Source organism: Amaranthus tricolor, chromosome 3, assembly GCF_026212465.1.
Source record: "Amaranthus tricolor cultivar Red isolate AtriRed21 chromosome 3, ASM2621246v1, whole genome shotgun sequence".
Classification (NCBI taxonomy): Eukaryota; Viridiplantae; Streptophyta; class Magnoliopsida; order Caryophyllales; family Amaranthaceae; genus Amaranthus; species Amaranthus tricolor.
This window is the reverse complement of record NC_080049.1, coordinates 33,669,799-33,812,333: the sequence shown is the minus strand read 5'-3', so window position 1 is coordinate 33,812,333 and position 142,535 is coordinate 33,669,799. Positions and strand designations below refer to the sequence as shown.

The 142,535-nt window shown below is 33.8% G+C and overlaps 17 protein-coding genes across 28 annotated transcripts; 11 read left to right on the top strand and 6 right to left on the bottom strand.

The window, feature by feature from the left end:
- Positions 1-7,718: 7,718 nt before the first annotated feature.
- LOC130808562 (xylan glycosyltransferase MUCI21-like) lies at positions 7,719-10,379 on the top strand. Its single transcript, XM_057674021.1, has 2 exons — positions 7,719-7,836; positions 9,109-10,379. Exons 1-2 carry the CDS (start codon positions 7,719-7,721, stop codon positions 10,377-10,379), a joined length of 1,389 nt encoding a protein of 462 aa, XP_057530004.1.
- Positions 10,380-14,363: 3,984 nt separating this feature from the next.
- LOC130809143 (uncharacterized protein At5g01610) lies at positions 14,364-16,865 on the top strand. Its single transcript, XM_057674789.1, has 3 exons — positions 14,364-14,633; positions 15,935-15,989; positions 16,096-16,865. Exons 1-3 carry the CDS (start codon positions 14,526-14,528, stop codon positions 16,473-16,475), a joined length of 543 nt encoding a protein of 180 aa, XP_057530772.1. The 5' UTR covers positions 14,364-14,525; the 3' UTR covers positions 16,476-16,865.
- A 1,364-nt stretch (positions 16,866-18,229) lies between these two features.
- On the bottom strand, positions 18,230-23,566 carry LOC130809141 (protein RETARDED ROOT GROWTH, mitochondrial-like). Its single transcript, XM_057674787.1, has 7 exons — positions 23,020-23,566; positions 21,213-21,324; positions 20,464-20,623; positions 19,860-20,008; positions 19,533-19,684; positions 19,098-19,212; positions 18,230-18,535 (listed from the first exon to the last, which is right to left on the bottom strand). The coding sequence occupies exons 1-7, from the start codon at positions 23,292-23,294 to the stop codon at positions 18,395-18,397; spliced, it is 1,104 nt and encodes a 367-aa protein (XP_057530770.1). The 5' UTR covers positions 23,295-23,566; the 3' UTR covers positions 18,230-18,394.
- Positions 23,567-24,074: 508 nt separating this feature from the next.
- LOC130809142 (cell division topological specificity factor homolog, chloroplastic-like) lies at positions 24,075-27,502 on the top strand. Its single transcript, XM_057674788.1, has 2 exons — positions 24,075-24,335; positions 26,716-27,502. The coding sequence occupies exons 1-2, from the start codon at positions 24,243-24,245 to the stop codon at positions 27,322-27,324; spliced, it is 702 nt and encodes a 233-aa protein (XP_057530771.1). The 5' UTR covers positions 24,075-24,242; the 3' UTR covers positions 27,325-27,502.
- Positions 27,503-38,731: 11,229 nt separating this feature from the next.
- On the top strand, positions 38,732-43,526 carry LOC130809139 (probable WRKY transcription factor 3). Of its 2 annotated transcripts, none has more exons than XM_057674781.1 (4): positions 38,732-39,323; positions 40,398-41,089; positions 41,177-41,335; positions 42,840-43,526. In XM_057674781.1, the coding sequence occupies exons 1-4, from the start codon at positions 38,922-38,924 to the stop codon at positions 43,084-43,086; spliced, it is 1,500 nt and encodes a 499-aa protein (XP_057530764.1). In that variant the 5' UTR covers positions 38,732-38,921; the 3' UTR covers positions 43,087-43,526. The 2 variants fall into 2 exon arrangements, with proteins under 2 accessions (XP_057530764.1, XP_057530765.1); XM_057674782.1 differs by lacking the exon at positions 38,732-39,323 and adding an exon at positions 39,530-39,664.
- A 142-nt stretch (positions 43,527-43,668) lies between these two features.
- Positions 43,669-50,626, bottom strand: LOC130809140 (uncharacterized). Of its 3 annotated transcripts, XM_057674785.1 has the most exons (10): positions 50,392-50,625; positions 48,519-48,607; positions 46,579-46,905; positions 45,772-45,855; positions 45,511-45,673; positions 45,199-45,364; positions 44,844-44,972; positions 44,578-44,757; positions 44,261-44,383; positions 43,669-44,157 (listed from the first exon to the last, which is right to left on the bottom strand). In XM_057674785.1, the coding sequence occupies exons 3-10, from the start codon at positions 46,853-46,855 to the stop codon at positions 44,044-44,046; spliced, it is 1,236 nt and encodes a 411-aa protein (XP_057530768.1). In that variant the 5' UTR covers positions 46,856-46,905; positions 48,519-48,607; positions 50,392-50,625; the 3' UTR covers positions 43,669-44,043. The 3 variants fall into 3 exon arrangements, with proteins under 3 accessions (XP_057530768.1, XP_057530769.1, XP_057530767.1); XM_057674786.1 differs by lacking the exon at positions 48,519-48,607 and having other exon boundaries at positions 50,392-50,626; XM_057674784.1 differs by lacking the exon at positions 50,392-50,625 and having other exon boundaries at positions 48,519-48,884.
- Positions 50,627-68,643: 18,017 nt separating this feature from the next.
- Positions 68,644-74,228, top strand: LOC130809136 (probable protein S-acyltransferase 22). Its single transcript, XM_057674778.1, has 9 exons — positions 68,644-69,198; positions 69,299-69,412; positions 70,387-70,788; positions 71,011-71,079; positions 71,164-71,235; positions 71,852-71,980; positions 72,128-72,208; positions 72,567-72,749; positions 73,137-74,228. Exons 1-9 carry the CDS (start codon positions 69,157-69,159, stop codon positions 73,845-73,847), a joined length of 1,803 nt encoding a protein of 600 aa, XP_057530761.1. The 5' UTR covers positions 68,644-69,156; the 3' UTR covers positions 73,848-74,228.
- A 403-nt stretch (positions 74,229-74,631) lies between these two features.
- LOC130809137 (uncharacterized) lies at positions 74,632-78,868 on the bottom strand. 9 transcript variants are annotated; one of them, XR_009040771.1, is made up of 4 exons: positions 77,617-78,793; positions 75,485-75,794; positions 75,317-75,374; positions 74,632-74,897 (listed from the first exon to the last, which is right to left on the bottom strand). XR_009040771.1 is itself a non-coding variant. In XM_057674779.1 (2 exons), the coding sequence occupies exon 1, from the start codon at positions 78,656-78,658 to the stop codon at positions 77,636-77,638; it is 1,023 nt and encodes a 340-aa protein (XP_057530762.1). In that variant the 5' UTR covers positions 78,659-78,868; the 3' UTR covers positions 74,632-74,897; positions 77,617-77,635. The 9 variants fall into 9 exon arrangements, 2 of the variants coding, with proteins under 2 accessions (XP_057530762.1, XP_057530763.1); XR_009040770.1 differs by having other exon boundaries at positions 75,317-75,794; positions 77,617-78,868; XR_009040769.1 differs by lacking the exon at positions 75,317-75,374 and having other exon boundaries at positions 75,736-75,794; positions 77,617-78,868.
- Positions 78,869-79,954: 1,086 nt separating this feature from the next.
- Positions 79,955-82,881, top strand: LOC130809135 (uncharacterized). Its single transcript, XM_057674777.1, has one exon. It carries the CDS (start codon positions 80,506-80,508, stop codon positions 81,577-81,579), a length of 1,074 nt encoding a protein of 357 aa, XP_057530760.1. The 5' UTR covers positions 79,955-80,505; the 3' UTR covers positions 81,580-82,881.
- Positions 82,882-82,956: 75 nt separating this feature from the next.
- LOC130809134 (CSC1-like protein At1g69450) lies at positions 82,957-101,334 on the bottom strand. Its single transcript, XM_057674776.1, has 13 exons — positions 101,117-101,334; positions 100,932-101,022; positions 99,291-99,601; positions 93,862-94,017; positions 93,670-93,733; positions 91,662-91,871; positions 91,000-91,179; positions 88,492-88,790; positions 86,364-86,640; positions 85,707-85,988; positions 85,340-85,573; positions 83,478-83,672; positions 82,957-83,328 (listed from the first exon to the last, which is right to left on the bottom strand). The coding sequence occupies exons 3-13, from the start codon at positions 99,566-99,568 to the stop codon at positions 83,296-83,298; spliced, it is 2,208 nt and encodes a 735-aa protein (XP_057530759.1). The 5' UTR covers positions 99,569-99,601; positions 100,932-101,022; positions 101,117-101,334; the 3' UTR covers positions 82,957-83,295.
- A 1,772-nt stretch (positions 101,335-103,106) lies between these two features.
- Positions 103,107-104,469, bottom strand: LOC130808561 (uncharacterized). The gene is made up of 5 exons (XM_057674020.1): positions 104,304-104,469; positions 104,002-104,243; positions 103,864-103,938; positions 103,606-103,808; positions 103,107-103,524 (listed from the first exon to the last, which is right to left on the bottom strand). Exons 1-5 carry the CDS (start codon positions 104,467-104,469, stop codon positions 103,107-103,109), a joined length of 1,104 nt encoding a protein of 367 aa, XP_057530003.1.
- Positions 104,470-107,074: 2,605 nt separating this feature from the next.
- LOC130809133 (uncharacterized) lies at positions 107,075-112,263 on the top strand. Its single transcript, XM_057674775.1, has 2 exons — positions 107,075-107,608; positions 110,704-112,263. Exons 1-2 carry the CDS (start codon positions 107,480-107,482, stop codon positions 110,803-110,805), a joined length of 231 nt encoding a protein of 76 aa, XP_057530758.1. The 5' UTR covers positions 107,075-107,479; the 3' UTR covers positions 110,806-112,263.
- An 896-nt stretch (positions 112,264-113,159) lies between these two features.
- On the top strand, positions 113,160-114,053 carry LOC130809132 (uncharacterized). Its single transcript, XM_057674774.1, has 2 exons — positions 113,160-113,666; positions 113,749-114,053. The coding sequence occupies exons 1-2, from the start codon at positions 113,160-113,162 to the stop codon at positions 113,830-113,832; spliced, it is 591 nt and encodes a 196-aa protein (XP_057530757.1). The 3' UTR covers positions 113,833-114,053.
- A 1,045-nt stretch (positions 114,054-115,098) lies between these two features.
- Positions 115,099-116,971, bottom strand: LOC130809131 (probable xyloglucan 6-xylosyltransferase 3). The gene has a single exon (XM_057674773.1). The coding sequence runs from the start codon at positions 116,749-116,751 to the stop codon at positions 115,420-115,422; it is 1,332 nt and encodes a 443-aa protein (XP_057530756.1). The 5' UTR covers positions 116,752-116,971; the 3' UTR covers positions 115,099-115,419.
- Positions 116,972-119,872: 2,901 nt separating this feature from the next.
- Positions 119,873-127,249, top strand: LOC130809130 (ARF guanine-nucleotide exchange factor GNOM). The gene is made up of 3 exons (XM_057674772.1): positions 119,873-120,138; positions 120,253-121,072; positions 123,112-127,249. The coding sequence occupies exons 2-3, from the start codon at positions 120,308-120,310 to the stop codon at positions 126,733-126,735; spliced, it is 4,389 nt and encodes a 1,462-aa protein (XP_057530755.1). The 5' UTR covers positions 119,873-120,138; positions 120,253-120,307; the 3' UTR covers positions 126,736-127,249.
- Positions 127,250-128,635: 1,386 nt separating this feature from the next.
- LOC130809129 (uncharacterized) lies at positions 128,636-136,797 on the top strand. Its single transcript, XM_057674771.1, has 5 exons — positions 128,636-130,305; positions 133,175-133,359; positions 133,440-133,610; positions 134,375-134,827; positions 136,138-136,797. Exons 1-5 carry the CDS (start codon positions 128,811-128,813, stop codon positions 136,558-136,560), a joined length of 2,727 nt encoding a protein of 908 aa, XP_057530754.1. The 5' UTR covers positions 128,636-128,810; the 3' UTR covers positions 136,561-136,797.
- Positions 136,798-137,902: 1,105 nt separating this feature from the next.
- On the top strand, positions 137,903-142,135 carry LOC130809128 (vesicle transport v-SNARE 12-like). The gene is made up of 5 exons (XM_057674770.1): positions 137,903-138,187; positions 139,817-139,875; positions 139,956-140,144; positions 141,020-141,190; positions 141,686-142,135. Exons 1-5 carry the CDS (start codon positions 138,091-138,093, stop codon positions 141,839-141,841), a joined length of 672 nt encoding a protein of 223 aa, XP_057530753.1. The 5' UTR covers positions 137,903-138,090; the 3' UTR covers positions 141,842-142,135.
- The last annotated feature ends 400 nt before the right edge of the window (positions 142,136-142,535 follow it).

Sequence of the window (142,535 nt, the reverse complement as noted above, 5' to 3'; positions counted from 1 at the left end):
AATTATATATCACTTTTTTCTTTCCTTTGTTTGTCCTGTACCCAAAAAGAGAAGAAAAAAATATATCTTATTGTAGCTTTATTTTTGTTGAATTGACTGTTTTTACTTTTAGCTCAAATGCATTTATGGTACATTTGACTTATTTTCGATTTAAATAGAGTATATATATTTGTAAAAATTTGAAAACATTAAGATAAAAAAATCAAAAAAATGAACGAAATAATACAACTTTCAAACTTATTTCAAAAGTAAGCGTGAAAATTCTAAACATGAGGTATGGAGCTGTTCGCAGTTAGTTACTGCGAACAAATCAAAAAAGACAAAATAGTTGTTTGCTAAGTGCGAACAACTCTTTTGACTTTGTTTGACTTGTACTGTGAACAACTATGTTACATAATTTTTTTTTTCCTAATTTTTGAGTTGTTATTTTTGAGTTGTTACAAGTCGATGTATGTTTCAGGCGGGATGATTCATCGCCAAAACTCCGAACATTCGTAAGTCAAAGATTGGAGGCTATGATAAAGTAAATAAACATATATATACAACTAAATATATACAAATGTTTGAAATATACAACTAAATAAACATACATATACATATATACATATATATATATATATATATATATATATATATATATATATATATATATATATATATATATATATATATATATATAAATATATATATATATATATATACACACACACACACACACACCACACACATAGTCGATCTAAATACACAAAAGCGAAACACTAACGCTCATGACCCTCATCTACCCTATCCAACTGAGTTGGTCTCCTACGCCTCCTACGGTAGTAAGAGGCGTTCGGGTGTCGCTTTGGCAGTGGAGGGGACTGGTACTATGATGGCTGCGATGGCCCAGCTTGCGAGGTCACCGCAACGTCAACGGGGTATAAAAGATCCATCTCCTCCAAATGATAGTCATAAGCAGGAGATGAGACGTGCGTATGGGTGGTAGTCGGTGAGGACTTTGCAGCGACTTCCGGTATGAAGTGCTGGAACTGCGTGCCGATAAGCATACCTTGCGCAATTTCCCTCACCGGCTCCTCGTGGCTGTACCGCATCACTGCTGTTGCACCTTGTGCCTACAATTAATATTTAGTTAACGTAATATTATATTATGTATACTTAATCATTTAAATGCAAATGAAGACTTACAAATTGGGTCATCGTAGGCGCAGTAGGTGCGTAATGTGCTGCTGTGATGATGTCACGTGGTGTCATCCATCGGCGAGTGATGGAGAGGAACCACGGTATGTAATCCGGTGTAGTTGGTGCGCCATGAACGTCGATCGACGCACCTTGGGCCAGCAGCTCAAGTCTACGATCCCAACGAGCGATGTGGTGCCAGTTGATCTCCATCCAGTTTGCCTTACCCTGATTCTTGCGCGAAATCAGGTACAGCTCGGGTACAGTGTTGCAAGGCGGTGGAATGCCTTGTGCTAACCCATATTGGCGCAGTACGCGCTCAGATAGATGTACTTCGACAATGTTAAAGCATATGAGTGGCACAGAAGCCCTCCACGCGCCTGATTGAATCCCAGAGTGCTCGGGAACAGCTGTGTACGCTTCCGCAGGGTACGGGTCTCAACAAAACTAAAGTACATGTTATGAAAAAGTAAGTGATGTGTTAATTAAATTGCAGTAATGTTAATGAGTAATGAAATATTTACCTGATTGGTCGTAGCAGGTCTAACTGATCTTGGTAGAATCCGAGACTGATCCCGGTGTGCTTGCGCGTCCGGCGTGCAAAATTCCACCTTGAACCATACGCCGCATCTGGTGGGGGTTGTTGCGGAGGAGCGGCATCACCATGACCAACGGTTCTGTAAGGTTGGCCGATAAGAATATGCTCCCACGCCCACAGCTGAACATTGCAAATGTAATTAGTATGTAATTCAACAAATACGGAATAGAATTAAATGTTATTGTTATTACCTGTAATATGACTAGTGGTGCCACAATCTCCTTGACGTTCTTGTGTGCAGCACCACATAGCCTCCTATACAAGTATCCTAGGGCTGCGGAGCCCCAACTACACTGGGCGATGCACTCCCATGGGTCATCAAGTAAAGTCAAATATAGGAGCTGTATTTGGTTTCTTGTAATATCAGCAAACAAGACAGCTCCTATCAAATATAGGAGGTATGTCTTGGTGTACCTCGCAATGGTGCCTTCATTAGCATCTTCGGGGAGATGCGAGAAGGTCTGAACCAACCATGTGCAGCGCAAACCTCTCATATGAAAGGTGTCGTTTGATGCAAATAGCAAGTACATGTGAACAAGGTAGGTGGTATATCTCAAGTTTGTTACATGTGCACTTCATTTGATTTAAGTCCACACGTTGAATCTTACCCCCCTTGGAGGATCCCCTATTTACCCTCCCAGTCTTAATTTCGAATGCACCTCTTCCATACTCAAAGGCGATTATGTCATGGTAATTTGCCTTCTCGATGTTTCAATTGATAATCCTGGTGGCATGCGCTGTGTACATGTGTCCTCCAAGTAACCTTGCACTAGCATGTTCACGTCATTAAACAAAATAATCGTTAGCCCGATAGAAAGTGAATTCAACAATTGTTGTCAAAGATAAGAAACGTACACCCTTCATCACATAGTTGAAAACTTCAGCTAAGTTCGTGTTAGTAACGCTATACTTATGACCTCCATCATACAATGACCACTTAGACATATCACCCACGTCATCAATCCAGAAAATTGTCTCTCGTTTTGCAGTCAAAATTGCCTTTAAGCCATTTATTTTACCTCAACTTGATGTCTTTGCTTAGCAGTTCTACCAAACAACTTCTTCAGCTGAACATTACCCATAGCACGATTAAAGTTGCTAAGCAAATGACGTAAGCAAAACCTATGATAGGCATTAGGTGGTTGCCACTCCGGCTCTTCCATGGTTGCTAAAATACCCGCGTGTCTATCAGAAATAACGCATAAACCTATCCTCTGTGTGACATGCTTACGAATACAAGCCATGAACCAAGACCATGCACCTATACACTCCTTCTCTACCAAGGAAAACGCTAATAGAAAGATTCCCTTATCACCATCTTGGGCAATGGCAGTCAATAAGGTATGACGATACTTACCATACAAGTGTGTGCCGTCAATGGCGATAAGAGGTTTACAATGATTAAAGCCTTCAATGCAAGGTTTAAAGGCCCAAAAGACACGTTGAAAGGTCCTAATATTAGGTCGCACATATACACCCATGTCATTGTCCTCCTTAAAAAACCACTCAAGTACTAAGCCCCGGTTGGAATGTTGCAAAGCTTCAAAGCGTGGAAGGAGTGAGTAAGAACCTTCCTAAGAACCGTGTATGGACAACAACGCTTGTTGCTTAGCACACCACGCTCGCTTATAATTCACATCCACACCAAAACGATCTTTGACCATCTGCCGTACAACAGATACCTTAATGGACGGGTCTTTAGCAACACAAATTCTAATGACATTGTTAATGACAGAAGATGTCAAGTGAATGTGTCCAGCCGAAACAGTGTCACTACCCAAAACACAAGAACCATGCTTACCCTTATACGTAACAATACACCATGAATATAAATAAGAATCAAATGTAGCCCTAAGTCTCCACGAACAATCCCGCTTACACTTCAAGGTAAGGAAAGTTTGGTTCGAGGTCTTCGTTCTGTACTCCACATTTCTGCGAATATGATAGACTCTGATAGCTTCCACCAAAGCTTCCTTGCTATCAAACATCATACCCTTCTCCAACTCTACTTCCTAAGTGTAAGTAGTATCATAAGCCCAAGTTCTCCATGAGTTCTCCTCCTCATACTCGTCTAGAGGTGGACATAGGGCATAAGGTGTAGGAGGAATGATTGTAGGAATGTTGCCTAGGGTCATGTCATTTGCTAGCGCATCCTCATCGACATCCACATCATCCTCAGAAGGGTCGTCAATGAACTCATTACTCTCATTTCCATCATCCCAAGGTCCCATCTCATCACTTTCTCTTAAGTTAACCATTGAATGAATTGGAACTTGATTCATAGGGGGTTGAGAAAAAGTACAAGATGTAGAAGGAGCGAAAGGATTAAGAGTTTCCTGAGTTGATATAGGCATAGGGGTAGGAGTAGGATTAGAAGCAACTACATTCCCTAAGGGTACTTCTTCTACGTATAAGTCCAAAGAGGGAATTTGGGTAGACTTTGAATGCTCCCACATAGCATCTATAGCCTCATCATCCTCAACAGGAAAGGCAAGCAATTCTCCACTCATGTCATATTTAAAGCTTATATTTACGGTACTTCTGATGGGGTCCAATCCAATCTTAAAACATATGAAACGTTTAAACTGGTTCAAATCCATGTTCGAGTTGCATGCAAACAACCTACGTCTTCCCCCAACATAATGAACTTTGCCACTACTTTCTCGAATACAACCATTCCAAAAACATACTATAGTGACGCGAAATGATGCCATTTTCTACATTAATACAAACAAAATCAACATCATCAACAACTTCATGCCCATACAAGTACATTATAGTCATTTGATTATAATCTTTTTTGGTCTACAAATTAATAAAGTCCATAATGTAACTAAGTTCATACATATATAATGCACATAAAATCCAAATAATAAATCAATTAATAAATTCATAAATAAATTTGCTAATTCAAACATCAACATTTCTAATAACACATAAAGTACGTCAAATTTAACTAATTCAATGTGCTCATCAACAACAATACTTCAAAAAACAACAAAAAGCTATGAAAACACCTTAAATAGTTATGGATGATTAAGAAGAATGTTGATTTAAAGAACCAGTAACTTGCATTTACCAAAACAACCAAACTTCATCAAAACCCTAAAAATAGATATATATACTAAAAAAACGCATAAAAATTTACCTTTTTTCGATCTAGAGTATCCTAAACTAATTTTGAAGTGCCAAATTAAAAGAGGAACGCAACAATTGATGGATTCAAGCTGGTGTATTTGTGGAGAGTGTCGAGTAGTATTATGCTAGGGTTTTGATAAATAGGAAAATGAGAAGGAAAGGAAGCTGTTGCGCATTTGTGCAGCTATCTGTCGTCAAACAAAGTCAAAGGGCTGTTCGTAGTTACTTTTTTGATCTGTTCGTAGTTACTAACTGCGAACAACTTCATACCTCAGGTTTGAGATTTTCACGCTTACTTTTGGAATAAGTTTGAAAGTTGTATTATTTCGTTCATTTTTTTGATTTTTTATCTTAATGTTTTCAAATTTTCTATATTTGTTCGGTTCAAGGTAGTTATGTAGGTAGCTGTTAGCTGTCTAAGTAGCTTTAATTGTAGGTAATGATAGTTGTACTATTGTAGTTGTTAGATATTTATCAGTCTAAGTGCAAATTAATATTCTTCAGTTAAAGTAGAGATTACGATAGTTATTGAAATATAATTTGATGAGAAAAAGGTATAGAAAATCTTAAACAAGTGCTTTTTATTTTGAAATGTAAATTATAAAAAACTTTAGAAAGAATTACTTGCACAACTATACACTACTTAAAATATTAATGTACTAAACAATAACAATTTTTCAAAAACAGTTACTCTCCTGTGAGACGGCCATAGCCGTGCAACTGGCCCAGGTCCAATAAGTTTTTAAAAATATTATGGCATACTAATTTTAAGACTTAAAAGGACAATTTCAAAACTTAAATATTCAATTTTAAGACTTAAAAGATCAATTTAAAAGTTTTTAACATCTTCTATAATATTTGAGTCATCCTACTTTAAAGTTGAAATGAGAACTTAATGTCTTGTAATCGGTCTTTAAAGTCTTAAAATTGGTTTTTTAAGTATTGAAATTGACTTTTTAAGTTTTAAAACTGTCAATTCCATAACTTCAAATGTCAATTTCAAGTCCTTAAAATTGATCTTTTAACTCTTAAAATTAACATTTTAATTTCTGAAATTGATAAAAAAATATATACAATTGGATCGACCCAATAAAACGCATCTCACCCAAATTTTTGTGTTTCAAAAAATACTTTTTAATCTCAATAAACCACTCAACACTATTTAAACTACGTAGTAAACCCATACGAAAACAAGTGGCATTTACAAAATCCGAACCTCCGGTTCGTGACAAAAAAAGTCAGCAATGATCAACCCCTTTATATAAAGTCCAACTTCTCCCCAACGCAAGTTAATCCGTTTGTTTTTCGCTAAACGTTCCAACTTCCAAATCCCAAGTCCCAAATCCGAATACATAACAACGGTAAGTTTTCACTTTTTCCCAATCCTACATACTCATACTCATCCGTCCCATTAAAATTGTAATATCTCGTCAATCTATATAAATATTTTTAAGAGTAAATATTACAATTTTAATAGTACTGAGAAAGTAATTTATTTTTGTAAGTTGTATAATCTCATTTATCATACTTCGTTTGTCACTTTAAATTGGCATTATGTAACTTAAATATGTAGGAGTTTTTTTTAATTATATGGTGCAAATTAAAACAACAGTAAAAATACTATGTTACAGCTTCTCCATGAATAAGTTTGATTATGACATTAAATGTTTAAAATCATTTTTTACTTTTTACAAAATGTGATGTCTTATAATGCCAATGAAACTCAAATCTTAAACATTTGTTTTTATAATGTTTCATTACCTCTTATTATTACACATTTTCAAATAAATGGCGAATAAAAATTAATTTCGTAATGAAGTTGAACAAATATGAGTTTATATGGTTCTTGTCAAATTGATTTTCTAGCTAATAAAATTCACTTAAATTTTTATTATTATTTAATTTAATACAACAATCAAATAGAAAGTAAGTGGATTAACTCCACCTTAGACAAAGTTGTTTGAAGGGTTAGATGTGTCCAACAAAACATTAAGAAATACAAAAATGTTAATTTTGACAACTTGACATAGCAAGTATTACATGATTGAATAAGATTAATTCTTAATTTTATTATGTTCCAAATAAATAAAAAAATATTAAACATCATTTACAAATAATAAAAGTAATCATGCAAGATAGAGAATCGGATATCATTTCAGTTGGAGTATATATTTTTTTTTCCAGAAGAAATCTTAATTCAATTTTCACTGTTCATTTTTTAACTCTTTTCGTCCCTTAGCCTAACCTAAAAAAAAAACATAATGCAAGATATATTTACTAATGGATGCTAATCTTAAAAGTGGATAGTTTTTTTTAGATTGGTAGTTTAATTGCCATATTTGCACATATGATTCTATTTCAATAATATACAAAAAATATTTCACATGATTACCTTCCTTATGTTATGCCTTTCTTTCCCTCTATCATGTGAATGATTGTGTGATTTTCCATTCTATTTTCATTGCTACTTTTTTTCTTATTTTATTTTCCTCTACACAAATTATATTATTGATAAAACTCATTTTATAGAAAAACATACCAAATAGTTAAAGGGTTTTGCTTCCAGCATTCTAACAAGAAATCAATTCTTACCACCTAAAAAGGTACTTTTATATATACATATTCGTTCGTCGTTATATTTGTCAAAGATAAAAAAATATTGGATTTTATACTTTGCTTTTGATTTTCTTATATCAAAAAAATAGAAACTTTTAAAGAATTATTTTTTTTTTTAATATTGATTTAGATCAAAGGCAGAGACGTAGAGGAGGTAGAGATGGAAGAATCAGATCATCAGTCGATAAATATGAAACAAAAATTAAGGAAAGGGATTATAAGAGACGTATGCTTTATCTGCATGTTAGTAATTGGAGTCCAAATATGTCTCTTTCTCCTTTTCACAAAATCTACACCAAATAGTCAAGGTATACTTATGCTATGTACTCCCTTTATTTCTTTGAGTTAAATATCCGTCCGTTTTAATATTATGTTTTATTTTTATTTTGTATAATTTTTTTTTCATGCATGTGGGGTCATTTGTACTAAATAAAAAATATTATTATAATTATAGTATAAGATGATAGAGAATCAGATTATTTTTCATTTGGAGTAAATACTGTCTTTTTTAGTAAGCTTATAAATCGAATTTCATTTAACTCTCCCTATAATTCAAAAAAGTACAAAATAATAAATAAAGTGGATTTATGTGTTGGGTTTTTATATTTAAAAAATATTCATAAAACTACTAATAAAAAAGAAATTGAAATTATGTAGATCTAACGACATATCTATAATTTGAGATCAAATATTATTTATATTATTGTGTTTGTTACTCTCCTCAGGCCAACAAATTAAGAGCAAGTGAGACCATTTTAAAGTAAGATATATCTAAAGTGATACTTTTAAACAACAAATGTATTATGTGTTTTAAAATTTAAGTGTTAATTTTTAAATTTATAATGATATGTTAAACATTATAAAACTAAACAAAAAACTATTTTAAGTATGAAAACAAATGCTTTAATTTATTAGTCTAATTTAAGATTTTTTTTTTTGAATTAAGTCTAATTTAAGATTGTGCTACAGTTAGTTTTTTTTTTTTTTTTTTTTAAATTAGAATTTGTGAAAATTAAATAACCAATATAGTGTCACATGTATCTTTCTGAATAGGCAACAATGTCAATAGCCCAATGCCAAAGTGATGACATTTCAACATAAAATCAGTTCAATCATGCACAAATTAAGGTTCTTTGCAGCAATTAATGAAAATAAACTTATTTGGCTTAGCCACATATATTGACTAGAAGCAAAGTAAGAAAAATAGAAAACTACAAATTGGTCTTTAAATGAGTTAAACCCCCCTTTATTCACTCCTCAATCTCTTTCCTTCTATAACCATAAATTATTAGATGAGATAGTCTCACGAGAACTTTATATATAAATTAAATAATCCATCTAATATACACTGTGAGAATATGGACTTCTTATCTGAGGTCGTCTCACCGAAAAACGGATCACAAGAGTAGCTCATCCATAAATATCTTTTGATTATAGGGTAGATTAAGGAAATGAATGGACTACGTGAAAATAAAACTCAAAACTTTACTCGAAAAAAACAGTACTTGCTCTAACTGAAACAAAACCTGATCTTGCCTTTCCATCTATAATTAATTTTCTTTAATTTTGTTCAACTTTAGGGCATGAAATCATATTGGCAACAAATAGAGGATGCAACAAGTCATTTCCAAATCCATTGGCATTAAACCAATCACAATCACAAGATGAAACAATCATATGCGATCGTTCCCATAACAACTATGATTGGTGTTTCCTCAAATGTCCAACCATATTAAACCCAAATACAACCACATTTTATACAATCGGATCACTCATTCGAAATCGAACCTCAACTAACCATTTCGTAATAGAAAAAATTCGTCCGTACCCTCGAAAATGGGAAACTTTTAGCATGTCAAGGGTACGTGAAATAACTCTTACATCCTCATCTATTAACAATAGATGCCAAATATACCATAAAGGCCCTGCCTTAGTATTTAGCATAGGTGGCTATACGGGGAATTTTTTCCATGATTTCAATGATGGGATAATACCTCTTTACATAACGCTCAACACCCTTTTTCCTAATCAAGATAACATCACACTTGTTATTGTTGATTTTAAAGATTGGTGGTATAGCAAGTACGAGGTTTTATTGAGAGCATTTCCAATAAATCGTGTTATTAACCTTGATAACCAAACGGCCACACATTGCTTTTCCTCGGTCGCGGTTGGACTCATATCACACGGTCCTATGACCATACAGCCTAATCAAAGTCAACAACTATCATTTCTTAGGTTACGTTCTTTATTAGAGATTACGTATGGTTCAAATTGTAAACATGTTACACCACGGGCTCCTTTGAAGCCGGGTAAGCCTAGGGTTGTGTTCGTGGGCCGGACAAGAAATGTGGGTCGGGTAATTCTGAATCAAAATCAAATTATAAATGCTATGGAACGAGCAGGGTTTGAAGTCGTACTCTTTGAACCCACTAAATTTACATGGTTATGTGATGCATATAAACTCGTCAATGAAAGTCATGGAATGATAGGAGTCCATGGAGCGGCCCTAACACATTCAATCTTTTTACGACCCGGGTCGATTTTGATTCAAATTGTTCCAATTGGGATTGAATGGTTAGCGGATTCGTACTTTAAGAACTTGGCTAAAAGTTTGAGATTTGAGTATATTGAATATAAGATTAGGGCAAAAGAAAGTAGTTTGGCTGAGAAATATGGATTGTGTCATATGATTGTGAAAAATCCACATGTATTTATGAAAGGAAATTGGTCTGCTGTGGATAGTATTTATCTTAAGGGTCAAGATGTTAGGCTATGTTTGGATAGGTTTAGCAAGTATTTGGTGCTTGCTTATTCAAAATCAAAGAGGTTTATGGACATTAATGGATAGCTAGATTGTATTTTATATATATATATATATATATATATATATATATATATATATATATAAACTATTTTCCCAAATAATATTAAACTAGTTTGAATTTTGTGACAATTGCGTGTAATTTCTTTAATAAATTATCAATGCAAAATGTATTTATTGCTAGTTGTTTAAGATATTTGATACTATGTTTTTTTTTTATATTTGTTATTTTTATTGATTTATCACCTACTTGATTTAATTTGAAGGATATTATGTTAATTTTATAGATTATCGATCAATGTGTTATACTATTAGGTGAGATTTGAATGTTCCACTTTAGTATATTTGTGTTGATCGATGTTAAACTTTAAATATTTGTTATAGTTGCAATATTAAACTTTAAACTTTAAATGTTCCACTTTAGGATACTATGTTTTTTCGTTTCATATTAGTTGCAATATTAAATTTAATGGCACTATTTATTTATCACTTTTAATTTGTGATTAGTTTTTAATCTAAAAGTTAAAACATAGTCAAGTGAAATCTTGTCTGTTTTGTTTCATTGCAAAGATTATTTATATTAAATTTTTATAATTTTTTATCATACATAATTAGAGATATTAAGAATTGAATTAGTGTATTGAACTGCGAAAAAAAACAAATGTTGCAAGTAAATTGAAACAGAGGAAGTAGATATGTTAAATTGTTAATGCAAGCATTTGTTGCACCTTCATCAAGAATTACAACAAATATGTGATTTTACCAATGCAAGCATACATAACTAATAAGGATAAAATATTTCATTGATTTTATTCTTCAAGTTATTTTTATTGGTTATGACCTTTTAATATCCTTGATTGAAGGGAGATAATTAAGGTGGTCAAAAATAAATAACTATAATTTTGGAGAATAAAATTAATGGGATATTTTATCCTTATTAATAACATGCATGTCTACATGTAATTCTCAATCTTTAACTATTTTTGTGAAATATTGTCCTTTTAGAGCAATTTATGATATATTTTTGGTTGCAATTTCACGCAAATGAAAACTTGCAAGATACTCCGTACAAACATGCCTCATACTTAGCTGGGGTGGAGCAAATAATTTCGAGGTCCCGTTTATTTTTCATAAGCTTCTAAAATTGAGACCCTTTATAATTAAAAAAAAGATTCTGTTATATAAATTAAAATTCAACACAATTTTAATTTCTTAAACTTAAATTAGGTATAGTTAAAAATTAAACTTTCTTCTCTAATGTTAAAATGAAAGAGAAAAAAATAATAATACATTGATGACTAATAATAAAAAGAGTAAAAATTTAAAGGGCTGAAAATTTTAAAAATAAATTGTTGATTATTTTTATAAATTAAATTAGTGATAATTGATGTTTGATGAATGTGTAAATATTAAATAGGGTAAGAGAACCGCCCCTGATACTTAGGTTAAATAGACTAATAGTAGAAAATTTTTGCATATAAACTTCTTATTTAGAGATCGTTTTACCGTAAGAAGATCTCATACAAGACAGATTGTACTTCTATCGATATTGATACATGTTTAAGCCCAGGCTCAATCATTTTTGGGCTCTATATCAAACATCAACTCATAAAGCCATATGGGATCACCAATTATTAGGATCACCTATAATAATTCACTAAGTTATTATTAAGACCGTCTCAATATAAAATTGATTCATATAATTAGCATATTTATATAATTGATCACTTTAAAATTATAAGGGTATCGCTCTAACACATTAAATGTACGTAGATCGGTAAAATAGAGATGGTCTCACCATACCATGAGACTGTTTCATTTACGGATTAGTGATATAATTATTAAGTAGTTCTATCTAATAAACTTGTTAAGACAAATTCTTTATTAAGATTGTATCATCGTGAACAGGTTTAATATGGGTTGACTTAATATTTAGTTTTAAAAAACCCAAAAATAAACTATTTTTCATTTACTTAATTAGTTTGTTTATATAAAAAACATTAATTAGACTGCTTAGATGGACCCGTCTTATGATAAAACGTTCTGATACAAGACACGTTGAATTGTTAATAATATAGTGTTTCATAGAATGGTTGCTATTCTAATGTCAACTATTAAAAGCTACTCTACTTCGAAGTCATGTCCAAGCCTAATTAAAACATGTACAAATAAAGAAGTAGTGACCAACCATAAAGTGATCATTGTAGTTAACTTTTGTGTTACTTGGCAAAAGCTCAATAATTTTACCATCTAATTTGATGTGGATCCAAACTCATGGAAGACATATAGACCGTGACCTTCTATCTAGATTTGTAGTTGAATTTTCAATAAGGTTAATTTTAGGTCGAATTTGTTTCATGTTAGATTTAATTTGATTAAACAAGTTAAGGTTTTTATAAATTTTCTCAAATTATTTATAAAATATATATATAACAATTTAATTTTACTTTTGTAGAAAATATTTTTACATTTAAAAGAATTAACATATTAATTTTAAGGCTATAATAAAGAAATATTAAATCAAAATTTTAGAAAATTGATTATGAATGTAGTGAATCCCGACTAAAAATAATTATGTGAACTAAAAATGCTAACGTGAAATTAAAAACGAGTCAAAATGATCAAAGTTGAATTTCAATCGGATTTGGACTAGTTTTTTCTTTTATTAATTCGAATTAATTTCAAATCTGATCAAAATTTAATAATTCTACTTATATTTAACGTCGAAGTGCAAAAGGCTTTTGTTATTAGAGGAGCCCGCCATGTTGAAATTTGCTGGTTGATGATTCACGCATCATTGATGCCCCATTTTACATACTTCTACAGTTCTACTTTAGCAGCTTGATGTGAATACTCCTTGGTTGTTGTGTGCATAGTATTTTTCAGCAAAAAGTGAAAATTTAGAAATATATTAAAATGACTTGAAACAAATGGATAAAAGTAAACAAAATAAGTATAATAATGTCTAATTCTAATAAAAAATAATGCAAAATAAAAAATATCTAAAAATAAAAAATCATGCAAATTAAAAGGCACGCCTAAAATTTGCAGTGCTTTTTTCATAAACCAATGAAAACGCATTTTATTTTAGTTTTATAATATTTTTATTTTAAATAGAATCCTACCATTTTTTAAATTGTTATCTATACATTTCTTTAATATTATAAGCATTCACTTTAAAATTGTAATAAATTATCTTAAGATTATAATTAATTACTTTAGGACTATAAGTGTATATTAAATCAATTTAATAAAAATTTTATTAACATATTTGAATTTTTTTGATAAACCAATGATAATGATTTCTTCAAACACAAAAATTTCAGACCAACAAATAGGAGTTCATTTGTTTTCTTATTCATAATTACAGAAATGAAACACAATAATATTACAATTAAAAAAAATTACCTAGATTAATCTAATATATTCATAATTTTCCAACAATAATCTCACCTATTGATTAACCATGAATAACCTCAATTTTAAAGAGTATTTTCCTAAAGTAAACCCGATAATCGGATGACTTGTCATAACAAGTTTTATTTTTTTTTAAAAAAGATAAATTATAATAAGATGTCAAAAGAAATGTTCAAAAAATGTTCAAAAAAATTTATTATTTTTTTTAATATTTAGAATTTTTTATGTAAATTTTCAAAATTTTTTCTACAATTTAAAATTAATTTTTAATTTAATTTTTTGGTGGATTACCTAGTATAGCAGGTCATCGGGTTACCCAAATTTACTCTAGGTTAAATATCACCTAAAATTAGGATTATATATAGTTAATCAATGGATGAAATTATTAGGAAAATCATAAAAATATTAAATTATTCAAAATAATTTTCCGATAAAAAAAAAAAGTGCATTATAGTCTTTCCATTTGTTTTATAACCTTTATTCCAATTTCTTAAAAAAAAAACAAAACAAATTTATTCCGATTAAAAGTTTTATTTTTTCAAAAAAAAAAAAGAAAAAGCGGTTGTGGAATCTATGCAACAGACAGCTAGGGATATTTGTCTGCAGTGCACTTTCTCTTTCCAACATTTAAAAGCAGACAAACTGTCTTCTTCCTTTCTTCCTTTCTTCTTATTCTATGGTGTTTTTCACTCTCTCTCCTCACTCTACTCTCTCTATCCCTTCCTGTTGATCCACTAGTTTTAGAGAGAGAAAATAATGGAGAAAGCTCTGACAAAAGTAGGAAGCATCAAATCTGCAGCAGGAAGTTTATGGCTTACTAAGAAAGCTAAGGAAGAACTTCTCGACATCTCCCAAGATATCTCTGTTTGTTCCTCTTCTCTTTACTACATTTCTTAATTCATCTACATTATTGCTTTTTTTTCAATTAATTACACTATCTTTTGAGTTTTGTTGCTTATTTTGAATTCTGTTTTGTAATTGGTTGTCAATTTAAAAAGATCTGTCGTAAATTAGGGTTCATGAATCATGATTAATTCTGATCTATGACTTATTTACTGATTAGGAGAAAGATTTAGTGGGATTTGTTGTGTATGTGATGAGATTTCTTTTGCAGAAAGTAAATCATCATATAGTTTGGCCAAAATATGTCAAGTACACTGTTCGACTTTAGTTTGTGTTATATTCTTGCTCATAATTTTTACTTTAATTTGTGTATAATTTATTTTTTAAAGTTTAAAGTGTGAGAGTTCATTTATAAGTACAGACCTCAAAACAAACCGTCTAAATTGTATTATTGGGCTGTTTACCCACGTGTGAGGTGCGTTTTACGGTAAGACTGTGTGAATACTTATCTTTGAATGTGTATTAGATAAACTCAGCTCTCTGCATGTGTAAAGAACCAATCATTGGTCATTTTTCACAATTTAATTTTAATAATGTTATTAATCAAATGATCCCGACCATAGTCTTGGCTGTCTAAAAATGGATCTGTTTAGGTTAGGAAATGTATTCTTACCATCTTTGTTCCATCCATTCTTCATTATGATTTACCAAACCTGTTTTGTATAGATGGGTTCACATAATGAATGATATTGCTGAAAATGGATGTCGATAAGTGGGGGCCATTGTTATTTGTTACAGAAGTCATACAGAAAGCATTAAGGTCTCCTCCGTGTTCAAAACGTCTTACTATTCTAAGGCATTTTGGTTGAAATGGCTATTGGCTGATCTAAGTAGAATAAGTAGTTTTTCATATAATGTTGTTGTCTTGTTGATAAGAATGTATGTGTTGAGATTTCTTTTGCATATGTGAAACAAAACTAATCGACTAACGAAACAAGTGTGTAGAAGATGCTTTTTTGCTATGAAATAGATGTCATCAATCGTGCTCTTGTGTGTACGTATGTTGTATGAAGAATTTTACTCTATTGAACTTTAAAACGAATATGTTTTATTTGATCATTATCGAGATGGGGATACTGATTTAGTAGAACAAAGGTTCTGTGTTTTCTAGGAGTTTGCCAAGGTTATCTTTCACATCACCGATGACAAATTAATGAAGATTATTTTTTTGTAGTTAAGGCTGAGAAATACTGATTTTCTTTTGTGACTTGTGTTTTTATGGCTATTGGCCGTTCCTTGATGCTTATCTTGCTGTTCTACAGGCGGTCACAAATGTGGTCGAGGAGAAAGCGAAATGGTTGTTCAACAAGTTGAAGGGTACTGTATATGCTCTGATAAACACTGTATTTTCTCAATATTATTTAGTTGTGATCAATATCTGATTTGGTTATCTCATCAATATAGTCTTGCTTTGTTAACACAGGTAAGCCAACAAAAAATTTACCCGAACTTCTGAGAGAGTACAACCTACCATCAGGCATCTTCCCCGAGAACATAACGTGTTACGAGTTTGATGAGACAAAAGCAAAGCTTATAGTTTACTTGCCTCACCCTTGTGAGGTAACTTTCAAGGACTCGTCAGTTTTACGATATGCTACACGAGTGAAAACAATCTTGTTGAGAGGAAAAATGATGAGCATTGAGGGAATGAAGACCAAGGTATTGGTTTGGGTGAAGGTTGCGAGTTTGGGTGTTGAGGGTGTTAAATCTGACAAACTATGGTTCACTGCTGGAGTGAAGAAATCTAGGTCGAGAGATGTCTACGATACGCCTCAAATTGCTCGTAGAGTACAAGAATTCTGAGGTCATAATGGCCTTGAAAACTTCTTATAGTAGTGATGACTGATTCATTTTCGTCAATATTTTGAGATTCTTTGATACCCACGTTGTATGCCATGTTGATGCTTCAAATATCATAAACATATATTCTGGATTACGGGAACTGCAAAGAGAGATCAGTTGCATCGGTTTGCAAACAAATGTAGTGAAGTGCTGCGAGAAAATTTGCTAGCATTAAGGTTAAAGTACAAGCTGCTCGCTGCTCGAACTATCTATAATTTGCCTACAAACAGCGCTCTGTAGTTTGTAGTGATACACTTATACTGGTTGTATCAATTGTTTAAATACGGTAACTGGACATGAAATGATTCATCATCCCGATTGAACTTTATTTAGATCAACATTTATGATGCATATTGGAATTCGCTACATTATAGTACATGAAACAGAAGATTGCTATATATGGTATTGATTTGAAATTTTGTATAAGGCAAACATGAGTAATACGATTTTTTTAGCATTGGTTGATCTTTTGGGGACCCAGAAAGGAAAAATGAAATAAATGATAGTGTAGCAAATTAATCATTAAACGAAGTTTCTTGTTACATTTTATCTATGACTATTGAGTAATAACTCTTCAAGATATTCAATGAATATTTCGCCTCTCATGACATTAATGCTATAATTTAACTTTTACCTACTTATTTAGGCATATTGGGAAGTTGAATATATGTATTATTTTACTCGTGTAAAAACAAAAAAAATTGTTTGCATTTGACCTTAAAAGCAAGTCATTTATAACTTTTAAGTAATATATGCTCATGATTTAACAATAATTTATCACATGTAATCTAATACAAAAGGGCAATAAATATTTACACCCATTAAAATAGTTACTAATTTAATTATATTCAATTAAATGACTCAATTAACTATTTAATTAAGTTCCAACAAAATTGGGGTAGAGGTGCCTTTGCAAAGTAAATTGTATTCTAGGGCGATGTCAATAATGTGAAGTATTTAATTTGATTAATAAGGTCGGGTGTTTGGCAAAAACAAACTATGTTAGCTTATTTAGATATAATAAATAGATGATTGGATAATTAAATCATATAATGTTAGTGTTTGGTAAATTAATAAGTTGAAATAACTTATTATAATTTAAGCCTCGGCTTCAGCTATTCCCACCAGCGTATTCAAGTTGATAACCCGCCAACTATATCCAACATCATGCTGAGAACTCTTTTTTATGTAGGAAGTTTATCTTTATTAGTATTGTTTTTAGGAAAAATTACCTAATAATTCAATTTTTTTATGATTTTTCTACAATAATCTCATCTATTGATTAATCATTAAAAATCTCAACTTTAGGATGTATTTTCCTAGAGTTTGCTTGGATAACCCAATGACTTGCTCTAATAGGTAATTCACCAAAAAAACAAATTAAAAATTAATGTAAAATTAGAGAAAAATTTTGAAAATTCAAATAAAAAGTTTGAATAATTAAAAAAAATCAGCAATTTTTAAAATAATTTTTTCACTTTTTTTTCAACATTTTATTTTAATTTATCTTTTTTTTTAAAATAAAACTTGCTATAACAAGTCCTTCGGTTATGGATTTACTCTAGGAAAATACCCTCTAAAGTTGAAATTATTCATGGTTAATCAATAGATGAGATTATTGTAGAAAATCATGAAAAAATTAGATTGTAGGTAACTTTTCCTTGTTTTTAAAGAAAAAATCCACTATATATGGCGGGGCAATTCACACTTTCATATGAACAAGAGCAACTGAAAATTTTCATTAGTAATTTGTATTATTTCAAGTATTGCACTATTAATGAATGTAGTATTGCATATGATATGGTTAGATACATAATAAATAAATAAGTTAATACAATGCAAAATTGGTGCTGCAAAAGACTTCACCTTCTGCTAGCAGATCACACCGAACCAGCGGCTGAGTCCCGAATGATCTCGTATAGTGATATTACGTTCTCGATACTCAACAACACGATGATGCACCATTCTAACAGATCTGATCTCCTATTCTGCAGGACTTCTTGCAGGAAATGGATGTTGTGCTGCATACCCCACAGAAACACAGGAATAAATCTTCGATAATAATTCAAGCTAACAATTCTACAAACTTTTTTACATTGGAACATTTTTGAGAAAAATTGTAGGTGAAAGGATTAAGTGGAAGAATTATGTTCATCAGAAAAAATGAAAATGAAAATGGGGTTTAATTCTGATTTCATAATCAAATAAAGAAAACATATCCTTCACTTTTCTCACCAACATCCTTCATCCGAATTCCAAACACACTACTTTTTTAGGGTGTTTATAAGGCGAAAAAAACATTTTCCTTGGAAAACAATTTTCCAACGGAATATGCAAATGCAGATGTTGCAGATGGGAGAATACAAGAAACTTGAATTTCTCAACTTTTGAATGTCAATGTTTGCAAAGAAACGGAAAACTACACTTTTCCACACAAGTTTTTCACTTTAAATCCCTTAAACTAAACGGAAGATGGAGAGAACAAATTCCGAAAAACCGCTCCCCCCCCCAAAAGAAAAAAAAACTAAACACCCGTCAGCGTCCAATACATTTTACAAACTACAATACGAATAAGATTCATACCTCCACAAATTTCAGCTTGATATCAAGATTTCCAAAACGCTGAGCTACTTCATACTCTTCACGAAGATACTCATTTATTTGTGCATATTTTGCATCCCTCCAAGCAATTTCTGATCTGAGTAATGTGAAATCAGAAACAAACATGAATTATTAGAATATTAGCAAACACTAGAAGTTTCAAGACTATCTAGTATCTACTACTCTTCTTACTCCATCAATTCAGTTTGTTGCCAAAGTATAAGCTCAACAAATCTTTGACTAATGTTTCAGGAACATAATTCATCTTCCACAATATACATAGAAAAGTATCCAATTAAGATACTCTAGGAACCAACTAAGTAAGGACACTCTAACACTTCAGTTTTTCTCCAAAACTTCAGGCTCGGAAATTTTCAAGTTAGACTATTACAAAGGAATATTTAACTCAGAATATACCTATCAAAAAGACCAACTTTAAGGATGACATCGGCAAGATTAGAATTTGCTCTGCCAACTAGTTGAAAGAGCTTCTTTCTATGCATTGTAAATGTTCCAGTTTTCTCCATTCCTCGATTTATATTTGCAAATTCTTCGACCATAATATCAACCTGAAAGATGCAAGAAAAATATATCAAGTAGAATTCTTTCTCAGTTATTTGCTACTCCAGGTAAGATATTAGCATATAAAGAGCCTGTCTCCCTCATCTATAATATCAGTCTAACAGCGCAGTCAGGAAAGGAGACAAGCGTATGTGGTGTCGATAGTAGAGATTGGAGAATCACCTGGGACACAAAATAGTCTAAAGCAATGCTTTGGCCAAGCACACTTCCAATGATGCGAATACCATCAGTGTCGAGATGTTTAAGAATTATATAGTCAGCACCACCCTGCATATCTTCAGCTAGTGTTGGCTTCTCCTTTACCATGTAGTCTGAGGAATATAGAAGGAAATCAAAACAGGAGACAAAGTTGAACCAAAGCAAAAATAATACTCCAACATAAAGACAGTGATTATTATCAATATGATAGAAAATGTATGAACAATAAATATTTCTCATCAAAAATTTCCGAGAAAAGTTCACCAACTTCCATCATGTTCCTAATGGAAGATTTATAATCTATTAGGATAAAATATAGAAACCAATTGACACTCATTAGGCTATAAAAATATCATTCTTTTAACTATTAAGCGGTAACGATGAAATATTTTATTAAAAATGAACAAAAAGATACTCAATCGGTCCATTACTTGCATGTATATTCAACAGAGAAAAATGTGAAACACACTAAACAGACGATTAGCAGTCCAAATAAAATTGAACAGATGCATCATAAAACCCTATACAATATATTTCATTCAAACAGACAGTTCTCAAGAGTCATTACCATCTTTCCTCAACTCTGAAAGCAATCCAGAAGCATGTCTTCTAGCAATATTCAAGAAAAAATCAACTTCATGATCGTCAACATTGAAGAGGACAGCAGATCCGTATTGAAATACCACCATGTATCGGTTGCAAATTGCGTTGTTTTCAACGCCCAAGCCCTGAATCAAAGGCCCAACATAAATGAAGGCAATGAATTTTATAAAATCAAAAGGCTCAGATACAACAGAAAGAATCACAAAACTCCTACAGTGCATCAAGCTATAGCCTAAATTACAGAAATTAATGATCATCTCCACAAAGCACTTTGCAACTTGTATCACATTCACTATGTCTGAGTGCAATAGTGCATCATACCAACACAAAAGGAAGACGTTCGCATTGTTCTTATGGTCAGATAGGATATAATGCTGTCACACACAGCTCCACATCCCAATTAAATAAATAGAAGGTAAATGAACATAGATATGTGTTTAACTTTCTAGTGTAACTAGTTCCACAACGATGCAGAATAACTTCCATTGTGGACCACAAAATAGAAAAATCATTATCCACACAACTACCAAAAGAAAAAAAAATCCTACATAACCAAATAGAAGGTGCCTCGGATATCAAATATATCACTGCTATTAAAATGCCACATAGCATAGCAAAATGCAGAAGTTGCTTAGAGGAAGCAAAAACTTACAAAAAAAAGAAGATCCCAGTCGAGGAGAGTGAGAAAAAAAGATATTTTACAAATTGTCTTACCATTGTTTCTGATGGTAGATTGCAAAATCTGAATGTAACGTAATTTGAGGTACGGGAGGTTGGAGGGACAACATTCCCAGCATTCTCCGCCTGCATGCTCCTTAAGTTGATACTGCCAAAACCATGATTCTGAGATGCCAAACAATAAAAATACAACATAGTAATAAGACAAGTTGCACATGATGAAATCAAGGACAATGCAGCACATATCAGAGTGGAATTGAGACGATGGTTGGGTGGAAGGGGGAACGGGAAGGGGGAATACATCTTAAGGATATAACATCTTCAGCACAGAAAATTGCACAAAATTGCATAAAGCATCTCTGCAAGCCAACAGCTTTTCCCTCTCTTTCTTTGAATACACATAATTCTCGGCAACGTAAGCAAGGCACTTGATACAATCATACAATATTTACAATTGTTTAAATAATATAAAATATGCTTTCGATAAGTATTATCCGCCTCAGAGGATTAAAAGCAGATGCATTGATTGTCGTTCTTACAGTGGTATTCAATCCAATAAATGGGCACAAGCACAAGACAATCACGATCTCGAAACCGCTACTAAATGCTTGATTGAACTTGAACATAACTTTTGATCTTGATAGCAACTTCGATGAGCAACCACGGTCTTATGAACTTGAGAGCTAATTCTTACCGGAAACATGATGAAACTGTTTGGCACGCAAAGCGCTTATCTTAAGTGTTAGTTCCCCAAAAATGCCCGGGTGAATCTACAAGCTACACTTAAGAGATGCTACTACAAAGCAAACATACCCTTCTTGGCAAAAGAAAGATGCACTATAGGTTGTACCTACGAACAAGTTCAGGACTTAAATTCAATGGAGATAACAAGACTCCAAAGACCTCACCTTTCTGCTTGAGTGTTCAAAAAAATGATGGTATTAGGTGTTAGCTGTTCTTGAGAACGATTTTCTCTATTGGGAAATGCTAATGATTTTCCCAATAATATTATCTCATTTGTAACTTATCTTTTGAGTTGATGGATGTAAGTCGTAACTTTCAAATAAATATTTATGCCTTGAATTCTTCTCATATACGTGCACAACTCTCTACACACGTCAAAGACACATAGGAACTCAACTGCTCAAGAGAACGTGTGAAAGAATTGAAGAACTAGACAGCCAACAAGTCATTGGTCATCCTGTCTTCGCTTAGTTCTCTTCGAAGCGCTACCGACAGCTCATCGACCTCTCAGCCTTTCATTTGCAAATTTTTCCAAGCTTCATCCATTGCCAACACCAACAACTCAGTGTGCCCATCAATAACTCATTGGTCACACAGTAGACTTTAGACCTTGATTCTCTTTTCAAACTTAGGCTTTGGACAAGTTAATGTCTTCTACATAGTCATATTTGACTACCCTTTCATGGAAATACCATGAACGCGTTATCAATACTCCAAATTTCCAAATTTTAACATGATCATAGAAAGAAAATATACAAAATGAGTAGTTTTACAAGAAAGAACACATAAAGACTATAAGACGTTACAATTGCACACAACAAAATGAAGTAGCAGATAATTAAATAACTAAAAATCTCAAATGCCAATTTATTCCTGTATAGCATCTTGATGAGAAAATCTTCCTCGAGAGGAATTTAGCAATACACCTAATTACATAAATTCCATACATACATCAGTCGCAAAAACACCAGCAGCAAAAATTGTAGATTAATAACATAAAAATAGAGTAATACACAAAACCCATATCAAAAAGCAAGAAACGTACGAATCCAGATAAAGAAAAAGGCGAAATAGAAGTAAAAAGGTGAAAAGGGCCAACCTTGTGGAAAGAAAATAAGCTTTAACGGGAATCTTAGCCGTTTCTCGATCCTCATCAACGTAAAAATGAGAAAGATCACGAAATCCATAATCAAAATCATGCGCAAGAGCAGTAGAAGATGAGGAAGCGGAAGAAGAGAAGGGCTTAAAAGGAAAAAATTGAATGGTGGGATCTGAAGATAAAAGGGAGAATTGAGAAGGGTAAAGGGGAACGGAAGATGGTTTCGATAAGGAGGGTAGACGACGGAGGAGACGGTATGCTGCCCATCTCCCCATTCACTATGACGGTTAAGGCGGTGACTTGTTCATCAATTTCCCTTTCACTTCAACTCAGTATCAATTAATCCGTTCTTAGGTAGAGACTAGAGTTGTCTTGCATTGATTTACTCATTTACTACACCAACCTTAACCTTAAAATTAATTACTTATGGATTATTATTTAGAGAATATGATCAAGGGAGTGTTTGACAAGACGTTGAAGATTGAGATTTTGGGTAGAAATGTAAAATTGTAGAAAGTGTTTTTTTTTTTCGTGGGGAATGAGAATTTGGGAATGAAAATTGATAAAGGTTAGGGTTGAGACTTGAACAGAAAAAGTCCCTTAAAAAGTTTTGGGACACGGTGATAATTTGAATTGAGATTTGAGTAAATTATAAAAAGATATTTTTGTCATTAATGAAAGTAAGGAAAAATAAAGAGTTATAAAAATAATTTTGTAAATATAATCAATTTTATCTAAATTTTTATTTATTTTTATCATTTGCTAAAAATATGAGACATTTTTTTAAAGTCTTAATTCAAGTGTCATTTTAAGTCTTACTGTAGTCTTTTAATTCTCATTTCCACATGTCTAACACCCGTTAATAAAATATACAGCAAAAAGTAGGAAGTGTAATCTTTGATTTGTAAATGGGATATTAATGAATTATTAGGTAGCTTAGATAAATAACGATGATTTGTAATATTGATAGATAACCTTATACGGAAGAATTTGATAGGTACATAAACAACAACCCATTAGGCATTAATGAGGGCAAACTCGACTTTTTAAGGACCAACGCCCAGCAATGCCAGTAACAGGTTGACGTTTAGCGACGCCAAATCTTGACCAATACGGCGTCGTATTGAGTGAAGAAGGACAAATTTACTTCTACAATCGTACAAAGCTCAGCGTTCAACTACGCCGGTGAATTTCTCGAAGAGAAAGCAGCTCAAAGATTAAAAATGGCGATTTCCGGGGATGTCGGAGTTTTCGCAACACTAGCACCTCATCATCTTCCTTTCAAGTTCTCTTTCCATTATTGTTCTTCTTCTAAGGTCATTTCTTCTATTTTCCTCTTTTCCCTTCCCCATATTATTTTTCTTCTGTTTTTTTTTGTGTACTTATTGTCTTTCTTTGTGAGATGAAATTGTCCGGCTTCCGAAAGCTAATTTTAATTCGGTTATGGAACTGTGTTTGTAATTTTAAATATTAATTGTTAGTAATGAGAGTTTGAAAATGAGATTTTGAGAATTGGAGCTGAGATTGTGCCGTTTTATCAAGTATATTTTCAATTGTTTGCAATGACAAATAATGGTTATGTTATTTGAAGTTTTGTTCGTTGCAATTACAGTGGTGATGAGAAATTAGGAATGTAGTATGTAGGGTTTAGGATTTTTTGTTGAATAAATTATTGTAGGGGTTGGACTCCTAATAGGAATTCGTCAATTGCAGTTGTAAATGCTTAGAAGATTTGAGAAGAATTAGAGTGAAGTTTTGATGAGAGATTCCATAAGCAGAGATTGAGGATTATAACAAGTTTTGAAAGTGCGATTCTAGATGAAGAGCTTGTTCTCCATTAATTATTAGGTCTGAATTGAACTCAGGTGAATTTATTGGAAATTAGTAAAACTGCAACGAACTAAAGTTTTTAGGTGCAGTTCATAAAAGAACTTGTTAGGTGATAATCAAAGTGATAGGCGAGTTGCTCGAAAGATATTAGAACAAAACTGAATAGAAGATGTTATGACTAAAATTGAACTGAATGTATTAGAACTAAGGGCATGCTTAGATTTTAGATTGAGGGTAATTATTTAAGGGGAAAATAATAGTCAAAGTAGGACAACATAGGTAATTAGATATGAAATTAATGGAATTTGATCGTTGGAGAGGTGGAAGAATTGATTGCAAAGTAATAAAAAAGGGTTAGAATAGCAATTAGTTTCCTCATTTTGAAATAAAATTTATCCTAGGGGAAGGAGGGGGAATACTTTTCTTCTACCACATGAGGGAAATCATCCTTTTTTCATTCATCTTTTTAGTTTACCCTCATTCTAGCTCTTTCACAACTATGTCAATTAGTTCATATATATCTCCATTTACTTTCTTTACTCTATTAAATATTTACACTCAATTCAAGCATGCCCTAAATAAAACTGACGATATTGTAACTAAATGGAACCAAAAATATTAGACTTGAATGAAACTGAACTTATTGGACTATAAAATAAGTCCAAGAGAACACGTTCAAAGGTTCGGACTAGAAGCATTAGACTATACTTACGTTGTGTTAAACTCATATTTGAATTATTTGTACTTGTACCCACCTGAACTTGGTTAACTTTTGATGGAATTTTCATAAGAGTGAGTTGAAAAAGGGATGTCATTTTCTTTCTTGCTGCAGGGTTTGATGAAGAATCTTTTGATGATTTTATGTGTTATGATTATGTGCCATTATGATACTTTTATTAAATAACTTGTAAGAATTCGGCACTCTTCCTTTTTTCTGAGTATTTTGTGGTCTGATGTTTCTCCGGTCCAATTAATTTTTTGGATGAAGGGTTTGCTGATATAGGTGTATCTTTCATTACTGCTAGCTAGGTGAATAAAGAAATTACTCCTCTCTTTATGTTCATTACTTTCCTTTTCTCTCTGTCAAAATTTTAATTGTTTAAACTTTCAAGTTCATATTTATAATCAGGAACAGGATTCAAGCATAGATAATCTGTGTTAACAAGGAGAAAAATCCGTAGGTTCATGTTCATTACTTGTTGAACCCCACTCTTTCATGTTATTCATGTTGAACTGAATTCATTTTTGTTGTTAGTTTATATTTTTCCTATCCATAATTCCATAGATTTTTATTTGAACTGAATTTTCCTGTTGTTGATTGAAACTGTTTATCTATTGTTTTTCTGTCATCTAATTATTGCTTTTTGTTGACTTAAAAAGATTTTGACCAGATCAAAAATAAATTTTCTGATTATAACTGATTTACGAAGATAACTAAAGCTGAAGAGAGTGATATTGGGACAATGTATTGTTTGTAATGTACTTATCTCTTTTGATAAGAGTATACTCTACCGTCTTACATTGCTCCCCAGACCTTGGTCATACCTTTCATGATCGAGATATACAGGGTATGATAGATGATGATTTATTATTGGTATTGTAGATGAAGAGATAGTCTTTTCTCTTTTGTATCAGTTGCCTTTTCAAGGTACTGATTACAATTTAAAGTTCAGCGAGTTTCATAGTTGTGTATGGCATATCAAGCAATGTACAGTGTACCATATGATATGCAACCTGTTTTTCTTTCCTGGATTTGATAGTGATAATGTGCATCACTTTATGAAATGTGGGTTTGCTTTAAACTGACTAGTAGACGTTTGCCTTACTCGAGCCACTTAGTATGAAACTTACTGCTCTGGATTGCAGATAGACGTTTCAAGTTACCCAAGTGGAGTGCTTAGTATCTCTGAGATAGCACCGAAAAAATTGAGCAGTGTGTCTCATAGCTCGAGTTTTCGCTGCCAGTCCAATCTGACATTTGGAGTCACAGGAGATGATAAAACATCTGTTAAATCCTTCAATCAAGATGCCGAAAGTTTTTTACTGAATGCTATTAATTTGAACTTCTTTGAGCGGTTGAACCTTGCTTGGAAGATTATTTTCCCGCCTCCAAGTGCAAGAAAGAGCTCCAATGCAATGATTGCTAAGCAACGCTTAAAGATGATCTTGTTTGCTGATCGGTGTGCTGTTAGTGACGAGGCCAAACGGAAGATTGTGAAGAGCGTCGTGAGTGCTTTGTCAGATTTTGTGGAAATTGATTCCCAGGAGAAGGTTAAGCTCAACGTCTCAACTGATACAGATCTTGGAACTGTATGTTCTGTTACCGTCCCTGTAAGGCGAGTGAAGACAGAATATCAGGAGGAGCCAAAATCTGGATCAGTAATGAATATTGAATACAAAGACAATGGTAATACATCAGGTGCTGTAGATGTCCGATTTGATTTTTATATTCCAGATGAGAACCCGGTTATGTGAGCATATACGTGCCTTCGCTAGGTTAACCTATGTTTCTTAGTAGATGGCACTTTTGATCCCAATGTAGATCAACAAGATGTTTTTGTATTCATGATCCTTTCAGAAGGATTACCACTTAGATTCTCTTGCATTCCTGTAAATATAAGATGTTAATTTCCAGAGAGATTGAAAGATCTTATTCTTTTTCTTTTTTTTTTTTTTTGCTTCTCAATCTCAGCACAAAATATGTGCTTCTAAAGGATTCTCTAATGCTATGGGGATGTGGGAATGGGGTTTTGTGTCAATTGTAGCATGTATGATGTATCACTTTCTCTATAAAGGGCCTGGTTCGATTCCTGCTGCCCCCCTTCCTTCCCGCAGTCTAACTTGTAAACACTAAAAAAAGGAAGCTATATGGCCGAGAAATCAAGTTTTGTATTAGTTCTTTGATTTTCTTTTCTTGGAAATACATATATCCACCATCACATATCGCCAAGACACTCCAAGGATACAATAGTTATCGGAGCATTCCTTCGGCCGTTCGATGGGCAGATTCTTACAAAATTATATTTGAGGATAAAATGTAACACTCCTAAATTTTCGACCCCTAAACCAAAACCATAAAGGACGGGAGGAAATTCGGGTGTTACATAAAAGAAAAGGAAAAGAATTAGATAAACGTTAAACATTAACTTTAAAAGGGTGAGTGGAAGTTTCGGCAGCATCTCTTCTAAAAATCGCACATGTGATAGGGCAATCAGCATAATAAAACATTAAACTAATCTACGGCATCATTGCCTTTAAAATCTCACACCACGGCGGAATGATTCGTCACCGGCTTCTTAAATCAACATGCCAAGCATGGATCGTGGTTCCAGTGTCAACGTTTGCATTTAAAAATACTTAACTCCTTAAAACCATACAGAGTTATAAACTACGCATCGGAAATACAAATATACAAGGGAGGACACCAAGCCTCATAATAAAACACATACAACCAAAGTTTACAAAAAATAACAAGAGCTACAAAATCAACAGATAGCGGTATGACACAGGTTATGCTTCGCCCTCATCACTCTCCCTCATTGCAATGCAAGCTCCAATACCTGCTACGCCTGTCTATGATCCTCCTGCTGCTCGACATTAGACCAAAGGTCAATGTGTCATAGTAGGACAATCATAGAAAGTCATCAACAATCAAACATAAACACAAACACGTGCACGTCAGTAACTAGCATAAAATATAATAAGACCAACTACTAGATAACATTATATCATACAACAACATAAGATGATTTCATAAGACGCAAGCACAACTAGTAACCGTTTATCGGCCACTTATACTTCTTAATTTCATTACGTGCTTTCCAACCCGAACCATGTGTTCTTGGGTAGAATGCAGGTCTTCACGCTCCTCTTTTCAAACATAAACTCTTGCAAAACACGTATATTATCAACTCGACCAAGGCATTAACAGAATACCTAACACATGACCTTATAGAGCTTGTCTATCTTAAGGTAAGTGTGATCAGAGTCTATAATACCCTTGAGGTAACTTAACTTGGGCACACTTCTCACTAGCATAAACTATTCTATCAATAAGTAGATGTTCTATCAATGAGTAAATATTCTATCAAAGAGTAAATGTTCTATCAATGTGTAAGCAATCTATCAAATAATGAACATTCTATCATTAAATAACTTTTGATCAATGAATAAACTTTCTATCACTGAATAACATTCTATCAGTGGATCTTTCTCTACTTCCTGGCATAGTGACACGGCCAAGAGCGTTATCGGCCATCCGGCGCCCATGGCAAAGTATGAGCTTATGCCCCCTCTAGCTGACCCTCTCGGGTCCTACCTTCGGGAAAAACTAACACACTAGGGTACTAAACCAGTGAAGAGGCCACCATATTGGGGTTTGCAAGGCCCGCATGGTAACACCTCGGTCAAGGGTTGGTATCGACCATCCGACGCCCAGTGAGCCAAGCATGCTCATACCCCCTTTACGGTGGTCCTGTCGAACCTCACCTAGGGGACTACTAAATCAACCGGACATAATCTAGTTGAGTCACGCCAGCTAAACATAATCTAATACTTTATCAGATTGGAATAACTTCCACTTTCGACTATTAATAAGCGCCCTATGATAGCAGCACGCCAAAACCCACTGAGCCACTCAACAAAATATGAAATTCACCTCTAAAGGAGTCATTCAAACTCCAAGTAAGGCATAATCCAATTCTTAGATAAATAAGGGAGTGGTCCCCGCCTCCTACATTCTCTATAGCTATTCTAAGCGCAAGGATTTCATAATCGATAGCTCTTCATATAAAGTGTACTCACTAGTATCTTATAGTTTCAATGCAATATATATTATCACAATAAACAATATTATCCTAAAGCAAATTGCATATAAGGGTTAGTTACTGCGTATACGTACCTGTAAGTGTCACTGCACGATCAAAAGTCACAAAATCACCCAAGTAAGGCTCTACTTTCCTCTTACGAAATGGGCACCTATATAAGTTATGAGTAGAACTAATAAGTTCCTTTAACTACTTTGCCATACCAAACTAAATACCAAAGTAACCGCTATCACCCATTCAACATGAGTTTTCGATTACTCTAGTACGCACACAACTCATTCAATACAAGCCAAAATCATTAACTCAACACAACATAAGGCTTTCCATCAATTTAAAGTAGAAGTATGTGTGAATCGTTTCTTTACATTAACTAATTTTGAGCATATCGGCTCGCGTTACCCAAAAATAACTAATCACAACTAAATCTTACAATTTTAATATAATATTAATATAACGATAAGGAAAATCTTAGAGTTATCGTATCGGGATATCATTTGTTACATTCTCCAAAACTATTAAGAATTATAGTCAAAACAACACGACATATAACTTTAGCAACCATCGACGATAAGTTGACATTATCCTCTTGCCTTACTAATATCATGTATCTATAACTTTAATAACAACCTAATAAGGGTATTTGTAATTTACAACAATCAAACTACAACAATTAGTAACTATTATTCCCAATTTAATCAATCAAAATCACTTTCATAGTCAACTAACATCATCACCATTACCAATTATTCACAACAATAACCAATCGACCAAATCTTAAAACAACTTTTAAGGTTATTTAATCAATCATCACCAGAATATAACATAAAACACACATCATTTGTAATTTCATTTCTAAATTCAAACCCTAGTCATTTCGTGTTCAAAGACAACATATTTAATTAGTACCCATACTAAGATTCAAAGAAACTGATACAAAACCAACACATCACCCATAATTTCAAATCACACTTCAAACCCTAAGTTATAAACATGTTTAACTCATCAATCAAATTCTTACCCACAAAAAGATTCAATGAAATTAACACAACCAACCTCAAACTCAATACACTTAATAAAACTCCAATTAAAAGCTAGAAAAATAAATTAGAGAAAAGAGGAGATAGCTCACAATGTTAAAACTAGCAAAAATGGTGAAGAGGGTAAGTGAAGGTTGTGGTGGTGGTGAACCGAGGCTGTCGTGGTGATTGAAGGGCCCAACGCAGCCTAGCTGCTGTCCACAAGCTGCACAACGCAGCCAAACTGTTGTGCACTGGCTACGTTACGCAGCCTAGCTGCTGGTGGGGGAGGCGGCTTAGTATGCTGGGCCTACTCTTGGTGAAGGAGAAGGAAAGTAGGTGGCCTGCCGGTGGTGTGGTGTGCCGGCAACTGCTGTTTTTTTTTGTGGGCCGTGAGGAAGAGGGAGTTTAGAGAGGGAAAGAGGAGGAGGAATGGGCGGCGTGATTCTTGTGAGTGAGGGAAGGAGTACGCACAACCCTAACACATCCTTTTATATTATTTATCTATTTATTTATTTATTTATCTAGATTTATCTTCTTGCGAGGCTCAATTAAGAACTCACCTCCGTATGCTCATACATTTTAATAAAAAAAAATTAATTATTTTGATTCGAACCTCTTTATTTAGAAATCGTAATTGTATTTTTAATATAAATATATGTTAATATTTAAATTCGTATATGAAAAAAATTTATTAAAACTACTTCAAAATTAATTTAATATAATTATAAAATACTCGAAAGTCATTAAAATATTAATTAATGACGTTAGAAAATCTGGGAGTGTTACATAAAAACTTCATTATTGACATATCTTGGTCTTGTCTTCCTTCTGCTTGCAATGTAAGTTCCTCAAATTTTCTATAGAAAATTTTGAATCTAGAATGATCAACATTGTAGGAATTTAAATGTATTTTAGTTGGTTGTGGTGAAGTATTTTGAATAATTTGTGATTTTAGCTACTTTCGATTGTTTTCTTTTCGTCATTTATTTATCGCCTTAATCAATTGTAGTGAACAAATTGTAGCAAATTCAGATTTGAGGTGTGTTCTTGGAAATTATCAAAAAATTTCATTGAAATTTCCAGAACTGAATTATAATTTGGATTTGCCTTTCCAATTGTTTATGGTAAGGAAATTAGTTTATTTATGCTAAAGAATTGTAGTTGATATTTATGTTTTTATGTAGTAATATTCATCCCATAAACAATTAAATAAAAAAAATCAAAAACTAGGAAGATAAATCCAAGCTTAATTAATATTTGAATTGATCGTTCCTAATTGATTATGCCATTCATCTAGAATCAATCAATTTTTATAAGAAGTTCTTATATCAAACAAACGAGAGAAACTTTTATACGGACTTAGTGCATAATAAATAATGTGTACAAATTATAAAATATAAATCTAATTTCTTTATTTTATTATCTCATTCACTTTTTTCCACCAGCTTATTTGTGTCATACTAACCAACTATAAAATAATAATCTAATTTTTATAAATCTATGTTAAATTATAGAGACCGGCACTATTATTAAGCTAAAAGTTGTATTTTGGTAAAAAGATCTATTTAACAAATATTTATTGGTTGGAGCTATTGGTTGTAATTCATGGCTGATTTGGTTAGCTAACAAATAAATTTATTGTTTAAGTCAACTGTTTAATCCAATTGCTTAATCCAACTGTCATGGCGATGTTTGGCAACAAATTGTTGTTGGTAATTGGTTATTCCTTAAAGTCATGTACAATATATATTTTTTTTTTGTTGCATGACCAACTAAAAAACCAGTAGTAAACTAAAAAGCTAATAAATTAATTTATCGAACACACCCAAAATAGATTAAAATTATTTTAGTACAGGTTAGGCTAACAGAGGGAAGAGTTCAGGGAGGAAGCAACGAGAAACATAATCTTACCTGAGAAAAGTAATACATGCTTCAACTAATATAAGTTTCGATTCTCCAATAAATTGTAATGAACACCTTCTCCACGAATCACTTGGGTAGGCGTAATGCCAACGAGGTTGACTCTTTAGATCAGAAGGATGAGCATATTGATTCTGATTCAGAGGAGGATGATGAAAAAAGAGAAGCTCTAGATGCAGCGATTAGAGATGGTGCTCCATCTCAAGACTGGTTAGAATTGATGAGGTTGATCAAAGATTGATTAATGCATGGATGACCTGGAATAATGACAACTCCATGACTGAAAATGGTGACTTTAGGATAGGGCAAGACTTTAGCTCCTTAGACCACCTTAAGAAGAATGTCAAAGCATGGACGATATCTAACAATAGAAACTTTCGTGTAATTGAGTCGGAGCCTTCAAAGTATGTTATCCAATGTACTAATGCGGAGGAGAAAGATTGTGAATGGAGGATGCGAGCTATCATGACCGCCACTGGTTCATTTAAGATTGTGCGATATAAGTGTCATAATCAAGATTGCACAGCACATTACAGTGACGACCATCTCCTCCTTACTTCTGATTTTGTTGTTGATTTTATCGTGGATATGATAAGAGTTGATCTAGCTTTCAAGGTGAAGTCAATTGTTAATTTTGTTAACAATAAATACGGATTCGTTATAACATACAAGAGAGCTTGGTTGGCCAAAAATAAGGCTATAACCAAAGTCTTTGGGGATTGGGATAAGTCTTTTGAGGAACTTCCAAGGTATTTGCAGGCATTAATGCAATCTAATGGAGGAACAGTGGTGCATTGGAAAGTCCAACCAACAATGGATCCTACCAGAGTTATTTTTCAGAGAATTTTCTGGGCTTTCGAACCATCCATTAAGGGTTTTTCTTACTGTCGTCCCCTTATTTCTATAGATGGCACACATTTGTATGGAAAGTACAAAGGCACACTTATGATTGCTATGGCGGTAGATGCAAACTCTAATGGGTTTTCCCTACAATCCCATTGTTGAACAGAGTTGGAAAAGGGTGGGAAGAGCCATATGCATTCCATCGGTTTTGTAAACGACATCTTGCTTCAAATTTGCATAAGAAGTTCAAGAACATAGCATTAAAAAACTTATTTGGAAAAGCTTCTGAATAGACAAAGATTTGGAAATACTATTTCTGTATGAATCGCCTTAAAGAGTATGATGAGGACACATATAAGTACTTAGTCGATGGTTCTATTCCTGAGTGCCAATGGACTTTGCTTCATGATGGTGGCCATCGATATAGAGTAAAAACTACAAACATGTCTGAAGCGTTCAATGGCGTAATGAAGGGGGCTAGGTGTCTCTCAATCACTTCATTAGTTAGGATGACATTCTATCGAGTTAACGAATACTTTGCAAAAAAAAGGGATTTGGGGAGAAAAAGATCAGAAAATGGACATGTCTATGCCAAGAAACCAACTGATAGGATTGATAAGAACATTGAAAAAGCTCGCTTTCATAATGTTAGGATATATGACACAGTACGTGGGATATTTGAGGTCACCACTAGTCGTGGCAACAGGATAGCAGGAAAAGGTGGAAAATGTTACATGGTTGACCTCACAGCTACATCATTCTCTTGTCAAAAACCAACCATGTTCAAGTTACTGTGCTCACATGTTCTTGCAATATGTCGAGCTTGTAACCTTTCATATGATGCTTTTGTGGACCCTTCGTTTCGAACTACAGAATACGTATCCACATATAAGAAGACATTTATGCCTGTTCCAGACATGTTCACCTGTGCTCCTTGGAATGGTCCGACAATTGTTCTAAATCCATCAACTACGCGTGGAAAGGGACGTTCGCGATCAACTCGCATAAGGAACGAAATGGATGCACTGGTGACGCGTCCTCGGAACACATGTGGCATTTATGGATTTAGTGGTTATAAAAAGAAAACATGTCTTCGTAGGGATAGTCAAAGCTCAACTAGGTATGTTTTTTTTACTTGTATGCTAGTTTATCATTATGTTGAGTCTGATAATAATGTATATATGTAACATAAATAATGACGATGTCGGGCCTAGTTGATCCATCAGTACTTATGCTTCAGGTGACCCATCGGTGTGTACGTGCATGGGAGGGGTCAATTCCCAGTTGGTGATTCGTCAGCACTACCAGGCGAGCACGAGGGATTGGTAGGTTAATGAGAAAGTGTTAAGAGTTAGTTGATATAGATGGTTTTATTTATATACATCGTTTGTTGGGTGGAGGTTTGGAGCTCGATCGAGCACTTAACTCTACATTAGTTGAGAGATGGAGACAAGAGACTCACACCTACCATCTTACTGTTAGGGAGGTGAGTATTACTTTACAGGACACTGCAGTTATACTTGGACTGCCCATTGATGGACATGCAGTTGTTGATCATGGAGAGGGAGAGTGGACAGCCTTGGTTTGGGAGCTATTGGGGGTATGGTCGGAAAATCCTCAAGAACCTACAGAGACGAAGATCATCATTGGATCTTCATTGAAGCTTACTTGGCTTCGATCGCTTTTGTGTGCTGGGGCCAGATGCAGATGATGCTACTATTGAGAGGCATGCCCGCGCATACTTTTTGTATTTATTTGGTTGCATCTTGTTCCCAGAAAAGCGGGGGACTCTGTACAATTGATCTACCTCCCTTTACTGCGAGACTTACGACGCATAGTAGAGTACAGTTGGGGAAGCGCGACCCTCGCATTCTTGTATCGTAATCTGTGTAGGACATCCTGCAAGGGTGCCAAGGACATAGCGGGCTTCCTGTTACTTTTACAGATACGGTTGTGGGAGCATATACATATAGGGAGACCAGTAATTCGGATGGTTCGACCCCAATTTGATGAGGTAGACGATCCCAATGTAGAGCCGGTCTTAGGTTCACAGCATCAACGTGGTAGGGATCCTTTAGCAGTGAGGTAATAATCTTTATCTTTGTTTAATTCAAATTGGATAATTTCAAGCATCATTTGCATAGAATCCATTTGTTCAAAGCTGGCTTTGAGTACATCTTTCCTGGTCACACTCTCCACATACTCTAGTCTACTACCGGGACTCCCTCGATCAACAAAGGGACGATTAGGTAATATGGCGTAATTAATAAATTTGTTACTTTTGAATCATTTATGTAAAATTACTAAGCTTATTGATTTCTTTGACAGATGACATGGCATCCATACACGGTGGCTCAAATAAAGGCTTTGCCTGACATATGTAGAGATAGCCAGGTAATATGGCATTCCCTCTGTCCCTTAATTTGCTTTGACATCGTGGAGTTCCATCTTCCAGATCGTGTCATGTGCCAGTTTGGTTTGGAGCAACATATTCCGGATACTTGTGACACTCAGGCTACACTACATGCCATTGATCGAAGGACTGTCGACAGGAACTTCCTGGTTCGACATTGATCGCACGTAAATGCATGGAATGATTGAGAAAGCGTGATCGTGCAAGGAGAGAACTACACGGGTCAGAGCTTAGGTATGTACATGGCGTGGTATAGGCAGATCACAATATTGCGCATTACGAACCCAACATTTGCAACAACCAACATCGCACTATCATCCCACTGCTACAATATTGGTAGGCTTTCTTTCAACGTTCAAAAATTAGTACATGTAATTCTTATAAAACTTATTATTCATATGTAGGCTGAGCGCATAAGATCGGTTCTAGTACAGTGCAGTGATGCAACACAAGGTGCCTCTGCGTTGCCTATTGATGTGGGGTATCGCCTATGTACTCAGACCTTGGGCTCCATCAACACGTCGTTGATGGAGGTCTTAAGTCTGACGGGGTATGATTACCTAATTCCCACTCGTCCCACTACCATTGATGATAACACGTTGCACACTCCTTCCACTAGAGGTTCTGGTCACAGAGGTAGTTCTTCACGAGGTTCTAGTAGAGGTTCATCAAGAGGAACCGATCGTTCATCCAGTCGAGGTCGATCCTCGGGATCTTCATCAACATCTACAGGTACTATGTCGCCATTTTTTGCCCCAGGGCCTGTGTCCACTCCTCCACATTCATTGCCTCCTAACCGGATCTTGACATATCAACGTGCTAGTCAGCGACGAGCACCTACTCTTGAAGTCATCACAAAGGTTGAGGAGTCCACATTGACCTCTACGACTGATGTACGTAGCAAACGGGGTCGGGGAGTCTAGATTACTTGACTTGGGATGATTATTGTACATATTCAACTTATGTATTATTTTAGATGGTCGTTATGTAATATATATATATATATATATATATATATATATATATATATATATATATATATATATATATATATATATATATATATATATGCGCGCTATTTTCATTAATCATGTGTACAATTGTCCTCGTTTTTAATTGAAACATCGGTGAATGAGGTGTTTTGAGTACTGGAGGAGCTTATTGGTTCATTTGTTATATAATATGGAATGTTAAATTATTTTAATGTAGGGTATGAAACGTTTAATGTTCAAGAGTTTGACGGAAATTTGAAAAAATGTTGCAGAGCAAAACCGCCACCTTAAATGGCGGTTTTATATGAAAGGTGAACCGCCACTTTAATTGGCGGTTTGTGTGAAAAATGGTGCAGACAAAACCGCCACTTTAAATGGCGGTTTTATTATTTTCAAAAATTTTTAAAATAAAATGCACTGAACCGCTGTGTGTAATAGCGGTTTATATTGTCATGCAGATCGTCATTTGGAGTGGCGGTTTTGTATGATTGCATTAAAAAAAATAAGTTATCCTACATAGACTGTATTTAGGAAAATAATTTTCTCTTTGGTACAAACTGGAAATTATTTTTAAATAGGCAATATTTAAGAAAAAGATTCAAAACAAAAAGGTATGTAAAGTTGAAGAATAAAAAAATGCAAAAAGCACGTTATAATAGGAATATGAAGTAGTAATTAAATGGTGGGTAGTTGCAAGTTGCAAGTTGCAGCTTGCAATAAGGGGATGGATTATTGGAGTTTAATTAGAGTAGTGTTTACCACTTGGCAGATGCCACAATTTATTCCCACCCTTTTCTTTTTTTAGATTTCGGACTTAAGTCATTATCTCGCAAACGGCAAACCATTATGGAAATTACTAATTATGTGACTTTGAGCTCAAAATTAAGAATTAGATTTTTAAATAATTTTATCACGGTTTTATTTAGTTAGTTATGAAAATATATAAGAAATTAGTTAGAAGTTAATGATAACTGAAATTTGTTCATAACTCATAACTTTTTTTACTCAATTTAATCCATATTAATTATCTAATTTAATTTTTACACTTTATTTAATACACTAATTTGATCACAAATATCACTAGTTGTGTATTTTTTAAATAATTATAATAATAAAATTTACATTGAGACGAGTCAAATAAAATATCATTTGACTATATTTTGACATTTTGATTGAGATTAAAATACAAATTAAGAATGATTAATTAATAATGTTAATAAATCAAATGAGACAATTATGTGAATTGAACGGTATATTATTTATATTTAGAGCTCGTTGGTTGTCACAGAACGTAAATTTTTAATAAAAATTTTTATTTACTTTTTATCAAATTCTTAGAAAATGTTTTTTCTTGTTTGATTGAATGTTAAAATATATAATTGGTATAAGAATTTAGAGTGGGTGACCTAGAGGCCAGGGTCTTACAAGCATGTTTTTTCGAGTATAAGGTCAAGGGGAGGGGACTTCAAGGATGGGCAACTGCAACTAAGAGTAGTGCTAGGTAGGGTGGCCATGGTTGTGGTGGCCAATGGACTAGGCAATAGGGAGGGGGAGTTGGCTTTTAATTCACCATTTTTTATCTATTTATATAAAAAAATATTCACGTGAAAAGATTCATCTTAATAAGTACTTTTATCAACTTTTTAAAATTTTAAAAAAATTCATAATTAAAATTATTTTAACTTTTAAATTTACAATGAAATCTGCACAAAATATAAATAGGAAGAAGAAATAAAAACAAAAAAAAGTACTATTTAGAATTAAAATGACATAGAAAAGAGGGTAAGCAGCAATGAAATAAAGTCGGCATAAAAATCCACATGTTATGTTATGTCAACAAGAAGAAAAAAAAAATATCCGTGCAAAAAAAAGACATTGTTGTCTTCACTCTTTCAATCCATTCACATCCATTTAACCAAAAATAAAATTAAATTAAATTCTGAAAATCCTTCCGAAAAGCCAAAAAGAAAAACATTTTACAAATCTAACTCATAAAAGCTTAAAGCTCCCCTCACTTTTTTCCATTTTCTTGCAGCCCACAATTCTTTAAGCTTCAATAATGGCGGAAAATGATCCAATTCCTTCTACCAAACCTCCACAACCACAACGCCCCACTATAACTCTACCTTCTAGAGCTGGGATCGAGTCTTTGTTTAGCGGCTCTGGATTCGGGTTAAGTCCAGGTCCGATGACACTCGTTTCAAGTTTCTTTTCTGAGAATGATCCGGATTCTGACTGTCGCTCTTTTTCTCAGCTTCTTGCTGGAGCTATTGCTTCTCCTAAGCCGCCTTCTGAACCGGATCAACTCCGGTTCAAGGATAATCGACCGCCCGGTTTGGTGATTTCTCAGCCGCAACCACAGTCGCAAGTTGGAGTAGGAGTAGGAGGAGGGTTTTTTTTGCTTTCTCCTGGGGTTAGCCCTGCTTTGTTGCTTGATTCACCCGGTTTATTTCCCGGTCAGGTTGGTTTCCCCTTTTTTAATAAATAAATGCGTGTTAGTTGAGCTTTATTTGATGAGTTGACTAATGTGGTGATGAGTTAGGTTTAGGGATGATTGTTTAGATGTAATAATGTTTGATTGAATTCAAGGAAATAATAATTATTAGTTATGAATATGATGATGATTGTGGTGATGGGTGATGATTAATTTTTTGTTTGTAGGTTTTTTTATTGTTGGGAACAGTGTATCAGAAACAAAAAGAGGAAAAATAAAAGGATTATCATTTGTATGGTCATTGGAAGTTGAATTTTGGAATGAATTTTTGGGGGTCTACTACTTATGCAAGCTTGAAGAAATTTAAGGTGATTTAAGAAGCAGAGTGGTGTTTATGCAATAACTGTGAAAATTTTAAAGGAAAAGAGTGGTTAATTTGCACATTTGTGAATGATAATTGTGAGTTGATGATTGCCTTCATGTAGCTGACCCATTGTTACAGAAAATCTAATTCAGTCCAATAAGAGTAGGAACCTATAAACTTTAATTTAGAGTTTAGGTTCTCTTGGGAAACTTAGGAAATTATCCTCCTTTTCTCTTATATTCGTTTACTTTTGTACTTTTTTTAGGGTTTAGGTTCTCTGGTCATCTTATCTTCTCTTCAATTAATACCAATTTTGGATGGGTAGGAACTAGGAAGACTTCGTAGGGGCGAATTCGGGATGCTAGCATAGGGTGGTAATATGCACATTCATGTATGTATGTGTGCTGAATCAACTCGATTCTTTCTTATATGTTATATGTCACAAAATTCTATATTAATGGAGTTTTTAATTAAATGATCAAGGCCATGGCCTAGGTAGTCTGTGCCTAGATTCCCCCCGGATGTCAAGAAACCAAAAAGTCACCATCGATGATCTGGGTCCGTACCAAAAAAGGTACTAAAGTTATGTTCTTCATTTCATGTGACAATGAGCTGTACCCATATTGTTGGGGGTTAGTTCTTTAACTGTTGCTGTTTGGCATCATTGTTGTTGATTGTTTAGCAAAATTTGGTGAAAAATGGAGCAATGGTTTGAGTTCGAAATTGTATATCTGTAGGGCCCATTTGGGATGTCTCATCAGCAGGCATTAGCTCAAGTTACTGCTCAAGCTCAAGCGATGCAGCAGGCTCAGCAAGGTAGTTTTCAGTCTTCGACCACAATAGGTGGTTCAGAGCCAAATTCAGCATTCGCTCCGGAGTTAGAAATGCAACAGAAAATGATGTCTTCTGCCTCAGAGTCTAAAGAAACTGAAGAGCCAGCTCAATTTTCTGGATCTGATCAAAAATTGCAATCTTCTTCTATTATTGTTGATAAGCCTGCTGATGATGGCTACAACTGGAGGAAGTATGGCCAGAAGCAAGTCAAAGGAAGTGAATTTCCGCGAAGTTATTACAAATGCACTCACACTAGCTGTCCTGTAAGAAAAAAGGTGGAGCGTTCTCTTGATGGCCAAGTGACAGAGATCATATACAAGGGCCAGCACAATCATCAACCACCACAGAAAAAGTCAAAGGATGGTGGGAATCCTAATGGAAATTTAGGGAATCAAGGGAACTCTGAGCTTGGTTCACAGTTGCAACCAAATAACATGAATAGGATTAGTGACGGTATGGCTCGTTCGCTGTCTAGAAGAGATCAAGAATCTAGTCAAGCTACAGCAGATCAACCGTCTAGTGATGAGGAGGAAATGGATAATGACGGAACTAAAGAAGCTGCAGGAGATGAAGACGAACGTGATGCCAAGAGAAGGTATTTATTGGTCATGTGCTACTATTGTTTTGTTGACTCTTGATGCGTTGGCATTCTCTGATTTTATGCTGTGTCTTGCTTCTGAAGGAACACTGAAGTCCGGGTGACAGAGCAAGCTGCTTCACACAGGACTGTTACAGAACCCAAAATCGTTGTTCAAACAACTAGTGAAGTTGATCTTTTAGATGATGGTTATAGGTGGCGCAAGTATGGACAGAAAGTTGTCAAAGGAAATCCATATCCAAGGCAAGTTGATTTACTTTGGTTGTACTATATGACTGACTATATTATGTACTGAATTTATATCAAATTTTAACGATGCTTCTTCATCTTTGAGCTTTTGGTTGTAGACTTGTAGTTCCTCTTACGCATGCTGCATCTATTATTTAACTTTGTTGTTTCATGGTTAATAGACAAAGAATGTTTATTGTTGTGCAGTGTTTTATCTATCTTGACCTTGCCTTTGACGGATTCATATATTATCATTTTCCATCTAACTTTTTCACAAAGAACCAAACACCATTTCCATGATTTTGAAATTTTTCCTTGAATTTGGATCCTTGTTTACTCTTACCCTCTTTGGAGTATGTTGCAATTGTGTGATAATGAAATAGATTAACGTGGCAGCTGTTTTTACGTGTACATCTCATGTCAAATATAATATCACTGACTATTACATCTTGCCATAGTGATTAAAAATGCTGCCTTGCAGAGAATTTCGTTGTATTGCTGTTTTATTAATGGGATAGAGCCGAATAGTTTGTAGAATTTGCTAGTTAAATTGATATCGTGGAATCTTGTTGATAGATTTACTAGGTGTGTGTGTTCTGTGAGAAATGATGTTGTAGTTTTGAATGTATCAGAATAAAGATTTTAATTCATGTACAGATAGTCGGATATCTTGCGGGATCCTGAAATCTTTACGTGGGAGCAAGTTTTTTTTTTTTTTTTTTTGTTTTTTGTGTGTGTGGAGGGATGCACATGCCAAAATGAATTATACTCCTAATTGATTCAAACATCCCAAAGACCATGAGTTATGAAGATAATACGTTTTTGTTGACACTTGACCGATCTGAATTTTACTAGTTATCGCACAAGTGACCAAATTGAGACCCTGATATTAATTGTACAAATATACATATAATGTCGCAAAACAGACCTTATTTGATCATTTTCTAGGACTTTATTCTGTTTCTTTGGTTGTTTTCATGATATGGAAGAGACATGTATATGTAAATATGCAAACCAAATCATTCTCCAACCTTTTTTCCGCATAAGACATCTGATTGTTTGTGAGTTTAGCTTCATAAACAATAACACACTAAAAAATGATTAAGCCAATTGTAATTGCTTTTGTACAAAAAATGTTATGTAATGGGTATCTGGGTAGTAAGTCCTGCAAGGCTTCAGCAAGCTAATCATGAATAGAAAACATTCTATTTTGAGTAAACATTTTCTGTGTTCACTTGGCATACATTCTTTTGACACTGCCTATCATTACTAATCTAGGATACTAGTATAGTGTGGGTCAAAAATTCATACATGCATGATGCCAAAGCAACTCGGCTATCATTGCTTTTGTTATATACTTATATGTTGTACGATTCAATATGTTGATTGATAGTTAGTCAGATGACCCTGGCCTTGGCATGTCCTAGATTCCTTCCTTCCACCAATGTCATTCTCCCAATGCATTCAGAGTAAAAACAGCAATGTATTTCAATCTGACTTGTATGCCTTTCCTGAACAGGAGTTATTACAAATGCACTCACCCAGGATGCAACGTGCGTAAGCAAGTTGAACGTGCACCCTCTGATCCTAAAGCAGTCGTTACAACTTATGAAGGGAAGCACAACCATGACATTCCTGCCGCTAGAATGAGTAGCCACAATACAACCAACAGCTCATCACACCTCAGACCACACAAGACAGAATTTGCAAATACTCGTGAACAACCTGTAGCAACTTTAAGGCTAAAAGAAGAAAGAATTACATAGACTTACGTGCTAATGTATATATTCAAGGCCTGATACAGATAGACTTACGTGGGAGCCATTTTGTTGCGTTAGGAAAATGTAATGTTGTTGTCTGAATACCTGTATCTGTGTTTGGCAATTGGCACAGTCTGTTCTTGCTATGAATCTGCTCACCATCTCAGATATTTTGGGTCAGAAATTTATCTTGGCGCTGGGAACTTGCCACCGATACACACAGCAAAGAGCCGAGTACATAGGAAAAAGAAAATATGGTTGGAATTCTAAAACTCGCAAGTTGTATTGTATTTGTTATGTTACTTTATTGTTTGCGTACCGCTATACGCTAGGAGCTTATTATTTTTATTATGACATGTATTATTTTTTGTACATGGGAAAACAAAGAATTGCTGTAGCTAGTTCATTTGTTTAGAAGGGAAATGATCAAAAGTTTGGGATGCAAATTTCTTATGTTAAGGTTTTGTACTGAATGTTTGCCCTGTTTCGAAAAAACATTATCGGGAAACATCTACTGTTTGAACTATATGGAACCTTAAACGAGTCGCAACTTTCACCAGAAAAACAAAATCAAGACACCGAAGATCCTTCCGAGAATGGAAGAGTACAAATTACTTTGTTATTCAGTGCTAATTAATCTTGGAATGATGTTACAATAATACAAATGAATGATCTGTGTGCTTATAGCTACACTCAAACAAAGACGGAGTCTGCCTAGAACTTCAAAAGAAGTTGAGAGAATTCATTATAATATGAACGGCGAGTATGAAGTTGAGGACGGTAAAGATTTCGTGAAGGACCGCCCGAAACAAACTAGATTTCCTTCCGTGCCTTCATCATTGCGGCTTTTTCTATGTAATTACTTAAAAATATTACAATGAATACAGATAAACTATACAAAGCATGTGTCATCTGTCCTCGTTTAGTGATTTCGTAAGGCTTCTCGGTGAACTTCTTCGTAATTTACGCATCATCGATGGTCATCAACGTCGGTATTTGGCCACAATTTACAAAGTCGAGTTTGTTCAATCTCATACAACACAACACCTTTTCAGGTAGTTCCTCCTGCTTTTGAGCCTGCAAGCCAATTAACAATGAAAAACTTGCTGTCTGTTCTAGTTAAAAAATCTTCATATTGGAATGTTACGAAACAGTGACTATGAAGAACATCAATCGGTACCTGTATAGTCAAACCAAGATCGAGAATTGCTGACTTCAAACGTTCTCGTAGAGATTCCAATGCTTTCCTGGACACATAGCTGAACCGATGCACATCTATGTCGATCTCAAAATAATCAGTTCCCTACATGGAGAACGTAACATCGGATGATCAAAGACATGCGAAACTTGACAAAAGAAACCCAACAAGAGTGACGATCTATAGTGCAAAATGTCGGCTGCATCATCACATTGTGATTTGCGTCAGTATTATAACCAAATACCCATCCGAGATTTTGCACTATACGTTGATCAGTGAAGAAGTTACTGATCTCAAACCTTGAAAAATTCGTGCTGAGGACGTGATAGCACTGGTTTGTCCTTGTAAGCATTCAAAAGTCTCTTTTCGGTAGAACTCAACTGCATATCCTCGGGGTTTACTACGCTGGACAAGATTTTAAGTCTTTCTCGATAAGGAACGACTGGTTTAATTTTCTCGGTTTCATTGTCTACCAATCTCTGCAGTAAAGAAAACGTTTTCAGCTGATAAAACGAACAATGTTTAAACCAAATAACTATCCAGGCAAGTGCCGAGGATAGTATACCTTGATGCTGTCAATGAAATCTGAAGGAACTTCTTCATCAACATTGTCTGATAGCTTAAAATACATAACGAGGCTTATGCCTTCACCATTGCTATCACCTAGGAACATCGAAGGAGCATAGGCAGGCATCTGCGGAAATCCAGATAACTCTGTATCAGTGTAACATAATTTGGCAGCTAATTTTCTTTTGAATTCGATTCTCTCAAAATAGCACAGAATAGGCCAAAATCAACCCTAGTTCTTTTTTTTTTTCGATTTGTAATTGCGAAGAGATTAGAGAATCATACTGGTTTGTATTAGTGAAAATGGTTTCATAAACCAATAGAAAAAAATCAAGAGATGGGAAAGTGCAAACCTGAATGTTAACAATTAGTAGTGATGGCAATTTGCTATTGTTGGCTTGAACAGAAGGAAGTTCAAGGTGCTGAGCAATATGATTGATCTTTTGTGAGCAAGCAAACATATCAACACCAATTGGAGTATATGGACAATAACCCGGTGCTGAGCTTTTAATTTTATCTCTGCACAACAATGTCATTTTAGTCCTCAAATGAGCTTATAACAACATTCCACAACCCCAATGCCACTATGACTCCCACGACGTATGAGGGGTTTGGGTAATTGAATGCACGCAAAAGGTAAAAGAACGCGAATGTCATCAACTCACTTAAAGTAGGTCTCGCCTCGGACCCTAAAAACAGAGGGTGATATAGCAGTCCAAGAGCCTGGTGATGGCTTTTCACTGTCTGCACATGGAATTAATAGCCCAGCCTGGGGACGTAACACATGTGCTCCTGACCATAAGTTTGCCATGTTGAGTATTTTTCCATCTATCACCATTACATAACAAACAATCAGTAAACGGAAACCAAACATCATACGAAACTGTACATTTAAACAATATTGTTAGCATAAAGATCCTCCTAACCTCCAAAGACACTGATAAAGTCATCATCAGATTCTGAGTCAAGTATGCTCACTGAGTCAAACCATGCTTCTTCTTGACAAACTCCTGCATTTTTGTATATAATTTTAACCATAAGAATATGCTTAATCAGGAACTTCAATTATACCTCAGGTGAAAAGCAAAAGTTTTGATAATGTCTTGGAACCGATTCAACCAAAAGCTTAAACTGATGGGTTGAAGCCCCATATATGTTATATACACTATCCATCCCCTCATATGAGAGCCCTTTGGGCTAAAAGGTGGATGTAACATGCTCTTTTTATACATAAAGCTAAATATTCGATTTGAAATAAAGGGATGAATGAGATTCAAACTTGTAACAGTTCCCCACATTGGTTTCTGATACTATGTCAAATAACCACGTCAACTAAAAGTTTAAGCTACAGGGTGAAGCTACATAATATGTTATATACTCTATTAGATAGCAAAGCATTATCGTGATAATTTTGTCAATGAACTAACTCAACCAAAAGCTTAGGTTGGTATATACCCTATCATACCCTCACACAAAAGCCCTTTGACTATAACTATAAATGTGAATGCAACTTAGATCTTCCTTGTACTTGACATGAAAGGTAAATCAGATTTAAACTCGCAACCTTTTATCACGTTGACCTTTGATACTATGTCAAGGAGCTAACTCAACCAAAAGCTTAAATTGTTGGTTGAGTTAAACACTTAGGTAGTCTTTTAACAAATCGCGTACTATATCATATGCATTCCTTATTTATGCCATTAAATAAGAGGGAAACAAGAGATACTTCATACCATTTTCATCAACATGGTTCCAATGCACTTGGGTTAGGTGAAATGATTTGTTAGAAACTTCTGATCTTCTACAAGTAGTAGTTCCTCCCTTCTCGAAATCGATTTGAACAAACTCACTCACAGAAATCCGATTTCCTGCATCACTACATGATTTTCTTTTGATAGGAGCATCACATAAGTTTGTACTCAATTTTGTATGACATTTTCTAGACCTTCTAGTGTACTTCTTCCTGTGAGGAGCAACTCTAGAATGTGTAGTTGAGACACACCCACCCATTATAGGCTATAAGAATCCAACAACAGTGTTACTTTTCCTGTTATGAGATTCTGAACCAAGATAGGTTAGTTGGTCTATGCTTGAAGGAATTGAGTACCTATTTAAATCAGAGTGCAGATACAGCTAGTAGGGAATTTGAGGCAAAAACAAAGAAATCAAAATTTATACACAATTCAAAATATTCTAAATGACAACTTAGGCAAAGTTTGAGGGGTCAGATATATACAACATAGCCATGTAAAAACAAAGATAGTTGTTTCCGATAGACCCTTGAAAACAAATATTATATACAACTTTGCATAAATAAATGCACAAGATTTAATGATCCAAATTGCGTAGATCGTTACTTATTCGAAATAAAATAACTATAAATATTTAGCTACATGGTTCATTCTAGCAATAGAGTAATTTTCCAAGAAAACCCAAAAGGCCTTTCACCAAAGAAAAAAAGTCTCTAACCATTAGAACATAGTGTTCCATTCTCACCATCTATAACAAGAATTTATTCTCCCTTCCCCTTGCCTATAGCTATATTATCCAAGAAAACCCAAAAAAAAACTCTTCACCAAAGAAAAGGAAGCCTCTTTTAGTTGAAAATTTTCTTTTCACCCTTGTGACATGTTCCATTTTTACCACCTTTAGCAAGAATCTACCCCCTTCCCCTTGCCTATAGTTATATTTTCAAGAAAACGCAAAAAACATCACCAAAGAAAAGAAAGCCTCTTTTAGTTGAAGGTTTTCTTTTCACCCTTGTGATATATATTCGATTTTCAGCAAGAATTTATTCCCCTTGCCCTTGCCTATAGCCCGTAGGGGACTCTCTAGCCTTACCCCGAATCAAAATATAGGTAATGTGCTACCATAAAAACAAACTCACTCAACTCTTACAAGCTCCATAATAAGACCCAAAATAAAGTTTGCGTTTCTACAATTTTCTACCTGTTTTCAGAAGAAATAGAGCATATTTGAAAGTTCTTCTTCATTAACTTTGTTATAAATATGTCATATACATCTCACTTTCAGATGAAAAAAATGTGCCACTTAAACATCATATTCATATATAAACAAATTTGTCTGCCTTTAAGATCACTTGAAGACATTGCCAGCAGATAACTAATAAAAAAAACCAATGACAAGATGATAATGCTACAAGAATTTTGGTGGTCCTTTCATTTTCACACCAAAACATCATCATCAACATCACTACAAATGGCTTTACACAAACATCAAGAAAAAGGAAAGATGGGAATTCTTATTTGTTCATCACTGATAAAATCACTAATATAAGTCCATTTTTGAATTCGCTGTTTGCTCACAATAGCCTAAAAATAAATTGATTATGGGGTATTTGGTAAAATAACTTGTAATTTTAGCTTATTTTAATACAATAAGATATTTTAATACAATAAGAGGGTTGGGTGGTCAAATCAGTCAATGCTAATGTTTAGTAAATTAGCGGATTAAAACAATTTATTGTTATAAATAAGTTGTTTTTAAACAAGCTGCTCATAGCGGCGGGTTCAGAATCATCCGGTTAATAAAATCAAGCGACTATATCAGTCGTTTGCCAAACAACCCTGTATAACATATCCTGAGGTTTCACGATAGTTATAAATTCTATCAATTACAATAACTTCCATAGTTAGAAAACAACAGAAATTACCTTAAAATGAAGTATCAAAGGGGGAATTGGCTTCTCGGGGTAAATTGCAAATCTTTATGCAATTATTAACACTCACTTTCAAACAATCCCTATCAAACATGAAGATACATATAAAAGACCTTGAATTCCAAGAAAGTTCATAATGGGTACATACTTCATAAGCTAATATAGTAAAACCCTAAAGGGTCTTCTTTGAAAGAGGTTTAATAGTACACATAAATGGGAATTAGTAAGAACTGAAAGCTGAAAGGAGATGGGGATTTAGAGTCATTGGTTCTAATGATTGATCCCTAATATTGAATTTATATTGTACAGTAGCAAATGGAAAGTGAAAGGCACAAGAAAATAATTGAAAGTTCCTCAAATGTCTCCATCAATACTAGTTAAAGAAAAGACAAGGAAATGAGCAAAATATTGAATAAAAAAGGCATTTTTACTCCCACATAAATTAAAGTTTCTTCTTTTAGATGACCAACCAATTGTTATTGATATAATCTTCCAAAGTGGGGGCACAAAGGATATATAAAATGTCTTGTGATGTGTCAAGTGTTGTACATTAATTAACATGCACCATCAACTAGTATGTGGTAGGCCGAGCACCCATATCTGCACGTTTATTGACTCGATATAAATATTAATTTTTTGTATTATATTTTGAGAAAATTTGTAAATAATATTTTCAATTATTGTTGATTGGCACAAAATACTCTCAATTATCATTTAACTCTGTATACCCATAAGTATTGTAATGCTTAACCCCTCAACTATTGCTAATTGATTTAAAATTCCCAAAAAAAAAAAACAGCTTGGAAATAATGTGCATAGTGTTTAAGGTTAAGTATTCTAATATTTAGAAGTATATAGAGTTAAATGATATTTTAGAGTATTTTGAGTTAATCAGCAATAATTGTGATTTTTTTTTTTACAAATTTTTCTATTTTATAGTCAATATTATTTAATTAATGATTTTGATAGGCCTGAACCTAAAATCTTTCTCAAATTGAGCTTGTAACATAAAAGAATACAATGGTCAATTTCATACCAAATAAATAAATGGTAAAGGACCTTCCAAAAATAATTATATTTATTCATTAAGACACAGAATTTTTTGAAATCCACTTAACCAATCCCAGAAATCATTTGGTGTTTCTAATGACAGGCTAAGAGGCATTTTAGCATTTATTTAGTATCCTAGACTTAACAAGAATGATCTACATTTTAAATACTCCCTAAGTAGCCTTATTCAATCTAAGTCAAGACGTTCTGGTCTTAACTTTGGATCGATTTTTTCATATCCCTCTCTCTACTTTCGGCTTATCTTGTAATTCAAAAAAAATCTAAGTCAAAATTCTACCTGATTATTTGACCCAACTCAATTAAACACAAAATAGAAATATACTAAATTTAAGGCAAATCTATTTCATATTGCATATGAAGCATTTACGGTTTTCAAAGGGAAATGTGCAGCCCAATTTTTTTTTTAATTCTATTTATTTATTTTGTTATATTCTCAGCTAAAAACTCCATAACGAAGAAATATACCTAAACATATAGAATATATTTACAAAATAATTGTCAAAATCATAACTAGGACCAATTTACTCAATAACAAAAATTATTGTCAAATTACAGATAAGTCTGATGGTTGCTGAATTTCGTTACATCTAAATGTTTGATTATCGCCGCCCACATAAAGAATAAATTTACTTTCTACACGAGCTATACATTTTTCTCGACTCCTCAATTTAGTAAAACAAAAATAGAATAGCATGTGATATCAACGTCTTAATCCTAACAATATGGATAGAATAAAAAAAATAAAAAATAAAAAAAAAAAAAAAAAAAGCAAAATGAAAGTGAAAAGAAAGCAGACCTAAGGTTGAGGAGAGCGAGAAGCGATGAAATCCTTGGAGTTGGCAAGCTCGGTGGAACCAAAAAGGTCACCAAAACAGCAACCTAAGGGAATTCAATCGCCTCCCCCTCTTTCCTTATCCCAATTAATAATGTGTTGTACCCAAATTTCTATCTCTATTCCAAATTATAAAGGAAGAACAGAGACAGAAAATAGAAGAAAGAGGAAGAGAAGAACATAAAAGAAGACCAGGAAATGGGATTATCAAAACTCTGAATTTTGTAATTTAAAATCACTAATCTTGTATTCCGTTTTATTCGGATCCTTATTTTTTGCCCGCCCCTTTTTTGATCTTCCCTCCCTCTTTTCTCTCTTCTCCTCTCTATTTCTTTCTTTTCTTTTATTTTTAGTTACCTTCACATATTACTATATAATATTATTATCTAATTAGCTATAAATTTAATTTTAGCTTTATTATTAGAAAATTGATATTTTTAAATATATAATTTTATCTATCAATTACTTTTTCTGTCAAAAAGATAGCTTTAAGTATTAATAGTGTGAAAATCAAAAACGGTGATTAAAAATGATAACAAATATTTTTTTTATAAGAATTATAGGAAAAACGTGTACATGAAAATCAAAGAAATTGCATCAAATGAGTGATTTCATTTACCATTTTCATTAATATCAAATGAGGAAAAATAATGAGATCAAGAACTGCATAATCATAATTCATAAACATTGTCAATTCATCGTCATCATTTTACCCACTGTCTTCCTCCCATAAAACATAGGAAAAAATTACCAAGAATAATACAATCTTTTGTTTATTCTCCTATAATAATACAAACTTTAGATTAACCGTGAATAATACCAACTTCAAGGATTTTTTCCTACAAAATCCCTAACATGTTAAAATTAAAATTATAGGTGATTATAAGACGAAAAAAATTGATAAATAACTAATAAACTAAAGTTGGTATTATTTTAGAAAAATACCCCTAAATTGATATTATTCATGGTTAATCAATAATTACCGTGGCTCACTCATATGAACACGGAACACCCGTGAACTTGGGCCCACAAACCCACTGGTCAAAAGCGTTGACTTGCATATACACTTGGTGGGGTTTATTATTTTCCAAAACCATATGGTAGTACGAAGTTTAGCTCATCTAATATATATACAAATCCACAACCCACTATTTTATCGATGTGAAATCTTGTCTCATATGTGAAGTATTTCCAACACTCCCTCTCACATGTGAGCCATATCATACCAAGAACCATTTTCAGGTCTAATACCATATTAGTCCATGACAATTCGTCACATAATCTCACAGGTGCTCTACTCGTGTGGACACAGGATACCCATGAGCTTGAGCCCACAATCCCACGGGTCAAGAGTGTTGACTTGCATATACACTTAATCAGGTTTATTGTTTCCCAAAATCATATGATAGGAGGAAGTTTAGCTCACCCAATATATATGCAAGTCCACAAACCACTATTTTATCGATGTGGGATCTTGTTTCACATGTGAAGTATTTCCAACAATAACAATATTTTATTACTTCATTGTTTATAAATGTTCATATGAGCGGGATACACTGGATAAGATAATGATGATGATTATCAATAAATGACTCCCACCTAAAGTAGTATTTTGAGGTTGAATGTAGGCAGCCTTACACTTGATAATAATGAGACTAAAAATTAGATTTCTTAAGAATTTAAATTTCTTTTCATTTTTACTTGATTATTAGTTAAAAAAATAAAACTTTAATCATCACTTTTGAAATTTTAAAATTATTATAAACCTTACCTACAAACAAATAATCTTTGAATTTTCATTTAACATTCTCATTATTTAATATCAATTATTTGACGGGTAGTAAACGTTACTTATATCATTATATAACTCCTTCAAACTCATCACGATAAATTTCGCAATCAATTAAATTAATTCTAAATAATATAGTTGCGTTATAACAACAAATCTTTATAGATTATTTGGATAAATAAGCAAAGTACTTATTATAGACAATCACAATATCTTTGAACTAAGAAATTTATATAGTACCTCTTCTAATTAATTAAGAATCTTGAGCAAAATAAACTACCATATATTTCTAAGGTCTACACTATATACTATGTATCCAAAATTATTTATAGTAGGTTAGTATCAATTATTTCGTTTTATAATACTTGTAAAAATTAAACAAATAATATTATAAGCACTGTATGAATTGAAGTATTGATGGTCTTTGAAAAAAAATATAAAATATAATAATATAGTACTCCAAAATAATATTGAGAATCATGCTTATCTCAATTAGAGTAAGAATTATTTTTCCAGATAAGATCCTGAAATCAAATTAAATTTATTTAATTTTTTGCTTCCTTCAAGCTACCCTATAATTTAAAATAATAATAATAATGACATTATCATGATATTTTTAAAGAAAAAAATCATAACAAACACAAAAATATTTTTAAAAAGAAAATGATATTATCATCTTTCATGAAATGATCTATCATAGCTAGTCAACATGTACCCAGTATAATTTATATTAGTTTTGGGGGAAGAATTTTCGAGGATTTCATGTCTATGAGAGATGTCTCCAGCCAAACGGACATAAACAACTGGTTGCAATTATTATTGGATGATTTAAGAAAATTGGAAAAGTTGGCATTATATCATTATTATTTAATGGAGGATAGTGTTAAGCAACCAGTTGAACATTTTCGCGAACAAAATGGTAATCCAAAGCTAAGTGTTTCATCTTGGAGTGAAATAGAGAATTAGCACTGACATATGTAGCACTGACATTATCACAGTAAATACTTGGAGGAGATGAAAGAACCGGTCTAAGCTCTTGAAACAGATTACGTAGCCATAGTATTTCAGCTGTTGCCCCCGCTAGTGCACGGTATTCAGCTTCCGTGGATGATCTGGCTCTAGTCTTTTGCTTACGTGAGCACCATGAGATGGGATTATTGCCAAAATAAACAATGTAGGTTGTTGTGGAAATGTAATCATCAGTATCGCAAGCCCAATTCACATCACTGAAGGCATGTAAGTTATATGAGGGAAACTGCCGATGTAAAAGTAAGTCATGATGAATTGTACCAGCAAGATATCTGAGAAGTCGTTTAAGAGCTTCCCAATGTTGTTGTGTAGGTGACTGCATATATTGTGCAAGCTTATTTACGGAGAAGGAAATGTCAGGTCGGGTAAAGCTAAGATATTGAAGACCACCCACTAAGGAACGATACTCTGTAGAGGAAGGCAATGTATTACCAAGTTTTGTGAGAGGGGGATAGGTTTGCATAGGTGTGGCAATGGGTTTAGCGTTGTTCATTTTTGCTCGACAAAGGAGGTCCCTGATGTATTTTCGTTGACTTAAAAACAACCTCTTTGGATGAGGTACCACTTCAACACCTAAAAAATAAGATAAGTCACCAAGGTCCTTAAGGAAAAATCTAGTAGAAATAATATTGATGAAATGGGAGAGGAAAGATTTGGTATTGTTGTGATTATAATGTCATCTACGTAGACAATAAGGTAAATGATATTTCCAATTAAATTGTAGATAAAAAGAGAGGAGTCACATATTGAATTTTTGAAGCCAAAAGTGATAAGAAATTTTCGTAATTCATGATACCAAGCACGAGGGGCTTGTTTCAATCCATAGAGGGCTTTACAAAGTTTGCAAACAAGTGTAGGAGAAGTGACATCTTGGAATCCAGGTGGTTGAGACATGTAAACTTCTTCGAATAATGTGCCTTGGAGGAGTGCATTATTGATATCCAATTGTCTAAGTAACCAACCATTTTTGAGAGCAAGAGAAAGAATGAGACGAATGGTAGCCGGGTTGACTACCGGACTAAAAGTTACCTTATAATCAATTTCCGGTCTTTGATAGAAACCTTTGGCAACGAGGCAAGCCTTGTATTGTTTGATAGTTCCATCCGGATGACATTTTATACGATAGACCTATTTACAACCAATAATATTTTGAGATGGTGAAGAAGGGACCAAATCCCATGTTTTATTTTTTGTGAGAGCATAAAATTCATCCTCCATAGCTTTGCGCCAGATTGGATTTTTAAGGGCCTGAGTGATATTAATGGGTTCGGTAATCGTGTCTTGTAGCTGAGCATGAAGATTTATTTTTTTATTGGTTTTCGAATGTTATTCCGAAGACGGGTTGTCATAGGATGAGATGGTAAAGGAGGTGAATTTTAAATGGCAATAGTATTAGATGGAGTTAGGGAAGTAGAGGTAGTAGTATTAGGTTGAGAAATAGAAGCAGTTGGTAAAGGGGACATGGGTATGGATAATGAATACCATTCTTCAAGATCTATAGAGGGTATGGAAGGGTTAAGTTGAGCAAAAGGAAATGACTTTTCAACAAATTTGACATGACGGGAAACATAAGTTTTGTGGGTAATGGGATCATAACAATAATAAGCACTTTGATTGGGAGAGTAACCAAGAAAGATACATGGGGTAGATTTAGGACCAAGTTTATGATGAGTATAAGGACGTAACCATGGACACCACAAACAACCAAAAGAACGCAGCTTAGAGTAGTTTGGTTCGGTTTTAAAAAGATTTGTAAATGGTGAGGATTTATTTAGTGTTGGTGTGGGTAGTCTATTAATTGAATAGACAGCAGTAGCAAAAGCATGAGTCAAAAATTGAGAGGTAGTGAAGCATGAGTGAGAAGGGATAAACCAGTTTCGACAATGTGACGATGTTGACGTTCACATTAGCCATTATGTTGAGGGGTGTGAGGAGGCATAATTAAATGAGAAATGCCATGAAAGGTGAGAAAATTATGAAGAGCTTCATACTCTCCTCCATTATAACTATAAAGATGAATTATTGGACGTTGAAAAAATTTTCTCAACGAGAGCCTTAAATCGAGTAAATATTTAAGCTGTGTCAGATTTTTGTTTTAAGGGATAAAACCATATATACTTAGAAAAATGATCAACAAAGATAACATAGTGCTTATAGTTATCATGAGAGCAAAGAGGGGAAGTCCACAAATTTGTAAAAACATATTGTAGTGGAGCATTAGAAGTAATAGAAGACATAAAAAAAGGAAGACAATGACTTTTATTACAAGCACAACTACTACAATCTATTGTTGATGGCACATTAAAAGGTAAAAAATAATTGTTAAGAAGCATTATTTTTCTGGATGGATGGCCTAAGCGGTGATGTCAATCAATGTTGCTACTAGAAGTGCTTGTGAAAACTTTAGGATAGTTGAGATGGAGTTCATAGACACCAAGCTCAGTGGTCCCCTAATTGAGGGTGATCCCTAAGGTTTGATCCTTCAAGACAAAAAGATTAGAGAAGAAGTTAATAGAGATGTTATCATCATGACATAGACGTGATACAGAGAGGATATTGCGAGAAATAGTAGGAACATAGAGAACATTTTTAAGATGAATTGTATAATTAGAGAGACAAATAGTGAGAGAGCCAATATAAGATATAGAAAGACCCTTACCATTATCAATAATTAGCTCCTCGGTGCCATCGTATAAAGCATGAATGGAGAGATTAGCGATGTCATTTGTAACGTGGTGTGAGGCACCACTATCAAGAAGCCATGGAGTGGATGGAGAAATAGATGGTTGGATTTGAGTGTTGTCGGCTTGATATTTTTGAGAGGTACGGGAGTGAGAGATTGGGAGTGGTATAGCAGTGGGAAAACGTTGGAGGAAGATGGGATATTTGGCAACTACGTGACCTTGTTCACGACACCATTGACATTTGTCAAGGAATGGTCGTGGGTGATGGGGTGGAACATTTAGTGTGGGTAGGAGGGGTGGTTGAGAGGATGGCTTGGTATAAGATTTAGAGGGTTGACGAGGGCCACGATAATGGCTTTGTGCTGCAAAGCAGTGATACGTAATGTTGAAGCAACTTCAGTTTCTTGTTGAATGGTAAGTTACAATTTATAAGTTTTTCATGTAGTTCTTCAAAGGAGATGGTTGTGTCTCTACCATTAATAGAGTCTTTGAGGGACTTGTAATTTGAATCAAGGCCATCAAGAATTCTTTCAATAAAATCCTCATAATCAATGGGTTTTCCAAGAGAGGCTAGTTGATCAGCAATAACTTTGAGGGACTGAAGGTAATCGGTAATGGTGCGATTACCTTTTGTTATTTTGCTCATTTGAGATTTTAGTTATTTAATATGACCACGGGTAAGTGTAGCATAAGTTTTGGCCAAAGTATCCCATAATTCCTTAGAGGATTTTGCACAACAGATAAGAGGGAGAAGATTAGTAGAAAGAGTACCTGCGAGTGCTCCAAAAAGGAGTTGATCTTGGCGTAACCAAGTAACATAGGTTGGATTGGAGCGTTCAATACCCTCAGTGATGGTGGTGACAAGAGGTGGAATAAGGCTTCCATCTACAAATTTTAAAAGGTCATGACCAATAAGAATAGCTTGAATTTGAAGTTTCCATGAGAGATAATTTTGAGGGGTGAGTTTAATAACATTGTTAATGTAATAACTCGTATTTAGTTTGAAAAATGATTGATAAACTACTTATATCAATAAGGTGCATTTCTTTTCTAGAGAGCCCATTTGTTAAGAACTCCACAGTTAAGCTTGTTTGGTGGGGAGCAATATTAGATTGGTGACCTCTTGGGAAGTTTTTCCAGGAGCGCACGAGTGAGACCAAAGTGCGCTGGCAAGACTTGTGTTGGTTTGTGGGGCTAGTCTACAGTCTCCATGAGTAGTCACCAGCGGTCCAAGGGGCCGGGGTGTTACAGTTAATGTTGATAAAAGTAAAAGGGTTGGAGAACTCATTAGGATTGGTAATTTGGTAGGCAGAGTTAGCAGCCATGATATTGATGCGTGAGATGTTATCAGGATCAAGGGCAATCTAATACCATGTGAGATAGAGAAGAATTAATTATTATTGAAAACATGATGTATCTATATTTACAAAAAGTGATAAAGTATATAACTAAATATACATTGCTAATTATAAGGAATTAAAAAGATAGAATTATCCTTGATTGAAGGGGGGTAATCAATGTAGTCAAAGATGAATAAGTATAATCTTGGAGAATAAAATCAAGGGCATATTTTATCCTCATTACTAAGTATTTTTCTGAATGGAGGAGTAAGTTAATGGGGAAGCATTGTTTGGAACTTGGAAGGAACATCATCATAATTAAGTAAGTAAAAGTGAATGGAGTTAAGACTTGGGAGCGTTAAGACATTTAAATGATCCCATTCTTTTATATTCCCCATATAAATCATAAACGTATTGTTTTATTTCTTCTTGGGAGATAGAAAGACAAAAATACAATTAATAACAAACTTCCCACATTAAATGGGAGATTATACAGATAACAAGTAAAACAAATTGCAATGGCGCTACTCTTATTAGCATTAATGTTATACATAGCCCTAAGGGCTATGTATAAAAATTAGTAAATTCCTATAATAAATGTACATGGACTAATTTCAATGGAATCTTTGACAAGTTTATTAATAAATCAACAAATTACTCATTAAATTAGCCTTGTAAAATAATTAATCTTTGACAAGTTCACCACAAAATTAAAGTAATAAATTGCTCTTATATTGAAAAAAAAAATTACTCATGATTTATATGGGGAATATAAAAGAATCTTATTAGCATTAATGGTTATATGTAGCCCTTAGGGCTACATATAACATTTACTCATGATTTATATGGGGAATATAAAAGAATCTTATTAGCATTAATAGTTATATGTAGCCCTTAGGGCTACATATAACATTTGCCTAAAATTATATATAAATTAATATTAATTAATAGGTTTTGACATTTGAAGTGGTCGAATCCGTGTATAAGTAGTTGAATGAGCCTCCAACATTCACTGTCTTTGTCTCAATTCCACCTAACCATTTTCAACAACATCCTTTTTCTTCCATAATTTCTACTTTCAAATTTATACACTTTTCCGCAGTAAGATTTTTAAATCAATTTTCATCAAATTTTTCTTTTTTCCAAGTAAACTTTGTAATAATGATTAATAAATTAATAAATTGCCATTAAGACTTACTAACTTTATATAAGTGGAATTAATTATGTGAGATAAAAATTCAATTAAATGATAGATATTATTATTAACAAAAATATTAAGCATAGACGTCCACTAAATAATTTATGATACTTCTTATTTCACATTTGAAAATAAATTTTAATTTCAAAGTAAAACTCGTTGGTATTTCATATATTTGAACACCTTCAATAATTATATTATTTTATTATTAAAACTCTGTAATTTTTGTCCCGATGTATATTTATATATTGGATAATGATATATACAGACCTTAGGATGGTATATAAGAATGAATCTATTGAATTTTTAATGTAATTTAGTATAATATTTGCCTTGGAAATATAAGATCTTCTATTATATTTTATTATTTTATTTTTATTCTTTTTTGAAAACTTAAAATAATTACTTAAAACATAAATTATTTCCAATTTTCATGTTAAATTCTCTTGAAAAACAAAAAAATTGATGATAAAGAAAATTTATTAATTTTTATAGATAACCCTTAGAATCGCAAATATCATTACCTTTAATTTTTTGAGATTTGAATGTCTAAAAAATTCTACCTTATTGTGACACAGTTATAGTAGTTGTTGATTTCCAATATCTATAAATTTTATGAAATTTTACGAATGTATAATATCAAGTGGAGTTAGCAAATGAGTGGATGAGATTAAATATTAATTTGTAGTTTGTATATTAACTAGGGTTAACATATAAGTAATTAAGATTAAAAGAGTGAATGAATTTGTTATGATATTATAATGGAGACCATTGCTAAAAACAAAATAATGTAAAGCAAGTGAAATAACTCAAAATAAAAATTAATTACATATTAAAGGAGAAAAATAGAATATTAATTACATGCTCTAACAAAGTACTATTAAAAGTTTTTTAAGATAATATTAAAGTGTTCATATATTATTTTGGAGAATGGTTGAGGTTGATATTTTTGAATCATCAATATTCAATATTGTATGACTTAGTTTCGGAAGAGATCGTCTTTTGATAATACAATCTCAAAAAACAGTTTATATTCTTATATGTTTTTTCAAATTTTAAATAGGCTTTTGTATTAAAAATTAAAACCGTGATTGCATAAACATATGTAGCTTGATAGAATAATAGTTGATGATTGTTGTTATCACAAATATATTCTGTTTGACCTTTGTATCTTTAAAACACTGTCACATTTTTTTATTTCCTTTTATAAAAATGTATTTACCATTATTTTATGTTTATTTATATATTTTAATTTATTTTAGGAAAATTTGTCTAAAATAATCTAATATATTATTGTAAAAATTCCTATTATTGATTGTTTTTAAATAATCCAACTTTTGTATATTATTTGCTGATAGCACCCTTTTCCAAATTTTAACCGGCTATTATAGGTATCTACCATCAAAGAGGAATAGCCGAATAGGGTAAGACCAACAAAAAGGCATAAGGGGGAAGAAACAGTGAGTGTAACGATTAATAGGTACCTACAGTAGGCGGTTAAAGTATGGAAAGGAGTGTTGTCAACAAATAATATACAAAGATTGAATTATTTAAATAATCAATAGTAGAGATTATTCGTAACAGACGATAGTCAATAAATGAAATTATTCTAGATAATTTTTCCTTTATTTTATCATCTAAATAATTCAATTGTCTTGTAATTTTTAATTTTTATGCAATATATATATATATATATATATATATATATATATATATATATATAAATATATATATGTATATATATATATATATATATATATATATATATATATATATATGTATATATATATATATATATGTATATATATATATATATATATATGTATATATATATATATATATATATATATATATATATATATATATATATATATATATATATATATATATATATATATATCCCGCTCACAGAAAATTAAGGTCAAGGTTTGGGGAGTGAAAAATGGCGGCAACTCATACCCATAAAGGAGAGCATGGCCAAAAGAATACACGTAATATATAACTTAAAGACCTATAAAAATAAAAGTAGGATCACTACAAAAGAATATATATATATATATATATATATATATATATATGTATATATATATATATATATATATATATATATATATATATATATATATATATATATATATATATATATATATATATATATATATATATATATATATGATAATTTTGTAGAGACTATTAAGAAAAAGACAAAGAATAGTGACATGTTTGAACAGCCGCCAAGAATGTCTTGTGGACAGCTAAGCATGATGTGAAGTTGTGAACACCAACTCAGCCCTTCAGCATCACCAACAATGCAAAATAGTACTCCTCCCTCCAAGCCATTTAGGGTATTATTAGTTTTCGAAACCGAGACTAAAAAATTGAAAATAATAATTAAAGTAATAAAATATTTAAAACTTAAAAAATATATAAAAAGTAAAATTAGTAAGATTATGTCCGAAAATAAAAAATAAATAATTTTTTTAAAAATAAACTAAAATTAAAAAAATTGCACAAATTGAGTGTGAAAGTGGGGTATGTATGAGAGATGGATCTCAAAAGATAACAAAGAAAAGTTGAAGACTCAACCAATAGGGTTCCTACACCTAAAAAAAAATGGTTCTTTATAGGTAGTTTACTTGTCCCACTTAAATTAATCATTTGGATATTTGTATCCTACTTTTATTATTAACACTTCTAATTTTTTTAATGGAGTAGCTAGTGAGTGGAAAATTTTCTGATTTTATATGGATATATTGGGGTTTATTATTTGTTCTTATAAGGTGGAAAACTAAAATACTACATTTAATTGCCAATATATGGCAAATTACTAATCGTTGATTAAATTAGATGATTTGACTAATTAATATTGAACACACTGATATAAGTAACTAGCTTATCGTAAATTATTTGATTTATTATAAGTTATTTCAACATTTTCCATTGCTGATATTATTTGTCATTTACGAATATTTTTATAGTTTTTGATGATTATGATATGGTTTCAATAACTTTTCCTAATACTTTATTGGTTTTATTTCTTTTGACACCGAATTACACATCACTATCATTATATTGTGTTCTTGGCTTGCCATCTACCAACATGGCTTTGTTTTAACTCAAAATTTAAGTTGTTTATAGGTAAATATTGTAAAATCGTAAAGTTAATAATAGACTTGTTAAAATACATGTTTTAAGTAGTTTTTTAATTTTAACACAGTATTTTGGATGTTAAGATTAACTCTCAAAATATTAAAACATTCTTTTTTGTAATTTAAATTATTTATAAAGACTTGTTTCACCATAAAACGGTCTTATACAAGAAATTCTGTATTTTTGAGGTTTCTTGCTATATTAGACCACCTTTTATTTTTGAGGTATTTGGCAAAGCGAAGTTTAGATGACATCCATAGTCCATATGAAGGGATAATAAATTGGACTATAAATGTGTATTGTCCACCTACCAATTTTTAATACCGGCCCAACTTTAGTTGAATCCCAAAATTTAGGCCCAACTATTAAAAGAAATCAAGAGAAGAAGCTAAAGAATTCATCAGTTCAGTAAATTGTTATTACTCACTAGATGGTCTCTTGGTTAGACACTTAGATGCCTTTATATACAGGTCAAATAACTAAACTAATATAAATTATGAAAATATGAGTATATAAATTTTTTATTTTGAATTCCTCTTACTGAAAACGGTTACTCATTATGGGGATAGATTTTTTTTAGATTTTAATGTATTGGTTGCTTAAATAACCGGTAAATCTTAAACTAATTGGCAAGATCACTTTGAACTAAAATTTAAAAATTTGTGTAGATAGTTTTTAATTGACTTTTGGATTTTCAGCCTATATTTTCTTCAATAAATCATTAAACAATCAACAATTAATTTTTAAATATAGCAGCTGAATTACACAATTAACTTAACAACTAAAACAAAAAAAAATATTACAGTCAAATTAGTAAACAACCAATAAATAATTGTCACACTCCATAATGTGATGGATCGTTCGTACAATAAAAAAAACAGGGTTCACCAATCACCATATGGTCGGAGGGTGGTAACTAGTAAGTTATCACTCTATATCAACCATTTTCCTACTAATTTAGATAGCAAATTTTGACGTAAACGCTCATTGCATTTAGTTATAAGTTGGTTGTTATTTTTTGTCCACCTAACTGACTATATATGTCGGTCGATGTTTGGTCAATGATATATAGTCGTTGAAATTCAGTCGAAATAAAATAAAAAATAAAGCATAAATACTTAAATGAAAACATGAAATAGTATGACCCGATTTTTAAAGTTTGCCACCCTATTTCTTTTATCGCCACCCCCTCCTAATGAAATTACGAATTTGCCCCTAAAATTTTAAAAATTACAAATTTGCCTTTGGACTTAAATTTGTAATTTTATTAGGAGAGGGATGGCGATAAAATAAAAAGGATTGTCCATAGTATGACGATGACATTATTCCTACTCAGCATAAAAAGCATCTGATATTTGCTATTCATCCAGAAATTGAGAACAAGAAAAGCTGTCAACGTATTGGAAATACGATATGTCAGTTTTAGTGTTTGACCAATCTGAAAACAGCAAAGTTGGATATTTCGAAAAACTTTCCGCAACGTTGCATGAAGACTTGTAGAGTGATGACAATTGAATATTGACGATACAAAAGTTTAATGAAATTCGTTCCAAGCAGTTGCGGACAACCTAAGAGTAAGATACACATAGGAAGATCTATAATTTGTACTCCTGTATTATGTTATTTTATCAAACAAATTACAAAAGATTGACTTTCCTGATAAAAATGACGCCCCTTATTCTATACTTTCTCTTTCCATTATATTTTCTACACTTGACTTTTTACGCTATTTAATATGTTATTAACATATTGAACTATACTCATTTAAAAATTATAAAAACTTAATATTATAAAAGTGTGTGGTTGGACGATTCAAACAAGATCCTACTTGACTAGATTTTTTCTTATACATTAGCCGCAATACATAAAATAAGCTTAAACGATAAATAGTGTAAAAAATCATTATGTAGCGAATATTTCAGAACGTAGGAAGTACTACTCTGTCTCTTTTAATTAATACGGAGTATAAAATTCAATAGAGTTTTCATAAGAAAACTGAATAAATAGTAACAAATGAAGAGAAAAACCAATTTATGTAAATAAACTTAAAAGAAATATAACATGTAATAATGAGATTAGAAAACGTGTCGCGTCTCTTTTTTAATAACAAAATCATCATTCTGCCTCCATTTTTGACTAATTGTCTCATTTGATTTTTTGACGTTATTTATCGATCACTTTTAATTTGTATTTTATTCTTAATCTAGATGTTAAAATATAGTCAAGTGGAATCTTACTTGATTTGTTTTGATAAAATTTTTATTAATATTAACTTTTTACAATTTTAAATTATATACTATTAAAAATATTAAGATTGAATTAATGCATTGAATAGCGTGAAAAACTAAACAGAATGATTGTTGTGAATTAAATATAGGAATTATAAAATAATTGCTAAATTGAATGTCACAACAAGTAATGTAGTTAGTGTTGAAATTAGCAATGTTTAGATATTTTGAATTATTAAAAGTACTCCATCAGTTTCTTTTTGTTTTTTCTATTTGCTTTTTTACAGTTTTCAATGTAAATTTTATACCTCAATATCTCTAAATGCATATAATAAAAATTATAAAAAATACATAATAAAAATGTATATATTAAGACGAATCTAACGAGATTTCACATGAATATATTTTATCTTCTAAATATGTATAAAAAACATTAATTAAATTTCTCTTTTTCTCATAATAAAATATTCTAAATGAGAAGAAAATTGGATAATGAACTCACTATTATATTTATACTCGTAGTTGCATGTTTTGTTAAGTTGAGGTTATGCCATTCTTGTCCTTGTGTCTACTCTCAATTTCACAAGTCAACACTTCTTTCCATGGTATTGTTTTTTCTTGGGGAAATTTCATTTCTATTTTTCTAATTAAGGATTAATTTTAATAATTAAATTTTTTATTTATTTGTTGTGAATAATTTTATTTTAGATTATTTTTTGTTTTACCTTTAGTTTGCTACTTTGCTATTAACATAATATTTTGTTTTATAATAATTTAACATTTGCTCTTAGTTTGCTATTAACTAATCCTATTAGAATATTGAAAGCAAACTAAAGGCAAATATGAATTTATTAAAAAATAATTTAAAGTTGAAATTATTTATAACGGATTGATTATAGATTGAATTATTAATATTAAAGGCCCATGGGTGCTTCATTCTTTTACTTTCATTGCTAAATAGTAAATCAAGAAAAGTGATAAAATCATATACTATAGTCTATATTATAAGTAAGTGGAAGAAATATATGAATGAGATTAAATATAAGTTATATATGTGGATGGAAATTGAAAAAAAAAATGTAGGTCATGATAAAAAATAAGATTATGAAAAATTTAGTGCCAAAAATAAAAGAAAATTTGGGTAAATTTCATATTGCTATATAGTCGTATTTTTAGGAGGTATAACTAAAAATTTTAGGGGCGATCGAGTCATTAATGGATTTTATTAGGGGTGTTCAAAAAAATTCGGTTAGCAAAATTCGACTCGGATTATCTAGTATCCAGTTAAAAAAACCGGATAATTAACCTGCTTTGTTAAAACCAGATATTTCAGACTGGGTATCCGGTTTATATAAACCGGGTACGGTCGGATCCAGATATCAATTTTAGTAAAACTGAGTACCGGTAACTAGGGATGCAAAAGGGGCTCCGCGGCGGGTATAATTTTTTTCCTCGTTCCCTCCCCGATGGATTTGTACCTAAAATCATCCCCGCCCCACCACCCATCTGGGTATCCATCCCCGTCTAATACCCATTTTTCCCGCCCCACCACCCGTCAAATCCCCGCTTAATACCCATCTGTGCCACATATTTATATTCAATCATTTGGGCCTTAAAACCCATAATACATATTCAAACTCCAAAGTCTCAAACAAACACGTATCTCAAAATTTATACATATCTTGAGGCGGGGCGGGGCGGGGATGGGGCGGAATTTTATACCCGTACCCGCCCCATGACCCATCAAACCGGGACCCATCCCCGCCCCGCCCGCATCCCTACCGGTAACTGATTTTGTGTTTTTTTTTTATTTTTATTATTTTTAAATGCTTCCAGCTAACCCTGGGTAGTTAAATCACTCATCTAACCTAACTTTTCACTCTCTTTCCGATCCATCAGCGCCGTATTATCTTCACTCCATCACCATATCTGACTCTCACTTCATCTTCTTCCTCTCTTCGATTCTTCGCCTTCATCACCGTCACCAACTCACCATCACTCCATCACCATCGTCACCGGTTCAAGTGGACTGTCGACAGTCGCCTTCATCTCCATACCAATTGACATGCGTCTCGTCTTCACAATGGACTTCTGTGTATAAGAGGTGGAAGGTATTCGTATGTGCAAGAGAGGAGTCATGTGAATGTCAGTAGCATCACATAGGAAACCATTCTGATGAATATGATCGATCAGATTAGTTTTTATGTAGACTTCTATTTTATGAGAAGAGGTTCTATATAAGATTTGGAACTTTATATTTTGTGTGCAAATCTAGTTCTTGATTTTATATGAGTTATCATATGCTTCCTCCATTTTCTAATACTTGCAAGTTGCAAGGCACTTATTGTTACACAGTAAAAGAAATTATAGAATTCATGTTATGGTTTTTAACTTTTAAATTCTAAACTCTCTCTATCCTTTAGGGCTTTACTCTATAAGTTGCATTTTATAACTAATTAAGTTAAGTATTTCTAAAGATTTAGAATTTAAATTTTATATGAAAAAATATTAAAAGAAATAAGAAAAAACACAATTTTTAGGAAATAAATAAAACCGGGTTTGAACTAGGTCATATATTTAGATACCCGAAAAAACGAGTATCCAGATTTTTGGATCCGGGTCGACCCGGTACCTGATTTTAAACACCCCTAAATTTGATAGTATTTTAAACTAATTGAAATAGATTTGAAATGAAATAATTGGAAAATACGAGAAAGGAAGCAACAAGTACACAAAATCAAGGAAAGTGGTAAAAAGAAGTAAAGAACTACTTTTTTCAATAAAAATAGAGTTGTATAACTAAAAGAAATGTAAAGAATATTTAAAAATATGTAACATTTGATTTTGAAAAGCTAAGAGCTATAAAGCTTGGAAAATAATTACTACTACTTTCTCTGTTTTTGTTGTTTGTTTACTTTTTTTTTTTGCACGCATTTAAAGTAAATTTTGAGTGTTGATATCTCTTAGTACACATCAAAAAAAATTATACAAATTATATATTAAAATTTTTTACATTAAGACAAATCGAATAAGATTTCACATGAATATATTTTGTCTATTAATATATATTTTAAAAATCAAATATAAATTCTAAAATAATATTTTTTCTCTAAATTAGTATTTTATTAAACAAATATCAACCCGTACTTGAACAACTTTTTTTTGTCCTTGTACAATTCAATAATTCATAACTAACCATCTAACCATCTCAAATGAACAAAAAGGTAATTTACAATATAAACTTGGGAGCTTAGCTATATGCTAGATCTCATCATAGGCGGCGTGGCCTGAAAAAGTGAGGGTTTGGGTACCAAAATATGACCCGATGGGTGGGTTTGCGTAGAAAATAAGTGGCCCGAATTTTTTTGAGACATGTTTGGGATTGATGTTTGGCCCGCGGCCCGGCCCGGCCCGAAAATTCATGGGTTTTGGCCCTTGCAGTAACATTATTGATATCATTTAATATTGTTCTAGGTCCGTCCCAATTGAAATAATTGCTTGACATAATTAAATTTTATTCTCATTAATTTTCTTTGGTGTTATTTATATTAAGAAAATATTGCCTCTGTTACATTGCTTAACGATTGGCGTAATAATTTCAAATAATTAATGTACTTAGTTTTTCTTTTCAGTTTGTTTATTTTTTCCAGAAGATTCTTTAGATTGTTAATCTGATTTGCTGCCATATTTCTATACGAAAACAATATACTTTTTATGTAGTAATGTTAAACTACATGCTCCTATATGAAATAATTAAAACCGTTAGTACATGTACTGAAATATTGAAAAATAACATCTTAATTAATTTTAAAGAAGACAAATACAATTCCGTTTCAAAGAATTTAAAATGTTTGAGCTAATATATTAGAGTTGTATAATAAAATAAAAAAAATATTATAATGTATAAATAATATATAACATAGGCCCACAAGCCCGCATATTACGGGTTTGGGCTGTAACTTTTAGACCCGCACTTCGGCCCGGCCCCGCATCAACGGGCTGTTTTCCCACCTGGCCCCGCCTGAACCCAGTCCGGCCCGATGTTTGATCAGGTCTACTATATGCCTATATCACCTGTTGGGCTATTGGGTAACCTAGTCACTACTAAGTACTAATACATATTAGAATATAGCGGTATTCAACTCATCAATAACAATTATATTTTATGAAAATTGTCCTGAATAATAATCCCTCATATTCATTTTAAATGTCCCATTTACTTTATGTATTCTATTTAATGCACTTATTCAATCCTTAACATATTTAATTATGTATAATTAAAAATTAAAAAAAATTGATATTCATAAACTTTACATTAAAACGAATCAAATAAAATCTCATATGACTATGTTTTAACTTATAGATTAATAATAAAATACAATTTAAGAGTGATAGATGAATAGTATCCCAAAAGTTAATGGGACACCTAAGTTGAATAGGGGGAGTATCAACTATTGCCTATCTCCAGTAAATAAGCTCTACTATTAATTATTTTTAAATAATTCAACCTTTGTATATTTTTTACTAACAATATCCCTTATTACATTTTAACCAACTATTATAAGTATATATTAGTCATCATACTCGCTTTTTCTTCCTCCTTATGCTTCTTATTTATTCTATCTTACTCTTCTTTGGTAGTAGATACGTACAAACCGAATAATAATGAATAGTTTACCCACTAAATTAATTGATTTTTTTTTGAACTTGGCAACATGAAGTAGAAAGTAGAGGAAGCTTTTGGCCTTTAAGTGTTAAGTGATTATTATTACTCCTTACTCCTTACTCCTTACTCCTTATTGGTGTTATAAAACAAAAACCACCACATCCACACCAACCTTTTTCTCTCCCTCTTATGAATAGATCTCTTGTTCTCAGATCTCAAAATCCAACAATACCTCATTCTCAAAGAACTTCACAAGACACAAGACACAAGACACAAGAAATAACAACAAAACCAATTTTCATCCTTACTCTCTTTCTCTCTCCTCCATTAAAGCTTCTTTCAATTATGATTTTAGTGACCCTTTTCAATCCATACACATATCTTCCATACCCACATTTCCCTCATCTTTTTTTCATCCTTTCTTACACTTCCATTTCTCCTTCCCTACATTAAAAAATGAAAAATCTTTTCTTGGATCCAAACTCATCTTTTCCTCGACATTTGGGAAAGTAAAACCTTATAATTCTTTCCCCAAAAGAATTTTTTAAAAAAAATCCAAACTTGGAACTTTTTCTTCTATTTTCAGCCTAAATTCTTATTCCCCATTATAGTAATTTTAAAATTTGGGCATTGTAGTGAGTAAAAATGAGGAAGCATGGATGGCAACTTCCTTACCACCCATTACAAGTACTTGTTCTATCTCTTTCCTTCTTACTATTTGCAATTTTGTGTTGAAATTTGAATAATTTATCTTCGTAATCTTAATGATTGTGTAATTTGGTTGCAGGTTGTAGCTGTAGCTGTGTTTTTAGCACTGGGTTTTGCATTTTATGTTTTCTTTGCTCCATTTGTTGGGAAGAAACTTTACCAGTATATTATAATGGGGGTTTATACTCCTCTTGTGAGTTTTTACTTCTATGGATATTTCTTTCATTAAATTCCTTGTCTTTTGATTTTAATATGCCTTGAAAAAGTTGAGATCTGGGTTTTATATGGAGTATTTGTTTTGATTCTAATTCTGGTTCTTTTTGTTCTTTGATTCTATTCAATTTTCCCACAAATGGATCAATTTCCCATTCTGGGTTTTAATTTTGAAAGTTTTGGGTTTCCTTTTTGTTACTACTCATTTAAGAGCATCAAGGTCATTTGATAAGGGAAGATGTACATTTGTCTTTTTGTTACTTTTTGTTCTTGCAATATTTTCATATACCTATTTGATGTTATTGGTAGGTATTACTATGAATTTTTCATTTGTTGAAAGAGATTATATGTTAGTTTCAAATCTAATGCAATGGACTGACTTTGTGTTTGTTAGGCCCACCCATTGGGTACCCGTCTCCAAACCTACGTGTAATGAGCGTTGATTTGCATATACACTTGATGATGTTCACTCTTTCTCAAAACCATATGGTATTAGGAGGATTATCCACCCATCATTATATGCGAGTTCACATGTGAAGTATTTTAGTATTTCCAACAGTGTTAACATTTGAGACTGAATTAAATGTGAATGCGAGTGCTTGACAAATTAGCTTATTGAGCAATTTTACCTTGGGTTAGATGGCTAAACCAGCTAATACTAGTGTTTGGTGAACTAGCTGGTTAAATCAGCCACTATAATCAACTGTCAACTACCAGTTATCAGCCGTTTGCCAAACACCCTCAATATGTTCATTTACAAATGTGTTTTGATGCACACCAATTCAGTGCCATGATAAAGTACATAATTTGGCAACACTGTATAGATACAATGCTATCAAAGAGAAATAACATTAGTCTTGTCTTGTCTGATTTCTAACATGCTGCTAACTAATTTTTTGTATAAGCTGTACTTGAGAAGGAATATACTGATAATGTATCTTTGTATTTTTTCAGATATTAAGTGCCTTTGGACTATATATCTGGTGTGCAGCATCGGACCCAGCAGACTCGGGAGTTTTCAAGTCTAAGAAATACCTTAAAACTTCTTGCAAAGAACATACTAAAGCAAAGGATTCAAAACTAGGTGGGGGGTCTGCTTCATCTAAGAAATTTACGAAGGCTAGTGAGAATGGGGGCAAACCTCAGGATGGAGATGTTATGAGTACAAATGCTAACTTGGATGATGTGGGCGTTCATCAAGAACAAACGGCTAAAACATCAATTTGTTCGTGCATTTCGGGAGTATTGTTTTTTCCTTGTATATTTCTCTACAACTGCATGAGTTCATCAAAAGATTCTTTAGAACGGCAAACAAGTGAAGATGGAATGTTCTATTGTAGTTTATGTGAAGTTGAGGTATCTTCAAACACCTACTTATACTTTTACGCGTAAGCTGCAATCTATGTCCTCCGTTTTGAAATACTCGCACCCGATTGTGACATGTTGTTTGAGAAAATGCCACTATCAGTAGCAAGTATAAAGTGTGATCCCGTGAATCTATTAAGGTTTTGCATTTTCATTTATGTGTTTATGTGTTTACTTAGTCGTTTAGTGGTTCAATTGATGTCTATGGAGCAGGTTTTCAAGTACAGCAAGCATTGTAGAGTTTGCGATAAATGTGTGGACCGTTTTGATCACCATTGCCGGGTATTAGTACTTGTGCTTTACAGCATATGAATTCTTTGTTGCCTTTAGAAACTTTTCCTGATTGCTATCGTTCTTGACATGCAGTGGCTCAACAACTGTATAGGTAAAAGGAACTACCGGAAGTTTTTCACCCTCATGGTTGTAGCTCTTCTATTGGTAGGTTTGGTGCCCTTGAGTATTTACTTTCCTTTTTAGACTTAGAATGAAAATTTTAGAACTAGTCGGGTTTTTAATTTCAAATTGCTTGTGTTCATGTTTAGGATAACTAATCCAACAACATTGCATTACGGCATTACCCCCATAACACTAAGTTGCTCACGCCTAGATAGGGTTAATTGGTGTTGGTTGTACACAACTTACTGTCGTGCTAATTAAGAGGTTGTTTCCGATTGACATTTGATTGCAACAGTTAATATACTTGGCCCATAAAACCAACTTACTGAACATTTATAGTAGCATGCCATTGAGTAATAAAATTCTAAGAATTGCCTAACCAATTTCCGAGGGGTTCTATCATTGATTTCTTAGGATCTTAACAATTACGGACAGGAAGTGGGTAAATTTTGAAACTTTTGTAATTATAATTTATAAAGGAACCAAACTTTCATTGATGGACATTTTATCCGAGTCTGGCATTTCCATTCAAGTTAGTATCACATTGGACCTTAGGCCACATTCTGTCTATAAAGCCAGAACCTTGTCAAAAAACAACCATTTATTTTCACAATTATTGACATGTGTACGCATGGCATGTTGGGGTTTGAGATTGCAGCTAATTCTTCAATGGTCAACTGGGATTCTTGTCTTGATATGCTCGTTTCTCGAGAAAACGAGATTCAGTGCTGAGATTGTTGCAAAGCTGGGAAGCAGTTTCTCTTTGGTGCCATTCATTATTGTAGTGGTCAGTGGCTCAGTGCACATTCATCCTCTTAATTTCTTTCCTTACATTCAAACCAACTCCGATGTTTGATTTTGTGAATGAATATTTGGACTTTGTAAGTGGTAATGCTGACCTATTTTATATTTGTATCACTCGATAATTTTGCAGTCCGTGTGCACCATTTTGGCTATGATAGCGACTCTACCGCTCGTTCAGCTTTTCTTCTTTCATATACTCCTCATTAAGAAGGTAACCATGGCAGTTCTCTTGCAAATGACAGCCTTTGACAACTTTCTTGAGTTCTCGGTGTTTGTCATGTTAAAATTATGCCATTTGTAGTTTTCGTTACAACCCTAAGCATTATATCACAGTAAAAACATAGTTGCCAAATCAGTGAAACATAATTCGCTTGTTAATTCGCCTTTTAGATTCGCGAATCGCTCAAAATGGTTTAAAAATAGCCTTAAACCGACCATAATTCGTTTTTTTCGATTCGCAAATTCGCAAGGTGATTAGCGAATCATGTGACACTGCGCTAAACATATTTTTAAAAACTAATGATGGTAAAGAAATGGAAAATGGTCTGAATTATGAGCTTTTGTGTCAGGGGCTTACCACATATGACTACATTGTAGCTCTGAGAGAGCAGGAGCAACAAGAACTTGGTGGTGGACAGAGTCCTCAGATGTCTCAAGTTAGCTCACTTACTGGATTGAGTAGTGCTAGTTCTTTCAACAATTTTCGACGTGGTGCATGGTGTACACCTCCGCGGTTGTTTCTTGAGGACCAGGTAAGATTTTATGATTCATTTTTGCCTATTATATTACTCGGACTCTTCATTTTGCTTCACGTACCCGTGTCCAATCCTTGATACTTGGACATCGGTATGACACTTAGACACTCCATTTTAGGCGTAAAATAAATATTTAGACGTATCCGACACTTGGACATGTACCCGAGTCCAAGTAGCCTATTGGTACAGTCTTATTGTGAGTCTAGTGTAACATAGTTCGCTGGCTGATTCGCTTTTTGAATTTGCGATTTAATGAAAATGGCCTAAAAATATCCCGAAAATGACCGTAATTCGCTTTTTTGATGCGCGGGAAAATTAACGAATCATGTGATATTAGTTGCGAGTGTGACCATGTTAATATATGCGTTGTTTGCGTGTGTTCAGTTTGATGTAGTTCCTCCGGACACCGGATCAGTAAGTTCCTACGGTAAAAAAGCCGCACTGGAGGAACCAATCAAGAAAAAGAATGGTGCTGTAAAGATCAGCCCATGGACTTTAGCACGTCTAAATGCTGAAGAGGTTTCGAAGGCTGCTGCAGAGGCAAGGAAGAAGTCGAAGATCCTGCAGCCTGTGATCAGACGCGAGGGCCCACTTAAATTTGAACGGGACAGCAGTTTTGGAAGTGGTCGTCATATGGCGTCTAAAATTGATCACAATCGAAGGCGAAACAGTAAGCGGGTCCGACTGCCCTCAGATTTACCCCTCGAACAGCTCGTGAATGTACCCACTAAAACCACCAAAGCATCTTCCATTAACTTGGCTCCTCTCCAGCTAGAAGCAAGAAGTGCCTTCCGAACTAGCTTGGCCATGTCAAGTGGCGCTAACATGGTCGGCTCCTCCCCTGAAAGCAGCTTAGGCTCTCCTGACGTGCATCCATTCCGTCTATCTTCTTCTGGTGCGGAAGAATCTAGAAGGATCAATAGTTTATCTTTGGCCGGTGCGGTTGCACTGCCCGAAATCCCATTGTCAAGGTCAACCAGTGATGGGTATGAACCGTCTGGTGGAGAGGACAGTGACCAGGTTCCTTCTCGGACAGTGAACTGGAGCAGCCTATTATTCAGATCAAACCAAGATGGATCATCGGGATTTAATTAGGGCAACGCTAGAAAATTCTAATGGGATGAAATTCGTGAATAGGATTTATTCGATTTCTTAGCCTTTTGTTGGGGCGAATGTCTTAGATTTGGTAAGGCCATATGATTACGTAAGAATGTGTGAAAACGCAAAATGGCTGGTGGCTGAATTTGCTGCTCCCAACTTCAAGTAATGACCGCTACTCAGCGATGTGTCGAAAGTCTAAACAAAAGTGAGGTTAATGTTGTAGAGCATATTGTGTAGAATTTTGGTAGGAATGGAATGGGTAGGCAATTCTTTTGTGGTTGTATTTCTTGTTTGCAGGTAAAAATGTAATGAAATTCTTCAACTAAAAAATTCTTTGTTTTTACTCATAAATCAACAAATTATCAAATTAACAAATGATTTGTAGAAAATTTTATTAGACACAAAATAATAATTAAGTCTAAATATGATTATCCAGACTATTATAATGTTGAAAGAATGAGTAATACATATCAGAAAGTAGCACTGTGCACTTGTGCCCAAATGAATGATCATTTTAATTACAAAAAATAAAAAAAATAAAAAATTTAATGACTTCACATACAAGGCAGTATTTCATTTTCAAGCAGTTAATGCTTGCAGAAAACGTATTGGCTGAAGAAAGCCTTTCTAATTACTACTAGCCAGTCACTGGATTAATTCTTTTCACATCACTACAATATTGTATTGCTTTATAATCATGTCATGGCATAACTAACTTTATTTATTTTCATTTTATCATTTTTAAGGTAAGCAAGATCCTCACACTTAACAAAAACTATAAAAAAATATAATATTAAAATTTTATATATCAAGTTGAGACGAATTTGGTCATACTTTCTTTACAGAATTTATAAAAAAACCGATCCAGTATTTCACTTCTATGCCTGAACTAGCATTAGAGCTACAATGAGATATAGTATGATACTAACTACTATCATAAGAAGCTATAGGGAATAGACACCATATGAACAATGGACACCGTGATGCATGAACTCGTCCTGTCGAGTAATCACTGATCTTTCATCCGCCATTTGTATTAGAGCCCTGCAGAAGAGCCGATATAGTCAAATATATGAGCTAAACTAAACAATATGCAAGCTCAAATTCAGGATATGATACATGACAAATTCAGCAAATTCAGTCTGCAACTACTACATTATCTGCCCCCTTGAGTTTACTCAAACAGCCATAGAAGGAAATCCCTTTGAGCTTGTCCTTTTACATGAAATGAAAAACTACGACTAGGGGTGGTTAATGGGACGGGTCGATTCAATGGGTTAAGGGCTCGGCAAAATTTAGTGGTTATTAGCGGGTGGGTCATTACTGGATTTCGGTCGAGTTATTCATACCTCAAATAAGCAAAATTTTCTTATGGAGTAAACCCTAGGAAAAGCAAGAGTATATAAACTGCTTCAATTAGTTTAATGATAAAAAAGGCCTATAAAAAGGTTTTAAACTTTTACATTCATATACAACGAACTTCAACAATCAACTGCCCTGTAATAATCCAGCCAAAGGAACCTATAACCAGTACACCATCATGAATAAGCTCTCAATAAACACACGTACAACTACAAAACACAGCTAGATTAAGAAACAAAAGTGAAGTTGATGTAGGATTCAAATCGTACAAGTCTTAGCGAAATTAGATAGGCCGTGCTACACACACATACTATTGGCTGAAGGGGACTGGGCATTTTGTAGAAATAACCCAAAAAAAGAGACCAGTTTAAATGATACTATAATCTGCCATTTGCTCCAAAATTTGTGTTATTCAAGCATGTGCATTCCAAGACATTATCCACAGGAAAAAGTTTGTATTAGCGAATAGTTATATATAAATCGTTACATGGAAACCGTTGCTTGATTACAGTACAATCACCTTGTCAGCCTTCTGAAGTAAAATATCCAGAATACATCAACACAGCTGCAAGCTAGTTCCTGCAAAGTTTATAACTTATGTTCCACAGCAATGGTGAGAAACCGTCTAATAAAAGCAAGTTTTCACACTGATGCAAGATATATGACACGTTTTCTTCTATCTATAGACGGCAACTCTATTACTCTGAACGTATGTACAGTCCTATTCACCTCATCAAATAACCATAATAAGTCACAAAGTAACAAAGCAAATGCATTGTTAGCAATTAGCATGAGCTTCTAACCATAAGCCATAAAGGTGGTAGCAATGTAATTCTTGGGTGATACATATTCCTTATAGATGCACAAGTCACCTCTAATACACAAGTCTCAACAAAATAATTATATAATATGTCATCCCATATCATAGTGCAAAAACATGACTGCATTTTAATATCGAGTTGTAAAGGTATACCCGCATCAAGGTGTAAAAATATTGCATTTCAGGCCGGTCAAGGATATCTCATAATTTCATCTAATACATGGTAGTACGACAACCATGTCACCATCGATACTGTAACTGCAAGGGAAACCAGAACCACATTGCACTGCCCATATAATCAAATGTCAACCTAACATAAATAAAATTCGTATATGGGAGCAGAAATCAACCGCAATGAACCACTCCAAGCAGTAACCAATTATGGGCTCTGTTTGCCAAACACCCCCAAGGAGGCAAGGACTGACCTCATGTGAGAACTGTTTTCTAATGGACGGAGGAAATTTTATCATTCACAAATTAGAGAATGCATATTAGACAGATTACTAACTTTTCAAGATTCTATAGCCCTACATGCGATAAGTGAAAAGAAACAATTTGACAAAAACAATATACAATTATAATAAAAAAACGCTCATCTTCCTGGAAAAGATGATCAGCTTCACAGGATGTGAACATGTGACGGTTCATGAAGTGGGGAGCTTTATCAAAGCAAGAAAACAAAAGTAAGATGTCCAGAATTTGATGGGCTTAAATACAAGTAGACGAGAAAGTAATACATAAGAAGCAGGTATGGAGTAGAAGTGAAGATGTGATACTTCTACGTCCAAATAAAAGCGCAACATAAAGTCTAATGGTACAGAAGACAGAAATCAATTCTAATGTTTGACGGCTAAGAAAGCAAGGGAAGCCAAAAAAATTTTCCCTAACAAATTAGTAACGTCTTCCGTCACCAGAAACCTTCATCAGACCAGGTGATGGATTCTAGGCTAATGTTACAAGTTGGGCAAGGCTAGATGATATAGAAGCCCGTGAGTCGGGATATCCCCCCCCCCCCCCCCCCATTGATGAATAAATCAATAGGGCTGCCAAAATTTTGATGTGTTCTCAATTTTGCATATACAAATATGCTTATATTTTTTTCCACAAAAAATCATAGGTCTGTTATCAACTTATCATGTGCCAGTAGACAGTGGTAGCATGTTATGCACTCCTAGTTCTAGCCAGCTAAAATTTTCTCCAGCCACTCTAATTTATCTACGAAGAGCACTAAACCAAAGCTAAGGAGTTTTTGCGAACTCTCCTCGGACATAGAAGATCATTTAAAGTTCATAAAACATATTAGAGCAACAAAAGATGTGTGAATACCGATTTAAAGTAGATTAATCTTTAAGAAATTATTTAAGACTGCCAGTTTCCTTTCAATTTCAAGATTATGGCAGACAATATACATTAACTAAGCCATAAATATGTCCATCTAACAATAATTAAATCTTCAAGTATCAAAAGAATTTCATCATATTCCCAAAGTCCACAAATCTAGAAATTCTAAACAATCTCTAAGCTAATTAAAGTTACACAGATGACAAAAAATCAACATAATTACACAAAAATCCAACTGACCTGAAAGGCTGATTCTTGATCAATACACATAACAAACAACGTGAGGGACCTTTTTATCATCATAAGGCAGACTCAAATACTCAGATGCAAACTCATGAGCTATCTCCCCAGCTAACTCTCCATGCAAAGCCCTACAGTACATATACAAAACCGTGGAAGCGGCAATCCCATGAAGCAAAAGCAAAGTAAAAACTGCAGAAGTAGCCACAATTTGAACCACAAACAACCAAGTATTCAACCCATCCATCGGTACAGCCGGATCACTACCCGAAACGATACTAATCCACAACAACACAATCAGAAAGAATCCGAAAAACACAATCAAAGACAGTGCAACCCATTTCATTCCTCTGATCAAATCCTTACTTCTATTCAAGGATTCAAACCCCCATTTTGATTCAACCACAACAATCACATTAACCAGAATCCAATTTACACCAACATAAACCAAAATCAACCCTAATAAAACAGCCCCAAACGAAGATATCCCATAAAAATGAGGAGAATTATAGGTGAAATCTCTGACAATGAGCTGAATTCCCTTAAAACCCACATAAGAAAAAACCCCAAAGAGAGAGAATATAACAAAAATAACAATCTGGGCAGTTATAAAAGTGATCAAAAGAGGGAAAAAAGAGCGAACAACAGAGGAAACAGCGGAGAATAATTTAACAGGTCTACCATAAAACCCATGAAAAACAGAAGAAGTAATGGAAGAAACAGCAAGAAGAAAGAAGAATAGGATGAAGGAAAAGAAAAAAAGAGAAAAAATTAGGGTTTTGTGATGAGGTAGAAGAAGAGAAGGGTGAAGAATAATTGGGGGTTTTTCGGAATTAGAGAAGCGGAGAAGAGATACGATGTGGTTAGGTGCAGAGGAAGTAAAGGTGTGAAGGAGAGTAGGAAAGACGGATAGAGAGAAAGATAGAGGAAGAAGGAAGAGAACAGAGAGAGCCAAGAAATGGCGAGAGTGAGCGTTGATGATTCGTTTAGATTCAGTGATTACTCCCCAGAAATCAACGAGAGATTGAGATGAATTCTCCATAGTTGTGCAGATTAAAGAGATTAGAAGATGAATAATGGAAGATTGAAAGTATTTTAGGAAGATAAGTTTTGTACCAGTTTTCCACGGATGAAAGGGATGATGATAAATAGATAATTAAGATTCAACGAGGGTAAGAACTAAGAAGGTATGGCCGTATGGGCAATCGGGCTTGGTGGTGGTGGTGCTGTGTGGGTCCTACTTTGGGTCTTTCATACTCCCTCCTGTTCTTGGACTTGGATCTCATTTCTATAGTTTCGTCTAAACAGCAAATTAAATCGGATTAAATTACAATTTTAATATTTGGTCTAGTATAAGATCTAGACGATTTTTTTTCAAAAAAATTACAATTTACGGTCTGGTCTCGATTTTTTATTTTTCAGACCGAACCAGACCACAAACCGTATTATGACCAAAAATCAAAATTTCTTTTTTTAAAAAGAATGTTGCAACTTAGATATTTCCAGATGTAGTTATTTTTATATAGTAATATATACTTGAATCTCAAAAAATACAATCAATTAATTACAAATTGTTATAATTAGTAATTGTAGGTGTGAAATATTATTATAAACATATATATTAATTTGATCCGGTTCAATTTGGTATGGAAATTTTCCAAACCCGAATTTTTGGTTTAGTCTGATTTTAATGTCAGACCAGATCAAATCGAACCGTGTGCATCCTTACTCATTTGACTTGGACTTGGATCTTTCATCTTATTCTTTAATACTCCCTCTTATTCACTTGAATAAAGAGAGTAATAAGATTATTAAATAATATAAAGTAAAATAAAGAGAGTTCGACCTTATGAGTTCTAAAGGAGATCCGCTATTAATTCATGGATGTGAGACACCAAGATGTAACAACATACATCAATTTACTCGATGAACAGCTCAAAAGTAGAAAATCAAAAAATTGTGTATCAATTGAGGATTTACATTTCCATCTTTACCACATAAATTTGATTTTGACTTTTTATTCTTATAAATATAAATTTTCTAAATAAATTTGATTTTGACTTTTTATTCTTATAAATATAAATTTTCTAATCTACTCTTGAGTTTTAGGACAAAATAAAAAATGAACCTATAAATTGATTGACCCCAAATTACATATCTATGGATATATTAGTAAAACTTAAAAGAATATAAGCTTTTTAAGCAAAAAAAGTTGCTTAATTTACCTCAAAACAACTCTGGAATATAAATTATTTATTTTTTAAAATAAATTTTACCAAAGCGTATTAATTGATTTTTTTTATTAAAAAGCTTATCTATTTCTAATTTTCTATATTACCAAATAGAGTAGAAGAATCGGACATAGGGCTCATTGAAGTTTCTTTGGAGCTTCTTGAATCTTGAGTCCCTACACTTTGCTTCACTCACTCACTCGCTCACTCAGAAATCAGAATCCAATCAACTCAATCTTAATTTCACATTACCCAAAACACGTGCTCTGTTCTTGGAGTATTCCCTACCAAAATCTTCCCTTTTTTCTCGGTCTTGTGCATTTCCCTCCAAACCCCAATTCACGTTTTGCCCCCAATTCCAATCCCTTTCTTCTTGTTCACCCTTCTCATTCATGTGCTTTGGGATTACATACTCTCACAAATCTTACTGATTTCTCTTAAAGGTACTTCCTTTTCTTGTTACACTCCCTCTTTCCCGTTTATTACAGTGTTTTTTTTTTATTTTTTTTTTATTTTATCATTTTTCAGATCTATAAATCCTTTTATTTTCTAAAACAATTCATCTTAACCAACGATCCGATCTTTTTGACATTTTAATTTATCTGGGTTTTAATTTTTTCACATTTTGTACAAATTTTTTTGGTTTAAATTGGGAAAAATGGAAGAGGGTGATAGTAAAATCAGTTTAGGAAGATTGTCAATTGAAGGATCTAGAAATACCCAGTTGGAAAACCCGATTTATTCTGATAGAGATTATCAATTTCGTTCAATGAATGCATTGGAAATTTTGAGAGAAACAGTGAGAATTCTGAGGTATAATTGTGTAGGATTTATGGCAATTGCAGCTTTATTAATTTGTCCTGTATCTGCTATTCAATTATCAAATTTGTTAGTTGATCATACTATTGTTAGGAGATTAACCATGAGGCTATTATTGATTGCTAGAACTAGTGGATTACCTCTTAATACTATTGTTAAGCAATCTTGTCAAAGGTTTTCTGAAATGGCTATATCTAATGCTGTGTGTTTCCCTTTCTATATCTCGTTATCGCTCATGTCGAAAGCTGCTGTTGTGTACTCGGTTGATTGTACATACTCTAAGAAGCAATTTGATGCTTCTAAGTTTTGTGTGATAGTTAGGAAGTTATGGAGGCGGGTTGTTGCAACTTACATTTGGTCTTGTATGGTGATAGTTGGGGTTGTTGCTTTGTTCCTTGTACTTCTTGTGGTAGTTTGCAATGTGTTTTTGATCATCGGGTTGATCCCTGATTTAGTCGTCTATCCGGACATTATTGTTGGGCTAGTTTTCTCTATAGTGTTTGCGAATGCGATTATTATCTGCAATGTATCGGTGGTGATCTCGGTTTTGGAGGATGCTTGTGGTCCTCAAGCATTGTTAAGGTCTAGTGTCTTGATTAGGGGTCAAACTCAGGTGGGTCTTCTTATGTATTTGGGATCGACGATGGGAATGGCGTTTGTGCAAGGATTGTTTGAGCATAGGGTTAAGACATTGAGCTATGGAGATGGGTCTTCTAGAATATGGGAAGGTCCTCTTTTGGTGATCATGTATTCCTTTGTGGTGCTTATTGACTATATGATGACAGCAGTTTTCTATTTTAGCTGCCGGTCTTACAGTATGGAAGCGGCTGATGGGGAAGCTCAACCGATTTTGGAAATGGCTACTGCGACCCCTAAGGCGAACACTGTCGATTGTGAGGATGTAGATGGTTGAACATGGAATAAAAATGAGGTCGTTTCGTTACATATCGACTCGTGGAATAGATTGTCTTAGACGGTTTTGATTATCTAATGTAGAATTTAGGAGCTGGAACTTTCTGGATCCTGACTTGGTGAGCTATGAACATAAAGGATGACATACATTCAGAAATCTTGCTGCTGCAGAATGGTAACTTTGTCCTATAAAGTTATGCAGCAAAATACAATTTTTTCAGAGTATGTGGTAAATTATAGTATTCCCCATGATCAATTTAGTATAAATGTATGTTTATTGGCATCTATATATAAAGTAGGAGTATTATTACCCAATTTGTTACTATTACTCCTTGAATTTGCTGCATAACACTTGTGTTTGGTAAACGACTTTTTCGTTAGCTTCATTGTTGGCTTTCGGATTTTTTGGTTGGTCAAACAAACAAAAAAAATGTGTTCGGTAATTGACTTTTTAAGACGGTTGAAAAGCTGATTTTAAAGTTAATATTTTAAAAATATTGTGAGCTTTTGGTTGCTTTACCAACTTTTGGTTTCTTCGACCAAAAATCTCCGTAACAGCTTAGATCAAACAGTTTGTATCTCGGTCAATAATTTTGGCCAACCACGTCATTTGCCAAACAAATCCTACATCTAAAGAGCTTCCATTCGATTTGAGTTATGCTGCAAATTCAACGAAACGGAGGAGTTGTGATTGCATGCTTCCTTTAACTGGTTTTGCTCATTGTTGAATCTCAAATCTGAGTTATTGGGGATGAGGATAATCATCAATGGAAGGTCTTTACATGACATGAAAACTCCTACTTTTTAGTTAGATACTCACAAATTTTTGATCTCATGAAGGATGTAATTTTTTTTAATGCCAATCAAGAATTCATGTTCTAATAATGCGATCTTATCGTCAGATGTTTTGTGGCTGATCTTGTGATGTACTATAATGGCTGAATGAGCTAGAGTGTGTAATCATACTTCATAGGCACTGTGGATCTATTATCTATATCTTGTATTTATATGGAGTATTAGAAAGAACAATACGAGATGGTACCCTGAACAGAAATGGAAATGGAAACTGTAAAAATGTTATTTTAGAGTTTTGGGAGCGAAGGGCCGAAGGCTTCCTCCACTTGCATTCAAAAAACGTGCAAAATAAAAGTGGAACATAATGTTGTGTCGGAGGAAGTATTGATTTTCTCATATTGGATGTCTCCAACACCAAGGAATCCAAAAACCAAGCTAACTTCTTGTCACCAAGTTTCTTCTTGGGGATTATTTATTTATCATGTAATTATCATAAATTTTGGGCATAAATATAATATATCGAGTAATATATAAAGTATAATAAATTACCACTTCAAGTTATCATAGAGTAACAGCACCAGAATTATCATTTGAGTTCAAGCAAGTATGAAATTCAATCGAATGGATGGAATACAATTTAGATGAACAATCGTATTTTACATTTTTACTCGCACAACAATAACAAAGACTAAATCCGAAAAGATTTGTATTTTACTGCCATTCATAAATTTACAGCAACGAGATTATCAAATGACAAAGAGCAAGTATTATCTGTCTAACATGGCTCTTCTGAAAAATGTGATCTTTAAAAACCCAATAAAAGTGGTCTCTTTGTATTAAAACATACTCCATAATCAGTGTATGTAGTTTGTGCTATGCTTTACAACTATGTACATATGAAGTATTTGAAGTGAGCACCAGCCTATACAGCCTGGCCGCCGCCCCACAGGCTTGCCTTCATGGTAAATGTATACATATGCACAAGCAGAAACGCAACGATAAGAAGACAAAACGAATCGCCACGATATATTTAGCCAAAAAAACCCCCTAATAAACAGGGAGGTTATACTATCATCGATGTGTAGGAAGAATACGCAATCATACATTGAATACAGAGTGAGAGAGAAGCGGAGTTATACTATCATCGGAGATATCAGAGCGAGTTGAAGATGTATGACCAATAGAGTTTGAGAGCTGCGAAGGAGATAAGGCAGGGTCCATATAGGCAGTCACCAGCTCACTAAAGAACTGGGGCATTTCTGGATCATTCCAATCTTCTTTGTCTTTCTTTATCAGACTCTGAGAACATGAAACATAGATTAAATCAAGGCAAACGGAGCAAGAAGGCCAAAAAAGATGATTGCAATCTCCTATGCCCATTTGAAAAGTCTAGCTCATAAAAATCACTCAATAAGCGCATTACATTGTAATTTTCACAACAGGAGATAGTGGAAAAATATAGTTTCGGTAACGGTTATAGAACAACTTTTGTGGTCAGTAAGAATGGTTTTGCATTTTCCTTGGCCTATATTTTCCTTTTGTTGGAGCTGATACGTAGCCATATCGTTCTTCAAGATCGTCCCAAATGTCTTTGGCTGTTTGGAGATATAGCATACTTTTGGCAATAGTTGGATCAAGATTGAACAAGATCCAGGATATCATTAGGTCATTGCATCTTTTCCACGACGAATAGAATTTGTCATCTGCTGTTGGTTCAGAAATACTACCATCAATGAAACCTAGTTTGTTTTTGGATGAAATTGAGATTAACATACATCTCTTCCAGTCTCCAAAACATTCCCCATTGAATTTGATGGATACTAACTGACACACTGTGCTGTCTGTAGGATGTAAGTAGTATGGACTGGTGAAATCTTGATTTTGAGGAAAATTTTGTGATGAATGTTCAGCCATAAGCAGAGGATTAGGGTTCAGATCTCAAATCAATTTTGAATATTAGGAGAGAGATGAAGAAAAAAAAAAAGAAAAACAACAAGAAGATCCGAAAGAAAACCTAAAGGAATTTTATGCAGATTTTAGTTAAAGAGAAGAAGAAAAGATCAATCAAACCGTAGATTGAAACGCATGCATACAAACAGAAAAAAAAACAGACTCTTGATGCATTGATCCAGAATTCCAAAGAAAAACACATATCATCAGATTTTGAAGGTGGAAGAAGAAATCAGCAGGTTTTTGTCCCGCTCTGATACCATGACGAAATTGGCAAAAGAACCCAGAGAAGATCAGAGAAGATCAGCAAGAAGAAGAAGAAGAAAGAAGATTGAAGAAAAACGTTCAACTAAAATTATGAAAAACTATCTCGTACAAAGGGAAAAAGAACCTATATATATACAAGTGGGCATCTTATCTAAGAGGGTTAATGCCTTGTTCTATATATGGACATTTACAGAAGGAAAGAAAATAAAAACGGAGTTGATGACCAGGCATCAGCTCCAACAGATACGGTGATGCGGACGATATTTTGCACCATGACAAGAGAACACAAAATCTTTTGTTCACAAGCATAAGTATTAAAAAGCATGTATTGCAGGAGCCCCATTTCCCTTATAATACTATGGCCTTTTGAGTTATTTAAGAAGTTTTCAAAATACGAAAAAAAATAATTCAAAAAACTGATTCAGATTTCGTGACGGCAAAGAATCACAGATCTTTACATGGGCTTACTAGCAGATGTCTCAGTTACTGGTTGACTAACCAGCTCAGGTTACACGAGTGCATGAGTTAGCCTAAAACACAAATCAAAATTTGCGAGAGCTACTTAACTGAGGTTACATTATTCATCTATGTTCCGTGGATATAAGTATCTAAACATCCAAAGTTTCTATCTTTCCACAACATTTAAGCGTTAATTTACATCCATTAAGTTTTGTATCATTCATAATGGGGAAAACTGCAATCTAATTGACTTTGGGCAAACCACAGGCACATATTAGAAAAGATCATACCTCAGCAGAGTATGCAACAAAGTTCGGTAGGAAGCGTTTCCGACAGTACTCGTTAAATAGAAGAGTAAGTAAAGGAAGAGGGAAAATCAACGTCGACGCAGATCGAACCTTCTTCAGTGTAAAGATGCCCAAAGCAATAGCATGCATTAGCACCAGAGAAAATATCATGCAATTATGTACAGTTGGCCAAAATTTTCCAGCACTTTCAAACTTTGGGGCATACACATTTATAAACTGCAAAAAAAAATAGGCCAAAACTTCACTAAACAAGAGATACAAATCAACACATCTACTACCTAGTTGTATTATGCATAGATAATGTCTCAGGATGTAGAAGACAGATAGAACAGAAAGGAGCTAGGATTACCTGATTTTTATAAATTATGTATGCAAGGAAGAAGTAGATCAACAGGAAAGGCAAGATGAGTGGGGCCAAGAAAAAGTATGTAATACCCAAGAGTCCAAAAAACAAAACCTTGGGTATCTCCCTATGGTACAAAATGTATGGAAGTTCAAATTCATCAAGATCTGTTCTTTTACAACAGCAGCATCTTTGGAATAAGCTTTGGATGAATTGAAAAACACGAAACAAATCTGACGAAGTGCTGGTCCATCCTGAAGTGACTACATAAGCAATAAAGAAAGATGCCTACAGAAAAAATCGACAAAAATGTCAGACGCTGTTAGAAATTTTATCCCGAATATATTTTCTTGAACCATAATCGAATAGCTGGTAATAAAAAAAAAGCTCTGTCGCAAAGAAAATATAACACAAGTGTCATGACTGATGACACTTCTAACATTTGATGCAATCAGATGCACAGGAAGAGGGTGAAAATCAGTAGGATACAAAGAACCTTCGTAAGTGTCTATTATCTATCAATAAGAATAATATTACATAAAAGCAAACCAACTAAACGCAAAAGCAGTCAAAAAAAAAAACAGTAAATTTTACATTTCCATACAGCAGTCCAACTATACGCAAAAATTGTGAATGAGCTTCAAATATAATGAATCTTCTTACCTGTGCTGGGACGGAAACTGCTAAATGTGAAGGAATGTTTCTGAGATCAAGCAGAACAGACAACTGGTTAAAAATTGACCCAGAGAGCACATTAGCAAAAAAGATGTTCCATATAATGAACCAGAGAAACTTGTCACATGCACTCCTTTGTATCTCACTATAAGATATATGCCCTTGAATAGATGAAAGGAACTCCATGACAGGAGGCACCAACTTCACAGATAATTGAAGAATAAGGTTTGGAAGATAGCCTGTAACTATTTGACTAATTATTTTTCTGCAAGAGCACAAAGAAAATTTTAAAATGATGTTATAACAACTCTTACCTTCAAATATAGAAAACAAAACAGAATGCAATGAATTACTTGTTGCTTCAGGAAATTAAAAAAGTAGAGAAAACACTAGAAACCAATGCCAAAAATTAACGCAGTAACTCCAGCATCATCCAAAGCAAGAAAATAACAAATATATTTTGAGAAGGTAGAACATATTACATGGATCATGCAATAAGGAGGTTTAGAAAAAACCGATAAGAACAGAATCAAGTTCATATTCTCGTAAAAAGCTAGGGCTATTGATTGACAAAATATCCAAAAGCTACATAAAATATATAATATGAAGAATTGTGAAAGACAAACATCAAACAAACTTTCAAAAGCAGAGAAAGACAGCAGAAGAGTCCAGGACAAATGAAAGAGCTAAATACTCAAAACATGACAAGAATCAACCAAAAACAAATTCTGTTTATCTGCTCAAATGCTAATTTTTTATACCTAATTATACATGCGGAGAATGGAGATAGAAAGGAGAAAGTACAATACACTTAAAAATCAATCTGACACATACTTCAATAGCGTGTCCGATAGCAAAGGGGTAGTCCTTTTTCCCTAGAATATGGAATATGGAAACAGAAGGGGAGAAAAATACACTTTCTTTTCCATTTTAATAAATCAAATCCTTATAATGCTGGAAGATTTGGAAGGGAAAATGCTAGCCTTATCCTTGACTTCCCCACCCGCTTATTCCCTTCCCCTTCCCTCTCTTTCTATATACATTCCCTTTCTTCTGATATTGTAATCCAAACATTAATGGCATAGTTGACACTTGACACCTGATTAACCACCCCCACACCAGTAAACGAGATGAAAGTTTAGAACATTCCTCGAGAAAGATCTAAGCAATTGTTCGGCTCAAATCAGACTGCATAGGGATTGGTAATCCATAAAAAGCAATGAGTATTTTCCAACTTGTACTATATTATCTTCGTGCACAAGCACACTGTGATAAAGGCATATTCAAGTGAAGCTCCAACTTTTGAATGCCATGAACATGTAAGGAATGCCATATAACATTGATATCAGATTATCTTGGAATCTTTGTTTGACCACTACTATGAAACTTCAGAAAGAAAGAGTGGAAACAAATTAAAAAAAATTTTCCGGCATACACTAAGAGCCTAGCACAAATCTGCAACAGGACATTGGACATGTAACCAACCTTGCAAATGTAGTGTATGAATATCAAGTGTGTTGATGTTTGGTGACTTGAACTGAGTCTAGAACATGGGAAGAAACAAGAGAAGTGGGTGGTTTCCAAAAACTTGAGACGAGTCGTCGCTTTTGGGAAGAGTGAAGGCAACGAGTGGGGGCCTACATGATTGGTGACACGGTGGGAGTAGGGTGGGAAAGTTGGTTTTTTCCCTAAATTACCAGCTATGGCAGGTTATTTAAGTTGGAGTTATGTTCAGAAAAAACTTTCCCTAAACTTCAGATTATTCATGGTTAATAGATAAACGGGATCAATGTAGAGAAATAAAAAAAGGTTGGATTATTCCAGATATTTTTTCAATCATTTATTATTAAAATTTGGAACCTCTTTAAAAATACAAGCACTAAAGAACCTCTCTTTGACGATCAACCCTCTTTGGAATAGATACACCAGCTCCAGGGTGAGCAAGTGTGCTCACATTTTATATGATAAGAAAATGAATAATGAAGTATGATGACTAAAGGGGGAGATTTTTAAAATAAAACGTTAAAAAATAATGGAATTTCTTTTAGGTATTACTAGTAGTGGAACTTTGAAGTAATTATAATAAGCTAGAAGCAAACATGGATTAATCACTTACGCAGACAAAATACTTTTCAGGAAAGGGAACCAGATCTCCAGTTGAGACAGATTTGCAAGACTTTGCACAATCACAACCGGTAGAAGAAATAAAACTGTCAGAAGTATGCTCACAACTATTATCACCACTCTAGACATCCATCTACGAAAAAATGTTGAATGAAAAACTGGCCAGTATACATCATTTGGCTCAGGAGCTTGCTCAGTAACCCATTGTGTGGGTTTCTCAGATTGTTGTAAGCGAGAAGCTATAGCAGCAGTAAATCGAGATTTGAAGAAGACAAAAGCAGAGCGAACCTCCTTCAACATCGAAAAAAGTAGAAAACAAATGTCATACAGATGAACAGCATAACCAGTAAAAAAATTAATCTCAATTTTTGTCGGATGGGGGTTCTAAAGAATGACTAATTACCACGATAAACAGCTTCAACACATTCTCATAAAACTAGTATATCAACGTGTCCAAATGCCAGGACTCAACAAAAAAGGAATCAGGTCAAAGTCCTATCAGAAGTGAAGCAAAAGGGATTTGCACTATTATGTGTTCTTTTCGCATAATCTCCACAACAATTGGAAAATATTCCAAGTATATAACAAAATAATAAATGAAAGAAGATCATTGGATGATTCGGTAAAATACTAATTGTTCAGTGCTAAGTCAGACATTTGACCAAGAAATGACTACACATTGCCTGTTGGTCAGGTTGAGATGTTTTAAAGGGACACAGAGGCAAACCAAGAATATCCAAACACAATGAGGAACAAGTTCTTCAACCCAACCAAGAACATCCAAAATTTGACAACTGAGCCTGTAAAGCACTTGTTTCTCCCTCAATATTCCCTCAGTTTTTTCCCTTTCATTCAAAGAACAAGCATCATTTATGAAGATTCAATATGTGGATAAAATGTGTGATATTCAAATTTTTAACTTTTTAATAATTGCAAGTTGCATCAGTTGGTTAGTAGAACCATAGGAAATATTATGTTTGGTTGAAATAAAGAATATTAATGAGAGGCAAACCGGTATCATCTAGTATGGATATGCTGATAGTGCCTAAACGATTTTGTGAAAAACTACACATCATTTTACAAGTTCGAAGGTGTTCACAATTACAGTCCACTTTAGGGCTTGTGGTATTTTGAAATGAAGCTCTTTTATGCGTAACATTGAAAGATGCTCTTATCAAGATTTGAAATTCTTAGTGGATTGCTCGTAAAGGTGGGATTTTTCAGGATATCCCCAGATTTATCCTAAACTAAAGATTGTATAACGAAGTCAAGTTTCCCGGTGAGAGTTCAAATGCCGACCAAGTAAAGTTACTGCATACTTAGTTAAGAGGCGACAGATTTAGTTTTCTTGGGCATTTCAAAGAGGAATAAAGGGTGTTAGTGGTTTTATAAATAGACCCTCCTAGGGCTATTGTTTGATGAGTCAAGATAAATAAATTCCTTGACGTCTTCATTTTGTGTGTCTATATATTGAAAGGTAACGAAAATCTTGCCAGTCACCCTACCTATAAGTCTATAACCAAGTCCAATTGACTGAACCATGTAAATCCTTGCTAATTGTCTCTCTTTTTTATTCATTTTGTCAATTATATATTTGTAATTATGTTGTCTTGCTCAGCATATCACTCAAACACACTGATTTTGAGTCTGATTTATATCAAATTTTTATCCATCAACGGTTCTAATTTACTGATGAAAATATATTAGGAGATACCTGTAATCAAATCAAACAGCCAATTCACTTCAGAAGTCACACTTAAGTTGTATTAACAAGTCCAATAACTCTCCAGGAATGAAAAAAAGAAAAAGAAAAGAGCTATAAAAAGTAATACTGAAGCCAGAGATATTTTGCAACTCATAAAAAATAGCGAGCCTTTATTTGAAAAACAACAGCCATCTGCCAAAAGGGCTTTGTATCTCTTACTTATCTCATTAAGCACAACTTCAAATAGCTTAGCTCCAAAGTAAAGAAACGATAAATTTTGTGTGGGAATTGGCTTCAATTAATCCAGAACTTTTTAACAGTTCTACAAATGGGCACTTAAGTTTATGCCTTTGTCTTGCCTCAAGCTGAATGTCCAATCTACAATTAACCTGCCTAGTACTCAATAGGACCTGTAAACTTAATCCAAAAGCCAATGCATTTCCCCAATCTCAGCAAAATCTAATGAAGGTAGAAGCTAAATCTAGAAAGAGATCAAGACTATTTATGACCTGAATAAAACATTCCTCTGGCCTTGTAGTGAATGTATCTAAGATCATGATGAGTTAAAGTGATCAAGTGGCATTACTTAGGAAAAAAAAAAAAAGCAGAAAAACCTAAGTCAATAGCAAGCCATTCAACTATCTCTCCTAACCAAACCAAACCTACTGAGTTCTCCCGAGGTTCTAAGATTCTAACATCATAAAGTATTAGCAGAGACCATTGAGCACAGTCACATACTTATTACGCATAATTTGAAAATTCTAGTCAACTGAGTAACCTTAATATACGACTTACTTTGCCAGAAAAAGAAGAATATGACTGCTCTGTTATCCGGTTCTCTTCTAAATGTTCTGGCTTCTTATCATGATCAGATTTGTGTGAAGAAATCCTGAAAGGAGTATCACATGTAGAATATTCATCGGCAGGTTCTGACTGTAAATGCAGCGGTCTTCTATACACTTTCTTTACATCATTCTAAGAAGAAATATAATCATACATCAGAAATAAAACATCAACATAGACTAATCATAACGTGAAGCTCAAGACATAGATTAATTGACCAAGAAAAAATCCCTCCAAAAAATAACATACAAAAGAAATTCAATGCCCTAATATAAAGTTTTGCAAGGACTAAAAAGAGTACCAGAACAAGAGGCACACTCTTATCTAAAAACATATCAAGTCATGCCACTGTTCTTCGATCTTAAAATTACCCAATGCCAAATCTCATCCACTATAAACTTTGTTTTGAAAAGTCATTTTACTATTGTTCACTATAATTAGAAACCAAAGAACCATAAATATATGGCTCCATCGAGAATGGACACTGTTCTCATTTGGGAAAAAAACAAAATGAAGGGTATATAAATACACAAATTCCTAGCATGGGCTATTGATTAAAATACATTCAAAAACAACAAAAGGGTTAGATATTTAAATTTAGTGGCTAGTCTTACAATGAGATTGTAGAGTTTGTTCGTCCGATGAATCACCACATGAGACAAATAAGTTGAAGGATAACACTCCTTAAAGAAATTGTCAACACTTTCACTGACACTGCTACCAGGAGGTACAGGGATCCCACGAACTAATACTGTAAATTGCTGTGGCTGTGGTTTTGCTGAATAGAAATATGCAATCCTCTTTGAACAAACATAATCATATTCCTGAAGAAAATATAAGTATTTGAAAACCCATCAGAACATCATTATCTGGAGCAAAAATTGTCATCAGTCAATATCTAAAAGGGATTTTCACGGAGAACAATCAATCCTAAGAAAAAGCTTATAACTCAGACAAGTTTAACCTCTCCTAGCAGACTTCAACAAATAAGAAAGAAAAATAAACAGAGATGAGAAGGAAGCTAATTAGGTCAACAGTAAAAAGTCAGTCATCTTCTTAGAATTCGCAAACAGTTTTCATATACATTACTCGGTAAAAGGGAACTCCATCTGTGAGTTTTCTTTCATTACACCTTTCTGGTTCTGAAATTCTGATCTTTAATAAAGGAGGAGGGTTGTAATAGGAAGGCAAAAACTAACATAAAACTTCATCAAATCTACAAGTAGCGGCCAGCCCCATCTTTTGGGATAAAGGCGTTGGAGAAGAAGAGTGTTTGGTCAAATGGGCTTTTGCATACTTGTAAGTACCAAAGGTTCTTATTAATAAGAAGAGTGCTTGGTCAAATGGGCATTTGCATACTCATAAGCTTCTAAGGTACCTTTCATTAGAACGTGACGTGGGTAAGTTTTCACTTTTTCATTACCGAGACATAATCTTAAAACATTTGCAGCCACGTAGAGCATTGTAGGCTGGTTAATGATTAATGTGTGATTCAGAATTTTTGGCTTTATCACTGAATTTCTGGACAAGCGTAATTCTAAAAAAACTCAATGCACAGATATACTAGAAATGATTATATTTTTATGCTAGGCAACCAAAAGTTCAGCAAGCCGTACCATACACTTAAACAAAGTGGTAACCAAGTAAAAGGAGCAATGATTAAACATTTCAGTTCGTTTGTTATGAGTAGTGAAAAGAGGGAAAAGTTTGCTAGTGTAGCAAGCCAGGAAGGTTAAGAATATTGAAGGAAAGGTTTATGGGGAAAACTATCAACAAAGTTCAGTAACAATCATCTCTTACATTCACGACGAGACTACCCTCTAAAATGATAGAAAGCTTTATATCATTTATTGTAGTTTAGGACTAATAGAAACACCTTAAAGCTATTCTTTTACCTCTAATAGTGGGACTCAACATGATTCTAAAATTCAGAAATTTGATTTGAGACTCAATGGTGTGGTTCATTAATGAGTCCCAAAAAGTCATTTTGAAAGTATTATTGTGGAATCCTCATAAATGCACATGCAATGTGTTTGCTTCAATGAGTTAAATGTGGAGATTGATTTAACTTGCTCTCTTTACTTCATCAAAGTATATTCTAAATTAGAAACCCACTAATAAATTTTGAAAACCTTCTCCAATGGTGAAACTCGTGTTTGAGATGCACTTGACATTGTGAGACTCAATAGTTTCAACAACGGAGATGCTCTAAAAGAGAATAGGCTAGTAAACAAACTTTGAGGAAGTTGAGATGTATATAAGAGAGAATGGGAGTAACCGTTCCAGAGCAAGGAAACGGGTAGTCATTTTGAGACTTCCCTCAATGGAAATGGGTAAACCTTGGGGATAGAGGGAGTATGTCAAATATGTTCACTACAATTCACATTCCTGTCACTGTCCTGAAGCAGATGAACATTTGAAAAATAATAGACACAAACAACAAATATAATGTAGTGTAGATACAGCTGTCACTGTCCTGGGAGGTCAAGAAATTTTAAGTAGTCAACTCACATGGATACGATGGGAAGAAATTCACAAGGGAGTTTGCGGCACTACACTGTCAAACAATTAATATAATATTCTAACTAAAATACACAAATGGTGATAGAGGAGATAACTTACATGATACAGAAGAAAACAAACCAAACATGTAATCAAATAGACAGCAGAACAGTGTACCCACAGCCTGCAGCAAAACCCAATGTCTATAAATATTTTGTTGCACTTGGTTGAGCCAGCGTGAGAATATACCTTGACAAGTCAGGTAATTTCTCCTATAAATGGAACAGAAGTATATGTTTCTAAAAATTTTACCATTTAGACCCATTGTTCACATTGGAAATGGTAAATAAATCCAGAGTTTCACTTGAGATGACAGTAATATCAAAAGCTGCAAGCTGAGTCCCTGCACAATTTATTGGAAGAAGAACAAAGAGTCCAATAACCCCCGCAAAAGAAAATATTTTTAAACTGCACACAAATAAAGCAAGGGAAGTTAGAGAGTTCAAGAAGAAATACAGGACCCTTAGTCCCATATATGTAACATCATGAAAACAGAAATAGACCGGGTTTCAAAAACGTTATATTGACGAGAGATTAAAGACATACATTCTCAGAAAAAAGTAAAGATCAAACAACTTCTTATATCTTCTCATCCAAAGAATCAGTTGTATCAAAAATGGTTAATCAGTTAATAGGAAACACGAATGAATCTCACATCTATTCACAAAAGAAAAAAATCTTTTTGCATTTAAGATAATTAGACACATTAAGAAATCCAAAGGAGACAACAGACTATTACAAAATTTCCTATAGCTTGTTATCATCTAAAATTTGCAATATGGTTAAGAAAATAGAAAGTAAGCATGATACCATGGGTTTTGCACATAATTTTTATTGATTTGGAAATCATGAAGTACCAGGGTAAAGGAGGACGGTTGTGGGTGTAATGATAGGTATGTAAGGGTTTCTAGGTCGTAGCCCAAAAGCGAAGCTGATATAGCCCTTAAATTAGCCGCTTAATTTATTGAAATTAATTATGATTGGGATTATTAAATCTTAAATACGATATTTTATTTGGACTGAGTAAATTTTTCAATAACCTTTGGGTATCAGTTGTATTTGATTTGGGATTAAAGTAAGTTATACGATGAAGATTGGGTATAATAATATTTTAGCGATGATAATTTGTTTTATTAATTATTTTGACTCGTATTAAAAGTTTTCTTTATTTTATTTAAAGTGACGTTTGAATCAAGTAAAATTTGTGAGACTATTTTATTTTACCTACGATATTTATTTTAGTCAAACATATTTTGTAAACAAGGATAAAATGTAAAATATAGTATACATTTTGGGTGTGTCATGTTGAGGTGTCATGGATGACACTAATTACTTAAGTGATTCCTTGTTAGACACATACAAGGTCTATGTGTCTTACTCTTAGCCTTCAAAGAAATATGACATTTCATTTCATTAAACACAAAAAAAGTAATTATTTTAGTATGCTTTATAACCTTCTCATCACTATTTAAGATCAAAGTTCTATCTCAAATTTGTACAACACTTTTAAGCTATCGGAATTCTGCAAATTTTTAGCAAGTCTACCATATTTATACTCTACTAAATCTGAATTCATTAGATACACCCTCAAATTCGAAACCCCTCTTTTGTTAGAAGCTAGGGTTTGAGTGCAATTTGTTCTAGTTAATTGATTAGTATTAATTGAGTATTTTAAGTTTCTTATCAAGTCTTGGGTTATCTTTGAATTCTAATTCAAGTGGTTTAGTATTTAATTGATGGTTTCAATTCGGGATTTAATTCATGTTTAAAGTTTAAGAGCAAAGTTCGCTTATAGTTCTTAAAAATTAGATTATGTCCTCTCTGTTCTTGGATGATTTCGAGCCTCTTCTGGCCGTTTATGGGTTCTAGTGTCTTCATAAGATTTGTAGAGCTCCGAGTCGCGGTCGCGTGGGCACTTGAATCGCCCCAAAATGTATTCGTATGAGAGAGTTATATCCAAACTACAAACAGACTGTCATGAAAATCGAGAATAATCAATTATGAGATTAATTTTTCAAATTGGGATCTCAATTGGGTATTCCTTTAATTAAGTATTTAGGATTAATTTTTTTTTTTAATTGAGTAATTATGGATGGTATGGATTTTTTGAGTATTATTGATCATAATGCAAAAAGGGAGTTTGGATTATCATCTTTTGGAGTTAGAAGTTGATGCACATAAGGTGTTTGTTCAAATGCATCAATGAAGTTCTTTGGTTTTCTAATCTGATTTTTGGTTGAAGAACTTGCTCATTAAAGGTAACCTACAAACATCTAATATCTTTTTAAGTTATTTAAGTATTTTTATGTTCAATTGATGATGGGAAAAATATTGGTTTGATTGCTTTGTTTATGTAATAATATTATTAGTATTGTAAAATGATTTTAATAAAATTAATCATGTTCTAAAAATTATATTTGATTAAAAAATATGTTAATGTTGTATTTATTTAAAGAGATTACAAAAGCATGTTTTGTATGTTACTAACTTATAAAATACGAGTCTTGAAGTATTGTATTATGAAAATGAGGTATGATTGTTGATTTCAAAGAAAATCAATTGAATTATTGTTTTGTTTTATATTGAAATGTTCGACATTGAAAAATGTCTGTTTTTTTTTTGGTATTGGCAACGGATATTTGTATCCGGATTATTGTGAAATCCTATAGCTTGATAATAGGTAATGATTATTCGGATCGGTTTCAAGCCCCCGATCCCGTTTCGTTCTTGCAAGAGCCGTATTTTTGGTGATGACGATCACCCGTGTTCTCAGGATTTAGATCAAGCCTACTTCCTGGCGGCCTATTATATTCCCACGTTTTAAGCTGTTGTTCATTATTGTTTTAATATGAGTTTTAAATGAACATGTTTGGTACTGTTTGTTTCGCAGTGAAATTATGTTTCATTTGCCGTATTATTTCGCTATTAACTTGTAAAGTTATAGCCGTATTTTTATTCGCTATGAACCGTATTTATGTCGATACCAAACGGTGCTTTTAAAAGAGTTTGGGTTTTGATAAATTAATGTTTTATAAGGAGTTACCAAATGAGCAAAAGATTAATGACTCGTATATAAATGTAATAGTTTGTTGGATTACTCAACAATTCAATTGTTGACAGTCTTTGATGGGCCTATCCCTTACGGAGGATAGATCCATTTTCAAGTTAGCTCTGCTGTGGAGACATTGCCTACTTGTATTATGTGTTACGTGCGAGGCGAGGACTTCTTTTTAAAATGCATAATGTAAATTAGATATTTGTAAATTAAATTGTAATAATTTCAAAATGTTTTGTAAATAGAATTCACTTAATTATGTAAAAAGTTTTAAATACTCTGATATTGGTTTGCTGTGGCTATCCAGCCACAGGTCGAATTCAGCCCAGACTTCTATAAGTCTTCCGCTGTGCTTTGTAGAAAATATTATTATACTATTTGTGCTGGTTTGAGCTGTTTCAGAAGCGCCACATTGCCAAAATGTTGTGTCAAATAAGTAAGGGCGTTAAGCTATGCCTCTCAGAAGCGGGTGTAGTTTTAAGTTAGGGTTGCTAGGTCGTTGCGCTAAAGCGGCGCACCATTCTTTAGAATTTGGTGTTAAATGAACAAAACTTATTTGCTTTTAAGGATAAGAGACCAAACAAAAGAATTGTATCTGAACTAGGATTGAAATCTTGGAATGTTCGAATTATTTGCTTTTAGGGATAAGAGACCAAAGAAAAGAATTGTATCTAAACTAGGATTGACATCTGAATGTTCGAAGTTTTCAGAGAAGTACTTAGGGGAGGTAGATTTTACGAGAAAACGCAAGACTAACATTTTTTTTAAGTCGTCGACAAAATGGATTAGTGAAACATCATGACATTCAAAACAATGAAGTATGCATATTGTTATTCATAACAAGGCGAAGAGAAATGGGTTGGTGTTATAATAATTATAATGGATTAGAGCCAATGATGTGGTAGAGGTGTGTAGACTCAATGATAGAATTATGATGGTGAAACTTGTTTATAAAAGAGAAATATAGAATGTCATTAGAGCATAATATATACGCTTAAGATGAAAGGGAGTAAAGGAAGCACTCAAAAGTCAAAAGGGAATTTTGGGAGAAATTATTCCAACATCAGAGAAATTATATATTAGTGGTGATATGGATGGTCATATTGGGAAGACACAAAGTAGCTTTGAGTATCCATGAAGACTTTAGTTATGCAATGAGCAATGAGAAGGAAGATTGTATTTTGGATTTTTCATACGCATATAATTGTTAGTACTTATAATATGGCTTGAAAAGTATGAAAATCATTTGGTAACTTAAAAAGTGGAGTGCATGACTGCATGCAACCCAAACCAATTACTTAGCTAGGAGAAATGATATAAGTTGCCTAAAATGAAAGGTCATACTATGTGAACTTGTAGTCAGTAGTCACTGGTGTCCTTGATGTTCGTATGTAATCAAGCACGCGGAAAATAAAATCTAAGGACAAGGAAGGATCACTTGTTGGAACCTAAAACAAGGGAATGCAAAAAACGTTGTTGATAGACTTATTGAAGAAGTTGATTGGACAAACTTAGAGATATTGATCAAATGTTAAAGCACATGATTAGTGGTTACCTCATACGAAGTGTTGCTTTCAAAATATTATGTGACCGAAAATTTCCACTAAGGTCAAAGGCAAAATTTCCTGCACTACCATAGACTAATACTTTTATATGGGATATTGGGCTTTCAAAAGAAACTATTGTAAAAATATGGGCATACCTAAGATGCGCATGTTAAGATGAATGAGTGGACATACTCGATAGGATCAAATTATATAAGAAAGATCTTGGAGTACTAGGCATAAGGTAAAATATTATGTGTATCACGACCGAATCGAGGAGTATTGAAGAGGAATAGGTAGGTCTAAGATGACGTGGATAATAGTAGTGAAAAACAACATGAAAAATCAAGACTTGTTGGTGCATATGAAAATAAAAAAGCATGAACGGAGGAAAAGAATATATGTCGAAGATCAATCAAAATGATGTTCTTAGTTGTAGATGGATAAAAAAAGATAAGGGTCCAATAAAGTATACTCTTTATTAGCGACAATCTCTCAAATTTTATTTTGTTTTATTTTAGATCGGTAATCAACCCCGTATAGTTGGAATTATGGATTTGGCATTATGTTGCCATTTGTCAACAAAAGCTCATAACTTACCTAGTTACCTTTTAAAACAATTCGGAGCATGATAAAACTAGAGAAAACCCAGCAGGATTCAAAAAAACAAAATAGACAATTTCAATTTTGTTGAAGCGCACAAGACTTGCAATTTGAACTTATTTCAGATTTCAACTTTGAGGTCCCGGCTTGAGTGCAATTCTAATTGAAGAATACTAAAATCGTAACTAAAGAGGTACTTCTAAAGTTCTAATACAGAACACGTTCCTGTAACAATGATTCTCTTTTTCTCAGTAACTCGGCAATTCTCAGGTCAAACACACAAAAGATACATGTTTCAAACCCGGGAACGGTGAAGGAAAGGATGCATCAGTAGGTGATAAATTATCCCCCCAGACTCGCACATTAAATAAATAACAAACGGAACAAATTTTCTTAAGGACATTCTTCTGCATCAAACAAGATATTCAGAAAGTTTTCATGAAGCACTAAGCATAAGCGTTGAAAAATCAAGTTCATACCTGAGGATGATAATCCTTATAAAAACTACAGCATCCAAGCCTGAAGTCGACAGTAAATCCTCTTCACTAAGTTTCCATGCTGCTTTTACCCAATCTGAGGAAGGTAACAACCGTCGCATGCGATCACGAATTCTTTTAATCCCTTTTGCAGTCAATAAACGAGGTACATATACATAATAATACCCTGGCTGTTTTCTTATTATAGAGTACAATGTGAAGAATAATATACAAAGGCTGGAGTTTATTCCAACAGACATAAGAAGAGCAGAAACAATCATTTCTAAAGGGTCACAAATCACTTTGTGAAGAACCTGCAAAGTTGCCATGAGAAGTCATCAGTCACATATGTAATAACTTAAAAAGATTGATCAGACAGATCTGCAATTTGATAAATGAAAATTTTCAAACGAACTTGATGCTAACTGGAAAAAAGGGTCTGTCCAAGAGAATATATCGTAAACCAATCACGTAAACAGGAAAAGATTACAAAACCTTTTCCTTTCCTCATTTGAGATTAAGAGAGGTCTGCTACAAACTTCGAACTGTTTTACAATATAGACATAAAGGTGAATAGGTGACTACTAAGATTTATAATTTTTAGCTTTTGGATCTTTATGGACTATATGAAAACGATTCACTAAATCATGTACTTCTTTTTTGTATTTAGTCTGGCTAGGGTTGATTGGAAACAACCTCTGTAAAATCTATTATTACTAACAAAGGTAAGATTGTACAAATCCAACCACCAGAACCCCACCTAGGTGGCAGTCGGTTGGTGGAATTAGGGTAATTAAATGCAGGTGACCTTAAAAGTGTTACTAGGATAGTGATGCACTCAAGTGAGTATTAAGCATCCATTAAAGAAAAACATTTTGAATCTTTTCCCAATTCAACAATGACAATAGAAAAATTACAAGTGTCAAAACAACAAAAGTAATGTGTGCCGTAAAGGATGTGGATTACAAGCTACCACATTGCATTAAAAAGAGATAAAGAGGTTGTGGTTTGTGCAGCTCGCGCACAAACTGTGTGTGTGAAGCATACCATATCATACAATTGGGTCTTCACTCTTCAGGATCAAAACAAGCAATTTTGTTGATGTGTTACTGTTTGTGGAGCGAACAAGTACAGATTAAATTTTCCAAGGTTCATGACCCTAGGAGTATTGGGTGTCTAATGCAAGTAAGGTTGTTGTGGACATCTTATTGTGAATTGGCAAATTTTTATGTTTTTGAAGACTGTGTTGCTGTGTGTTAACTGTTAAGCTCAGAATAAGTGAATTATTGGCTGCTAATGATACAGATAATTGGTTTGGGCGAACATATCTATTGTTAATGAAGTAAAAGTAAGACCCATAGGTAGAACCTAGCTTAGAACACTCTAACATCTAAGCTTCAACGTTGAGTAACAAGATTCATAAACCACACTCAGATATTCATATCCTATCAAACAAACATCTTTTGAGCATATACATATATAAATGCAATCAAAAAAGGGTCAAAGGACAAACTTAATCAAAAGCAAACACCATTTCTCAGTAAACCCAGTTCATTAATTAGTTAATTAGAGTGAAAACATTAAAAATCCAGTAAATGAAAGCAAGAGTAACTAATTGGATGATAAGGGAAGAAGAATAAAAACCTTTGATTAGAATTCAATTGTTGATGAAGATCAAAATGATAGGAATTCGAAGTACACCTGAATCTTCAAATTTCTTCATATATACTGGATTCTGAAAGAAAAGGAAGAGACAAAATTCAAGTTTTTTCTAAGAAGCACACTGAAAAGCGATTGTTTGTCTTGTTGATTGTTTATGCAATTCGCACCTCTGCAAATTCATACTATTTGGATTTTGGAAGAAGTTCAGTAATCAATTTGTTTTATCTCGTTTCTCTTGTGGTTCTTCTTGTCGTAATTGTACCAAATTTCCACTGTCTACAATAAATCCTTCCCCAATTCCATAGGAGAAAGAAGTCAAGACCTACTACGTCGTCCATTTGAAGTCAGATGTGACAGAGGGAGTTGTTAGTGTAAACGATTTGATTAAATTTCACAAATTCTGATTTCAAATATTTTCAAAATACTACTTCTACTAAATTATTAAAAGAGTTATTTTCATATTTAAAATTGGAAAAATTATAGTGAATAAAATAATATTTTGTTAATTTTTCTACAATAATATCAATTATTAATTAATTATTAATAATACGAACTTAGAAGGATATTTTCTTAGAATAATACCAACTTTAGTTTATTAACTAATATACTAATTTTTTTTTTGTTATAATCACTTATAGTTTTATTTTTAACATATAAGAGATTTTTTTTAGGAAAACACTCCTTTAAATTGGTATTATTCATGGTTAATCAATAGTTGATATTATTGTAGGAAAATTAACAAAACATTGTATTATTTATGGTAATTTTTCTTTTAAAATATTTTCTTTTAGTTGTTTAACACTTATTATTAAATATTAAAATTAATATTTTGAATATTAAATACTCACTTTAATTAGTTAAATGAGATAACTAGTTTTATTGTGAGACAGTTTATGGAGTTGATGATAATTTTTTTAACATCTTTTTTTAATTTGAAAACATATTTATGTTAGGAATTTGATCGATAGAAGAATTACGAAGTATAGGATAATTTATACACTATTTATTTTGTATCAGTGTGTGATTATTTTATTATAATTCCTCATACTCACTATTGTTTTATTTGTTTTTTAAACACTATTCATTAATTACTCTTAATTTGTGTTTTAATCTTAATCTATAAATTAAAATATAGTCAAATAGGATCTTGTTTAATTCGTTTTAATGTAAATTCATTAATATCAACTTGTTATAATTTTTGCTTAAACATAATTAGAGATATTTAGGATTGAAATAGTATATTGACAAAAATATTAAAATTAAATGGGACAATAATAATAAATAAGAGAGATTATTTAAGTTATATAGTCAAAGTTTTAAGAGTAAGTGTTGTATGAACTTAATATACCCTAAAATATTATCCATGTTTTTTAAGATTTTCTCATTTTATACTTAAGTTATTGATTCAACTCTTTGAATGCTAATGTGCATAATATTATAGAGAAATGTATACTAGGTCCATGATATGTCAATAAAAATGGTGTTATTCCTTTTAGTTTTCTTCAAGTTAATATAATATTAAGAGCAAATTCAATCTAATAAAGAAAATAAGCATACAATAAAAGTAGTTTTTTTTTCCATACAAACCAAGTTTATAACATCATAGTTTTACTAATATATAATAAAATGATAACGAAAAGGATTATATATAAGAGCATGTACAATGCTACATCCTCTTAAATATTTATCTTTCTTTCTCCATTTGACATATTATCATCTTTTTCATCCATATCATATTTTACTGTTTTTATCCTTTTTCTCTTTAAATTTTTTCCAGCATTTAAGTATCCTCTTATATCCTCTTATTTTTTGCTCTTTCCTACTTTATATATACCCCACCATACAAGTTTTTAATATTTTCATTTTTTTTTATTTATTATATTAACTTTATAATATTGATTTGGTGATGTTAAAAAATTGTTGTCAATTATAAAATATATCGATAATTAATTAATTACTAATTATAAACAATAAATGAAAAATTGACATTATCAATTGGTTATCAATAATAAAATGTAACGATAATTAATAATAAATTAAGACACTAAAAGATATTATCAAACAAGATATAAAAAATTGACAAAAACATTAAAATTTTAAAACGAAATTAGGAAACATGCCATGAAATTGAATGACGTAGAGATTTTAAAATACCGATTAGTCAGAGTACGAGCTTTCGAACTTATGCCATAAGTGGTCGATCAAATCATTCTTCAAAGAAAAATGTGCTTGTCTATCACGAATCTCTTCTCTTGTAGCTAATAGTGTCACAAAGTTGTGTTCGTCATATCGCCCTGGCGTGACAGAAAATGTTATAGCATTACCGCTTGAAGATCCCGGTACATTTTCAGATTGTTCTTGGGAGAACTCTTGGGGGTCTTTATAATTTGTGTAAGTGTTGCGCTCGTCTTCTACAATCATATTATGGATAATAATACATGCCATCATGATCTTCCATAACATAGTCGCACTCCATGCCAAAGCTGGTTTTTGAATAATTGCAAATCGAGCTTGTAGTACACCAAAGGCACGTTCAACATTCTTTCGTGCACTTTCTTGGTTTTGAGTGAACAACCTTTATTTATGGGTTTGAGGAGCAGTTATGCCATCAATAAAGGTTTCCCATTTGGGATAAATACCATCAGTTAGCTAATACCCTTTATTGTAGGTATTTTCGTTTACATTGAATTGTACTTGTGGAGCTCGACCATTAAGAATAGTATCAAAACTAGGAGAGTGTTGGAGTACATTGATGTCGTTGCAAGAACCAGGTGTACCAAAAAAAGCATGCCAAATCAATAAATCCCTTGAAGCAACGACTTTCAAAATTACAGTCGCCGTTCTAGATTTTCCTTCTAACTAGCGGGATAATTTTTCCATTTTTAATGCATGCAGTCAGTGCTTCCAATCATACCAGGAAAGTCTCTATCTTCCCCTTCTCTGCGTAGACTTTGGAGATCGTCAAGTGTCGGCTTCCGAAGGTAAGTGGCTGAAAATTGTGCTATCACACCATCAACAAAATGAGCAAGACACTCCTTGGATGTAGCAGCACCAATTTCAAATACTCGTCGATTTGATCAGCTGCACATCCATATGGTAACATTCTTATAGCTGCTGTGCACTTTTGAAGAGCTGTAACACCTTGTCGCTTACATGCATCTGGATGTTGCTGGAAGAAACGTTCATGGACACTTAAGGTATCCACAATGCAAATGAATACGTGTTTTCTCATGCGAAACCTATGCCGAAATTGGCGCTCATCATATAATGGTTGGTTACAAAAGTAATTAGCAACTAAACGTTCATTTGCCGATTCTCAATCTCTAAGAGCGTAACTTCTCTTTTTTCGCTGACGTAGACCATGACTTCTATCTCTTTCTGCAGTGGAATTAACAAAGTATCTTATTGCATCCTTTACTGCTTGAAGTTCACGATTTTCTTCGATAAAATCCATTAACAAATACTCGTTAAGTTCATCCTCCCTTGGACTTGAAGAACTGGAATCATAGTTCAATTCCATTATTAATAATATAATTTTATGATGTAGTAAAAAAGTTTTATGATGTGACGGTATATGAATAAAAGTGTACAATTTATAGGCAATGTACTTCAATAATGCAATCATATAATGTTTGAAGATAAGATTTTAAAATCCACACTTTTCAAAATCTAGGATAAGATATGTTAAAAGATAAGATTTTGAAATGCACACTTTTCGAAATCTAGGGATAAGGTAATGTAGAAGATAAGATTCTTGTAGTGACATTATTCAGTTCAAAAGATAAGATTCTTGCAGTGACAATATTGGGTTCAGAAGATAAGATTTTTGAAGTGACATTATTATGTTCAGAAGATAAGATACTATTGAAATTACTAACAGGCATACATAATTAAAAGAAATATTACACTAACTACTTAACATAATTAAAATAAATATTACATTGACTCATTAGTCGTTTTAAGCTCAAAGAAACTTATTGTTGAACTCCTCTCTCCACTTTCGATACATCTCCGCTTCAACATCATCAAGCATAGGTTTAGCCATTAACACACTTAACATCCTCATTTTTGTCGCATCCTCCTTCTGCTTTCTTCTTTCTTCGCCTCGTTCATTTATCACGTTAAGCATGCACTCTCCTAGATATATCCTAAGGGTTGAGACTTCTAGAAAAGAAGAATTAAAAGATTCAAGGTTTACAGATGACATTGAAGAGGTAGCAGCTTCTTTACCCTTACGCTTTGTCTTCTTTATCCCATCAGGTCTAGTTGGTGTAGCACCCAATCCACCCCTTCCTCGTATGGTGTATCAGGGGATAATTTTTTTACTTCCTTCACTTTCAGAAGGGGGTTGAAATATTTCAGGGTTCCATTTAGGAAATATTCTCATAATTTCAAAACAATGCATCAATTGGAATGACTTATTTTTATTTGCTTTTTGGAAAGCTACATACGCATGATTTTCAACATTCAAAGTTGAGTCTCCACACTTTTTGTGGCGTAGCTTATACCCATAAATATCCACCCATCTCGAAACTGTAGAGTTGATGTGATCTTAACGTAGTTGCATGAACTTTTGTGACCTTTCACATATCTCATTGGGGTTCTCTTACCGTGCTTCCTCATAATATTTAACTATATCATTCCATAAGCCAACCTTTCTAGTGTTAATGTTTCGTTTTATGTCTTCTCCCACATTAATGTAGCTCAAAACAATTGCTTTATCTTTAGGTATGCTCCAACTTGCTCGATCACCAGTCGTTCGGGCTGTAGTTGTCTTTTTAGCCGTGGTAAAGACTTGTTGAGGGACCACTTCAACATCTTTCTCATGTATTTCTTCGAGATGTCTTGTTTCCCTCATTCCCGAAGTCGGAGTACCATTATAAGAATCCTCCCCCCTTGGAGATTGATCCATTTGTTGAGTTAAATGATCAGAAACGGGAAACGATGAAGGATATTAATTAAAAGATTGTTGAAACCGAGTAAAAAGTGGGACATTTTGATTTAAAGGGGTGTAACTTTGATTAACTGGTCTCAGTTGATGTTCAAACCACTGTAAAGCAGCTTGAAATTGAGGATTATTGAGGATATTTGGATCAAAAGAGCCAACATTTGAGTCATTTTGAGAGTTTGGATAACTAGAAAAATTAAAATTTCCATGATTTAGGTTATTCGGATTCATAATTATTATTATACTAATTATATCTAGTGAGAGAAAATGACAAAATTTGATGTGAATGTAAAATATGCAAATTTGGGTTCATTTTATAGAGAAAAAAAAAATCTGAACTATTGATATTTTTTTTTTGATTTGCCAATTTTTATATATTATTATATGAGTAGTTTTTCTAGGTAAAACATACACCAAAAATACAAGCCAATAAATACATGACACTTGTCAAAATACAATTGGGTAAAAAAAAGAAAAAAAAAATTACTAACCATGTACATTTGTCTTGGAAAACAAAAAAGTTAACCAAATCACTCCTCTCTGCAGAGAAAATAAAGTGTTATCCTCTTTTTTAAAAGATGTGAGTATATTGGGATGAGGAGTTAAGAGGATATAAAAGAACAAAAAAAATTAGACCATTATACATGCTCTAAACAAATATGAAGTCTCCTCTGATCTCTTTTACTTAAATTAATCGTAGGTGGTAAAGAGACCTTAAACTCTCATACGACATCAAGTGACGATGAAGTGACAACAAAATTGACATTGATGTGTGACTCGTTATGGTGGAGGCTGAAGGCGAGTTCAATGCAAATGGATGCACAAGAGTTAGAGTGTAGATGCTCGTCTTCGATGTATATGCAGCAAGCGATGAGTGAGGATGCACTATGTTGCTATGTCAGACTAAATCTATGAATATCGATGTTTTTTCATGCCATGATCCGATTAATGGACTCTCATCTTTGGCGGCATACGATAATTAAAGAGGCAACAAGTAACCTAATTGGATTACATGTTAGTTAACAAGCCCCACAAGAAGACAAATACACAAGCGATGTTAAAATAATTCCTCCATTGCAAGACGTATTCGTTGTCTCACAAATCTCCCTTAGGATATAAATCAAACTACTTGGACAGGAAGGGCAGACAAAATCGACCCGATTAAAAAAATGGCACGCTATCACGGGTGGCATTTAAGCTCCCAAGCATCGAACATGAAATAACAAAGCATCGTGCACATAAGGTTATCATTAACTAAAGAGTTGTTCCACACTAAAACAAGAGTAGAACACACTAGAGCATGTCGAGTGGCGCATGTGAACGTTATTCCTTTGTGAAGTGAGCCAAGAGCTCAACAGGTAACAATGCGCTCCAATTCAGACAAGACCCGATCATCCAACATATTAAGTGCTCAACATTTTGTCCTCTAATTTTGAAAAATGGCAATTGGCAAGGGAGCCACCTAATTATCATTAACGAGTGATCGGCAGATTTCTCTTTCCACAACCGATTAGTACTACTCTGGGCAAAAATTTCAACAAGTTTTAAAAATTTTGAGTTTCAGAAATTAAGTGGTGTGAAAATGTCATCGCTAGGTGCAGGGAAGGGTTTTTTGGAAGTGGGGAAGTTCGCCATCTATGTCACTGTGCCAATTGTTCTCATTTATGCTTTCGCCAACAACACCAAGAATCTCCAGAAATTCATGGGCGGTGTATGTTTCTCTTTTTCTCTCTATCTATATATATCTCTTTGATCTTCCAAATTCGACATCTTTCAATTTGGTATACCTCATGCTTGTATTTCAATTTCAATTGCTGGGTTTTCTTTGATTCTGTATACAAAACTTCCCTTTAATTGAATCTCTTGAAGGAATTTTGCCCTAAGACAGTCCCGTCAATTACTCAATATAATTAGGAAATAACCAAAAAAGAGATGATTATAAGGGATTTGAGAGGGTGATAAAGGGGAAATTGTAATGATAGTTAGTATGGAGAAGAGGGCGAATGTGAAAGCAAGAGGGATTTTGACCCTCAATTTGGAGCATAGTTACCCACCAGAAAAATGAGGGTAATAGCAACTAATAGCCCCTTCACGGCACATCCCCAAAACCACACTCACCCTTTTCCGTTCAATACTTAATCTATAATCAATAGTTGTTTCTTTCACCTTATTCGTACGTATAAGCTCAATTAGTTATGTAATACACTAGTGGCCCATTTGGTAAACGGTACTAAATAATGGAAATGAGAATGATTTGTAGTGTAAATTTTCATTATTTGTATCATGTCGTTCCTATGATAATGGAACTTTGATCATACAGAAAATTTCTTCACAGTTTTCCATTACTACCTATTTGCGAAGAAAATGAGATTGTTGAAGGAGTATAATGGCCATTAAAATTGTCAAGAGACATTCTCACCAAAATTACACTAACTTTCCATTACTATTCCCACCATTTAATACCGATTACCAAACGGGCCGTAATAAGTTCAATTCTAAGCCCAGTTTATGGGCTGTATGGGACTGTGGTTTGCATGTTTGGGAAGATTTTCACTTTGTACCACACCAGGAAGCTTCAAGCTCAGATTGGTCATGATCTGAGAACCAGAATTTAATACTATGAGATTGAGTTTCCTGCTATTCATTGGTAGCTTAGTTGCAAACTATTAACTACTTGGTGGTAGACTGGTAGGTTAGAATCCTACCTTCCATATTACCTTCCATATTGATTTCATTATTAGTCCTTTTACGCCCCCTTTGTTCGTCAAGTGTAAGTGAAGCTATCATTGCCTTTTTATGACACAGGCATGGTCTCTCTTGGAGTCCAGCTAGTTTGCTACCAGAATCAAAAGAACACAAATGCACTAGTGTAAATTACTCTTTGCTACTGCAGTAGTGAAAATAGTAAAACTATTGGTTCTTGTTTATTTATCCTTCTCTTATATCATTTCTGTTTGCCCACAAACTAGTTCCTAGTTAATTAAGCTACTAGGTTGATTATAGTTCGTTTATTGTTGGTGATTCGCCCTATTGGTAGCTTGAAGTTGTAGACACTCTGCTTCTGCTGTTTTCTCTTTTGTCAACTTGGACGTTTGAATTCAAGTGTCTACTTGGTTGATTTATCCATTTACCACTTTAAGCTGCCTTAGCTCATAGGGAAAAGTTATTGGTTAACCCTTGTAACTTGTTTTCATTTTTTAATCTGTTTCTTTTGTTTCAAACGTCCGATCTTTCTAGCTCTAGAGTTTAGGATCTGTGTGAATTTTGTGAGCCATACGCATCAAAAGAGTTCCGATATTCAGCTTTCTTCTTTTGTAAGCTTTCTGTTTGGATATGTTGAAGAGTTTCTGATGTATTTGGCTGCTTTTTTCGGTTATGATAATTACTTTAACTGAGTGCACTGATTTTTCGGTTGTGATAAAGAATAGTTTAAGATGGTATGCGGCCTTGTTTTTGCCCTACGGTTTCATCTATTGTCATATTGTGTGTTGTCACCAAATGTAGTATAGTAACATTCTCTCTTTCTTCTCGCCTTCTTTGACAATTATTACAGTTTGGCCAAAAAGAGAATTACTTTGGTCTCAATTCAATAGAATACAGCATCATGCTAGGTGGGGTCTGGCTGGGGAGCCCCCTACGGCATTCTTTCCCCTACAAAACACACACATATAATATTAGTGATACAAAACTCTTATGAGTTATGAGGCTCTTGTAATTAATCCACACTTCTCCTTGAGATAAATTTGACCTAGAATCATATGCCCACAAGGCCACACTTTCAGACAGGCATCCCCTAGTCCACACTCCACAGTGCTGTCTGCGAGTGTTTTCTACTCTAATTCCCTCTTGGTTTCAAAAATGTGAGTTGTGAGGCGCTACTTTATGTGCTTTTGGAAGAAAAGTGCAGCCAAAAACATGTAGTATTTTCAGTTTTTTCAATTTTTAAAAATTGTGCGCCTGAGATGAGGTGCACCTTCTGTTGAGCCTCCCATTAGATTGCAGTTCACCTGGTGTCTTAAAAGCGTTTTTTGGCACTAAGGTGCTCAATGCACCAAGGTGTTTTAAACGTGTGTCTTTTAAGTTTTTGAAATTTGCTTTGTTTCATTTTACGCGGGATTGGGTGGTGGGGGTGGGGGATATTCTCATTCTTAACTTGTATAGTATATACTGTTCATTAGTGACTATGGAATACGTGCAGAATTGATTCATACTAAGGAAGCAGTATTACCATTTCCTCTATCCTTTGTTTAGATTGTTATGCTTGCACCCCTCTTGAACTCAAGGGTTGATTGGTCATTATTCATGTTAACATAGTTTGATGATGTCCAGTGTTCTATTTGTTGGATATGTGCAGTTGGACACATTGATTAAGGAAACAGTTAAATAGTATAATCTTTCATGATTAGTAATTAAGAAGACCCTAATTGATCTTCGTTTGAAGCTTAGCTACATCTACCCACCGGGTAATTTACCCACATGAGGTGGCAATTGATGATTAGTTGACAAATAATTAAATATACGTTTGATAGGTAGTTGGTGAGTAATAAATGTTTATGATCTTTATATTCTCAATAATACCTTAGGTGGGTTGTTTACCCACCGAGTAAACAAAGCTTTTTCCCTTCGTTCATTCCTCTTCTATTTAAATTTGAACATGACTTGCTTATGGAAAACCTAAGCGGAAAGTGAAGATTGAAATTCAGTTTTTGTATTAATATGTATTGCATTGTGTAAATTGTAATGTGAGTCAACTCTCTTTTGTGTTTGAGTTCTAAACATCTGTACCCTGTTTTTAACCGTGTTTAGCGTTCTTATGTGGTGTATCCACCCGAGGGACCAAGGCCTCCATCACCAGAGGAAATGCGAGAGATGGCTCGTGAACTCGCTCGTAAGAGGAACAACCCATAATCTCCTTACACACAAAACTTGAATGGATGCTAGTGCCACTCTAATAGGATGGCTAGAGAAGCTCCAAGTTTGACTGTTTCTACTCTCAACAAGCCAATTGAAGCTCTTCCCAGTTCTCTATAATCATTCGGATATGTACCCATATGTGTAGTGTTAATTTATTTACTATTTAGTATGATTATATAAAGGAAAATTTATTTTAAAAAATCCAATCTTTAGGTGGTTATTTTTTAAAAATCTCAATTATTTTAGAAAAATCCCACCTTTCACACGCATTTTCATAAAGGACTTATTAGTTTTTACCACCTATTATAACAGGTTAATTTCAAAAAGTAAAAGAAAAATAAATAATTTACCATGTGTCTTATTGTGGTTGCTCCTTATATTTTTTTGTAATTAGAAAAATATAACTAAAAAAATTGAAAACCTAAAAAATTGCCTTTCATCTACCTTTCTTCAGCATCACTTCCATGGCTCCATGACTCCATTGCGACATACCCTTGAAACCTTTAATGTTGTTCCCTCCACAAAGTAGGGCCACCACCACTGCTCATCCAGCCATACTGCCGCCGCCAAACCCTCACCCACAACTACCTCAATAGTTGCTATCTTTAAATTGTCACCCGCACCCTTTTTGAGTCTGCAACAACCCACCCCTATCAAAACACCCAAGGATGATTCACACATTACAATTGAGACTTTTTTGTTCCAAAAACAACAAAATAAAACCGGATTAATTAACCTTATGTGAGATCAACAGTTAAATAAGCAACAAAAATTGAAATTCAAACACTCTAATTCAACACAAATACTAATTCAATCCAATAGTACAATGAAGATTACTTTCAAAACTTAAATAGTCAACATTACAATACCAATCCACAACAAATAAGTAGAAATTAAAGATGAGAATGTTTTGTTAAAAGTAAACTCCAAATTATCGATAATAATTGTGACGTTAAAGTTCATTAACAGATCTGGCTAGAGGAATGGGAAGGTGGGAAGTGGTGGTTTTTGGTTTGTCGACGTCAGATATGGAGGGGAGTGGGGTGGTGGTTTCACCGATGTTAATGGAGTGGATGTTAGCATGGAGAGGGGGTAAGGTGGTGGGGAGGTAGAATGAATATTTTTTTTCTTTTTATTTTTTTTTCTTAGTTTTGTTAATTTGGAAAAAAAAAATAGATCTTAACCTGTTAAATAGGTTGGAGGTCATTTTGTCCTTTAGAAGCAAATCCAAGTGAAAGGTGGAATTTTTCAAAAATAATTAAAAATTAGAATTTTTAAAAGATAATCACCTAAAGGTTGGATTTTTAAAAGTAAATTTTCCTTATATAAATGGGATAAAATTCATTTTATGTTTTATGAGTTGATGTAGTAGTTAAAAATCAGGGTTCAATTGTTTTGAGCACTTTGAAAAAATAAAAAATATTCAACATACTAAGATTCGAACTCAGATCAGTGTTGTCACATCGAAAAAACTTCAACCAATTCAACTTATACTCATACATAGTAGTATTCATAGCTATTTGGTATAATTACAAACATGGGTTCAATTGTTTTAAACACTCATGAAAAAATACAAAATATAGGACATGCTAAGGTTCAAACTCAAATTAGTGTTGTAACCACTTGTAGCATCCAAAAACTTCTACCAATTTAACTAGTTCTCATACATAATGATATTCATAGGTATACGATCTAATCAAATATAAAATTTGAATGATGCCAGTTGACAACATTGCTTTAGTCTATCCACCCCTAATCACAAGTGGACTTCTATTTTCTTTACCAGTAATCAATATGTTTTAGACCCAATTTAAAAAACAAGTATATTTTTGACCTATGATTGACCCGCTAACGACCCATTATAAAAAATCAAATCACAACCCGACCCATTAGATATATAACCAAGCCTATGTCCCAACGAGTCGATCCGTCCTACTATTCAGATCTACTCTAGAACATGAGCAAGACATCAAATTACATGATAGGAGCTTTGCAAATGAATTTGCCAGATTTTTTCAGGATAAGGGGAAGGACCCAAAAAAATGACACGCAGAGAGTGACAGCAGTCATCAAAGATATTTTAGATACATGATAATACAAGATTTTTGCACAAGACTCATTAAGGGACTAAAGCAAAATCTGGCAGCATGCTCTTTTCAGTTGTCTTGAATCTTCCTTGGCTATTGACATCCTAGTCAAACCTTTTACACAGGGAAAAAAGGCTATCTAAATTTTGTGAATCATCTTTCATTACAGGCAATACAAAATATCTACCCTATCCACAAACCAAACAAAATGTACAAAAACCCTTGATAATAGACCCTGTTTCATTACTGCAAAAACAAGAAATGGTCAGTTCAGACATTTCTGAAGAATCTAAGGACTGGGTAGAAATCGAAAATCCGTTTAATCACCAACCGTCATCGCCTCCACCCCGACAGCAGCGACTTGAATACGAACTGATAATACGAGACAACTTCTATGATGATGGCTCTTCCGTTTTCCCACCAAGCGAGCATGAAGACTTACCTCTAGTTGAAGATGAAGAATATTGTTATTCACCTCGAATTATGTCTTCAACACAATCACCATTATCATCTGCGTGCTCAGAAGTAAGTCCCCTGAAGGATCTGTCCATACAATCATCAGATTCGACGCTTTTTGTTATGATGAATAGAATTGGAACCGGAATGTATACGCTTGGAAGAAGAATGTATCGGGTTTTCCTTTGCAGCAGTAGCAGGTTTTCTTACATTGTTCCGGCTTCAGCAATGACGATTGTAGCATTACTTCTCTATGTGAAGATTCTACAGTGGCGGAAACGCATTTTGCATCTGTTAAGAGAGAAAGACCAGGTAATTTGTAATTTGTGATGTTCACAGTTTTATTACACTGAAACATGCTATGTGTTAACTGACACTGAATTGATTACTGTAGAGAATCAGCCAGCTTATGCATCAGATAGCTCATATGAACGAGATTTTGTCAGCACGAAGGAAGGTTCCGGTCTTGAGAATATAGACAGAAGCAGAAATGTTCATTATACAACTTATACAGCATTGTTTTTGCAGATCTACTCCAGAAACAGTCCAATTATATAACTGAATTTAGCAGGAAATAATAAATAAAAACATGTAGTAGATCCAAATAGCAGTATACTCTCTATTGAGTAATAATTACTTCCTCCGTTCTGAAATACTTGCTACATTACGGTTATTGACGCTATTCTTTATTCAAGTTTATTTTATATATTGCGACTAATGTGTAAGAAGAAATATAGCTATATGGCATCTTGTTTAAATCGTCTAATCGCATACTTTCATATAAATATTTTATAATTTTTAGATGTGCAAAGTTCAATATATAAATGATCAAAATAACACATTAGATTGCGTAAAAAGTCAAATATAGCAAATATAGTGAAACGGAGAAAGTATTTCTGTATGTATTTATTGTATATCGGCTTCTATACTGGATTTTCATCAATGATACTGCAGATTCAGAAGGCCATAGACTTCAAGTAGAGAAAATGAAACTAAAGCTGTTATTTTGAAGTATTACCTTTCTGCTGCTTTACATTTCTATACAATCTTCTAGCCATTCTGAAAAACAGAAGTGTTGCTTGTAAAATTCTATGAAACATAAGGGCAAAAGACATTTAGCTATGGAAAACAAAGAGTAAAATACAATTAGGACTAGGAGAACTAATCGAAGTCATGGTACAAAGACTTCTAAGCATATTGCAAAAACGAAGTTGCATTGGCCGTGTTGTAAGTAAACTAACCGAAATTCCTGCGTAGAGGTGTATAAAACTGTGTTTTGTGCTTCCAGATGATATTTGGCATTCTAATAACTGCATCACCGTGTGCTACTGCAGTTGCTACCTTACCGCATTTTTGCACTGTGCTTCTAAGCGTGATGGCTGATTTCATGCTCATCGTAGAAAGTTAGAATCACATAATGTTTTCCTTTGTAAAAGAGATCTCAGTGAATAAAAATGCATCCATCGGAAACATTGCAGTCAATGGGAAGTCTTATAGCAAACAGCGACTTAGTGATCGTCCTTATAAAAGACGATTCTGTCGAACTGCTGGCGACAGAAACAAATACCAGTAGGACACCACCTAGATTAGCCCATACAGAAACATGAAGCGATAGCACAGAATAACTCGCAAAGCATGGTTACAAAGTTTGTAAAAGTATCATTGGCTCCATGGTTTAAAAACCATCTCATATAAAGTCATAAATTCCTTTCATAACAAGTACTAACAACAAACAACAGAATTGTGTGACAAATTGACAGTTTACTTCATTAATGTATGAATACAATCTGTATAAAGAACGAGAAACTCAACACATTTTTGTTTCTCGTCAAAACCATGTATATTCCATTCCACATCCAAGATGGAGAACATAATTTGAACTGTATGCATAAAAATTTCCTCCTCTTTTCTTCTCTGTCAGGGGCTTCTTTGAATCCTGCACAATTTGGTGAGTTTAACACACAAAACAGAAAAGAAGAAACTCGCGCATGATCACTCTAATCATGTTACAATCAGCCGAACCCAATAAGGATAACTTACACTACCCTTGAACAAATCTAGTATATCATGACTTTGATCCGCCATGGCGGGCATCATACTGATCTACATACACCAGCGGCGTAGTAGACTCGTTCCTCATCCTCTTTATATTCGGACTCAACAAACCCCTATGTCTAAAACCATACAACTTCAACACCTGATTATCAGCAAAATTGAAAGCTCTCTCCATACTCTTCAAACACCTCTCAGCAGGATAGTCTGCGTAACTCCCACAAGGCTTACAACCCACAAAATGGGTCACAAATGGCCACCTTTCATCACCCAAACCCGGGTGGTACTTCTCCAACATCTCTTCGTACCTATCCACCAATCCGGTCCAAAACCCGTGCAGATAATATGAGTTCTCTACAAACACTTTGTCCATCCAAACATCCTTTTGAGAGATCAACAGGTAAATCAAAGCAGACTGATCATCAGCTTCAAATGCAGGTCTTCCACTCAGAAACTCGGTCACTATCCGACCTGCTTCATCCCTAGTAGGACCTTTAGGACCCATAGGAGCCCAAGTATCAAACAAGTCCAAAGTCCATTGACAATTCCTAAACAAAACACTTCCAGTATTCAAAGCAATCCAAGACTTTTTCTCATACAACAAATCAGGGTATCCATGAATAACCAAATTAAAATTCTCATACTTTTTAACAGGAATCTCAAAAACCATATCAGTAAACAAAGCATCACTATCCATCCACCAAATCCACTCAATTTCAGGGTGAGACAACATCAGGCGACGAATCAAAGGCAATTTAGACCAATACCCAGAAAGGTCCTTATCTAAATGAGCCATATTATACACAATTTCAATCCCATGAAGCCTACAATAATCAATTTTATTCTTGATACTCTTGAGCAAATAATGATCCCCAATTGGGTTATCACAAGGATTAGGAGGAGACCCACTTACCAACAGCATCCGAGGTTTCCCATTTACATAATTCGGGTAGCCTTTATTCAATTCAAGCCATACTTTCCTTTGTTGATCCCAATTCACAATCTTTGGCCCAAAAGTGAATGTGGTATTGGGATTAAAAACAGGTTCATCATCTGGTTCAGCGCCATCGGATCGAATCTCAGCGATCACCCGTCTAGCTTCTTCTTCTAGATGCTGCTTCTCCGCATCAAATTGGGTATTTCCAAGATTCAACCCTATGGTGCCTCGAAGAACCAAAATGGTTACAAAGCCACATAGAATGGTAATCTTAATGTTGTTCATTGTTTTAGCGATTTGGCGGCCGTGGGGCCCACGAAGACGGCTTGAAGTGGAGGAAGAGGTTGTGGTTGGAAGAGTGCCGTTGGTGGAGACTGCGGTGGGCCTCTTTTGGGCCGTGAAACCCATGATTGAATTGAGGGATTTGAAGAGGGAGAAGAAAATGAGATGAGAAGGTAGTAAACTAGTAATGGTAAATTGAAGATTGAAGTTAATGGAACATTTGGGTTAGTGGGAATGGAATATTTAGTGAATGAATAAAGATTTAGAGGAGTGAAGGAAGAAATGAAGGTGGTAGGGTGTTTGAAATGATGGGAGAGGGAAAGAGGGAGGAAACGAGGAGGCAAGAATTAGCACCGACGAGTTATTTATCACACTGAAGGCCGTGTTCGACGTGAGGTAGTTTAACTGCGTACGTGGATATTTACGGTTTAAATAATACTATAAGTAACTAATCATGATAATAGCTTGATAATTGTAATTGTTAAATATTCAGATATATTTAATAAGTTGTGCGAATTAAAATTCTACGATAAAACGATGATTAAGATAGTGAAGACTTGAAATATAGCTCATTAATTTGTAGAGAAAGATAATGTTGAAAATGAAGGTAAAACAACAGAGCATTGATCAATTGAGAAACAAGAACCTAATAATGATTTAACGATGTCTTACCCCTCTCCTTAAATTGAAGTATTATAGTATTTCATTAAAGATATAACAATACATTATTAAATTACCGCTCACAATAATTCACTCACCATAGCTCAAAAGATCACTTCTTTAATGATGTTTTCACTCTAATGCAAAAATGACATATTATGTTCTCAAAATGTCAGTACAAGTGTCAAATTACCTATGTGTGATAGTAGTGACTCAGTTACTCAAAAGAAGGCACATCATGTTGAGAGCAACATTAAGGGTGCAAGAAAAGGCAATGAAATATATAATTAATTGCTAATTTATGAGAGAATTAATGTGTCACTTAATGGTGTATTTAAGAGGCAATTAAAACTAGAAATAATGGTGAGCTTTAATATGGTTTTATTGTCATGCATTATTATAGAGTTTATTACTATGTTAAATGTTGGTTGTTAATGTGTTATTGATGGTGAGTTAAGTGAGGATTCTAGAATAATGTATAAGTCTCTATATAAGGGTACATCATTCTTAGAATCAATCATCACAACGCACATAAACATACTGTGAGAGGACTACTATATTGTAAGAAACTTGAGAGCGTTCTTCTATATCTTAGTATTGTGAGATCTCCTTTGTGAGATATATGGCTTGAGAGATTGTTCTCAAGTATGAGAGTTTAGTCATTGATGTATTATTGAATTTATTATGAAAGTAAACATTTGTTGAGGGAGAGGTATCCAAGATACCTGATAAACTTGTGTGTTTGTTGTCTTTATTGTTACACTTTGTTTTTCACCAAATTCTACATTTGTTCTTACCATTGTTGGGTTCAAATACCCCCTCTTTCACAAAACTGTATTTCTCTCTTTGCACTAGCCACCACACTATAACCTAATAATGATATTGGCCTCTTATATAGACCATCGAATAAGTAAAAAAATATTTCCAAAAGGACATGATGTGTTCCTCAATGTTTACAGCTGCTCGAAAACAAGACAATAAATTTTGTCACCAAGTGTTCCATCAAGCGAATGCTCATTCGAACACCTAGCTGCATGCCCATGTTCAACTTATTCCGAAGCACAAAACTTATTGAGTGAGTGAAATCACCTCTAACACATAGTAATTTGGTACTTGGCCTACAAAAATGTTACCCCAAACATGCTTTTTGTAATTTGGTTTTGATGGACTTAAATGGTCACCAATCGAGTGGGTCAAGTATGTACAAGGCCTAAGTCTATAGGCATGGACGGATGGCTGAACAAAGTGGTCTAAATTAGACTTGTTTACTAACAGGTTCGACCCATCCAACTCGCAAAACAACTGACTTGATAATAACTTTGAATTTTTTAAAAATTTGGAAGGGTAATACCCGCCCGCTAAATTAAACAGGTGACACAAAAGATACTCGTTAAGTATGTTCTTTCTTTTATTTGTTGTAAATAACAACAAAAAAAGTCGTGGTAAATTTATTTCTCTTGTTCGCTGTTAGTAACATCAAACAAACCCTAACCGTAGGCTTGGACCCAAAAACGTTTATTTTGGGAGTTAAATTTTCTGAAGCTTATCTTAGTATCTCCCATCTCTCTATTTTTTTTAGTTATTTACTAGAGCAATTATGATCTGAAAGTCGATCTAGGGCAAGTGCTCGGATCTATTATGACATAGACGCGCGGCGCTCAACGGACTTTTTTGAGATTCGAAGACCTTTTAAAAATGATTTTTTTGTCCAATTTAGACTGTATTCTTTGTTCTTTGAGTACTAATTTTCTAAGTTTTTGTTTTTTATCAACTAAATAAACTATTTTAAAATTTTAAAATTAATTCATAATTTATTTTTTTAATTGCTTATATTTATCAGATATTTATTTTACATATCATTTAAAGGTAAATTTTTTTATAATTCACCTTAAAATGATAGTAAAATAAATATTAGGGTAAATTGGATATAGGCTTCTAGATAAAAACAAAATTCACATAGTAGTAAATTTCTTTCCCACTAATTCTTAAATGAGATGCTACTGGCGTGATCAATGTATATTTGATGTGTTAAAGTAATTACTTATAATGTAATTGATAACAAAAGTAAAATACTTATATGGATCCGTCTCATATAAGACGAGTTGTTTCTTTCCTCTTTCTTGCTCGGTTGCTCCCCTTTCCATTCATTTTTAATAATTATTATTTATATAAAAAAAGGAAATTCCATATAGTAGCCTTAAATTTTTGGCTTTTCCACGTGGTAAATCAACATTTTTTTCAATCTACGTGGTAACCTTGACCTTTCAGGTTTCCATGTGGTTTACAAAAAAAAAAGTTTTTTTGTTAACTTTATACTATTTTTTACCCCAAACGTAATGATATTTTTTTAAAAAACAAAAACCTCGTTATCATCCTAATTGACCACATATTTTGAAATTTAGTCGATATAAATACTTAATTAAACCAAAAAATATTCTTTTACCACTTAAAAAAGTTAAAAGCTCATGATCATTACGCAACTTTAGAAAAATATTTGTAAAAAAGCCAAAAACTCAACGTAAAATTAAAAAAAAAAAAACTTTCGTATAATTTACAATATTCACACACAACTTGATGCAAAAACACTAAAAAAAAAAAAAAAAAGCAAAGATGGGCAAGAGAGAGAGAAGTAGAGTAATTATTATGGTTTGCATAATCCTTCAAATAAACAAGATTTAATAAAATTTCACTGATCTACCTGGGTTTAGAGACTTTTTGGAATACCGATTCTGCATCAAGACGATCCGTTGACAAAATATCTCGATCACAATGAGGGGAATCTTGTTCTTCCCATCATAGTTATCAAGAACCCCAATTCTACTCAAGAAATTGTCGAAACCCTAGACAAGAGAAGTAAATATTCTTATTATACTTCGATATTATTATTTACACACTGTTTTCAGCTCACATTGTAATTGATTTACTGTAAGTTGACTTGGGGATTTCCCTTCTTGATGTTTATTTCAGATTTTACCAGTGGAAATTCGCCGAGAAATTCTGGGTTTTTGACAAAATTGCGTTTATGAAAATGGGTCGTCGTCTAAATCTTCAATCTGGCATAAAAGCCATTAAAGAAGAACCTGAAGAATCTGAAGAATTAAGTTCATCATCTAACAAAGCTGCTTTATCATGTATGATTAATTCAGAAATTGGTGCTGTTTTAGCAATTATGAGAAGAAATGTGAGGTGGGGTGGTAGATTTATGTCATCTGGGGAAGATCAATTTGATCAACATTCTCTTATTCAATCAATGAAATCGTTGCGAAAACAAGTTTTTATGTGGCAACAGCAACAATGGTGTAATATCAACCCAGTTTTGTATTTGCAGCCATTTTTGGATGTAATTAGGTCAGATGAAACTGGTGCCCCTATTACAAGTGTTGCTTTATCATCTGTTTATAAGATCTTGACTCTTGATGGTGTTCTTGATCTGAATACTACAAATATTGAAGATGCTATGCATTTGGTTGTTGATTCTGTTACGAGTTGTCGATTTGAGGTTACAGATCCTGCTTCAGAAGAAGTGGTATTGACCAAAATTCTTCAGGTTTTGCTGGCTTGTATGAAGAGTAAAGCATCTGTTGTATTGGGTAATCAGCATGTATGTACTGTGTTTAATACTTGTTTTAGAATTGTTCATCAAGCTACTACCAAAGGTGAATTGCTACAAACCATGGCTGCCCACACGATGCGTGAGCTCGTGAGGTGTATCTTTTTGCATCTTCCTCAAGTTGATGTTGAGAGTACGGAGAATTCTGTAAACAATGGAAGTTCAATGCAGGCAGAGGTATAGCCTTTCTTATTTGTCCTTGTCTCTGGATTTTAAGTGTACTTTTGATTTGATTTTGTTTTCTGTTTATTTTGATTTGTTTTGTAGTTTTGAATCATGTCAACAGCAATTTCTGGTTTAGTAGTTGATTAGAAAAGATTCTTTTAGATCACGAATAACCCTAACACCCCGTTTGGCTATTGACATTAAAAGGTGGTAATCGTAATGAGAATTTAGTTTAAATTTGCTAAGAAAATACTTGACCAGGTTTGTAATTATACTTGTTTTCTTCCAATCAGTTTTTTCTTTACAAAACTCATTCCCATCCGGTGTATTAGATGGTTATAGTGATGGCCACAGTTCGGGTTGGGCCAATTCCTGTTTGGGTCTATCTTTTACAATTCCCGATAATATTGTAATTTTATCGTTTTTTCTTTCCACCATTCTTAAATATTAAAATAATGTGGTAAAATTTCAAAATAATGCCAATGATAATTATCTATTTCTTCATGTGAAGAGGATGAGCTTGAAGAAGGCCTATAAAACTGTCATATTTACGAATTATGTTAGCCATGACAAGATGAAATCTAGTGGGATGTACTAAAACGCTAGCACGCCTAGACATATCGTGGTTAGTGTTATACACAATTATATAGATGTCACAAAGTTCTCCTAAAAGTTGCCTACAATTTCCAACATAATTATCCACGTCACTTTATAGACAACCTACACAATGATAATAATAGCCTATGAATTTCGATAGATTTTGTCTTAAAGACTTGGGTTAAAAATGATGTTGTTCTATAAATATAGGAAAATCTGTGAAATACGTCATTCATTTATCCATCATGCTCTTTAATATTGGCCTTAAGAATATACTAGTGTCGTCATTGTTGTGGTTAATAAGCTGGTAAAAAATAGTAATGCATTTACTTATTACTAAGTGGATGTTAAGTTCGTACACATATGAAAAAATTCTTAGCAACATGATCATACGCTTCTAATATCTTTTGTATACCTATAACAAGTTCCCATCCTTTTATTTTTATATCTTGTTATGTACCTTCTTAATATAATTGTGTCATGACGAGACAATATTTAATAAACTTTTTTAACAAATCATGGGTCGAGCTTCATTGAGTTGGAGTATATACAGCCAATATACGTTGTTTAATCCATATTGCTCAAATAATTATTTGTACCTCCTCTTACTTGTCGTAGTCGCCACTTAATTATATTTCTCATGGGATATAATAAACCGGTTAATTTTTAATATGTTGGCAAGTGTCATGGATGAGAGGCCCAAGCCCATAATTAAGCACACATACTCAAGGAAGGAAGGAAGGAATCCAAAATAACAAAACAGTTATGCATTCACTGTGGTGGTTTTACAAAAAGATGTTGTTTGTTAGTTTGTTACAATATTTGATGAGCTGTACTATTTTACATTCTAGAAAGTAGTACGTGCTATATATTGAGGGAAGGGAGGATAGATTTGATTATGCTTGTAGTACTGAATTGGCCTTGTACCGTGGGATTTATCGAGCCACTCGAAGAGCTCGAGGGAGTACTCTGTTCTCTATATTGAATAATACAAGCATTCCACCTTCTGCTCTCCTATTCTTCTTAATTCTGACTCTATTTCTCTTTTCTTTGTTGTTTCTGTTATTGTGAGTTGCTAGCTGCTGACCACCATCACAACAGCAAGATAAGTTAATTACATGAGCACAACATCTTACATGTATTAAACTACACTAAAAATCATTCATCGATTTAGAAGCTTGAAAGTCTCCAAAAGAAGTCTCAGATTAGTATCCAAATTCATCACCGTGAGAATGACATAGTACATCTCATGGAAATTTACTCTAAATTTCATTCCTATGACCTCTATATATGACCTGCTACAAGGTTTCTCTTGAGATTTTCAACGATCCTGTTTGAGAGGCATGTTGGTTATTTCTAATAATATCAAATACTTAAATATAGCTATGTTGTAAATTTGTAACTATTACTATACAAAGAAACTGCCGTTAAATAAACTCTTCTATATGATACAGATCGGTGGCATTGGTAACGAATACAGTTTCTCATCTGGGCAGATCAATAATGGCAATAACTCTGAATATGATGATGCTCAGTTGCCCACTGCTAATTACAGCTCTAATGTCTCTGTGGGTATGGGTGCTGGTGTGGTGGATGAAAACAGTACTGGAAATGGGAAGGATTCAGGAGCATATGATTTGCATGTGACGATGGCACCATATGGAGTGCCCTCAATGTTTGAGATCTTTCAATTTCTATGTTCTTTGTTAAATGTTGTTGACCAAGGTGTAATCAGTCGATCCAATGGCTTGGCAATTGATGAGGATGCACCTCTATTCGCCTTGGGTCTCATAAATTCAGCTATTGAGTTAGGTGGGGCTTCTTTTGTCAGACATCCCAGGTTACTCAATTTGATACAGGATGAACTCTTTCGCAATTTGATGCTTTATGGTTTATCACCAAGCCCACTGATTCTTTCTATGGTATGTAGTGTAGTTCTGAATTTATATCATCATTTGCGAATGGAGCTTAAACTGCAACTTGAGGCTTTCTTTTCCTGTGTGATCTTGAGACTGGCACAGAGCAGATACGGTGCCTCTTACCAGCAGCAAGAGGTTGCAATGGAGGCCCTTGTTGATTTTTGCCGGCAAAAGACTTTTATGGTTGAGATGTATGCTAATTTAGATTGTGACATAACATGCAGCAATGTGTTTGAAGATCTCGCTAACTTGTTGTCGAAGAGTGCGTTCCCTGTAAATTCTCCACTGTCGTCGATGCACATTCTAGCTCTTGATGGGCTGATTGCAGTTATTCAAGGGATGGCTGAAAGAATTGGCAATGGATCTCTTGGCTTAGAACAGGCACCTGTGAGTCTTGAAGAGTATTCTCCATTTTGGATGGTCAAGTGTGATAATTATAGTGATCCCAACCATTGGGTTCCATTTGTTCGTCGTAGGAAATATATCAAGAGAAGACTAATGATTGGTGCTGATCACTTTAATCGAGATCCTAAAAAGGGGTTGGAGTTTCTTCAAGGAACCCATTTGTTGCCTGAGAAACTTGATCCACAGAGTGTGGCTTGCTTCTTCAGATACACAGCTGGGTTGGATAAGAATCTTGTGGGGGACTTTCTCGGAAACCATGATGAATTTTGTGTTCAAGTTCTTCATGAGTTTGCCCAGACATTTGATTTCCAAGATATGAATCTGGATACTGCTCTGAGACTCTTTTTGGAGACTTTTAGGCTTCCCGGAGAAGCACAAAAGATCCAAAGGGTGCTTGAGGCATTCTCAGAAAGATATTATGAGCAAACTTCGCATATTTTGGCCAATAAAGATGCTGCCTTTGTGCTGTCATATTCCCTTATAATGCTCAACACTGATCTGCACAATGTACAAGTTAAGAAGAAAATGACAGAAGAGGATTTCATCCGCAATAATCGCCGCATAAATGCCGGTGAGGATCTTCCACGTGAGTTTCTGTCTGAGCTATATCATTCTATCTGCAAAAATGAAATTCGCACGACACCTGAACAAGGTGCTGGTTTTGCTGAGATGACTCCAAGCCGATGGATTGATTTATTGCACAAATGCAAGAAGACCGCTCCTTACATCTTGGCCGATTCTCGGGCCTATCTTGATCATGATATGTTTGCTATAATGTCTGGACCAACGATTGCTGCCATTTCTGTGGTTTTTGATAATGCCGAGTATGAAGAAGTCTATAGGACTTGCATTGATGGTTTCTTAGCTATAGCGAAGATATCAGCCTGCCACCATCTTGAAGATGTTCTTGATGATCTTGTTGTTTCTCTTTGTAAATTCACTACCCTTTTGAACCCATCTTCAGTTGAAGAGCCTGTTTTGGTGTTTGGTGATGATATGAAAGCAAGGATGGCAACTGTTACAGTCTTTACCATTGCTAATCGATATGGTGACTATATTCGCACAGGATGGAGAAATATCCTGGACTGTATTTTGAGATTGCACAAGCTTGGTCTTCTTCCTGCTCGTGTGGCCAGTGATGCTGCGGATGACTCAGAGCTATCTTCCGATCTTGGTCAAGGGAAGCCGCTTACAAGCTCATTATCCGCATCTCATTTTCCATCTATGGGTACTCCTAGAAGGTCTTCTGGGTTGATGGGCCGATTCAGCCAATTGTTGTCTCTGGATACAGAGGAGCCTAGGTCACAGCCTACTGAGCAACAACTTGCTGCTCATCAGCGGACACTTCAGACAATTCAGAAGTGTCACATTGATGGTATCTTTACAGAGAGCAAGTTTCTTCAAGCTGAATCCTTGTTGCAGCTTGCGAAAGCACTCATATGGGCTGCTGGTAGACCTCAGAAAGGAGCTGGTTCACCAGAAGATGAAGACACTGCAGTGTTCTGCCTTGAATTATTGATTGCAATCACATTGAATAATCGGGATAGGATTGTTCTTCTTTGGCAGGGTGTCTACGAGCATATTGCAAATATTGTGCAGTCCACTGTCATGCCCTGTGCCTTAGTGGAGAAGGCTGTCTTTGGGCTTCTTAGAATTTGCCAGCGGCTTCTCCCTTATAAAGAAAACCTGGCTGATGAGCTTCTTAGGTCTTTGAAGTTGGTCCTCAAGCTTGATGCTCGAGTTGCTGATGCATACTGTGAGCAGATTACCCAAGAGGTGACTCGGCTAGTCAAAGCAAATGCCACTCACATCAGATCACAAATGGGTTGGCACACCATTACTTCTCTTCTATCTGTCACAGCTCGACACCCAGAAGCTTCCGAATCAGGATTTGATGCTCTGGTGTTTATAATGTCTGATGGGGCCCACATGTTGCCCTCAAATTTCATTCTCTGTGTAGAGTCCGCTAGACAATTTGCGGAGTCTCGAGTTGGACAATCTGATCGAGTTGGACAATCTGATCGATCCATTCGTGCTTTGGATCTTATGGCCGGTTCCGTGAGTTGTTTGGTGAAGTGGGTTAGTGAGACTAAGCAAGCTGTGGAGGAGGATGTTGTCAAGATGTCTCAGGATATCGGTGAGATGTGGCTTAGACTTGTACAGGCCCTAAGGAAAGTTTGTTTAGACCAAAGAGAAGAAGTCAGAAACCATGCTGTTTCTTCTTTGCAGAAGTGTTTGACGGAAATGGATGAGGTCCACCTCGCTCACAATCTTTGGTTACAATGTTTTGATATGGTAATTTTTACAATGCTCGATGATTTGCTTGAAATTGCCCAGGGACATTCCCAGAAGGATTATCGGAACATGGAAGGGACACTTACCATCGCTATCAAACTTCTTTCGAAGGTATTTTTGCAGTTACTCCCCGAACTCTCCCAATTAACTACATTCTGCAAACTTTGGTTGGGCATTCTCAGTCGGATGGAAAAAATCACGAAGGTCAAAATTCGAGGGAAGAGAAGTGAGAAGCTCCAAGATCTAGTTTTAGAACTCCTGAAAAATATACTTGTAGAGATGAAAAACAGGGGAGTTCTTGCTCAGAGGAGCGCGCTCGGTGGAGATAGTTTATGGGAATTAACATGGTTACATGTCAACAATATTTCTCCGTCTTTGCAATCTGAAGTTTTTCCAAGTGCAGCAGCCGATGAGAGTACTAATTCGGTTCACACCGAGGCCGTGTCTTTAGATAGTTGATAACGCCATGCATCTAATATGAGAACCGAAAACTCCCTAATGGCTGAAGTGGGCATTTTCCCGATTGCTGGTTTATGCATCGGAGAGAAAGTATATACATATGTTTCTGGTATGCCGTTCTGTTCTGTACGTGTATTGTTTAATGTTCCGTCACCTAGTGGTGTTGAAGATGATTTTCTTCGGGACTGGGGCTCTTGATTTCTACAGTTTGCCTAGATATTAGATATATGGGTAGGACTCATCGAATGTACCTTCGAAATTTGAATTAGCTAGTGAAAAGGGAAATCTGTGTACTTTTGTTCTACATAGTTACAAGTCAATCATCAAGCAATGTATTGCTGTGTAATTGAATCTTCATATATTCATTCTGAATCTGAAGTGTCTTATCCCTTGAATGTTAAAGGTGCTATGCTGTTACGGTATTCAGTAAACCGATCTTTAAGCTGCTAAATACAGGCGTAGCAATGAATTTTGCGTGTATTTGGTGGTTTACAAAGATTTTCTATATTTTTTTCCCGGAGTTCTGATCTTGATCAAGGCCATAACCGAGGCTGAACGTATCAGAAGCTGAGCTCAGGTTCAGCTGAGAAGCCAAAACTGGGTTTGTAAGTGGTGGACGATTTACCAGTGTAGGAAATTATTGCCAAGTTTATACCCATTGGTGATTGGTGGACTCACTCACTATAAATTATAATTTAATACTGATTTTCAAAAGAAAATTTGAAAAAATAAATTATTGAATATCTTAAGTTAAATTTGTATGGCTCCTCCTTTTTTTATTTTTGTCTAAATTTAATAATCAATTTTAAAAAATATTTCATTCGTATTAGATCACTTGATTTGACGTAATCACTCAAAGATTTATTGCTTCTACTCCTAATAGCTTTTTATTGACATAAATAAATATCTTAAAAAAAGCACATTTTATATTTTTTGGGTTAGATTTTGAAAATTAGTGTTCATAGAATAATAGTACATAAAAGGTTTAAAGTGTTAAATATTGAATGATGACCCAAATCCTAAAACTTGAAAAAAGCAGATACCACAATAACTAATGATTATAATTTTTAAATAATGAAAAAAATATTTTAATGGGTAAAATATTAATCTCTTCGTTATATTAAGCTGGCAAGTAGGACTTCAAAAATTAATATGTTTCTATTGAATATTTTACATGTCACTTGAAATTTAATTTTAATATTATAAAACTTAAAAAGATATCTAAATAAAACTAACATAAAAATAAGTTTTAAATAAAAATTACTAAAATAAAATAAATTTGAATGAAAATTACATGTCAATGGTCGGGTCGAATCAAATTGAAAACTAGATTTGTTTATGTCGTGTTTAATAGGTCTATAATTCATATATAATTGGTCCTAAACGAAACATAATCTAATTGTTCACACTTTATCAATTTTCATTTTGGCTTGAAAACTAATGTTTTATTTGGATAAGCTTCATTTGTCAAATACTGTTTAAAGACTTTTTGATCAACCAACAAACCAATTAGCTACTCTTATGACTTATGAGAGACCGTTTAGTGAAATAATCTCAAAATAAAAAGTCCATACTCATAATTTATAGGAGTACTAATTAAATTATAATTCTTATACTTCCTATGTTCTTAAATACCTGCTACTTTACGGTTATTGACTCTATTCATCGTTCAAACCAATCGACTAATGTGTAATACAAAATATGGTGGTTAAGTGAAATCTTTTGAATAATTTAATTATATACTTTCATAATATTAACTTTATATAATTTTTAAATTTATATAATTTAAAATATAAATAATTAAAATAACACACTAAATTGCATACAAAAATCAAATATAACAAATAAAATAAAACCAACGGACAAAGTGTTAAAAGTACATACTTCACGTAGCAAATCAAAAGCCACTGCAAAAGCAACTATCAAAACACATCTAAAATCTAAACACATTACACATTTCTAATATCCATTCGTAGAACATGAAAACGATGGTTTAACATCAGTCGTCCGGCCGAGATTTTAGTTGAAGAGTACAGAAATCTACAATCATAGCCGCCTTCCAACACTTCTCCGCCATGTCCATACCTTGCGAATTATACCCTTCAGAAGAAGATCTTCTCTACGAAGAAGAAATTCTCAGAAACCCTTTCAGTCTTCGTCTTTGGTGGCGTTACCTTATCGCCAGAACTGCATCTCCCTTCAAAAAAAGAGCAATCATCTACGAAAGAGCACTCAAAGCTTTACCTGGTAGCTACAAACTTTGGTATGCTTATCTTCGTGAACGTCTTGAACTTGTTCGTAATCTTCCTATTACACATTCTCAATATGAAACCCTAAATAATACTTTTGAACGTGCTTTAGTTACTATGCATAAAATGCCTAGAATTTGGATTATGTATTTACAAACCCTAACTCAGCAGAAATTAGTTACTCGTACTCGTAGAACTTTCGATCGTGCTCTTTGTGCTTTGCCTGTCACGCAGCATGATCGAATTTGGGAACCCTATTTGATTTTTGTTAGTCAAAAGGGGATTCCTATTGAGACTTCACTTAGGGTTTATAGGAGGTATTTGAAGTATGATTCCTCACATATTGAGGATTTTATTGAGTTTTTGATTGATTCTGAGAGGTGGCAGGAAGCTGCTGAGAGATTAGCTGGGGTTTTGAATGATGATCAGTTTTTTAGTATTAAACAGAAGACTAAACATCGTCTTTGGCTTGAGTTGTGTGATTTATTGACTAAGCATGCTACTGAGGTGTCTGGATTGAATGTGGATGCTATAATTAGGGGTGGAATTAGAAAGTTTACAGATGAGGTGGGTCGGCTGTGGACGTCTTTGGCGGATTATTATATTAGGAGGAAGTTGCCTGAGAAGGCTAGGGATGTGTTTGAAGAAGGCATGATGACGGTTGTGACCGTTAGAGATTTTAGTGTTATTTTTGATGCATACTCGCAGTTTGAGGAGAGTATGTTGGCGTATAAGATGGAAAATATGGATTTAAGTGATGAGGAGGGAGAGAATGTTGGAGAGGATGACGAGGATGATGAGGAGGATATTAGGGGGGATGTTGAGCTTTCTGCGGGGAAGTTTGAGAAGAGGATTTTAAAGAATTTTTGGTTGCATGATGATAATGATGTGGATTTGCGGCTGGCTAGATTGGAGCATTTGATGGACAGACGACCCGAGCTTGCTAATAGTGTGCTTCTTCGCCAAAATCCACACAATGTGGAGCAATGGCATCGGAGGGTAAAGCTCTTTGAAGGAAACCCAACTAGGCAGATATTGACTTATACTGAGGCAGTGAGAACTGTGGATCCAATGAAGGCAGTAGGAAAACCTCACACATTGTGGGTAGCTTTTGCTAAGCTTTATGAAACTCATAAAGATCTTGGTAATGCTAGGGTAATTTTTGACAAAGCTGTGCAAGTGAATTATAAGGCAGTTGATCATCTTGCTAGCATTTGGTGTGAATGGGCTGAGATGGAATTGAGGCACAAGAACTTTAAAGGAGCACTGGAACTGATGCGACGTGCCACGGCAGAGCCTTCCGTTGAAGTGAAGCGTCGAGGTAATCATTTTCTCGATATGTTGTGCTCATTTTTTTGTTTATGCCAATGCACCTAGCTGTTGCATTTGGATTCTGATTTTATGTTCATATTACTTTCAGTCAGCATTTTTTCCGCTACGGTTAATTTTTTTTGTTTGGGGGGGGGGGGGGGGGGGGGTGGCAGATGATACATTGGCTTCAGCTTTGTTATTTTGGCTGACTGAACTTGTTACTACTGATTAAGCTGATTTTATTCATTGAAATTGACCTGAACTAATTACCTCTGATATTTAAAATAGAAACTAGACTTGTTGATTCTCTAGTGTTTTGTGCTTCATAGGATTGAATATTTACCGATTAAAATTACGTCTTCCAATAGAAACAAAATTTTACCGATTAAAATTGATTTTCTGGGAATTTTTCTTATAAGATGTAGAGAAAATGTTTTAGATCTTTTCCTTCATTTTGCTTGATTTAAGCAGAATCTTTGGTAATTAATGATGGGACAAAAATGGTGAAAACCATTACTAAAAAGTAGGATCTATTATGTTGAATCAAAAGAACAAAGCCAAAGGTTACCTAATTCCATTGCACGGGAGAAAATATGGAGAACAAGAGCAATTGAATCTTCTAGATTAATACGTATTCTCTATAGTGACGACCCTTAATGCTCTCACGTTTATTCTTTTGATAATGGGCTGGTAGGGAGAAAAAGAATACGTATAATTTAGGGACCATAACTGCTATATATATCAATAACCTGTGACTAGTATTTAGCCCATCATAGATTACAGTTATAAAATGAGTCCCTACACATTTAAGACTCACAACTTATTGATACATTAAGCCCAAGCTTAATTAGACCTCTTTAAGTTGGGTATTTAGACAATTTTAATAAATTACAATGACACATATATTTACATATAAGCCCAAATGGACTATGATCCAACAATCTCCCACTTGGGCTATATGTAAAAACTATATAACAATATGTCATTATAAAATCAAATTTGAGCTTAACCATAGTGTCAAAACTATAATGAATCAGGCACAAATCTTGTCTATCACTCATATCAGCATAAACCAAAGCAATCTGTTACATTTGTCGTAACTAGACCTTAATGATCATAATACCAACACAAAAGAATGACATAAATCATGAAGTGGATGTGTAGTATGGAAATGACATACAATGTGATCTTAAAATGTCCGTATTCAACTGGTCCACTTTAAAAGTGAGATCAAACAATTACCATAACATAATCACTGTAAAACCAAACTTTATGTGGAAAACTTTTTAACTAAAATGTCAACACATGTTTAATAAAAGTATAAAACAAAATTACAAATTCCCACTAAATTAAACATCCTCCATAGTAGAAACAACACCTATATGAGCCACATGCTCAAGAAACCACTTGGGTGGTCATGCTTTGATAAGAGGATCTACAATCTTAGAGTTCGTACCAATATATGTAATAGACAATTTTTTACCCTGAACTCTTTCCTTTACAACTAAGAATTTGAGAGCCACAAACTTTGACTTCCTCTAACTTTTATTGTTATTAGAAAATTTTATTACGGAGTCGTTGTCACATAATAACCTTAGAGGTCTTTGAATAATATACTATACGCTGTCCTATGACAAAATTTTAGCAAAATCAAAGTCAACATACCTAATGACCTCAAGCTTATCTGATCTCCTGTACGTCCAAACATCCTTGTTATGTATGCAATATTTGGACGAGTGTTAACTTGAGTACACATTAAACTTCATAAGGTCGAAGTTTAAGGAATATTTTCCATTTCCTTTTTCTCAAATTCATTTTTGGGGCAATGGTTGAGACTGAACTTGTCTCCTTTAGCCACGGGGTATCTACTGGTTTACAATTTCGCATTCCATACCTTTTTAGCACATTTTCGATATAACTCTTCTGATAATCCAAGAATACCTCGTGAACGATCCTGATGTATTTTAATACATAATACAAAAGAGACGTCTCCAAGATATTTCATCTCAATTGATAAAAAGTTCTTAGTTTTATGCAAAAATCTTATGTCATCGCTAGCAAGCAATATGTTGAGCATACTTAGATCACTTTAAGTTGAGCATAAAGACAATTTTAATAAATTAAAATGACACATATATGTTTACATATAAGCCCAATGTTGGACTATGATCCAACAATTAAAGGATTTGTATAACCGTGACCTTGTTATGTGGTGTTCTAGAGATATTGGCTTAAACAACTTTGTTTATGAATCCTTAATTTTGTGAGTCTCAACCTTTTTTAATTGTATTGGAGATGTAGAATAATTCTCCTTCATGTTTGGTTTCACAAAGTTATATTGGACGATAGTTAAGTGGATCATTATTCATTTGTACTTTATCATGTGAAGTTGTAGATGGTGTTTGCAATCAAGGGTCAATCGACTCTTTGTTATTTTAAGGTTAAGGTTGTATGCAACTAATCCCTAGTCGCCACCTAGGTGGGAGCAACTTGTCATTGGTGTAATGGCATGTTTTTGTTTGGTCTAGCAAAGTTGTTATGACATCTTTGCCAAAAATCGTTGCATTGAGTAGATTTTGTGCTATTTGTTTAGTCAGCTGGTAAGTTTGTGGCTAATGAGCTGATTGTCGATATAAGATGTCCTTTTTGACAAAACTTTTCTTTTGAGGTTTTTTTGTGTGTGAAAAAGAGGGGAGGAGGAGGGGAAGGGGTCATGATTCTCAAATACATGAATTGAGGAACACATTATGTGTGGACAACGATACACCATAGCCTCTTGTTTCATGCAGTCAAAACAAACTTTTTGGGGATTCAGACGTCGGCATTCTTGTTTTCATGTGCTGTGGTATTAAGTGCTGACTTGTGTGCTTTGCTTACAGTTGCTGCTGATGGTCACGAGCCTGTTCAGATGAAATTGCACAAATCATTGAAATTGTGGACATTCTATGTAGATTTAGAGGAAAGCCTTGGTAATTTAGATTCCACCCGTGATGTGTATGAGAGAATATTGGATCTAAGAATTGCAACTCCTCAAATTATTATAAACTATGCAATGCTTCTAGAGGTATGATTTATCTAGTTTGATTTTATATGACACTATCAGTTGCATGTTCAAGTTCTAAAATGTTCCTTTTCTGTCTCCAGGAGCATAAATACTTTGAAGATGCTTTTAGGGTTTATGAAAGAGGTGTGAAGATCTTTAAATATCCTCATGTGAAGGATATATGGGTAACATATTTATCCAAGTTTGTGAAGAGGTATGGGAAGACTAAACTGGAACGAGCAAGAGAACTTTTTGAAAATGCCGTTGAAAAGGTATATTATTAGCTGTACTACTAATGCTTTTGGCTATTTGAGTGTGATATTAATTGAGCCATGATATACCTTTAATTGTTTTTGTAGGTTAATTACATATTTTTGTCACATGTGAGCATATGATTAACCTATTAAAAGCAATTAAGTCGATTTTAAAAAAATAATAAAAGAAGACTGCATCCAATTCATGACTCAATTGGTATCACCCTGTCAAGTTTCGTGATTTTTATAAAAATTAGTTTGAATTGAGTACACAACTTTTCAATTGGGTTCTTGATGTTCTGATAGACATCTAAGACCACCTAGCAATTTTTTTGGTCAAAAACTACTTGATAAAAAATGTGAAAAACTACCTAATGAAAAATTTTCTTATTGAAAGACTACCAGGTAACGGTTTTCATCCACTAACTGTTCAATTTTTTTGTCAATAAAAATTTTCTTTGTAAAAGACTACTTTTAAAGGTAGGTCTTGTCAAAATCTAAGGGTCAAAGCCAGATAATGGCCAATGGATGAAAGCCGTTATCTGGTAATCTTTGACAAAGAAAATTTTTCATTAGGTAGTTTTTGACAAACAAATTTATTAGGTAATTTTTTGTAAAAAATGTTTTGATTAGGTAATTTTTTATTTTGACAATTTTCCCTTTTTTTCTAGTGTTATATCTGTTTAATTGGTCCATCATTTAACTATGATCCTCATATACTGTATGTATTAAAAAATTGTTTTGCTATAGCTTGATATGTCTGACATTTTGATTTGTTTTAGGCTCCTGGGGACTGTGTAAAGCCTCTGTACCTGCAATATGCTAAGTTGGAGGAGGACTATGGCTTAGCGAAGCGTGCAATGAATGTTTATGACCAAGCTACTAAAGCTGTTCCTGCAAGTGAGAAGCTGAGCATGTACGAGATTTATATAGCTCGTGCAGCTGAAATGTTTGGTGTGCCAAAAACCAGGAATATATATGAGGAAGCAATTCAATCTGGTCTTCCTGACAAAGATGTGAAGACCATGTGTATGAAGTATGCTGAACTTGAGAAGAGCCTTGGGGAGATTGATCGTGCTCGTGCAATTTACTCATATGCTTCCCAGTTCTCAGATCCGAGAACTTATCCTGATTTCTGGAATCAATGGCATGAATTTGAGGTCCAACATGGAAATGAAGACACTTTCAGAGAAATGCTCCGCATAAAAAGAAGTGTTGCTGCCAGTTACAGCCAGGTAGTTTCATCTTGTTACCCACTTTGTTTGGTGTTAAACTTTTTTAATTATCGGTACTGGCAGTCTAAGTTTTTTTGGCTATCAGTTTTCAACATCCCTGTGCGGCTGTGCTGTACATTTATAGATATATTAATAATAATAATGTGTTTCCTAATCTCGTCTAGTTTTCCTTTTTCTGTGTAGAGAGCCCTTGACCTCATATTGTTGTGGTTGATCATGTGGTCTAGTATTGCTAGGAGTTTGTCTCAGATTAGTCTAAAGAAACATTAGTGGTTGCCTAAAAGTAAAACCTTCCTGATGTTTACTGATGGGAACTTTGGCTCACTTTAAGTTTTCTGTCAGTTTTAGTGTACCTTGGCAAGTACAAAGCACTAAAATGCATGCAAGGAACTGACTATATGTAGAATTTTGTCAGAGAATTGGCATGGAGAACTAGGAAGAAGATTTAATTACAGTAGAATGAATCTAACCATATAAGTATAAATAAAGCAGTAAGGACAAAATAGGGTTTTTCGAATTGAATTTTTGTTTTGAGTGGAGACTTTCTTGCCTCTTAAAAGCTGGCGCTACCGCTTAGCCTGGTATTCACTTGGTCAACTGTAGGAACCTATTATTTGTCATTGATAATCTTAGATTACCTATTAGTTCCAGTTTGTGTAATGTTTTCATTTTCTCTACATATTCCTGAACCAATGTCACATGATTTACTAATCTTCTTGCAAAACGCGAATCAAAATAAGTGAAACATGGTCGGTTTTTGGCTATTTTAGGGTCATTTTGACGAATCTCAAATTTATTGGCGAATTATATTTCACTGTCCTGAATCCACACTGAAAAAATTATTGCGTGTCACAAATAATGACCTTTCCGGACCTAACAGTAAATTTCTGCCCTCCCCACAAAAGATTATGTAAAATTTGCATTTCAGAAATATTTTTTTCCAAATAAATTTTTATTTGTTTCACATAGATAGAGAGCCACTTAATGGCCTTAGGTAATGGAGTAACTTGGAAATGAAAAAGCATTTGTAGATAATGCTTAGTTAATCCCTGATATAGTATCAAATATTAGGTCCTGCATTAATCTTGGCTTGGAATTGGATGGACAACTATTTATATCTTTGAAGTAGTACTTCAGTCTTTAGTTCCATTTCTTTGACTTTATCATTGATCACGCTTTCATGTTTGAGTTGTTCCTTTATCTACTTGAGGTTACTTCTTTCATCATATTTGGTGCCATATATGGTGTTCAGTATTGATTTAGGATTTTTATTGGTTAAAATAGATTTCTGACTGCTGTATTTCTTGCAGACTCATTTCATACTTCCTGAATATGCGATGCAAAAAGATGAAAAACAAAGCCTTGATAAGACTGTTGGTGAAGATGAAATGGCAGCCCTTGAGAGGAAGTTGGCTCCTGCAGATAATGGCGATTCAGTCAAGGACAAAGCTAGGATGGTTGGTTTCGTCAGTGCTGGGCATGAATCTCAAGGCAATGAATCTGCAAGAAATGTAAATCAGGAGGAGATCGAGCTGCCGGATGAGAGTGACAATGAGGAAGATGAGGAAGATGAAAAGGTTGAAATTGCTCAAAAGGATGTGCCAAGTGCTGTTTTTGGCGGCTTGGCTAAAAAGCGGGACGAGCCTGAGAAATTAGAAGATGGGGAGGAGGCTAAAACAGCTGATGCTCATCTTGGTGCCCTTGAAAGATTGAAACGAAGAAAGAAAGACTAATAGACTTTCTTTTAACATTTGTTAAACTAGTTATATTTGTATCGAACCAACTTTGATGGTTCAACGTTGTAAGCTCTTCCTTATCAATTAGGGATCTTCTCGTCTTTTTGGTCCGTTAGTAGATTTTTTTGTAATTAACAATTATACCTAAGTCAAAATATGTTTGAACACAATTTTGGTATTATATTGTATGGTTTGCTTTGTAGGTGAAAATGATTCAAAAAAAATTGAGTCTTATCTTAATGAGAAAGCATTAAATCAAACTTGTAGTTTCTTGGTCTATTGGAATGTTTGATAAATGGCTAATAGATGATTGTAATGGTTGATTTGAGAAGCTGATTTTATTAACTGGTTTAATCAGCTGATTATGAATTTGCTATTATGAGCAGTTTGTTTAAAAATAGCTTATTCATAACAATAAGTTGTATTAACCAGCTACTTAACAAATACTAGCATTGGCTGGTTTGACCACCTAACCCTTTATTTAAATCAAAATAAGCTAAAAATATCCTATTATGCTATATTACCATAAACTCTCATGTCTTATCATCAAGCCTCAGCTATCCATCTGTACTTGGTAGTTTTGTATTTGATGAGTGGATACTATGGAGTATTTATAAATAAAATTGTACTACTTTTCATGCTCGATTTTTTAAAGTCAACCGGGGAATAATGGAGGAGACATATTATAAAATATGACTCCCTCCTATTGAATCTCATTGTTTTATTTGACTTTTCATACTTGTTAAGGTAATATTTTAACCCTTAATATCTCAAATTATTTTTAATTAAAAATTATAAAATGTTGATATCAAACAAGATCCCACATGACTATATTTTAACTTATAGATTAAGAGTAAAATACAAATTAAGAGTGATAAGTGAATAGTGCCCAAAAAAATGGAACACTTAGGCTGAATAGGAGGTAGTATTTTTCCACTAAATGGAGATGTCGTTTTAGGAAGCCACCAACTATTATAAACAATATATAAAATATAAATTATAAATATTACTCTCTCTGACTGTACTCCTCTATGTTTGATATACCTTTCTCATAATTAAACATTTTTTATGAAGAACGAAATAGTATTTTTAAAAAGAAGTTTGATCAAAACACACTCTAACCATGTAAATATGTAATAGAGGTGTATATTTAGGTTTTCAGACTGAGTTTTATGTACAATATATAGGTCAACTTAATTATATTTTTTATATAGACAATATAATTATGATTTTTATAATCGACTTATTTCTGGTCTGATCTGCTCTGACCTGCTCTGATCAGGTCATGTTTGGTCAATGGTAATGACGCTCTTGTACGACCCAAACATGAAAGTATCACGACACATATATTTTCCAACAGGCGTTGAAGTGTTATATGCAAAACTTAACTGTCACTACGTCGGTAGTCTTCTCCACCTAACGGTTTTTCTGCTCGTTTTTTCTGACCGGAAGTTTCCATTAACAATACCTTTCCGCTCTCTTTTTCTCTGTCCTCAATCACTGATCTGAATCGCGGTAAGAGGAAAAATGAGTGAGGTTTTTGATGGCTACGAACGCCAATACTGTGAATTGTCGGCTAATCTCTCCAACAAATGTTCTTCTACTTCTCTTCTTTCCGATCAAGGTAATTTTTTTCATCTCTGTCTGATTTATTTATTTTAGTTCTTTTGTATTTCGTTTTGATTGAATTACTTGTAATTGTTTCTTTCTTAGCGTTTCTGTTGATTTTGTTAGTTGGAATAAAGAGATGTTTGTAATTAGGGTTTTCCAATCAGAAAAGGGATTTTATCATTTTAACCTGTTGATGGTGTTATGTTTCTTTTAGTTTTGTTCATTTCTGAATTTTTTAGGTTTTCGTTGAGGACTTTTGAAGTTTACTTGAAACCTAGTATATTTTTAGATCACAATAACAATTTGAAATTAGTGATCTGGATAGTCGGTGAATGTCTTTTCTCTGATGAGTTCAGGCTTGATCCAAATTGTACATTGATTAGTGAAGTGATTGGTTTTGCATAGCTTTGAGGCTGGTTTGGAAAAATTTTGTGTTGTAAATTGTAATTGCATTGTGCTGGGAACTTATTTATCGGTAGGTTTAACGTACTAGTGCCCAGAGAGGATTGACTTCGAGTACTTCAATTCTATAATTGTATTTGGGTTCATGTTGAAGTACCTTATGAACGGGTTTCATCCCTATGGTTACACACTAAGCTCGTTGACAGCTTTGCTTAAAACATCTACTGAGTGCATTTCTGCACAAAAAAATAAACATTGTTATTGTTGTGGTTTTTCTTTTCTTGGAAATATGTGGCTCACATGTGAGGGGAGTGTTGGAAATACTTCACATGTGAGACAAGATCCCACATCGATAAAATAGTGGGTTGTTGACTTGCATATATAGTGGGTGAGCTAATCTTCCTATCACCTTATGGTTTTGGGAAACAATGAACCTCACCAAGTGTATGTGCAAGTCAACGCTCTTAACTCGTGGTTTTGCGGGCCCGAGTCCACGGGTGTCCTGTGTCCACATGAGTGGGCCACGATGAGATTATGTGACGAATTGTCACGGCCTAATATTGTTGTGGTTTTTCTTTTCTTGGAAATCTTGTTCAAGTCATCCATTTTTTGTAATATGTTTGCCTTAGTTTCTCAGGATTAATAATCAGTACTCCACATAAGAGAAGTACTTTGTTAGCTCTCTTTTGACCAAAACAAACAAATTTAGCTATTCTTCACAAGAGTAGGACAATGTAGGTCATTGAGATTGAACTATAATTTGGTATGAAATTGGGGACACATGTTAAATTAAGAGGTGAATAACATGAAGTAGTTGGTCATTGTTTCTTTTTTCTTGAATAAATCCTGATGGATTATTGTTCCCAAATAGTATATGAATCAGCTATTCTTCGATCGTTAATGGATCTCCTCTTTTTTGAAATTTGGATAACAATTCTCATTAGAGGTGGATTGTATCTTTAGTCTGTTCTATGATCCAATTGTACTTGGTTACCATATATGAGGATACAAGTATAGTAGCCATGCAAGTAAACGATTGCTAATGGACTTGCAAATTGCAAGAGGGAAAGAAGTTTGCATTATGCCCTCTTCTTCTCTTCTTCTTCTCTCCTGAAGTCCTTTGCTCTTCCTTTTCTGAGTTTAGGATATGCAAATTAGTTTATTGTTGTGAAAATATGTATTACTCATTTTGTTGTGCATTTAGATCTGATACTTCGTGTTGTGATTGAATGATTTACAGAGCAGAAACAACAGAAGCTGACTGAAATTAAGGCGGGCCTAGATGAGGCTGATATTTTGGTACTATATTATAGTTATCCTTTTTCTGAATTGGATTTTATTGGAAGTTTCTATTTTAATTTTTCTCTGGTTCTATTCAGATACGAAAAATGGATCTTGAAGCTAGAAGCTTGCAACCCAACGTGAAGGCCATGCTTCTTGCAAAGCTGAGGGATTATAAATCTGATTTGAATAATCTGAAAAGAGAAGCGAAGAAGATCAGTTCACCAAATCATGATCAGTCTGCTCGAGAAGAGTTATTAGAAGCTGGAATGGTAGATGCGTACAAGGTACTCTTGGCATAACATTTAACATGACTGATTTTTTTTCTCTCTAAAATCTCTATCTATATCATATCAAATAGTAGCTGGGTTTTTTTTCCGGTTGTCATGCTTGTTTTTGTTCTCGTGTTATTTACCTTTGGTTTTCTTGTTAGTCTCAGTAGTATTGCTCTTCCCTTTGCTGACTTACCTTCAAAAGGTGGGAAAAGGAAAAAATATTGGCTGGCCATACAAACGCTTTAATTCTAATTTAATCTTAATCTTTTATGTAGACTCTTAAATAAATGCATGATTTAACCATCAAAAATGTATCATTGGCTAATTACTGGCAGTTGAAGTATCAATTCTTATGTCACGAGTCAAATGGATGTACTTGGCATGCATATTTTTGCTCTGCAAGCATCTTGATTTGTGTTGATCTTAATTAATTTTTAACTTTTAACTTTTAACTTTTTGAAGAGATTCTCTAGATTGCGATTCGTATATTATATACTTTTTTGTCAGAACAGAAAGATTAGAGATGTTCCCCACTTAGGCTACAAGCACATTTGTACCGGTAAGCTTGTTCCTCAGAAGTACAGCTGATTTGAAGCTCTTAGGTATTGTTCTTATAGCTTCAACTGATTGTTTGTTTACCCACCAATATCAATCAACATGTCTGATGCATGAAAACCCAATTATAAAGGAGATGCAAATTTTTTAATTGTTTTCTTTTTCCTGCATTATGTGAAAATTGTTAAGCTGAGCATTAATGTGCTTTTGACTTGCTGAGTTGATTACTTGATTTGATGCCTTCTACCATCATGTCTTCAAGTCTTTACTGTCCATCTTTCCTATCCATTAACTTAAGTATAGAACAGCTACACTGATCATCTGTTGTGCAGACTTCCTCAGATCAGAGAGAGAGATTGGCATTTTCCACAGAACGTTTGAATCAATCTAGTGAGAGAATTAGGGAAAGTAGGAGAACTATATTGGAGACAGAAGAGTTGGGTGTGTCAATTCTTCAAGATTTGCAGCAGCAACGTGAAACCCTCCTTCACTCGCACACAAAGGTATCCCTTCTAAACCTTCTTAGATTTTAGTGCTCCTAGTATTCATTATTTTACATGAAACTTACGATAGGTTAAATTCCACAACAACATTTCAATACTCAAAGGCCATTAAGTAGCACCCACCTAGGCGGGGTTTGGGGGGTCGGATGTACGCAACAACATTTCCCTTGTTAGTCGGCAACTTCATATGAATAAGAAGTGCACATGATTTTTTGAGCCATTTTAATATTGGCCATCATAATCAGAAACAAAAGAACTATAAACCTTTTGTCCCTTGAGAATGTAAGTAAAAAGAAGATTCAGTGCTGTGTCACTAACTAAAGTAGCTATCAAGGATTTGTTTCGTTATGTAGGCATTGAAGGTAGTTGTATGAGCTTAAGCTCACATTTGAACATGAATCCCTCATTTTATTTTTAGATTCCCGACGGATATCTACAGTCTATTTGAAATTGATGTGAACTGACCAATAATTCTTCATCTTTCTTGTACTTCAGCTTCATGAGGTAGACAATGCCATTGACAAAAGCAAGAAGATCCTGACTGCTATGTCACGTAGAATAAGCAAAAACAAATGGATTTTTGGCGGAATTATTGGTGTTCTTCTCCTTGCCATCATTTTTATCATATACTTTAAATTTACGCATCACTGATCCTCCGCCATTGTAGTCGATGAATCTGACATCTGTTTGCTTACGATTGTGCAAATCAAACAGCCAGAAATTATTGAGACCCAATTGTAACGCCATTGATATGTATATTTAGCAGTTGTATCTAAAACCAATATCGTTATGTTTTAATTTGTATGAAATCATCGAGTTTGTGTTGGTCAAATAAGCTAGTATCGGAATCCTCTGATCTCTTTAAACTCTAAAGCCAGGGATTCATACCATGAGCATGAGCTTGAACAATGCTCAGCTTAACCAAATGCATTTACCTTTTCTCTCTTCTATTCTCTTTTTGTAACATTATGTTTTTTTGCCTTTTTTTCCATTTAATATTCTTACTCTATTTCAGTCACTTCGAGTCGAGGGACTCTTTTGGCAACGCTCTCCTTTATGGGTATGAGTTTTCGCCGTTCTTTCTTCCCAGACCTTAACCATAGTTTTCTATGAGCGGAATACACTGGATATGATGATGATGACGACAACTCTATTTCAGTCACTATTATATAGTGTTTGGCTTATCCAAAATTTTCTCTTCTATTTTTCATAGCTCACTATGTTTTCTCACTCAAATTTCTATCAATTAAGTACAACTTTATATTAACTAATATGCTAACTCCAATAATGTGGGATTATGTTTTTGATGTTAATTAGGGTGAAATATGATACGGACTTGTCTTGA

Coding starts and splice junctions, on each gene's coding strand:
- LOC130808562 (XM_057674021.1), top strand. CDS start 7,719: ATGAAACAAAAATTAAGGAAAGGGATTATAAGAGACGTATGCTTTATC. Junction 7,837..9,108: donor ATCTACACCAAATAGTCAAG/GTATACTTATGC, acceptor GTTCAACTTTAG/GGCATGAAATCATATTGGCA.
- LOC130809143 (XM_057674789.1), top strand. CDS start 14,526: ATGGAGAAAGCTCTGACAAAAGTAGGAAGCATCAAATCTGCAGCAGGA. Junction 14,634..15,934: donor ACATCTCCCAAGATATCTCT/GTTTGTTCCTCT, acceptor GCTGTTCTACAG/GCGGTCACAAATGTGGTCGA. Junction 15,990..16,095: donor GTTGTTCAACAAGTTGAAGG/GTACTGTATATG, acceptor TTGTTAACACAG/GTAAGCCAACAAAAAATTTA.
- LOC130809141 (XM_057674787.1), bottom strand. CDS start 23,294: ATGGGGAGATGGGCAGCATACCGTCTCCTCCGTCGTCTACCCTCCTTA. Junction 21,325..23,019: donor GCTTATTTTCTTTCCACAAG/GTTGGCCCTTTT, acceptor TGGTTTTGGCAG/TATCAACTTAAGGAGCATGC. Junction 18,536..19,097: donor TCAAGCTGAAATTTGTGGAG/GTATGAATCTTA, acceptor TGGGGTATGCAG/CACAACATCCATTTCCTGCA.
- LOC130809142 (XM_057674788.1), top strand. CDS start 24,243: ATGGCGATTTCCGGGGATGTCGGAGTTTTCGCAACACTAGCACCTCAT. Junction 24,336..26,715: donor ATTATTGTTCTTCTTCTAAG/GTCATTTCTTCT, acceptor TCTGGATTGCAG/ATAGACGTTTCAAGTTACCC.
- LOC130809139 (XM_057674781.1), top strand. CDS start 38,922: ATGGCGGAAAATGATCCAATTCCTTCTACCAAACCTCCACAACCACAA. Junction 39,324..40,397: donor CCGGTTTATTTCCCGGTCAG/GTTGGTTTCCCC, acceptor GTATATCTGTAG/GGCCCATTTGGGATGTCTCA. Junction 41,090..41,176: donor GAACGTGATGCCAAGAGAAG/GTATTTATTGGT, acceptor TTGCTTCTGAAG/GAACACTGAAGTCCGGGTGA.
- LOC130809140 (XM_057674786.1), bottom strand. CDS start 46,855: ATGGGTGGGTGTGTCTCAACTACACATTCTAGAGTTGCTCCTCACAGG. Junction 45,856..46,578: donor GAACCATGTTGATGAAAATG/GTATGAAGTATC, acceptor ACAAAAATGCAG/GAGTTTGTCAAGAAGAAGCA. Junction 45,365..45,510: donor CGAGGCGAGACCTACTTTAA/GTGAGTTGATGA, acceptor ATTGTTGTGCAG/AGATAAAATTAAAAGCTCAG.
- LOC130809136 (XM_057674778.1), top strand. CDS start 69,157: ATGAGGAAGCATGGATGGCAACTTCCTTACCACCCATTACAA. Junction 70,789..71,010: donor GTAGTTTATGTGAAGTTGAG/GTATCTTCAAAC, acceptor TCTATGGAGCAG/GTTTTCAAGTACAGCAAGCA. Junction 72,750..73,136: donor GGTTGTTTCTTGAGGACCAG/GTAAGATTTTAT, acceptor GCGTGTGTTCAG/TTTGATGTAGTTCCTCCGGA.
- LOC130809137 (XM_057674779.1), bottom strand. CDS start 78,658: ATGGAGAATTCATCTCAATCTCTCGTTGATTTCTGGGGAGTAATCACT.
- LOC130809135 (XM_057674777.1), top strand. CDS start 80,506: ATGGAAGAGGGTGATAGTAAAATCAGTTTAGGAAGATTGTCAATTGAA.
- LOC130809134 (XM_057674776.1), bottom strand. CDS start 99,568: ATGATTGTTTCTGCTCTTCTTATGTCTGTTGGAATAAACTCCAGCCTT. Junction 93,734..93,861: donor GTGAACAATGGGTCTAAATG/GTAAAATTTTTA, acceptor GTTTTGCTGCAG/GCTGTGGGTACACTGTTCTG. Junction 85,574..85,706: donor ACATAATTTATAAAAATCAG/GTAATCCTAGCT, acceptor TTTTTTTTGCAG/TTTATAAATGTGTATGCCCC.
- LOC130808561 (XM_057674020.1), bottom strand. CDS start 104,469: ATGGAATTGAACTATGATTCCAGTTCTTCAAGTCCAAGGGAGGATGAA. Junction 104,244..104,303: donor AGATAGAAGTCATGGTCTAC/GTCAGCGAAAAA, acceptor ATGAACGTTTAG/TTGCTAATTACTTTTGTAAC. Junction 103,939..104,001: donor TCGACGAGTATTTGAAATTG/GTGCTGCTACAT, acceptor CACAATTTTCAG/CCACTTACCTTCGGAAGCCG.
- LOC130809133 (XM_057674775.1), top strand. CDS start 107,480: ATGTCATCGCTAGGTGCAGGGAAGGGTTTTTTGGAAGTGGGGAAGTTC. Junction 107,609..110,703: donor TCCAGAAATTCATGGGCGGT/GTATGTTTCTCT, acceptor AACCGTGTTTAG/CGTTCTTATGTGGTGTATCC.
- LOC130809132 (XM_057674774.1), top strand. CDS start 113,160: ATGGTCAGTTCAGACATTTCTGAAGAATCTAAGGACTGGGTAGAAATC. Junction 113,667..113,748: donor TGTTAAGAGAGAAAGACCAG/GTAATTTGTAAT, acceptor TGATTACTGTAG/AGAATCAGCCAGCTTATGCA.
- LOC130809131 (XM_057674773.1), bottom strand. CDS start 116,751: ATGGGTTTCACGGCCCAAAAGAGGCCCACCGCAGTCTCCACCAACGGC.
- LOC130809130 (XM_057674772.1), top strand. CDS start 120,308: ATGAAAATGGGTCGTCGTCTAAATCTTCAATCTGGCATAAAAGCCATT. Junction 121,073..123,111: donor GAAGTTCAATGCAGGCAGAG/GTATAGCCTTTC, acceptor TATATGATACAG/ATCGGTGGCATTGGTAACGA.
- LOC130809129 (XM_057674771.1), top strand. CDS start 128,811: ATGTCCATACCTTGCGAATTATACCCTTCAGAAGAAGATCTTCTCTAC. Junction 133,360..133,439: donor ACTATGCAATGCTTCTAGAG/GTATGATTTATC, acceptor TTCTGTCTCCAG/GAGCATAAATACTTTGAAGA. Junction 134,828..136,137: donor TTGCTGCCAGTTACAGCCAG/GTAGTTTCATCT, acceptor TATTTCTTGCAG/ACTCATTTCATACTTCCTGA.
- LOC130809128 (XM_057674770.1), top strand. CDS start 138,091: ATGAGTGAGGTTTTTGATGGCTACGAACGCCAATACTGTGAATTGTCG. Junction 138,188..139,816: donor TTCTCTTCTTTCCGATCAAG/GTAATTTTTTTC, acceptor AATGATTTACAG/AGCAGAAACAACAGAAGCTG. Junction 140,145..141,019: donor GAATGGTAGATGCGTACAAG/GTACTCTTGGCA, acceptor TCTGTTGTGCAG/ACTTCCTCAGATCAGAGAGA.